The sequence below is a fragment of the Nannobrachium achirus genome (genome assembly GCF_963921795.1).
Source record: "Nannobrachium achirus genome assembly, chromosome: 2".
Classification (NCBI taxonomy): Eukaryota; Metazoa; Chordata; class Actinopteri; order Myctophiformes; family Myctophidae; genus Nannobrachium; species Nannobrachium achirus.
In genome coordinates, this window is record NC_137811.1 from 21,473,717 (window position 1) to 21,617,895 (window position 144,179).

Consider the following 144,179-nt stretch of genomic DNA (forward strand, 5'->3'; position numbering starts at 1 on the left):
TGCAAAGAGCAGCACACTGGCCTCAGTCAGGGGCGTCACAAGGGGTAGGAAAGTGGGACTGAGTTACCAGGGCCCAAGGTGGAGGGGCCCTAGTAACTTTAGCTATTGAAAAATAGCAGATATACAAGCTCACAGCGCGGCACCGAGTGCCGCGCTGTGAGCTTGTAGATCTTTTGAAAAGTCGTGAAAATGTGCGCAAATCTTTGAATATATGTATTTTTTAAGTGAACATTTGCAACTCAAATTTTGCTCCTGGGGGGTCCCTGGGACTGAATATTTTGAGAGGAGGTCCGTGGCCAAATTCACATCATTTTGGGGGTCCTTCACGTGAAAAAGTTTGAGCATCACTGACATGGAAACATAGGTTTCTTGCACACATTTTCAAACATTTTCAAAAATAGCAGATCTACAAGGGCGCTGTGAGCTTGTATATCTGCTATTTTTCAATAGTTAACATTCATGGGGGGCCCACAGTGAATCCTTGTACCCAGGGCCCAGAATTTGATGTGACGCCCCTGGCCTCAGTACACTGATAAAACATCTGTTTGACCAAAACGCAGACATTAAAGGACTGGAGCTTGTTCAAACATAATAATAATACATGCATACAGTTCCAGGCAAGTGATTTGATTGGCAGGGTTAGGTTGGCATTACGTTGGCAGTGGGCTCTGATATAAAGTAAAACAACCTTTACTTCTTTTTTTACTGTAATTATCACTCATCATTAGAGGAATTTCCATTTACTAAGTAGGCAATTATATAGTACTTGCTGTTCATTTGTTATGGATACTTTCCTTGTAACTGTATTTGATTACCATGTAATTTCCTGGTAAATACTGGAAATTAGGGTTAATATACTCAAAATTACATTCTGTGTATTGCTAATCGGAATATTTGAGAAAGATTGATGGTTATTGCAACTACATGTGTCACACAAATAGGTAATATTATCAGCTAAATTAGAAACATATATATATATTTTATCTGTTTCTGTGTGCCAGCATTGCTTGACTGATTGAATACTATTAGAAATGTAAACAGCGTGTGGTACTGTCATTTGTTTAAGAAACACAGGATAAGATGTTGATTTCCTTTGTGCAGGCACGTGCATGAGTGTGTGTGTGTGTGTGTGTGTGTGTGCGTGCGTGCGTGCGTGCGTGCGTGCGTGCGTGCGTGTGTGTGTGTGTGTGTGTGTGTCGTCTTGGTGGTGAATGATGGATGCAGGGGGGGGGGGGCATACATTAAGGCAAGAAGAATAACTTGTTTACATTGTGGTCCTATGTATTCAATTCATCAACATTGATTGATTGAAGAGTTTAATAGCAGTTTGCAATAGAAAAAAAGTAGAGTTTCATGACAGCACAAATCACTGGTACAAGGTCAACTAACATCAATTACAAGGATAACATGGCATAAATAAATTACACAATAATATATGTCATCAACCAATACTAAAACACTGAGGAATAGGAAAAACGGCGGCAGTGAATGACATGTCCATTCTACAGGGAATTAGATTTTTCAGGCCTGTTTTGAAAGAAAGTTCCAGGAGATGGAAAGTAACACCACCTGAATGAATCAGAATTAATATGAGTACCTTCAGCTGTATTTAACCTGGTCCAGTCATATTTCCCTCTACACCAAATCTCTGCACCAAATATAAAGTTTAGTCAGATGGCAAGCCAGCTTGGACAACAGATGCATCGCCATCTTTATTGTTGTTCAGACATTGTTACAGTTACTGTACCTCTCTCTGTTGCGAATTGAGACAACAGACATAAAACGTAATGATTGCAGCTTAAGGTGGGTGTATTACCAGGAAGTTTAAATGAACAAAAATATGAATTCTACCACTTTTTGTGGTCACATGTTCAAATACTGGATTCTGATTGGCTTAAAACAGTGGTAAATCAGGCAACAACCTTGAGTTGACTCATGGACCCCGCCCACTGAAACAATTAATGATTGTAACTAAAGATCCTTGCAAGTTACAACTGTGTTTTCTTTCATTTATATGGTAAAAGTGGTAGAAAAGCAATTTACCATTCGCCTCGAGCCACAACCCTGAAACAGTGGTAAATCAGCCAACAACCCACTCCCTCTCATGGTAAATGGCTTACATAGACAGAAATAACTGTTGAAAAGGCCCCCCCCCCAACACACACGCAAGCAGGTGGAGACTGAAGTTATAGATAATTAGGCCGAACTGTATATTTTATTTAATTTATTCCAGTTGATGTGAAGATTTTTGCGTCCGATGACCAGTGTTTGTTTTATGCGTGGATATTTTCATGTTTTCATGCTTTGTTTAACATCACTGATCAGAATGTTGTAAAATGCTTCTGTTTTTGTTTTGTGTTTATTTGTGCTTATAACACTATTGCTTCTGTTGAATGTCGATTGTCGAGGCCTGCACATGCAGGTAAAATACTGTAGATACACTTTTTGTTTAACCAGAGAATTGACATATTTGAAATGTATAGTGTTTATATGTTTGCTGTTAACTTATTTTCTTCTAGACTAGAAACCTCATGTCTACACAACCTGTAGAAATAAAACCGTCGCGTCAGTGCTGGGTGTGGATTCTTTGAGTGAGCTTACTTTCTTTAAAGATTTTTTTTTTCATGCCTTTATTGATTGGACAGTAGACTGACAGGAAATGGGGGTAGAGATGGGGAGTGACACGTGGCAAAGGTCGTCCGGACCGGGAGTCGAACCGGCGACGCCGCCAGGCATCCATCCCTTGGGATAATAAAGGTATCTATCTATCTATCCATGCCTATGTGGCAATGCCTAAGCGGTATGCGCCTGGACCAGTGGACACAGCCGCCCCGTGTGCGCTTACTTTCACTTCATCCACTTTTTCCTTCAACAACAGATCTACAAGATCGCTACGCATCTCTACAGAACAGATTGTGAGCTTGTAGATCGTCTATTTCCGTCCAAAGAAAGTTGGCGTATGAAAAAAGAGGGGTAGTATAGCATAGCAGACCCCTGGGGCACACCGGTCAACTACAGTACGTAAGTATAGGGTTGGTTAAACAAGACGAGGGCAGTGCCAGTAATGCCAAGGGTGGATCTGAGACATGTACTGTACTGTGTGCAATGGCTGAGGTTGTTGAAGGCAGCTCTGAGGTCAAGGAGGATGAGGGTGTTGAGGATAAAAGGAAACACTCCCTCACAGGGACGTGCAGAGAATGTTTAGAGAGGCAGGGGCTGACATTTAAAATATTTTCGGTGCTTGATACCGAACTGAACCAAGCATAATCAAGTCAATACTGGAGATGTGGTGTACAGCATGGATTTCTATAGAGAGGGAGAGGTTGGTCAAGGCAATTCTCTTGAATGCTGCCTTCAGGTATATGGCATGGAAAGAGGGCATTTGCATTTCTTTCACCATAGTGAAAACTGCTTTCATGGTCTGGAGAGGGCACTTTTTTACAGATGGATAAAAGGGCAGGGGCTCAAGCCCCCTTTGATGTCTATGTGTGCATGTGCCTGCTCCCTCATGCTTTCATAGCGTCCAGGCCGGACTACAGCATCTAAAGTCTTCCATGAACGTCAATATGTACAACATTCTGCTGCCCCGTTTGCTCACCAGTAACCCACTCCTGACCGGAGACCACATCATGATAACACCAGTCCCCCAAAGACCTGCACTGGCCCCTGGTCAAACCATAGTCTGTAAAAAGAATGTTCACCGTGACGCCATTGGTTTCGACGGACCGTAAATGAATCCTATTTTAGAGCGATTTCAAATCCGCCATCCTTCTACATCCTGTCCAGGAATGCTACCGGAAATTAATCAAATGAACGCTATTGGCTGGAATGTAATAAAAGCATATCCTGATGATTTAAAAAATGCGTTAAACTAGTGATTGAAAAGATAAAGTGTTTATGAAAAGGTTTACTATGAAAAGAACCGGAAGTAGGCCTCTTTCAGTGAACAAAGTTTACCCCTTGGGTCAAACACAGGAGAAACTTCCATATCCTTGTCGCCACCTCAATGACTTACTCCTTGTATGGACCGCTCTGTCCGTGACATCAGCTATGGTGATGACGGTTTTTCTGTGTACTGCCAGATGTAGGTGCGGTTAGCACTGCTCAAAAAGACCCTCAACAGAACAGAGAAGTGTCGGAAAGTGCCATCTGTACTGGAACGAAGAGGATGGATTTAAAACACCCTTTGAAAGGACATTGCCAGTTCAAAAATAATAGACGCTTGAAACTGACAAAAGAAAATTCCCCCCTTCCTGAATGTGGAGGTGCGTGGGTCATGGGGACACTGTTCTTCTATTGTAAAAGACCAGCAGAATAAATGAGAGAAAATAATACAATATTTCTCATACTGAGCCAAACTGGTTTCTCATAACCAGACGTCTTAGATGTCACACGGCAAAATTCCAATTCAGAGTTCACCATGTATGTCAAACGCAAGGCTCACTTGTCCTGGAGTCTTAACAGGTGGAAATCCACATCTGCTGTCAATTTAATTCAAATAGTATCAGCACTTGGTAATTAAAAACGTTAAGCTGCAATCAGACAAACAATGGATAGTGCCAGAGAGAGAGAGAGAGAGAGAGAGAGAGAGAGAGAGAGAGAGAGAGAGAGAGAGAGAGAGAGACACCACACACAAGGAATGACCCTATTCCTGGCAGGCGTGCTTCGCTCCCATTCTATCTTTGTATGATGTAAGAGTTTGGTGTGTGTGCGTGCGTGCGTTATGTGCCTGTGTGTCTGCCCGGCATACGTGCTTTACAAGTCCTCCTCCTCTTCCCTTTAGCAGAGCGGCTTGGTATTCCCTCCTGCTCTTCATGTGGTCACTATTACGCTACCAAGAAAGGCGAGCGGCCCGAGCGTTCCACCGCAGATTGACCGTCAGCAGACCACTAGTGTGGTCGCAGAGGGAAACCTTTGCTGGAAGGAAACCTTGCCGTGGGACGGACGGGGCAGAGCTTAACTAAACTCTCCTCCTGACAACCCCTGTAAAACAAATAAAGGTAGGCCTATATGGTGGTGTGCGGTGCGGCGAAGGCCCAAAAGGAATTCATTCAAGGATGTTTGTTTATCCTCGCTCTCTGCCAATCTCTTTCGACATATCCATCACCCTTTTTGAGAAGTAGATTCTCAGTATTCGTATTTCTCGCTAACCCCCTCCCTCCTCCCCCACCTCTCTCTCTCTGTCCCCTCCCCTCTCCATCCCTCTTTCTCTCTCATTTTTTTTAATGAGAGGCATAATTCCATCCGTGCACCTATCAATTTCTCTCTCCTGAAGGGCTCCACTGTTTTCTCTGTTCTCCTTCCAGTCAGTCGGACCTCGGCAAAGACAAATATAGTTTTCGACAAGTCTTTTACTGGCAATGAATCCGTCCATGCGCTTAGTTAGCTCATGCTTGGTCGGTACTAGTTTGACAATTGAAAAAACAGATCGATGCATCTGATCTATCTATCATGTTCGGTACTCAACTGTTAGCCCGGGCCTCAAGTGTGAAAAGTAAACAGGGATTGAAAAGCAAGTGAAAATGACCCAGTGTGGGCCTATTTCACAGTCTTGCAGTCAATACTACTACTTTCTCTCTTTTGACCATAGACCTCAGTTGTAGTATATAAGTTACTTTCTGTATTTTGTAATACACTTGCATTTTGATATTAAGGGATGATGTATTAACTCAAATGTGAGAGGGTTAAGTCCACCCACCTTTCTTTGATGATTTAGCTTCATGATAGCCATGCCTGTTGGCCCTTGGCCATCCCTATGATCTAAAACATGGAGAACAAGGACCCTTACCTACCTATGTCCAAGTGGACATTTTGGCTTAAGGGCAGTGCAATAGAGGAAAGACCATAGGGACACAAAATCATCCTCCAGGGAGCATGAATGCACCAAGCATTCTGACTGGATTCATGGTAATCCAGCCGGTCATCCATCCATCCATCCATCCATCCATCTTCTACCGCTTATCCGGAATCGGGTCGTGGGGGTAACAGTTCCAACAGAGATTTCCAGAGTTCCCTCTCCTGAGCAACATTATCCACTTCCTCCTCCTGGGGGATCCCCAGGCGTTCCCAGGCCAGTGTGGAGATGTAATCCCTCCATCTGGTCGTTGGTCTGCACCGGGGTCTCCTCCTAATCTGTCTCCTTTCCAAGCAAAGGAGCAGCGGTTCTACTCCAAGTCTCTCACGGGTAACTGAACTTCTCACCCTATCTCTAAGGGAGATGCCAGCCACCCGTCTGAGAAAACTCATCTCAGCTGCTTGTACCCGTGACCTTAAACTCTTTCGGTCATGACCCACATTTCATGACCATTGAGGTGAGAGTAGGAGCGAAGATTGCACGGTAGACAGAGAGCTTTTCCTTCTGTCTCAACTCTCTTTTCGTCACAACGGCGGATCTCCTGCTCGTCCTCCCCTTTCACTCATTTGTGAACAAGACCCTGAGATACATAAACTATACTTCACCTGGGGTAAAGTCTCATTCCCTACTTATGCTTAAGTGATCAACTGACCAACTGACCAACATTGCCATCTACTTTCCATTCATATTTTGTTTTGCTTTCAGTAAATATGTCCACAAATAAGCTACATATTGAATAAAATGGTTCCATTCTGAGACATAGTGGCTTGTAGGAAGCCAACATTCTGTTCCTATTAAGCAATTTTATGAGGTGTGTGTGAATCACCGGGATCCAGCTGTGCATTTATTTAAATATTTATTTTTGCTTCTGTTTGGAAATCCTGCAGCTCCAATATTGAACACCTCGTTTTTTCCACGAAGCTTCACAACAACGTTGACTCAGAAGTGTGTGGATATAGGGTTGTTGTCAGTGTGTCTCACACCTCTACTGTGGAAACACGTACTTGTGGAAAATCCAGTGAAATTCCACCAGTTAAAATAATACAGGGACTGTACTGGCTAATGTAGAAGTCATCCATCATCGTTCAATCATTATGGGTTATTACTACACAGCAAGTGCCTTTCATGTTCATGTAAACAGTAGAGTAAAATCTGTTGCACAACTTTTTTAGCTGCTTCAAGTAATTGTGGCATCTGCTAGCTTGAAAATAAATCTTTAACAATGTCTCTTGGGAGTAGAGCAAAAGGGAGTAGACATCTATGAGACAAATCTTTTTTTATATATATCCATCTTAATATTCATCTAAATGTTTTCAAATACTGTAACTATCTGCTTTACTGACAAGAACAATCCTTTTTGTTAAGGTATACTGGCTTGCTTTTAAACATTACATAATAATTCAACCACAATGCATTGCGATGCAACACATTGTAAGGTTGTAAAATCTATTTTTTTAATATTTGTGTACATTTCATACATTTAAACACTTTCTGCATAATGAGTAGTTTCTACTTTTGGTACTTTAAGTACATTTTGTTACCAATACTTTTGTACTTTTACTCAAGTGTGATATTGATACTTTTACTTAAGTAAGAATTGTGAGTACTCCTTCCGCCACTGCTTCATATACAGTACTCACACTTGAATTTGACAGGAGATTAGTGGCATGAAACCCGGGCCTTTTGACATAGCAAGGAGGCCTCCTGTGATCGGCTGCAAAGATTACACAGGCCTCTAGTTAAACGGTAGTCAAAAATGAATCCCCCACTCCCCCAGGCTCTCATCAGTCATCACACACGCACACACACACACACACACACACACGAACGCACACGCGTACACGTACACGCGCACACACACACACGCACACACACACGCATACACGCGTGAACAGACATAAATGCCCTGTGCTGCTGGGAAAGCCCAGTGGCAGGCATGCCAACGGCGTCCTGGTGAGCGAACAGGAAAGCATGCTGCTGTTTCAGTTTGTCATCTTTTCCAAGGTAACCAGAGACTGCAGGAGATTAGCAGCCCCTTGGAAAACACTCACTGCAGAGATAATGATGGAAAAAGACAACAAAGCAAAAAAGAAGAAATGAAAGACTCGAGTGGAAACCCCATCGCCGGGTCGTGATTCTGTCATTTTTTTATGCAAGTATTTCATATATCATGTAAACGGCTGATCTACGAGGTTAGAGATGGAGATCAAAAAAGAAAGCGTGGCAATAATTTGGCTGTCAAGTAATAATCAGGTTGTTTTTAACAAGCTGGACTTGTGTGTGATAAATAGCAGCACTTTACAGTAGTCTAGATACAGTCAGTGATACCGTTTGGAGTGAATAATGGGATATTACAAAAAATCTAAGTAACACTAGACAAGAAGGATATTCAGTTGATGATGTCATTCTGAATGTGTTTTTATGTTGTATTTTATAAGTGCACCATCAGAAACACATGCTTGCTGACATAAAAACACATGTACAGTGTGTACACACACACACGCACACATTCACTAGGCCTACAAGGTGGGCACCAAAACATTCTGGGCATTAAGGAAAATTGGGCACCTAGGAAGAGTGCATGGGCACTAGGGAAATGTGGGCACTTAGGTTGTGCGTGCGTGCGTGCGTGCGTGCGTGCGTGCTAAGGCCCACATGATGGTCCCACATATAGCAGTCCATGTTTTAAAATATTTTTCAACAGAAGAAAAAGTATTTATACTAATGGTTAGATTTGTTGTTGTATACTTTACATTATTATAATATTACGTGTTACATGTATACAGTATAATCATATCATAATATTATATATTTTGTAATTAGTTTTCCTACTTTTTCACCTTGTGAGGTGGGGGGGGGGAAAGTTAGAGGACGGAGCGAGATGAGAGGCTTGAGAGCGGAACTCAGTTTCCCACCATATTTCCCCGTGGCATGCGCTTTATTTTTAACCTCATAGTTATTTTATTGAAGTGTAACTGAGGTCTCCAGGGGTGAGACCTCGAAGCCGTACAGTGTGTGTACAGTAGTTGTACAGAGAGAGGCCTATCTTTACCTTGGCCCCGGGCCACTGTAGATTGTGGCCGGTGACTAGGAACCTCTCTGCCACGCGCGCTCGTTTTGGACGGTAAACATCGGGGGCACAAAAACAGACATTCAGGATTCTTCTCATGAAACGATGTCGACAAACAGGAGGAAAACAGGCAGCCGCCTCTGGTCTGTTGACTCTTGCTTGACCGTCACTTTCCCCCGCCTGGTGGCAAAATGGGCTCAAAGTGTTGTAGAAATAAGTCCTTGTAGTTAATCTCTCAAGTTTGTTTTAAGATGCGTGTTACAGATTTTGGCACTTTCCCGTCACAGAATTGTCCAGATAATGGTTCATTCAGACTGGAAAATATATGAAATCTATCCCCAGACCTATCTGGTTATTCCTGTGTAATGCTACAGTGCACTTGACTTTATGGACCTCATAAATATCTGCTGCCATGGATTCCCAGTTTTAACCTAAATATCTATTGTGCATAGTCCATGGTCTAGTTCACAGCAGCAACATTTATGATGGCTTAGGGATTCGGTATCGCGTTTCTTATTCAAAACAATACATGGGTTGTTTCAGGAACATCAACTTCAGGCTACTTTAATTACACAATCTCTCTCTCTCTCTCTTTTGCCTGATAAGAGCTGATTTTGAAACACATTGACTTAACAAATGTATGTGGCATTGCCAGCCAGGCAGCGCATAGCTTATGATCTTATCAACAGGAATGTTAAATATTTCTTTTTCTGCATGTTAATTCAGTACAGTGCACCGTGCCAGGAGCTCTCAAGGTTGGTCAGAAACTGGCGAAACATGGGAAGTATTACACTGACAAGGGATATTCCGGTAGGCCTACCTAATGTTTTAGTGGTTTTTGTTTGTTTGTTTTGTTTTAGGTTTTTAAGGACCAGTTTTTACAAAAAACAGAATCAGCAATAAACAACAGAATCAGTTGTATGAGGACCAGTGAATGCAGTAAAGCCTGATTTTTTGCTTCAGCGTCAAAGTGTTGTGTGTCATGTCCAGGGGTCATGATGTCCCGCTGTCCGAGACAAAGACTTGGCCTTGTCCGTAGCCGCCGACGTGGTGGTCCGGGCACGCTAGGCTGCAATGTCAGCCTGCAGCGTGCCACAGGTTCGAGTCCTGTTCGGCTGTTCCCGACAACCTTTGCTGTGTGTCACTATATCTCTCTCCCCATTTCCTGTCAGTCTACTGTCCTATCAATAAAGGCATAAAAAAAAGAAAAAATTATAGCATATTTAGCCCACATGATAAGACTCACTGTATACTGAAAATGACTGCTGCTCATTTTATACCATACTGTGATTTGTTTGATTTTTGAGGGATCAGTCTTTGGATTTTGTTCATTTCAATATGGTATGAAAATGTGCTTGCAGGGTTGATTGATTGATTGATTGATTGATTGATTGATTGATTGATTGATTGATTGATTGATTGAATATTGAATTTATTAGAAGTTCGCATAGTAAAAGCACAGGACAGGACAGTCCAGATACAAGGTCTACTAATTTAAGCCCAATAAAGCATTATGGCTTCTTTACATTGGGCTCCTTTTGTACTCAATTCATAGACATTAAATGACAGACAATGACAAATATACACAGAACTAATGCAGACATGAACCTTCTTTGAGATAGGTAATCAAAGATGCCAAATATAACATGTGCATATAAGGTTTTAGTCCAAGTTACGTTATTGTTACAATTTATGCATTTGTACACTTTCTAATACTCAGCTTGATGTTTAAAGTGTGCCGTACGTAACAATTGAGTTACATCCATGACTTCTTAACCGCCTAATTATGTTTTCCAATATAGACTCAATTATCCAGGTAGGTTTGGTAATGTTATAATAATGACTTCATTGAAGGACTTTGTGCATGTGGAGCGAGACAAACCACCTCCGTCTAAGATGCTATAGCAAGACCTAGGAGATGGTGGTGGTCTACCGCACAACCTCCGCTCCCCGGCACCATCAATGGGGAGGTTGTTCCTAGGAGTGCACCTGAACAGGTCGTTGGACTGGTCTGACAACTGCGCTCTGAAGACAATGACATACTGTATTTTGGTACAGGTATGGTCCTTTGTATAGGGCATTCACCAAATATTAGTATATTCGAATATTCGAATATCAAAGTCACTATTCGACGTTGTTCACCGAATTCGAATATTCTTTTTTTTTTCTCTCTCTTTAAAAAATATATAGTTTATAAAACTTGGCTGAATAGGAAGTCACAAGAATGAGTTGTCAATGCCCCTGGTGGATGAATTTGTTAATGCTCTATACCAGGGGTTCTCAAACCTTTTTAGGCCGTGACCCCCAAAATAAACATATTTGAACTGGGGACCCCCACCCTGACAAGCACTTGGAATTGTAGGTATTACATTTAATGTGACTCGGTTCTGCAGATAAATATTGTGAAAATAGCGGATCAACATGCTCACAACGCCTCGCGTTGCGAGGCGTTGTGAGCTTGTAGATCGGCTATTTTCACAATGTTTCTCCTCTTGCTTACTTAATATTTGACAGTTTGGCCAGTCCTGTCGAATATTCGAATACTTGAATGCCCTACTTTGTACTATACTATACATATTATAGGTTATTCTACAGTATTTATAATAGTGTAGGGTAAGGATTAGGGATGGAGCTTGAAACTCGAGCCCATTAAAAACCCGATAAATTTATTTTGGCTTGCCGAGCCTGTTATCCAGCATAGCGGCGCATGATTTCATGTATAAACAGTCAAGACGAGAGGCGATCAAGAAATAAATCTAATCACCCACGATGGCACAAACACTTCTGTCTAAAAGTGATACCTGTCAACCAGTGCTGCCTGGGGAAGCAAAATTACTCTTTTAAAGTGACGGTACACTACACACATTAACCAGCTAACAGTTTCTTCAATATTATTTTCCAAAAGTAGCCTAAAGCTTTTCTAAATAGGAGATTAGTCCTATGGGTCCTGGCTCATCATTAAAATGTAATTATACTTGCCATAAAATCACGCAAAGTGGTACACAGTAATTCTACAGTCATGTCATCAAACTGCATCTGTCCCATTTCCCATATTCCCTCCTTATTGGCTACCATTGCCTTCTAAAGTTTGTGTATGCGACCTGACGGTCGCTTATCTCCCGATTTAGGGAGTCTTACTGATTATACTTTTGCCATGTTGGGACCATGCGCCCATAACAAAACGGTGACTCCTTTTGGATCCTAACCCATAATTGTAAGAAACACTCCTCTAAACCACAACATTTTTTGACTGACTACTGTCAGATGCAGGGAATGCGGTGAGTCGTACCACACCAGGCAATCCAGCATGCATGCTCTGATGTCCTGGGATGATCCTTGAGTGCGTTGCTTCCGATACCATGTACAGTAGGATGCGTGCCTGCGTGCCTGCGTGTGAGCGTGCAAGCATGTGTATGTGTGCATGCGTGTATTTTGGCATGGTTCCCATCTACTGTAACAATTTTTTTGGAAACCCCACAAGAGAAAACAGCTAGGGAGACCACATCAGCTGCCCGTGGAAATCCAGGGATTCTCACCGGTGTTATTGCTTCTCTCGAGGTCATTTAATGTGACTCACTGCTTTGCCTGGCAATGCTTCCAACAACGCTGGGCAGAGAAGGTCTGCCTGCCTGTGTCTCTCCTTTCTTTGGTTTAATCTCTGTTTCCCCAGTCTCCTTCTCCTTATTAGCCTTTCTATCTTGCTAGCTATCATTCTGGACTCTCTCTCTCACAGGTATCAAACAGATCAAGCCATATGAGCAGGTAGACCACATGACATGCCCCCGAAAATGTCTTTTGGTAGGGTAAGGGTAAGTGATTTCATTTAATTCAAATAATAACAAAATGGGTCTATGTACTAGTAGTAGTTGCTATAGTGTTTGGTCCATTTTTGGACGGCCCTTGATCATGCCTGCTCGCTTGATCATGATTGGAGGAAGGCCCCCGCCTGTCACCTTACATAAAAACTGAAACTGAAAGTGAAGTCACTTACCCTACCTTTAAAATATAAAGATTGTCACCCCGCCTCTTTATTTGTTTTATCAGAATTCAGAATATGAAAAGAAATCTAAAATGTAGGAGTGGTTTCTAAAATGGAGGAGTGGTTTCTAAAATGGAGGAGTGGTTTCTAAAATGTAGGAGTGAATAGATAAGCCACCTCACGCCAAACTAATGGTACGCCGGGAGCAAATATATAATGAGTGGCGCCAAATATTTCTTTTCTACACAGAAACGGGAAGAACACAGAAATAGCTACAGAGACAGCAGAAAGCTCTGAATCCACAAGCCTATGGCCAAATTGAACCATAGCATTGCTCCCTATCACAAGTGACTCATTGATATAATATATATTTATAGAAAAAGTGATTTTGGGTTTCATGACCCTTTAAGGTGACTTGATTGATTGACATCAAGGGCCTGTCAGTTGTTCCCTTCATGGCTTCTAGAGTAGGCAAACCCCTTTGTTTTCAAGAGTCAGCAGCATTAAAACGAACCTGCCACTTCCATACAGAATGGGATGAAGACTTTTCCCCCCACTATTTGCCATTTCAAGTTTGTTTGTCTTATATGTGCCGCTGTTCCAAAGCCCCCTCAGATACATTGGGCACGTAGATCATGTTGAGCTGGTCATTTTAGAAGTATATCTCTCAATCAAAAAAAGGTGGGCACTGCTGGTGGCCAGCAGGGGCGTCACAAGGGGTAGGAAAGTGGGACTGAGTTACTGGGGCCCAAGGTGGAGGGGCCCTAATAACTTTATCTGTTGAAAAATAGCAGATATACAAGCTCACAGCGCGGCACCGAGTGCCGCGCTGCGAGCTTGTAGATCTGCTATTTTTGAAAAGTTGTGAAAATGTGTGAAAATCTTTGAATATATGTATTTTTTAAGCGAACATTTCTAACTCAAATTTTGCTTCTGGGGGTCCCTGGAACTAAATATTTTGAGATCGGGGTCCGTGGCCAAATACATATCATCTTGGGGGTCCTTGACATAGGTTTCTTGTACACATTCTCACGATTTTTCAAAAATAGCAGTGCTGTGAGCTTGTATATCTGCTATTTTTCAATAGTTAACATTCATGGGGGGCCCGCAGTGAATCCTTGTACCCAGGGCCCAGAATTTGGTGTGACGCCCCTGGTGGCCAGCATTCCCAGTGTTACTCTTTAGCTATCCATGCCCCCATATCGATCACTTCAATATCCTGTTGAGGCTTCCTTCCATCAGGCAGCCAAACGAACAGTTGTCCACTGTGATTTACATCTGAGGGGCCCACGCTATGAGAGAGATATAAAACACAGTGAAATCAGAACCGTGAGGTGGACCGCAGGACAGACAGGCAGAACATGAGAAGGTAAGACAACCTGACGTGGCAAAACGGTGCTCTTTTAACAGAGGTTACAACGGGGTGGTCGGGGGGGGGGGGGGGGGGGGGGGGGTGCTCTGGTTTAATCTCGCCCCAGTGGCTTACAACAGAGGTTCTCAAACATTTTTTGGTCTCGGGTCACCCCTCTAAATGACCTTTTCATCCACGGCAGCCCCGAATTACACTGTTTCTTTACATACAGTCCCTTACATTTATGTCAAATATGTAAATCCTTCCCCCTTAGATACAATATGTCACGAGAAAAACTTGAGAGAATATCTGTTTCCGTTAGGACAGATCAAAAATAACTTTTCTACTTGGCGTTTAGCCACCTAAACCCCAGCATCCCTATTCTGGGGAGAACATTCAGCAAAAATACACAATCTACAAGCTCACAGCGCGTCACAACGTGTCACTTGTATATCTGTTATTTTTGGTGTACTGCAGGCTGAAGAAGGTCGCACCAAGTACAGAGTAACTCAGATCTGTTTCACTAAGTATAAGGTGGTTAAACTGAAGTGATATTGATTAATTCCAAATATTATCAAAGCATTCTGGCACCCCTGTACTTGCATCACGGCACCCACTTTGAGAAACCCTGGCTTATACAACAACCCTAAATTGACCTTTTGAGAAAAGCATGAGGAGGGCACGTCGTTTCTTTTCTTTTATTTAAAGTTGGTTCATGGCTCTCTCTTAAACAGCCAGAGAGCTATTCAGACTTAAATGGCCAATTTACTCAAACTATCACTGTGGAAGCTCAGCTTAATCCCAGAAGGGCTTCACCGTGTACTGGGTGGAGTCCCAGAACACGGTGCCAAAACGTGTGTGAACCTATGACCTTCCGAGCAGAACAAGAGCGCATCTCCCGTATACCCTTTATATCATCATGTTTACAGTATTCCTGCTATACAGTAGTGTACGGTAGGCAAGATGTCAATCGACAAAGCGAGGGGAACGGCGTGCAGTGAAGGTCACGGTGTGGAATGTATGACATTGCGAGCAGCACTCTGCATTTCCTTCCAGGCACGTGCACACATATAGACATCAAAGGGGGCTTGAGCCCCTGCCCTTTTATCCTTCTGTAAAAAGTGCCCTCTCCAGACCATGAATGCGGTTTTTACTATGGTGAAAGACATGCAAATGCCCTCTTTCCATGCCATACCTGAAGGTGGCATTCAAGTGAATTGCCTTGTCCAAAGTATCCTGAACTCGAATGCAGCGTCTTATTGCGACCGTCAGGTCGCATTTACTACCAAAACCTCCACCGGCTGTCTGTCAGTCAGTCAGTCTGTCCGTCATGTCACACTTTTCCCCAACTCATATCTCCGCCACCGTTGCCCCAAGACATGCCACACTTTGCACACACACTCCTTGCCTGCCAATCCACAACCTCCACCTCTCACGTCATACGGGCAGCCATAGTTACACCTGGAATAAAGGGGCAATTCTCACCAGGGAAGAGAGCATTCCCCACTAGCTGAGTATCTTAAGATGGTTGGATGTGATGATAAGCTATACGCTTAGTTGATCCTGGCGATAAGGTCTGAGTCGAGGAATGCTCTCTTCCCTGGTGAGAATTGCCCCTTTATATAGGGCTTGTTTGTGTATTGTATGACATCACGCCACATCATCAGCTGTGGACTCTGTGATGTCATCGTATCTCCATATATGGCCATCTCCGTATATGGAGATATAAGTCGTCCATGCCCAAGTATGGGCTGGTGAGGTCAGACTTTGTGTGATGCGTAGGTTATCTCCATATATGGAGATTCAACATTCCAGGTGTAACTATGGCTGCCCGTATGACGTGAGAGGTGGAGGTTGTGATATTTGTGGAGATAAGCGACCAACGGTCGCTTATCTCCCGATTAGGGAGTCTTACTGGTTTTGAAAGAATTGCCCTCTCTGTGTAGAAATCCACGCTGTACGCCACGTCTCCAGTATTGACTTGATTATATGCTTAGTTCGGTGTGGTATCAAGAACCAAAAATAGCCGACCTCCAAGCTCACAACGCGTCGCAGCGCGACGCGTTGTGAGCTTGGAGGTCTGCTATTTTCGATATTTCCACCAAAATGCTCTTTTAGAGATTTCAGCCCCTGCCTCTCTAACATTCTCTGCACATCCCTGTTTCCTTCCAACCTTTTCATGGATAAAATGATGTACAAAAATGAGAGACCAATGCGACCACACCCAGAGCCATTGATGTCGGTCCACGTCTCTGTTTGGTTCAGGGACGATCCTGTGTGTTGTTGTGCTTGGATTCTCTCTCTGACTGTTTTCTCTCTCATCTCTCTCCCTCTCACGGGCCATCGTCGTCAAAAAAGCAGAAGGCAGTTGCCTGAGGCCGCCGGGCAGTTAGTTGTTGGTCGGTTCCCATTTCCATTCATTTGTTTATGAGATCTGTTATGGAAATGACAGGGATTTGGTTGGATTCCCTAGCTTGAAACACACATATTTACATACCGCTGTTGTCGGGTGGAAACCTTGTATGTCCAAAACCGTTCGTTTTGTATTCATTATTTTAAAAATGATTAAAAGTGGTGAAAATAGTCGATCTACATGCACACAACGCGTCGCACCGCGAGGCGTTGTGTGCTTGTAGATCTGCTGTTTTCACTATTTTTGTGCGACAGTCTTGTATGATGAAGCAGGGAATTTACTTTACGAAAAAAACATACAGATTTGAAACAGATACAAGGTTTCTGCCCGACATCAAAGATACACATTGCACACACACACACACACACACACACACACACACACACACACACACACACACACACACACACACACAGACACACACACACACACACACACACACACACACACACACGCGCACCTGCACAGAAACAACGTAAGCATTCACCGACTCTGAAACTAGCAATAATTACACAGGTGATACTGACAAACACAGCAAAGCACACAACAGTGTAACTGTAGGGATGTGGATGTGAACAATGGTCACCCAGGGGTGGTGAGAGATCCGCTCTATCTTCCTGTGGAGTATGCAAACATACATGGCAACAAGAGCTCCACCCAGAATTCTGGGCCCTGGGTACAAGGATTCACTGCGGGCCCCCCATGAATGTTAACTATTGAAAAATAGCAGATCTACAAGCTCGCAGCGCGGCACACAACGCCTCGCGGTGCGAGGTGTTGTGTGCTTGTAGATCGGCTGTTTTCACTAGTTTAACTCATTTTTAAAATGATAAATACAAAACGAACGGTTTTGGACATACAAGGTTTTCACCCGACAACGACAATATAATATAATTAATTATACATATAATGCATGAAGCTCAACCAATTCTCCAGCTAGCACCACTCCCAAATGTTTTTCCACCAGTTTCCAATTGCACCTCATTGGCTAAGGGCCCTGGCCTTTGTACTGTCGGGGAGAAATTGATAGATAAATGAATAATGAGGATAACATACGTGTGCTCACTTTCAGCGAGCCCACAATTAGTGGCCTCCGCCCCCAATGGCTTGGCCACTAATAAAAAATAAAACAAATACAAAAAAAGAAAGAAAAGAAAAAACAATGTTGGAGTATAATATGACATTACCAAATAATGACATTACATTTCTGAAGGCGTTTTCCATTGGGCTCTGACCGGACAAATCCAGATATAGGAGCTATACCGCTCAAAATCTAGCCTATAAAAGATGTAATAAAAATAAAAACATACGAAAAAATAAGAATTCAAATTTATATTGGAATATAATAACACTAAAAAAGATGCAATTGGCAAGTGGGGTTGCTGTGGTTGCTGATGTGACTATATTCTGCAGTAAACTAACTGTCATGTGAAGCTCGACCAATTGATTCCCTATTGATTCCCACTCCCTTTGATTCCCTACTGTGTGGGTTCCGCTCCTGGTCTCAATCTCACTGAATCTCAAAAACACTGTGACATCAGATCAGAACTATCTTATGTTTTGTCATGGTGGCCATGTTGGAATTCAAGATGTCAAATCCTTTGGTCAGATCTCTTGGATCCGGCATTTTTTGAGTGGTGCAAACCGCTCCTATATTCCACGGACCAAGCAAAAGATGTTCTGTCCATGATGTCACGCGTTAGCCTTAGGCACAGACCAATCAAAAGCTGTTCTGTCCATGATGTCTATGACGTCACGTGTTGGCCAAAAACACGGACCAAACAAACCGCTCAATTTGCACGAGTGCGATTTTGGAATTTAGCGCACAAAGATTTCACACTTTCTGCTGGAAGTGAACTTTTTCAAATATTTACCTGACTATAATTTGCCTGTCCTGCTTGGTCCAGGGGAAAAAAAAATACTTGTGTAAATGGTTGATGCATTCAAATGTGTCGGTAGGCTATCGAACAAAAATGTTGTGCTTCTTGCACTTTACTGGTAATAAAATGCTTTGAAAACTGACACTATTGTGTTGGGTGGTGGGTCTATGATGGACTTTAATGCTTTTTAATTAGTTTTATATATGTTTATACTTTTATTTTGTATGATTGATTAAATGTATGTATGTTTCAAATGTATGTTTTTAAATGTATGTACTGTTTTTATATGAGGACCCCAGGAAGACTAGCTGTGCTTTAGGGCACAGCTAATGGGGATCCTAACGAATAAGCAATAACCAAAAAGACCCACCCGCAGCAAGGGCGAGCTCCCAGAGTGTCCACGACCGTGGACGCGTCCTCCCCCCACACCGCGCCCCCACCGTTGTGCTCAAACTCGTTGGGGAAAACGCGAACGCAGCATCTCACCATGCAGCGTCGCACCGTCTTCCCGTGAGGACACCAGGACGGGAGGACGGAGTGGTTAGCATCACGAGCGTCGCTCCGTCCTCCCGTGAGGACGACGGGCGTCCTCAGGGGAAGACTGTGCGTCCACACATTAGCATTACACCAGGTTAGCATCACCAGGTTAGCATCATCGTGTCTCGAGTGTAGTGTCTCGTCCGGGGAGAGGCCGCGTCTAATCTGCGTTCTGTCCGCGGAGCAGACGCGTCTAATCCGTGGGCTGACGTGTCTGCGGTCGAGGACACTCTGGGAGCTCGCCCTTCCTCCCCACCCGTATAGGTGATACCCTGGTTGCTCTTAATCAGGATGGTGGTCCCTGGGTCAAAATCTGTTGAAAACCCCTAGTCGATGATGCCCATGGTCAGGTCCTGGATGGCTCCAGCATTCAAAACTTTTGCCAGAAACTGCTTTTCTTTCACTATGTTATGACTAGTGCTCTTTACTGTCATTTCTGACATTTTCAGGTCGCCGTAGTAATACAAGCGAGCGTCGGGGTCGCTCATGTTGTAGCCAAAACCAGCCACAGACACTTGGTCACAGTTGTGGAGGGCCATCGTTATGGCAACTACCCCCGTGGTGGGAATATTGCCCCTAACTGGCCAACCAAGCCAGTGGGACGGAAATCCGATGAGCTTGAAAGCGGTCTCTCTGATGAAGTAGGGGTTGAGGATTCGCATGTCTGCCGGTTCTCTAGGTACATGCTGTGCCACTGACTTCCAGTGCTCCGTATCAGGTAGCGTTTCGTTGAAGACCATGTGTCGGAACCACTCAAGGTCCGTAGCTTTAAAGGCCAAGAGGACAAACAGCGACTGGCTCTCTATCTCCTCCATCTTCTTGGGACAGCTTTCGGGGTACAGGATGCGGATGGTGGTCTTGGATCCCACGTCTGTCTCGTAGCCTTTCACCGGAGCTGCGTTCAACCGCACAACGACATCAAACGTATCGATCGTCTGGCCCAAGGACTTATTGGTCAGGATTCCTCCGCTCCCCACGACGATGCATCGTTTTTTTAAACCGTCCAACTCCTCCCCTAAACTGTAGTTGTTTGTAGCTGACAGAATATCCTCTACGATCTTCTCATGTGATTTGATTCCAAACGGAAGGACGTAATCACTGATGCAGCGGAATTGTTTAAAGGTTCGATCGAGGAACATGGGAGATGGTGCAGAACCAAATCCTGGGAACAGCGTGGCCATCCTGCAAACTGCAAAGCCAGGCATGCAGTCACCTGTAGGCCTACTCCTTTCATCGCAATCATACGTAAACCAGAAGTATGCCAAGACACCCAGGGAGAGAATTAAACAAATCCCCAGCGCCAGGAGAATGGTCAGCAAGGCCCTCCTGTGCATGGTGCCTTGAAGCACTGGAGCCGTTACAGAGAGCGCCCCCTCTGGTGATGAAGTTGCACAGTATTTAGGTGTTATGCCAGCTGTCATTATGGCAGGTCACACCGAATTTAATTTCTGGAGAAAATTAATTCCTCTCAAACCTCATTAATTCAGAATACAATAGTTGCACCCTAAAACAGTTTGGTCCCATACGTGTCTCTGTCCTCTCTGTAAATTACTACTAAGAAAGGACTGTTATTCAAAGGTTGGAACTAGGACCCGCCACAGTGGTGTCCGACCGGACTTAAACCGGGATATTTAACGATATGGTCAAGGTAGTCAAAGGTTTGTGCGGTACAAAGATATCTGGGTTGTAAGGCCAAGTATCTTGGGAACTGAATATGAGTTGGTTGAGGTTGGAGTGTCCTTGAAGATCCGTGGATAGTCTTGCTAGTAGAGTTGGAGATTCTCGGGTGCGATGGTTGAATCTGAGATACCATGGGAATGAGGACTTCTTTTATACCCGCAGTGGTTGAGTCATTCTTGGTGATGTCATGATGACGAGTCAGGGTGGTTGAGTCATTCTTGGTGATGTCATGATGACAAGTCAGTCATATCCAATCTGGAGTCTGCATATATGGGCATCTCCATAGATGGGCATCTCCATATATGGGCATCTCCATATATAGGCATCCAGGGCTTAGTGAGGCCGGTGTCGAGATCTCCATATGTAGAGGTCCATGTAGGAGGGAACAAGCAAGATGATATAGAAAACCTTCGTAACAGTCGCCCCCTGTTACGAAGGTTTTCTATATCATCTTGCTTGCTCACTCAGTTGTTTGAATATAAAGCTGTCCAATTATGACATCACTGCCCTGCTGGCGTCACGGCACCTAGCCCAAATATGGAATTCCATACAGCTCCAGAGTCCAGACCATAGTTTTATATATTATTATCTAGAGCAGTGGTTCTCTACCTTTTCAGACCCCCAAAATAATCATATTCTAACTGGGGACCCCCCACCTGACAAGCACTAAGAGTTGAGGCATTACATTTTGTATAACACGGTTCTATTGTGAAAATAGCCGATCTACATGCTCACAACGCCTCGCAATGCGTTGTGAGCATATAGATCTGCAATTTTCACAATTTATGCCTCTAATATTTGACAGTTTGTCCAATGTTTAATTTGTCATTTTAGAGGTACTAGAAGCTCGGCCGCCCGAAGGCCAACTCGGGAACAATGTAAATAGGGGATGAATGCCCCGCCCTTTAATGCAAACCCCATTATACCTGTTGTCATAGGATCTGTTTTGACCATCTGTTTGCGTGTGTCCATTTATGCCCATATATGGGGATATCTGTCTGTCTACGTCCATTTTATGTCCATATATGGAGATCTCTGTAGGACCCGGTTTGACCATCTGTTTGCCTGTGTCCATTTATGCCCATATATGGAGTTATCTGTCTGTCTGCGTCCATTTTTGCCCATATATGGAGATCTCTGTAGGACCTGTATTGACCATCTGTTTGCCTGTGTCCATTTATGCTCATATATGGAGATATCTGTATCTGTCTGTCTGCATCCATTTCATGCCCATATATGGAGATCTCCGTATCTGTTTGTCTGTGTCCCTTTATTCCCATTATGGAGATCTCTGTATCTGTCTGTGCCTCCGACCGTTTTGACCATCTGTTTGCCTGTGTCCATTTATGCCCATATATGGAGATATCTGTATCTGTCTTTTTGCGTCCATTTTATGCCCATATATGGAGATCTTTGACCATCTGTTTGCCTGTGTCCATTTATGCTCATATATGGAGATATCCGTATCTGTCTGTCTGCATCCATTTTATGCCCATAAATGGAGATCTATGCAGACACAGTGCCGGTTCCGGAAAACCCTGATGTCAGACATCAGAATCCGAACCTTTCGTGCTGGTTCCAGAAAATCGCGTATCGGATCGGGTCGAGGCCGGGCACTGCACTACCTGCTGCGGCGGGGAACGCGCGTGCGGAATTTGAAATAGGGAATGAATGCCCCACCCTTTAATGCAAACTCCATTATACCTGTTGTCATAAGAGCCGTTTTGACCATGTTTGCCTGTGTCCTTTTATGCCCATATAGGAACATCAGAATACGTAACCATGGCGTTTTTTGTTGACTCATGTGGCGTACGTGATCTCAGAGCCTTTTATGATGTGATGTCACAATGAGTCAGCGATTGCGCCGATTTCCTCCGGAACAGCCTGATGTCAACAATCAGCCCCGCATAAGGAGATTCCGAACGCTTCGTGCCGGTTCGGGAAAACCGCGCGTCGGGTCGGGTTGAGGCGGGTGCCGAATCTGAAGCCGGTGGGACGAACGGTTCTCAAGATACGCGGATTACAGACAGACAGACAGACACACACGCAGACAGAGACTTCTCGCATTTATAGATAGATTAAAAAGTCCTTAATTGTCACTTTAGAAATGTGCAGATACCCTCTATACACTTAAACTTTATGTTGGTTTGTTTACTGTTGAGAGAGAAAACAATGTTGCACATTAAGTTAATCACCTGGGGACCCCCCCCCCACACTAATGTGGGGACCCCCCTGGGGGTCCCGACACACAGGTTGAGAACCACTGATCTAGAGCACTGTTTCCCAAGCAGTGGGTCGTGGGAGATTTAAAATGGGTCGCCAAAACATATTTTTTAAACAGTTTCCTCAGTTCCTTCCAAATTGTTTTTGCGAAATCACAGTAAAAACGTTGATTTCTACCCGATATTTGGTGATGTCAAGTGAAGCTTGACCAAAAGCTAAACTTTTTTGTTGTGCAGCCATACATCACTCAAAAAGTTTAAAAAGAGTGTTTCTGAGCAGGTCCAAACACATTATTGATGGAAAGATTATTATATTCCATATAGACAGTTTTCCCCAAAATATTAAAGTACTCGCACACAAGAAATGAGTCCACACCAGTGTAAATCCGTTTTCTGTTAGTTGTAATGAAAGAATAGTTCAGAGTTCAAATTGTACAGTACAGCAAGTACAGTAGAGCGAAATCACCCATCGTAGCTTCTCTGCCTATACAAAACATAATTTCACCGATATATGGAGTTACAGAATACATTAGTCACATTCTGATTGGACAATTAAACATAACAATGGATATCAGATGTTTTCGTGTTGTTGGGCCCAGTAGCAAGGCCAGATATCATGGCTTGGTAATATCATTTTGTTATCCTGTGTCCTGGGCATTATGACCTGCAGTGGACAGATCTCATCGTACATTAGGATGGCATTGACATTTAACACTGAAAATGATATCTATACCGTGTTAATCATAATAACAGGAACATTTTAATCAATTATCTTAACAATTATAAACTCCATTTACACCCTTGTAATCGATGGGTTTAATAGAAAGTCACTTCATGAATTCGGTCTTGTATTTATATTACATATTGTGATAATACTCCTGACTGATGGGACATTTTATGGCCAGCAAAAGTCAGTCCAGTTCTAGTCAGTATTATTACTTGCGCAAGCAGAGTGCACAAATATTGCGATCGGCTGGGTATGTACGTATCTCTGGCAACATCATCATGAACAGGCAATGAGGGACCAGTATTTCTGGTGATGCCAGTGGTGATGTCATTGGTCATAATTTATCAGTTCCTACGAAACAGTGTGGGCTCGCTTGTGACTATATTCTGCAGCGTGCTAACTGTCATGTGAAGCTCGACCAATACTCCAGCTAACACCACTCCCAGATTGTCCACGCCTCAATTGCACCTCATTGGCTAAGGGCCCTGCCTTTATACTGTCTGCGACGGAACTCACTATATATATAAATAATGCCGATAACATAGTGTTCTCGCCTTTCAGGCGAGCCCACAATTATTGTTGTCGGGCAGAAACCCTGTATTGCCATATTCCAACTCTTTATTCTTCGCCTGTAAATTAATACACTACTTCGTCATACTACTACAGTATGTCACACAAAAGTTGAAAATAGAAGACCGCAATGCGCTTGGGCTTGTAGATCAGCTATATTTGCCATTTTCGCAATGTTTTTAAAGCGAAAGTGGTTAAGTGTATGTGGGGGTTTTCATAAATACTGAAACCGGCGAAAAGTATTTCAAAATGTTTGCGGTTGAATTTGTTCACAGAGACCTATGTTTCCATTCAGGTTGAGCCTTTTTCTCATTCTGCTTATTCCGAAGCAGAGGAGATAAATCATGCTAGATTTTCACAAGAACCGACAGTATACACACCCATACCGTATAGACATAACATCTAATTCTCACAGGTCAGAGACGGCCAACAGCTCGTGAAAGTATGCCAGTTATAACAGCCTACGCCATAGTGATTTATGTGCTGGCATGCGGGTACGAGGGTGTTGCCTCGGTATGCATTGATGTGTGCGCGCATATGCGTGCGCGCGTGCGCGCGTCGGTCTTACTGCAGTAGTATATGGTTCACCTCCTGACACCCACTGTTTCCTCTGCTCGTACGCTAGGGACCTCACCACCGAGTCCTCCACGCGTCACAGAAGCCACGTGCATGTGTGTGTGTGTGTGTGTGTGTGTGTGTGTGTGTGTGTGCGTCCGTGTGTGTGTGTGTGTGTGTGTGTGTGTGTGTGTGTGTGTGTGTGTGTCTGTGTGTGTGTGTGTGTGTGTGTGTGTGTGTGTGTGTGTGTGTGTGTGTGCGTGTGCGTGCGCGTGCGTGTGCATGTGTGCGCGCGTGTGTGTGTGTGTGTTAGTGTGTGTGCATGCGTGCGTGCTCGCATGAGAAAGAAAGAATACTACTACTAGCATCTGTTGGGTCATTGTAGTGGTAATGCACTGACCTCATTGTTGAAGTGTGCCTATGTGTGTTTATGCTTGTGTGTGTGTTGTGTTCCGCCATCATTGTGGCGTGCCTCGGTTTTCCTCACTACTACGACTGGCAGTAAGTAGTAGTGTAGGTGGATGACCGTGTCATTTCTCTGACTTGCGTCCAGGCCTCGCGTGGTCTCTACGTCAGCAGTCGGCGACAGCACGTCACATCTTTGAACGCATGACCTTTTTTGGGGGGACGAATTGGAAAAGAAAGGGAAACTGGGAAATGAGATGGAGGAAGAGGCTTTTTTTTAGCTCAGACATCTGGCTTTGTCCAAGGTTTGTTGTACGTCCAGGGGTCACATTGGCCAAGCTTTGCGGGACGCTTAATGAAACGTATAAATAGCAGCGCTCACTTCACTCTAGGTGTGATTTTTTTGATTGACTTTTCGGCTGTCTTGTTTGCGTCGCAGCGTCGTGAATATGACTCTATATCATGAGTCTGTGGGAGTACCATTTTTATATGACAGGATATAGAGTCATAAAGCAGATTTAAGGATTTTAACCACTTAGGACCTGTATGCTTTGTTGATCGGAGTCCCCCAGAGGTCTATATACTACTAGGCCGCCCCCTTTTTTCCCCTCTATTAACATCTTTGCCAAAAAAAGCCGATCTATAAGCTCGCTGAGGCATATTGTGATCATCTATTTTTGGCAAATGTTCCCCCCAGATGAGGGATGCAGATGCTAGGGTTCAATGTGTTAATACATTGAAAACGTAACCACTTAAATCATAACAGCTCCGTAAAATATATCTCAAATAATAGCCAAAAATAAAAGCTCTACAAAAGCTTGTAGATTTGCTATTTTTGTGGAATGTTCGCCTATTATGACATGCCCTTGTCCAGGGACGCGTGCAGAGAATGTTAGAGAGGCAGGGGCTAAAATGTCTAAAGGGCCTTTTGGTGGAAATATCGAAAATATCGGCTATTTTCGGTGCTTGATACCACGCTGAACTAAGCATAATCAAGTCAATACTGGAGATAATGGCGTAATGGTATGGCTTTCATCATGGAAAGGAGGCATTTGCATTTCTTTCACCATAGTAAAAACAGCATTCATGGTCTGGAGAGGGCACTTTTTAAAGACGGAAAAAGGGGCCTTGAGCCCCTTTGACGTCTATGTGTGCACGTGCCTGCCCTTGTCGTTTGCTGTTTGTGTGCTGAGAGCACAACTTCTTCAGGCACCCTTTTCGTTTACGCGTGGTCCCTGTGACCTTTGACCTTCCAGGGCCTCGCAACAAGGAGGTAGCCTCGTAACCCTGATGGGTCTCGAGGACACTCGACGGATGATGAATGATGATGATGACATGGCCAGAACAGGGATGCGAGGGTTCATTCAGTTGGTTGAAGGTATATAGCGTGTCAATTTCTGTCATAACATAAAGCTGTAACGTGTGGTTATTCGGTGCTGTGTCTGCCATTATTGTTCATTCCTCTGTCTGCTATTTCAATTCTATATCTTGGATGGTCATTTTGTGAATTGGCCCGGTAAAGTCAACTCAAGGCAGGGACTCTGCAGTCACCGACCCAGATAGACTACCAATGGGCTATGAGTAATAGGATAATGCATAGGATAATTAGTATGAGTTCATGTACAATATTTTCCATGGAAATGTGCTTTTTTTCATATTACACAGTGGGGAGTGATAGGAAAGAATGGACGACATGCACATAATATCGTGAATTGGTTTCTTTCGAGCCCAAGAGGGGTTTAACTCAATATCACTGTCGGAAAACTACCACATTTAAAGGTGTTGAAGATTGTTTAATGTTTATTTTTTATTGTTCTGAGGAAAAAGGCCAATGCCGGGAAACAGTATACGCACTCTTACTCATTTGTGCGTGTTTCAACTGTGAATATCACGGGCATCCACGTCCATACTTTCCATATGAGTGAAATAACAAAGTACTACATGACATCTGTGGTTTTGAATATGCTGTTCAGAGTGGCTGGAGTCAATTAATTTCTGTTTGTTTTTTTCTGAAATGTAATCCACAACGCAACTGATACTTTATACTCTAAGTAAGTTGAAAAACAGTGCCGCACAGTAAATCAAACATCTGTCTCCAAGCGGATTTCAGGGACTCTCTAGGTTCCTTTATGGGGGTCTAAATCGACCCTTACAAGTCTGTAACTTTGACAGCATACAAATGGAACCAAGTTCCATTTGTACACTGTCAAAGTTAACGGGAGACCTTCAACTTTCAAAGTTTGAGAACCACTGCCTGCCTTAACAGGTTAAAATGGACTTGACAACCTGTGCCTTGGACTTTCCCTTCTTTGTTACTCTAATAAGATTGCTCATACTGCACTAATGCACATTGAATATGCATTTTTTCCCCTCCTTTTGTATAAGCATTTGAACCCCAGCGACATATTCTGAGAACTTTATCCAAAAATAGCCGATCTACAAGCTCACAACGCCTCGCTGTAGATCGGCTATTTTCGGCAAAGAGCTTTGGTGTAGAGGGGAAAAGGAGCAGACTAAGTACAGAGTGAAAGGTCAAGTATATTAAGTATTGACGGTTCAAGTGGTTAAATATCTGCAAACACAAATTGACATGAATCCAAAATACACTGATGATTGTGTTGTCAAACAATGAAAATATATGGAATCTATGAACAGGTTGCGGGGGTCCTTGCTTCATCTCTCTCTTGACTTAAGGGGTTCTTGGCCTGAAAACGTTGAAACTGAACTGAAAAACTAAAACTGAACTGAACAAATACTCACCACCCAAGAAACAGGGATTGATTGGCAGTTTATGAAACAAACCTTGGCGTACGGTATCACGGTTTAGAAACCGCTTTTGGGGTGTCATGTGTCTGGTTCTCACGTCGGTTCAATAATTCATAATATGACATGACGTGCCATAACAGTAGTAGATTCTGGGAGTGCAGGTCGCACATAGTATGTGTAATGTAATAATAATGTTAGACTGGTTCAAATAATCACATGTCAGTCATGGTGTTTGTGTTCTCAACAAAATCTGGCTGCATACCGCTGTTGTCGGATGGAAACCTTGTATGTCCAAAAGTGTTCGTTTTGTATTTATCATTTTAAAAAGGATTTAAACTAGTAAAAACAGCCGATCTACAAGCACACAACCCCTCGTGGTGTGAGGCGTTGTGTGCTTGTAGATCTGCTGTTTTCACTAGTTTTGTGCGACGGCCTTGTATGATGAAGCAGGGCTTTATTTTGCGGGGGGAAAAAAACGTAGGTTTCTGCCCGACAGTGATGATAAGTTACATAGAAAACATTTGTGTTTATTTTATTCACATTGACCGAAGCTTATGTTATATCGCGTGAATTCCCACGATGCCTTCTGGACATAATGGAAGTTTAAGCCTTTTGTTTAGGTCTTTGAGATCGTTGGGGATCATGTTTTGATGGCTAAAACGTTTACGAGAAGCATCTTTTGACATTGTCTGATGATGCGTGTCAGCTCAGGACATCTTTATGGAAATCATTTTCCGAGGAACTGGAGTGTGATCACGTCTCACGTTATGTTTTTTCAGTGGTCAGGAGGACTATGGAAATCATGATGCATGTTCCCATAGGGAAACCTCACATTTATTGTCCGTTTACAGTAAGCTGGAAATATATATGAGACTGAACAAGATTTCAGTTTTTTTATGAATCATCACCCAATGACCTGTGTGTTGTTGATGCATGCTGTGTGCTATACTCTGTCTTGGACTTTAAAACGTTCTAGTGCGTAAGCACAGTAGAAAATATAGAGAGGATGGATGCAAGAGTTTATTTATAGGGTTGGAGAGAGGGAGAGAGAGAGGGGGGGAGTGAGAGAGAGAGAGAGAGAGAGAGAGAGAGAGAGAGAGAGAGAGAGAGTGAGTGAGAGGGAGTGTGTGACTGAGAGAGAGGGAGAGAGAGAGAGAGAGGGGAGAGAGAGAGAGAGAGAGAGGTGGAGTGGGAGAGAGAGAGAGAGAGAGAGAGAGAGAGAGAGAGAGAGAGAGAGAGAGAGAGTGTGTGTGTGAGAGAGAGTGCCCACCCACCTTGACGGCATGTCCCACTCTGCATGTGCGCTCTCTCTCTCTCTCTCTCTCTCTCTCTCTCTCTCTCTCTCTCTCTCTCTCTCTCTCTCTCTCTCTCCTAACTACTGTATAAGTAGCTCTCCCTGATGGAGAGGACCATCACACCGCAGTACACTTTACTTTACGGAGGAAAGGACATCATGAGCGCTCGGATCATAGCGAAATCAAACCCGGCCATGAAACTCATAGTGGTGAGTAGATGATGATGATGATGATGGTGCGCTGACTGCATGCATGGCCGTTTATGACTGCAGGCGACCAGGGTGGAATGGTGTTTAATGATGTTTAATGGCTTTATTAGACTACTGTGACAATGAATTAGGCTATAATGCGAGACGGTTGTGTTGAACGGGATCTTGTCTGGTGTGTGCAATAGTAGACGCCGCGTTTATTCACGCGCTGTCAGTGCAGCACGCATTTTAGCAAATGGGATGTTGATGGTCTCTGACTAAGATATGTAGGCCTATTTTTGTTTGATTATGGAACGATACAGACACTTCAGGAAAAGCCTAATAATGCAACGAGGAACGTTATATAGCCTAGTTATTGTTATGCCATAGGGCCTATATGAGTGAATTTAAAACATGATCGAGCTATAATATTATATAGGCAGACTTTAATTGTTGATAGGGTAAAACAACAAGTAAATTCGTGCAAATTTGTCTTGGGTTTAATACACGATTTTATATTTATCCAATATTGTTTTAGTTTATCCACAATGTTCAGTTTATCATCGTTACAGTGGCCGTGATGGTGGCGTTTTATTCCTTCTTTTACATTTTGGTGTTAAGGACAATTACGCGTCGAAGTCCCTTGAAAACCTTCATTATTTTATTTATTTATTTTATCGAAAAGGAGCATCCCAGTCAGATGCGTTTTCACTCCAGCTGCCCAGATGCGCTAGATCAGTTTTCCAAACAGTGGGTCGGGACCCTCGTGTAGGTCACGGGACACATTTTTAAATGGGTCTCAATGTATTAAATTGTTTTTATTTAGGCCTACCTATTAGCAATTTTCAAAATATTTTCTGAAAACATTCCCCAAAAAGCTAAAGATTTCCATGATAATTTCAAAGAAATCAAAGAAATTACATGAATTAGAAAACAAACAGCCGATCTACAAGCTCACAGAGTGGCTGCCCTACTGCATGGTTGGGTCCCGGGCAAACTCTAATCTCCCTTCTGGGTCTCGAGCTGCAAAGGCCTACTAGATTATTTAATTTCCAGTATAGATCTATAATTATTCTCATTAGTGCTGTCACTGCTGTGTCTCCTCGGCATGTTAAAACATAGCCTGTGGTGCTGAAAACACACTTGATCAGTCAGGTGTGTTTTGCATGCTGTGCTGTTTGGAGCCGCCCAGGCTCAGCCTCAGGTTTGCATAATGTTGCTGTAGTAGAGATTCGTATCAGGACAGAAAAGAGATCATACTTTGCAGTGTGTGTGTGTGTGTGTGTGTGTGTGTGTGTGTGTGTGTGTGTGAAAACTACATGAAAACTGTTTCACTCCTGTACATATTTTTGTTTTGATTGTATTGTATTGTGTACACTTCTGCTTTGGCAATGTAAGCTATGTTTTCTCATGCTAATGAAGCCCTTTGAATTTGGGAGAGAGAGAGGGGGGGGGGGATAGACGGTGACAAATAGGCTATTGGCAAAATACCTTTGTATGGTGTGTTCGCTTACAGTGTCATGTGTTTGTGCAAGTGTGTTTATATAGTGGCACATAGCATGCTTCACTTGATGTGATGCATGTAGACAGTCAATTCATACAGTAGACTGGATGTACAGTTTGCTCATCACAGGCAATCCATCTGTCTGACCAGGCACGTGCACACATAGACATCAAAGGGGGCTTGAGCCTCTGCCCTTTTATCCGTCTGTAAAAAAGTGCCCTCTTCAGACCATGAATGCTGTTTTTACTCTTGGTGAAAGAAATGCAAATACCCTCCTTTCCATGCCATACCCGAAGGCAGCATTCAAGAGAATTGCCATGTCCAAACTCTTCTGAACTTGAACCAGCATCTTGTGTTGAGATAATTGGCCTCTCTTTGTTGAAAGCAAGCATCGAAAATAGCCGACCTCCAAGCTCACAACGCGTCGCAGTAGAAAATGGTATTTAGCAAAAAAGTTAGAAAATGTTTTGACCCATGTGTGGGTCTTCATCAGACCTGATGAAACGTCCCTTCTTACGTCCCTATAGTGCACGTAAAGAACTGTTGTTCAGCACCTGAATATTTTTATTTTTAGCTATAACCTTTAATTCTACAAGCTAGCCAGCAGTTGCCATTGCGAGGCTGAACTCAACATTAGAAAGTTCAGGTGTCAACCTAACCAACCTGGATATACTTGTCTCTGCAGGACTTTGTGCCGCAAACACAAGTGTTGATTAAATGTATTAACTAATCAATTAGTCATTCTTCCAGTTTGTAAACATCCACTCAAACAGCCCATCCTGGCAAACGGAGCTACTATAATATCCACTTCTGTGTACGGTAAAATCCTTAGTGTTAACGTTTCTATTGAGACTGTTACTGTAAGCCGTATTTTATACAGTAGCTTGGCAGCGTCCTCTAGTCCTTCTGGGCTAGTATCTTTTTTGGACTCGAACCAACACAGCAGCAGAGTAGTACCTTAATTCATAACAAAGCAGCTCTATAGGCTGTCCCACACTTTTACCTGTCCCCCTATCCACACCGGCAGATAGGAACTAACATTACGTGTTAAAGTAAGCAGACCTGAGAAGAACAACTTCAAGATAATAAGTAATGTGCCAAAATAAATGTTAAATGATGATGAAATACAAAGTGTGCATTAACAAATACCAGAAAGTCGCCTCGGGCGTTTATCCGGCGGAAGGGTAGAACGGTCTCTGCCTGGTATTTCTAAACGTAACCTCGGTAAACTATGCCAAAACCTAACCCTATTCCTAATCTTAACCTCAGTAGCATGACTGAGATGCCTAACCCCAAAGTTATTTCTAACCTCATCCTCTGTAAAACAACAAGAATACCAGAACCGCCCCACCGAGTGGTCGGTGTGAAGTCGGCAGAAAGAAATGAGGGCGAGCGTGTTTTGGGGTTTTGTGTTCTGGTTACCTGCATTAAGTTAGATTACAAATATTACATTTGTTCACTCTCAGAGTGAAATGAGTGAAACACTCAGGATCAGGGACGTGCAGAGAATGTTAGAGAGGCAGGGTCTGGAATTTCCAAAAGGGCCTTTTGGTGGAAGCACCGAAAATAGCAGACCTCCAAGCTCTCGGCTATTTTCGTTGTGTGAAACCACACTGAACTAAGCATAACCAAGTCAATACTGGAGATGTGGCATAGTGGCATGGATTTCTACACAGAGAGGGCAATCCTTTCAACATAAGATACTGCATTCAAGTTCAGAGTTTGGACGAGGCAATTCTCTTGAATGCTGCCTTCAGGTATGACATGGAAAGAGGGCATTTGCATTTCTTTCACCATAGTAAAAATTGCATTTATGGTCTGGAAAGGGCAGTTTTTACAGACAAATAAAAGGGCAGGGGCTCAAGCCCCCTTTGATGTCTGTGTGTGCACGTGTCTGCTCAGGATTGCATTGTGTATAGCCTGTAGCACACCTCTAGCTATCTGTTATCTCTGCTCTCTTTATCTTTATGTCGGCCTCTCTCTCTCTCTCTCCCTCTGTATAGTGGCAGTTGACACAGCCTCAGCAACTTCCCTAATCCTAGCTGCACATTCACACACAGAGGGGCTATGGAAGGGTCACCTGGCCAAACAGTCAGAGAGTGTATAGTGGGGGGGGGGGGGGGGGGGGGGGGCAAGGGGAAAGACAGAAAGAAAGACATTATGTGCACAAGGGCAGAATAAACATGATTTGTTTTTAGACCAACACTGAGAATGAGAAAGTGAGTGGGATAAGGTGGTGGTGGTGGGAGTAATTCAGAGAAGGAGAGGTATTGAATCAACATGATCTGTTTTTATGAACACGCACACATGTAGGTACTAGCAGGGTGAGATGTGGGTGAAATGATATGTACTTCTTTTGTATACGTACATCATTATCGACAACGCGATTTGTTTTTGTAGCCAAATGCGGTGGGGAAGGGGGGGGGGGGGGGGGGGGTGTAGGCTGGAGGGCAGTGAGTGCAGAGCGTGAGTGCCGCTGACAGGTACAGACGTTTATTCAAAAAGGAACGAATAATCCTGAAAGTTGCTTCCTCACACACCAACTTCCCCTTTTGCATCAACAGTAGCACTGATAGTGACAGAGTGGCTGTGTGCGTGTGTGCGTGTGTGCGCGTGTGTGCGTGTGTGCGTGTGTGTGTGTGTGTGTGTGTGTGTGTGTGTGTGTGTGTGTGCGTGCGTGTGCGTGTGTGCGTGTGTGTGTGTGTATACACTGAGTACTGTACACTCATGCTTGTGTGCACACATTGTGACTTAATAATCCAATCATCCAGAGTGTGTGTGTGTCTGTGTGCGTGCGTGCGTGCGTGCGTGCGTGCGTGCGTGTGTTTGCATTCCATAGTAAGGAGAGAGAGAGAGAGCGAGAGACTACACTATAGTGTTGTAATTGTGTCTCTGTGACATATAGGCCTTGCATTCTTGTTTTATGTTGGAGTGAGTCACCGTGATCGTGGCATGACTAATGGGATGTAGATTGCAGACAGCAGGTTAATGGGTTTTCATCGCGTGCTCTGAACAAATCTGGGCTAATAATAATGTACACTGGAACCAGCCCACAACTTTTAAAGCAGGTTTGATTTACATCACCGGGCATTCAAACAGCCACGGTAGTGAACACATCACCTTTTTGGATAACATACTGTAAATAAAAGTGTGTCTCCTGTTTATTAAGCATAACGATGCATTCGATTTACGCTCTCAATCTCTAGGCTGAGCTTTCAGAGCCAACTCTTTAAGTCGTCAACTGTATCTGACCCTGGTGCTTTTTTCCATGAGGAAAGTTGTTGTCAGTGGTGTAAAGTAACTAAGTACATATACTCAAGTGCTGTACTTAACTACACTTTTGGGTTATTTGTACTTTACTTGAGTATATCCAATTTACAATACTTTTACTTCTACTCCACTACATCTCAGATCCAAATATTGTACTTTTACCCCACGACAATTAGAAAACATTAGCTACTAGTTACTTTGCAGATATAAAATATTATAAAACATACATAAACCACTTTAGCCCCCTATTTTACTATATACTGTACCTATCTGTTTGAAAATAGCCTATCTACGCGACACGTTGTGAGCTTGTAGATCTATTTTCAAACATTTTGTACTTTTACATTTGGTACTTTAAGTACTTTTTTATGCCAATACTTTCATACTTTTATTCGAATACATTTTGAATTCCGGACTTTTACTTGTAACAGAGTACATCTACATTGCAGTATTGATACTTTTACTGAAGTAACGAATGTGAGTACTTTTTCCACCACTGGTTGTTGTATTGAATCCCTGGACTGGCTTTGGAAATGTGTGAGAAAAATGAAGAACAAGTGGTCTTCCTCCCTCAATTAAGGCTAGATTTAAACGTAGTTGTGTGCGCTGGTGTCGTGCACTGACACTTTAGCAGATGTACACGCTCAACATCCAGCTGTGTGGCACACTGTGAGCTTGCAGGTTGGTAATTGTCAGTGTGCGACACCGGCAGGCAGCGTATAACACTTTAGCCAGGGACGTGCTGGCCATTGGGAAAAGCGGGACAACTCCCGAACGGCCGGTTCATTCCCGGCCCGGCCATTAGGAGAAAAATTTAAATAAAATGTCGGCCTTTGTTCCAATTTGGGGGCTGGGCGGCCACAAAGTAAATCGTCACTGTCGGGCAGAAACCTCGTATCTCCAAGTTTCAAATTTGTAAATTGTTTTGCAAAGCAAAGCCCTGCTTCATCATACAAGGCTGTCGCACAAAAGTAGTGAAAACAGCAGATCTACAAGTACACAACGCCTCGCGGTGCGAGGCGTTGTGTGCTTGTAGATCGGCTGTTTTCACTAGTTTAAATCATTTTTAAAATGATAAATACAAAACAAACGGTTTTGGACATACAAGGTTTCCACCCGACAACGACGAAATATAACTCATGTAATTGGCCCACTGGCTTGTCACTTTGTCACAAATCTTTGAGTAGCAGCAGCGCTATAGAGAGAGATCTCTCTCTATAGCGCGCAATGAGGGCCTCTACAACTCTTTTTCCCGGGCTGAATCAGGGGCCCAGCACGTCCCTGACTTTAACACAGAGTTCTCAAGAGTTAAATTATTGTTAAACATCAGCATTACTTAAGTTACAGGAAGCCTACAAAATTAGCATGAATGGAATTGTAGCAAAATCCTATCAACGATAACAAAATATTCTAAGTCTTGGGTCTGAGAGGCCATACATCATCTCATCAAATGGTGGTCTGTGGCTTAAATGCCAAATAAATAATGGACCTTGATATGAAAAGGGTTGAAAACTGCTTTAACAGATGCTATTGAATATGCCACCCTCCCTCCAGCTGCTTCCCAGTGTTCAGCAGTAGCAGACTGGGCACTGTGTGGGCACTGCTGTTAGTGCTTAATTTCACCAGTGTGTGGATCTCATTTTCTTTGATGCACTGTGTGTGGGCAGTTCCCAGGTAAAGGTGTGAGCTTGATTCTAAGACCACGCAGAGAAAGTGAAATGTACAACTTAGCTCATTTGCTTTGCATCACTAGTAGTGATGACTCTAAATCAGTGTTTCTCAAATGGGGGTACGTGTACCCCTAGGGGTATGCAGGGGTACTGCAGGGGGTACATGAGGAAAAACTAGAAAATGGGAATATGTATTTTACTGTTATGGTTAATGATAAAACATTGACAGAGTTTGTGTGAACCTGCTCATCTGTACATTTCTAAACCAAATTACATCAATTACTTGACTAGTAGTAACTGTTATTGAATAGAAAGCAATGTTTATTGACCATTATGCTGTTTTATTTTGAACATATTGGCATTGGAACTGGACATTGTATGTCAATTTTGCTGTAAGTCAGGGGAAGGGGGTACTTGGCTTCGGAAACTAGTGTAAAGGGATACTGCAGCCAAAAAAAGATTGAGAACCACTGCTCTAAATGATTCACTGATTGCTTCCTTTCTGTATTGATTGATTGATATTTATTCTGTGCCTATAAGATTACTCTGATGCAATTTGCAAAACCAAATGAAATATCGTAATTGACAATCAAATGAATTAGAGATGAATTAGGAGAATTAGGAGATGAATCTCCTGTGGCTCAGGAGAAGAGTGGGACTCCTCCTATCACATTAGTCTTTGACTAATGCACTGAACTGCTCTCTGGGGGGCGCTCTTCATTAGCTGCCCTCTGCTCCTTATAGTCAGGAATATTTAGACAGTATTTAGATGCAGAGGACACATTCTGGGTACTGTATGTGCAAATGTAAACATGGCCAATGAAACCTTCCCCTCCATATCTTTGTTATTGCTTAGATGACAGTAGTGTACAGTAAGCCTGATTATTGTCTTTTTACCAGTTTCGAGTTGCAGCCACCTGTAAGTGACTTTTCAGTGCGGTTTTAAAGAAGAGTAGGGATTTACGCTCCTTTGAGGCCCGTCGGTAGGGCATTCCACAGTGAAAAAGGGGTGATTGCATGAGTGAGAAAGAAAAGATGCATCACGCATGCTGTACGTTCACGCGCGTGTGACTCCAGCGAGCTGGAATCCCCCCGTAGACCACCTGTGTTCTAACAGTTAACTGAAGCCATGTGCTCCTGGTAGCTGGAGGACACTAGGGGAGGTTGGGTCCCCTCGCATGGTTCCTCTTCTCTTCCTCACGACATGAGTCTAAACCTCACCTCAGTCAATGTTTGCTCTGATTCACTACTACTCATTTGCCTTTCAATGAGACATTCAGGCCCCAGTGAGCCATAGCGGGCTAATAGACTACGTCTGTCGGGTTATAACTGGTCTTTTTTTTTCATTAGCTGTTTTTTAATCGTCTATATATAGACCAGCAGCTCAGAAGGTGGTTAGAGTGTCCAGCCCTAGCTGAGACTGGGAGGTCGAGGTTAGATCCCAGGCTGGGTCACACCAAAGACCCAGTGCCTCCCTGCTGAGCACCAAGGGTTGGATTTGGGGGTAAGTGCCTGCGGCATACTATAGCGTCATGCCCAGGGGGTGTACTTGTACATCAAGCTGCCTCACACTACAGAAACAGGAGATAGGCCCTATGGGCCTCATGGCTCGGCAAGGCTTACTTATACGGTATATAGAAGCAGTTGAAATTACGTTTTTTGCTCAGTGGGACTGGGACGTACCTCCTACTGTATACTTGAACTCAACTTTATACACTTTCTTGTCTCTCAGGGGTCTCTCAGGCCCCGTCTCTAGTACTCTCTACACTTGATATATTCGCAGACAATAACCGACCTCCAAGCTCACAAGGCGTCACGTTGTGATATGTTGTTAGCTTGCAGAGCTACTATTCTTGTAGATTGTTCAACCCCAGAATAGGTTAGTTAGGGTGCACGACATGGTTAAGCACTGTTTGCAAAGTAAAAACAGACATATTGATAAACTAGAGAGCATGTTTTCTTTCTTATTGTGACTTACTGAAGCACATGGTGACAAATGCATTGTTTTTGTGCATTTTTAAACCTGTTGAAATATCATATACCAATACCCAAAATTGCAAATCATTTTGCAATTTTGCAATGTATCTATGCAGTTAACTGTTAAGGACTGTCCATGCTGTCTCCGACCACCGAACCTTTCGTCCGTCACTCGCAACTTCTGAAAAGCATTACCCCGAATTAGAGTAGGGAAAGCTGCACGTCGGAAAATCTGAACTTTCAGACGAAAAGTTTGGTGGTCGGAGACAGCCCTTAAGTCATGCTGTCATTCTCTGTCTTGCTTTTTATCTGTCTCTCTCTGAACTGCGTGGAACTGTCTGTCTGTCTGTCTGTCCTCCCGTCTGTAACACTGCAAACTGCCCTCTTTGTCTTCTCTTCTTCCTCTGCATATCGCTGCTGAATGACACACTTTCAAGTATACCTTGAACTTGTGTCCCTGTCCTTTCTGCTGGCTTCGGACCAGAGGGGATTTGTCCCACTCCTCCAGTGATTCTCTTTGTGATGATGCTAATAGTATAATGATAGCCATGGTCCTCTTGGTTCGTGTGTAATTTGGGGTTTTCAGCAGTCGGCCACTGTGTTGTTAGATGGCAACTTCTAAAGGGATGAGGAGGGTGAAAAGTTCAGCGTTTCTTTCAGTAGTTGACGGCCACACACACACACATGCACTCACGTGCCCCCGCACGCACGGCCCGCACGCACCCCCGAGCGCACGCACGCACGCACGTACGCACGCACACACACACACACACGCCACACCACGCACACACACACACACACACACACACACACACACACACACAGCTCTCCATTCTCCCACTAAATTTAAACGTAATTCTGTCAGCAGCAGTATAGTGCGGAACCGCCCACCACACATGGAGACAGTTTTCACTTAGTCAAACATTACAAAGCTTTCTGAGAGACAAGAATTTCCCTTTTTCATCAGGAAGGCCGTGGACCTGAACGAGCTCACATGTTGAGGCAGGTCACCAGGAGCCAGCGTTGTGGATTTGACATGATGCCAGTGAGCTACAATAATTAGTGTTCGTTTCACTCACACCTTCAGAGCATGTTATGACTGCTGCACTTTGATGACATCTACAAGAGGCTGCACTATAGGGCTGGACAATTAACCCAAAATGTATAAACAACGGTATTTAGAAACAATTACAGATTTATAGAGTCGCAATTTCGTTGTCGGGTGGAAACCTTGTCCAAAATCGTTTGTTTTGTATCTATCATTTTTAAAATGATTTAAACTAGTGAAAACTGACGATCTACAAGCACACAACGCCTCGCGGTTGTGTGCTTGTAGATCAACTGTTTTCACTACTTTTGTGCGATGGCGATCAACTGTTTTCACTACTTTTGTGCGATGGCCTTGTATGATGAAGCAGTGCTTTACTTCCTGAAAAAAATTACAAATTTGAAACTTGGGAGATACGAGGTTTCTGCCCGACAGCGACGATATATATTTTTTTAATAGTACTTCAACAATTCTGACTGAAAAGGCACAGCTGTGGCTCAGGAGGTAGAGCAGGTCATCCAATTATCCGTGGGTCGGCGGTTCGAATCCCAGCTCCTCCCGTCCACATGTCGAAGCGTCCTTGAGCAAAGACACTGAACCCCAAATGACTCTGTCGGTGTTAGCTTGCCACCATTGGTGTGGGAGGTGAGGATGCTGGCGTCGTCTCTAGCCACTTATTGGAGCCACTTGGGAGGTGAAGTGGCTCCCAATGTATGAATCAATTAACCATTGTAAAGCACGTTGAGCTTAGAAAAGTGCTATAAAATACATAACAAAAGCAGTTCATTAAAAGATTCTAGTATATTTTTTACTGATTAACCATAACCCTGTATAATGACTTGTTGTACAATGGTGGCATAGATTTTTTTGTTGTTGTTGAAAATAGTAGATCTGCTATATTCATTCTTCTTTTGAGCGGTGGTCACAACGCTCCTATACGTGGCCGTGTGTGTGGGTATGTCTCCGTGTCTGTCTGTCTGTCTGTCTGTCTGTAGCCTGTCAGTACCTTTTTTGACCACACATGTTAAGGGAGGGGCGCTGTTGTTCAGGCCAGACCAGACACACACACACACACACACACACACGCGCGCGCACACACACACACACACACACACACACACACACACACACACACACACACAGGGGGGAAGGGGGGGGGGGGGGGGGGGGGAACCACCGCTCAGTTCACACGGGTGTGATTTTTTTTGTAATAATCACTCATTAATCACTATTGAGAGACAGGTTTGGAATAACCGTGATATTGATTTGAAGTCACATCGCCCCAAGCCCTCGGCTGCACTTAGGTTTTAAAGTGGAGATCCAATCTTAAACATAACGAGGCAGCACCTGTGAATGCCCCCGCATGGTCTGTTACTGTTATCACTCTTCCCACACAGTCCACATCACTCTGCCCACACAGTCAAATGTGGACCAGTGTTCATTTTATTCAGAGTGTAAGACTGGACCCATAACAGTTAAGGTGCACGCTTCCTCTTCATCTCTGTAGATCACTGATAAGCAAGAGACGATGATAGTGTTCAATCGGTGTGGGTTTGAACACAATGCAAGCCTTATTTACAGAGTACTTCACCAGTGATGTCGCTCTCAAAAAAATAGCTGATCTACATACAGCATGGCACCTAGGCTCCAAAGTAGCCAGACAGTTTCGAGTTCCGATCCAGACGGCTTTTGCTGCACGTCACAAATCCACAGCAATCACAATCCACATTTCCTGTCAATAAAGATAATGAAAAAGCTGGAAAAGGCTGAAAAAAGCTGATCTACAAGATCTCAAGGGTTTGCATGGCATCATTATAACAGTGCCAGGGTTAGCCTACTTAAAAATGTTCAACCTGGTATCCGTACATTGTAACAACCATGTCACTGAACTTGTAGATGAGCTTGTGGATCAGGCGTTACTTTTGCTATATTCGTGAAACAGAGCTTAAATGGTTAAAAGCAGGTACTGTATAAAAGCCTCGTTCTGTGCACACTTCATCACTCTCGCTGTTTATGAATTGATTGGACGCGGTCTGGCGGCTTAATAGCGTGTATACACTTCTTAATTTGCAGAGCGAGAGGCTGTGATTATGGGTTTGAGTCCCACTGGCCCGGCCGGGGCCACCCACCCAAACTACAAACAGACACATGCAGTGACAGTGCTGTTCAGTAGGGTCGTTCTGCATTAAAGCCCTCTGCCAAATCCTGCGCTGGGAAGTGGATAGGTTTTTTGCCGGGAAAACTGCCTGGCCTCACCAGGCGTTTTTTTTGAAGCTTATGTTTCTGTTTTGGGGACGTGAAAAAAAAAAACATTGATCTATTTTTATTATCTTCCTCAATGACGCTTGCTTGGAGAAAAAAAGAATCTCAGATCTTTCCAAGAAAACCTTCTTTTTTTTTGGCTCCTGCTCCAGCCCCCCCCCCCCCCCCCCCCCCCCCCCCCCCCCTACATGTCAGAGACTTCAAGAGTTTAACATATATAGGGCAGGGGACTTCAACAGGGGGTCCGGGACCTCCAGGGGGTCCTCAGAGTTACTACAGGGGGTCCTCCAAATCTTAACCATTTGAATCCTAGCGTCCATATCCTGAGAACTTTAGCCAAAAATAGCCGATCTACAAGCTGGTAGATTGTAGATCGGATATTTTCTGCAAAGACGTTTGGCGTAGAGGGGAAAAAGAGCAGACTAAGTACAGAGTGAAATGTCAAGTTAAGTATTGACGGTTCAAGTGGTTAAATACTGTACATATTTGAAAACACAAATTGACATGAATCCAAAATACACTGATGATTGTGCTGTCTGACGATGAAACTATATGGAATCTATGAAAAGGTTGTGGGGGTCCCTGCTTCATCTCTCTCTCAACTAAGGGGTCCTTGGCCTGAAAACGTTGAAGACCCCTGATATAGGGAACACACACTTAAGCAACCATGCACGCACGCACGCACGCACGCACGCGCATGCACACACACACACACGTTACACAGTACAGTACATAGTGGACCAGGGTTTTGACCATGTGCCTTGCACTCTTATAGCAAACATACAATAGTTTTCTAACTGTCTAAGAAACATGCTCTACATGAATGGTGGTGGTACTGTATGTTTGGGAAATATTTTGCAGTATAAAGTTGAATGAGCAAGGCATACATACACACACACACACACATAAGTGCATAAGAGAATTTACAGTAAGAGCGTGCACGCACACACGCGCGCGTGCGCACACACATCAATGGTGTATGGTGGTAAACTGTATATTGGCGTGGGCGAATGTTTTGTATTCTAGTGGTGAATGGGGAAAGCCCAGTAACCTCCAACAGTACTCCAATGTGCACAGCGGCCAGGGGAGGCCACCACAGGACACATGCTGAGAAAAGAGCTGATTGGAAACAAACGCACGCATTCTGCATTAGAACGTTGCATGGCGCACGCACACGCGCACGCACGCGCGCACGCACGCACGCACGCACGCACGCACGCACGCACGCACGCACGCACGCACGCACTCACACACACACACACACACACACACACACACACACACACACACACACACACACACAATTAGGAAATAAGTGCAGGCAAAGAATGTTTGTACTCGTGTATACACAGTAACTAGATTATATACATGATCATGCAGACATGAGAGACTTACAGTGTGTACGCTGAAAACCACAAATGCACACGCACACTCACACACACACACACACACACACACACACACACACACACACACACACACACACACACACACACACACACACACACACACACACACACACACACACACACACACGCATGCACATTATACACACACACACATAGAGCGAGGACAGCCTATTGTGTTTGTCCAGGCGGCGAGGGTATATCCCGGCCAAGGGGAAAGTCCACAGCGCTGATCGCTGAGGGACTTTGGGGATGGAAGGAGGCTGCTCTGTGACATCTGGTCTGCATGTGGCCTGAAAGCAGCTGCATGGCTGCATGTCAAACATGGTGCTCTCCAACGGATGCTTATTTTAGAATCTAGGTTAGTGTATTGCTGCAGAGTGTTCTGTTACGATGATGATGATGATGGTCTGTGAGCGTGCGATTGATGCATGTGGTGGCTGTCGTTAAGTGCTCGCTATCAGGCAGCTTGCCTCTTTATAACGTGTATGCTTTGTGTATGATACAGTCTTGATGACGAGTGTAAGGATTGAGGAACTGACTGCTGTCACAGTCACACAGGCAGCTAATTTTACGTTTAGGAATACCTGGTGGTGACCGCTCCGAGATCGCCGGATTTGATCCGGGGCGAGTGTGTTTTGGGGAGAGCGTGCTTATATCATTTGATCTCCTTTGTTGATGCATACAATATGCATACGTACAGATGTGCCATTTCAAAAGCCATCGGCAAGACAGTAGCTTTCCAGTGGATTGGCAGAACATTGAGCTTGTAGATCAGCTATTTTTGCTATTTTTATGACCTTCTCTGACTTCGAGGTTTAAATCTACCTATGAAGGTGGATTCTGCTTTTCAATGGGAATGGATTGGTTTCTTGCCATTTGCGGGTTTCTGCAAAAATCGCTGCAAAATCCGCTCCAAAAATTATAAAGGCAAAAGAGGGAAAAATGCATTTGCAGGAAATCTTCAGGAAAAGAGCAGTAGAGCCTGAAGACTTGAAACGGCACATCTGTAGCTGTTAAGTCAGAATCGGAGATACTTTGTTGTGCACGGTTGTCACACACCAAAATTAGACAATCTACAAAGCTCACAAGGCTGTCCTTGCAGTCCTTGTAGATCAACACTCACTAAGTATGAATCAGACATAAATAACTCAATTTATGCACTTTAAAGGATAAAATATTGATAGTCCAATGGGACATAGACAACCCGAGGCAATAGAGTCATGGATGGATGGTTTGTCACGGATGGGGGCTTGACAAAATAATGAACGAATCCTGCCGTGAACTTTTCAGGCCACGAGAACCAAAAGTATAATGAAAAGCAGACAGTTGGTCATAGCTGTTAGCAATGACAACATTGACCACTTCCATTTATTGCAAAACCGTAGAGAGCATAATGGATTACTATTAGGAGAGGAAATCCTTTTAAGACTGTTTGCAGCGCACCGGGAACCTGTATGTTATGGCCGTTTCACATTTTGTCTTGGAAAGGGTAGGCCGTTTCATGTTACAAAACTAAAAGAAATTACGACTGCCTTCCAAATGTATCTGCCGAGCATTGTTAGCTCAATAAAATACATGCTCCACTTGGACCTTAATTTAACTGTCATTATTCAGCTGTTGTTCAAGAGAACAGCGATGTGTGGATGTTCTCCCCGAGTCTCCTAGGGTAGGTACCCTCACAAAACACATGCAGTAAACCTGGTCTATATACTGCCTCCCCCTGGTCAGCCGGGGCGCCTGATGGAGGGGAAAGGAACTGGTTGGAATAACGTGTTCCTTCCACTCGCTAGGCTACGTCCTACCGGGGAAACTCCACCCCTGTCCCAGGTGATAAGAAGCAGCCTGCTCACTCCTCATGCATTGAAGGAAGCATGAGCTCAGTTCGGTGCTCTCCCCAGGTTGGCAGAGGGAGAGCAGAGCCCAGGATTACAGCTTATAGGCAATTGGCACTGGGTGAAAAATGGGTTACAAAATTGTGAAGAAAAAAAGATATATAAAAACAAAAGAACAGTGATGTAACGTGAATGTGATCTCTCTCTCTCTCTCTCTCTCTCTCTCTCTCTCTCTCTCTCTCTCTCTCTCTCAGCTCTTCACAGCCTCTCTCTCTTGGGCCTTCCAACAGCAGGCCGCCCCGCCTAAGTACCAGTACCGCGACCCCGTGACCTCTGAACTCCTGCTGTGCGACCAGTGCCCTCCCGGCACGGCGGTGAAACGCCACTGTACGGCCGACGCGCCCACAGAGTGCCAGCCCTGTCCAGAGAGACACTTCGCTGAGAGCTGGCACTGGGGGGACACGTGCCAGTACTGCACTTCGGTATGTAAACTAAATCCCCATTTACACGGTTGGCGATAGGGCCTTTCTGTGGTGAGTTTGCATGTTCTCCCCGTGTCTCCTTGGGCATAGGCCCTCACACAAAAACATGCAGTAGTCCTGGTTTCTATACTACCTCCCCCTAGCCAGCCGGGTGCTCCCCAATGTCCCCTGGCGCGGCAGGGGGAGAGCGGAAACCAGGACTACAGGTTAGGTAGTCACCGGGTGAGAAAAATGGGTTGCAAAAACCGTGGGATAAAAAACATTAAAAAAAATCCCCATTTACACTTTATCTTATGATGGTGTCGCAAGCCAAAAACATCACATCTACTGTACAAGCTCACAACAACAACAACACACCACAAACAACGCTATTCTTGGTGCACAACTCTGTCTAATAAATTAAGGATAAGGCCCATGGCTTCATCAATATGTCCGTACACGGACACATGTGTCAAGACTTGGCCTTGTCCGTGCCATAGCAATTTTTAGATGCTCTGTTTAATTTTTCTAATTACATTTTATAATGTTCTATTTTGATAATAATACCCAATTACTGAATGTCAAGTGTGCAGGATTTCTTCAGGATATTTATTTATAACACTGATTTACTACAACAACAATAACTCTGAGAGAGTACAAATGGAACGGGTCCATTTGGTTCCATTTGAACACTCTCAGAGTTACAGACCTGTTATGGTCATTCAAGGCTACCGGTATCTCTATCAGTGTTTCTGTTCATATTATTGTTTGTTGTACTGTATTGTTTATATGCACAATGTATGCTTTGTTGTGTGTGTTTTGCTCCAGACTGCAGCACTGGCACAGCCAAAAAATTTAACATGTTTTTAATATGTTATGTTATGTTTGCGTGTGTGTGCGTGCGTGCGTGTGCGCGCGTGTGTTTAGGTGTGCAAGGAGAGACAGCTGATAAAGCAGCAGTGTAACAGCACTCATGACCAGCTGTGTGAGTGCGCTCCAGGTTTCCATCTAGTGGTGGAGTTCTGCATCAAACACAGCACCTGTCCACCTGGGCACGGAGTGCTACATAGAGGTAAGATCACTATCAGCTTCAACAGTAACATTAAAATCATGTAATTGTTTTTTAATGTAAAAAAAAACAAAGACAAAAAAAACATTTTACCTTTTTGGATTAGAGTGGCGTAGACTAGAGTGTAGTGTCAAAGTATTGTGGGTATCAATGAACTGATCTTTTTTCACTTTATTCATGCTAAGCGTTCACAACTATAGTGCAGAAGTTAGGATTTTAAGAACACTCTGTCAGTGAGTATCTAGATCATAAAACGAGTCACCTCCTCATGTAGGTATAGGCTACACTTAATTACCGTATATTTCTTTTGCACCATCAGCAATCAATCGCATGATGGAACTATCAATGTTTCGTTCATCACTGGATCTGGATCTGAAAACGGGTTCAATTCGGGCGTGTGTGGGTGTGGGTGTCCTCTCTGATGTTATAGCCAGTGCATTATATTTTGTGAAACACACATGGGGAATCAGCGTCTTCCCTGCTCAATGACACTTCGACTGTAACTCTTACGGAACCCGGGATCGAAATGGGAATCTTCCGGTTTGCCACTCTACCCCTGAGCCACTGCCACCCGCGGAATTGTCCTATATACTTTGTGCAAAATAGTGGTAAAACAATTAGCCAAACCTCAAATTAACTAAATGTTTCATTATGGTTACAGACCACAAGCAGCTAAAATGTGTGTGACACCATTGTGCTAAACTGGTTTTCTTTTGCCCATTTAATGGGCAAGTGCAATTGTGGTGTCTGCCCACTTACTTTTTGTCTGTGCGGGCATAACCCCAATGCTGAAAGGCACACAAGGCTCAAAACATGATGGGTAACATTCACATGTCTAAGACTGAACAGGAATGTGTACACTATGTATTTTATTTTCATTTCATATGTGTACAACAGCTTTCAAGTTATGGCGGGCAGCCAGATTATGCCCAGAATCAGTTGTATTTGTCACATAACAGCTTTATACAGTTGGTGTAAAAACACCTATACCTACTATATAAAGCTGTTATGTGAAAAAGTATATATTATTGTTAGGCAATGGATTCTGTTGTGTTTCCTCATTCTAGAGCTCGATCCATGAGAGAGGGAGGGAGAGAAGAGAGATTGAGAGAGGGATATGAGAAGGAGAGGGGAGAGAGGGAGAGAAGGAGGGAGGGAGAGAGGGAGAGAGAGGGCAAGCTGCTTGCGGTCTATAAACGTGCTGAAAACATTTGGTTAATTTGAGGTTTCTCACTATTCCTTTTACCACTATTCTGCACAAATAATAGGACAATTCCAGCGTAATACCAGTTCCCACATACATTATTTCTAAAAAGATTTCGGTACAGTAATTACCAGGTACTTACTAGGTAATTACTAGGTTACAGTTGAACTGTACTGTAAAAGAAAGCATGGGTCAATTCCATTACATTACCTAGTAATTACTAAGTGTTTACCCAGTAACTAGAATATGTAACTTGCATTTACCCAGTTAAGTGGAACTACGGTAAAAATAAGTACTTTTTGTTGGGACCAAATGACATCGTGGCCATGGGTGGATAAAATAACCAGGGAGTGGTGAATACTCAAAACATTATTTTTTGCGTCCAGTGCATGCGAGTCAGCTTCTCCTCTAGACATCACACTGCGTGTTGTGTGAGGAGGTGTTAATATAATTAATTTATATTTGTGTTTGATCATGGCTTGGTAATGGTGGGGATGCTGGTGTTTTGGGTGGGAACTCTGTGGATTTCAGATGCAGTGTGCTGTCCAGTGGAAAAGCAGACTCTCGGATACCAGAGAGGAGAGCCAGGACTTGGCATGCACTGAACACAAATGAACACTGGTCATTTTTGGGGCATTCAAAATCTGAGTGTTTTGAGTATTCACCACTCCCTGGTTATTTTATCCACCCATGGCCACGATGCCATTTGGTCCCAACAAAAAGTACTTATTTTTACCGTAGTTCCACTTAACTGGGTAAATGCAAGGTACATATTCTAGTTACTGGGTAAACACTTAGTAATTACTAGGTAATGTCATGGAATTGACCCATGCTTTCTTTTACAGTACAGTTCAACTGTAACTACTGGGTAATTAACTGGGAAAAACTTTTCTAGTTACTGGGTTAATACTGAGTAATTACCAGGTAAGGTCATCCAATTGACCCATGCTTTACTTTACAGTACAGTTCAACTGTAACTACTGGGTAGTTACATACTTATAATTACCTGGTAATTACCAGGTAATAAACCTAGTAATTAATAAGTGTATTATCAGGTACTTAACATGTAATTACCAGGCAAATACTTAATATTACCTGGTAATTACCTGGTAGTTTTCAGGAACATAGCAGGTGTTTACCATGTTACCTGGTAATTACCTAGTAATTAACTGGTAATTACCGTACTGTAAAGTAAAGCGTTACCAACATTTCTTGGGCCTCATTCATACAGTATGTAGCGTTTATCACTGCATCCAGCTTTGAAACTTAAGTGACAATTCATTCCACATGAAATCCATCATTTTAGTTTATTGTAAAACATCTCCTGCAAGATCCCTGATTCTGTACTCCATCACCCCCTTCAGTACAATGCTGGCAGACTGGGGTGAGGCGACATTATACAATTGAGGTGGTTGTATTTTGTCGCCCTTCTGTTGAGAACACAACAGACATTTTGACCTGATGGTCAAGATTCTCTTCATCCCCTGAGCAAGCAGGCATGCTCTATTAGCTCAGTGGTACCAAATGTCAGCACTTGCACAAGAAACCTGGTTCAAATCTGAGGTAGAAGAGGAAACTTACATTAACAATTATTACATAATTGTCTAATCGCAATTATTTGACATAATCGCAAATATTTGACATACCGGTAATCGCAAATATTTTGTCATAATTGTCATATTCGTGAATGCTGAAAAATGTTCATACTGTACATTTACAAACATTTTCAGAAATAGTGGAAATAGCAGATCTACAAGCTCACAACGTGTCGCATCGATGTTATTTTTTAAGTAGAAAGCTGTCAAATATGTCAGTAATTTCTTTGTATATTTAGGTTATGTCTCATATCTGCCACGTGCAACTTGCAAGCCCAAAAGCCGAACAGAAATGTAATTGTCAACGACAAAAACACAATTAAATCGTTAATCGCAATTATTTGAGTGACAATTAATCGTCATGTAAAATGTCATATCGTGACAGCACTAGTTACATTAACTTAAACGCTTTTGAGGCTCTTAGAATGACAACATTAGTTGATTGAACCACTTTGCCTCCCTCAAGGGATCGCTAGAGGGGTCTCTTAGGCTCTAGTTTCTTCATAGATTCCATATTAAGTAGACAGGCAAAATAGAGTAAAAAGTAGAGACAGATTACTGGGTATAATTTATGTCTTATTCTGTTTTCAATCTCCGCTTTCCTTTTCTTTCCATCCTTCCATTCCACTGTCTCACCCTTCTTCCGTTCATCTCTTATTTGTGTCTCCTCAACGGTGGATTTATTTCCAACTGATTCCAGACAGATTAATCTTTTCCCAGAAGAGGCATCCTCTGGCTGAGAAAATGCACACACCACATGTGGTCACGGCATCACGCGCACGCACGCACACACACACACGCACGCACGCACGCACACACGCACGCATGCACGCACACACGCACACACACACACACACACACACACACACTGTACACAAACAGAATAGCATACCAGTAAGATTCAAGAATGTATGTATACAGTATATATGGTAGGCGTGTGCCAGTAGCTGACGCTGACCAGATAGATTGTTAGTTGACAACGTAATCCCCAGTTCAATCCCAACTGGAGTGACCTTGTTGCATGTTTTTTCCCCTCTCACTCAATTTCACTCAATATTGTTCCCTTATGTAAGGACAGATTATTCAATTTCTGTTTTTGTCTATCAATAATGTCTCTTTCACACACACACACACACACACACACACACACACACACACACACACACACACACACACACACACACACACACACACACACACACACACACACACACACACACACACACACACACAGCATGTTCTGGGGTAGTTGCTGTCTGATATTCCTAACACAGATGAATGGTAGATAATGTGTGGATGTGTGTATGTGCCTATGTGTATCTCCTAACTTTCTATTTATCCTAACCTAGAGAAATCTGAATAATGTCACTTTTATATAAAGCTTCTGATAATGTCAGGCTGTGTCTGTATCTGTAATGCGAGGCACATCAACCAGTGGTATGAAGTAACAAAGTACATTTACTTGAGTGCTTTTTTTTGGTTTGTTGGTATTTGTACTTTATTGGATTATTAGCCGATCTACAAGCTCACAATGCGTCTTCACATGCGCTTGTAGATCTTTGAAAGCGTGTGAAATTGGACGTTCTGCATACTGAGTACTTTCTACTTTTGGCACTTTGAGTACATTTTGATACCAATACTTTTGTATTTTTACTCAAGTGAATTCTGAATTCCAGACTTTTACTTGTAACAGAGTATTTCTACATTGCCGTATTGATGCTTTTGAGTACTTTTTCCACCTGGTCAGGCTGCACCACTGTCTGTAATGTGAGGCACATTACGTCACTGTCGGTCAGAAACCTCGTATCTCCAAAATCCAAATTTGTATGTTCTTTCGTAAAGTAAAGGCCTGCTTCATCATACTGTACAAGACTGTCGCACAGAACTAGTGTGCATGTAGATCAGCTATTTTCACCATTTTAAATCGTTTTAAAAATAACACAAAAAAGGTTTTGGACATGCAAGGTTTCCAGTTCCACCCGACAACGACGATTAGCACAATGCACAAGCACATGTCATAGAGTTATGAGTGGAAGGAAGGAAGGAACGAACAGTGATGACGCTGGGACTCGTGTGTACAGAAGTGATTGTGGAAATACTAGGTCATCTACAGACTGCTGGCTACTAGACAGAGTTAAAACAACAATGACATGGTGTTTTCCATGGATTCCCTTTACCCCTGGCTCATCGCTGAATACAGTTAGCCTTTTATTGTTTTTATACTGGATACCTTAGCCTGGTAAACCATCACGGTTGCGTGAATTCACACATACCGGTACACATGATAATGTGAATTCACACAGACACAGGATAATGTGAATCCGGGGGACCGGAGATGGTTTTCCAGGATACTGGTGTGCAAAAGGCAAATTTCCATTTTATGTTAAATTGAATGGACACTAACGTTTTCTTCATCTTTATGTTTAATTAACTAAGCTTTGAACAGCTTTTTAGTTTGTGTGAATTATCACGGATTGTCAGTTTGTATAATTACGCGCAAAAATTTGAAAATGGCATGAATATTATTTGGTCTTGCAGATATGGTTACATAATCTTCATTGGTTAATCTAGATGTACTATTCAGTAGTAACTAGTAATAGTACCTTTGTGATTCTGATTAGCCTAAAATCTGTCTGTTTGACAGAGTATTAAGTTAGGATGTATAAAACATGTAGCTCGCTGGCCACCTTCAAAACTGCCCTGAAAATTCACCTTTCAGGAGTCCAGAGGCAGAGGTAGTCATCACTTCTCCCATAGACAGGCGAGAAGTAATCATCCCCCCTTATCTTACCCCCACCCACACCTTTTCGCCCCTACTCCGCAAGGTGTTTTGTATTTGCGATTATGTTGAATGTTTTTTGTTGCTATTTTATATGTTGAAGAATTGAATTCCAAGGACCTCCAACGGAAACAAGACCGCAAGGGCTTTTTTTTGGGTGTTCCTTTTAGGCAGGGTGTTTAATTGTACTTGTGCTGTACTAAATTTTTGTTTATAAAATATTCAATTAATGAAAAACGGAGGGCATAGGACACATATTTGTAATATTTCAACTCTGTTGAATTAATCATGAATCCAACAGATAAGCTTACATCAGTGAAATTTCAGTTGCAGAATGTTGTATTGCATTGCTTTCAGCAAAGAAAGAGGCTTGAGCAACCGAAGTCGCAGAGCCGAATAAAACATTTTCCAAGAACACCTCGGCCTGAGACAGTGGCTCTCTCAGGAGGGCTCATCAATTGTGTCTTTATGCTTTCATCAAGTCACTGGACTATATCGTCACTGTTGGGCAGAAACCTCGTATCTCCAAGTTTCAAATTTGTATGTTTTTCCGTAAAGTAAAGCCCTGGTTCATCACACAAGACTATTGCACAAAACAAGTGAAAATAGCTGATCTACAAGCACACAAGTTGTGTGTTTGTAGTTCGGCTATTTTCACTAGTTTAGATCATTTTTAAAACGATAAATACAAAACAAACGGTTTTTGACATACAAGGTTTCCACCCGACAACGACAATATTCTACATAGTCCTTGCTCGACTCATGAACCTATCGTTAATGACAATCTAACACAGGGGAATGAGGCATTTCCCTCTCCTTTGTTAGAGCTCGGGGTCGCCTACAGTGCTGCCACCATGTGGGATTCAGGGCTTCCCTCACGCAAATGAAGACGACACGGCGTGGCGTTTTCTAAGAATGGACCCGGTCAACACTGTCATATTCCATATAGGAATTAATAGAAAACCCACACTGCACACATTGTGACCTCCAGTGTCCAACTTCTGCGGCTACTGCAAACATCACACAGCATTTTCCAGGAATTCGTCGTCCACGTGGTTTGAAGGTCTAACCCCCCATGTGCACTCTCAAAACGACTCCAAACATCAGACATTTTTCCATGAATTCCTCAATGACCTGGTTCTTCTAAGGTCTGACCTGAGCTGGATGAAGTTAGACGAGGCACTATTTTCTGGGGATTCCCCTTTCCCGGAGCTGATGCTTGTATTATGTAATCAGTGGTGGAAAAAGGACTACATTTTTTTACTCAAGTAAAAGTATCAATGCGGCAGTATAGAAATTCTCTGTTAGGGTGCCCTCACACCAAAGTACCTATGAGAGTGGAATCCGCGTTCCGCCAATGCATTTCAATGAGAGTGAAGCGGTTTCATGCCAGCAGAGGATTTCTGCAAAAAACACTCTCATTTAAAGGCATTGGCGGAACGCGGATTCCACTCTCATAGGTATTTTGGTGTGAGGGCACCCTTACAAGTAAAAGTCCGGAAAACAAAATGTACCGGAATATAAGTATGAAAGTGTTGCCATCAAAATATACAGTACTTAAAGTACCAAAACTAAAAGTACAACATGTTTGAAAATAATATATCTATTTTCAAATAGCCTATGAAGTGCTTAATGTGTGTTTTTGTAATATTATAATTTATAAAAAGTAACTAGTACCTAAAGTTTAAAAAGAATTCTCATGGAGTAAAAGGATAGTATTTGGATCCGAGATGTAGCGGAGTAGAAGTAAAAGGAGTACTTAGTTACTTTACACCGCTGTATGTAATGTTCCTGAGCTGTGGTCTTGAGTTCTGGGACCACAGAATGTTAGATAGCCCTATATAGATGGTTCAGCGTTGTACCACCACATATCTTACTATTCTTATGCTTCTCTTGGTCTCTCTCTCTCTCTCTCTCTCTCTCTCTCTCTCTCTCTCTCTCTCTCTCTCTCTCTCTCTCTTCACCCGCACTGTTGTGTGTGTTTACACAGACAAATAAGACAAGTAAAGCTAGATCAGTTTAAATTGTTATACAAGAAGGTTTTGTGTGTGTTTTGGGGCTTTTGGTAAATCCCATACCATCCATTTTAAATACCATGGCAAGCAACAGCCTTCAGTCAGTAAAAACAAACTGAGTTAATTGAGCAAACTGCAGAGCAAAAACTATGATGTTGTTAACAAAATAATAGCAAAAATGCCAACATTTTCAAATCAGCCTCATGGTGGCGCATTCCCTAGAGGCCAAGGAAAAACCTTTTACCTGCATTTTTCATATCTGCCTTTTATAGCGCCACCAGGAGGCCGATTTATGTAAAACTTTTTTTTTATATTACCCCTTCAGATTTTATCCCAAAATCACGCAAATGAGTCTACAGTATCTTTATATTCATGTAATCAAGACGGACCGGTCTGATATGTCATATTCCATCTTAATTGGTTATATTGTCTTCCAAAGTTTGCAGGATCGATCCATTTTGAACAAAATTACTCAAATCATGAACGCAGCTTGTGATTTCCGAGAAATTCTGCACACACATTCCGACTAGGCCAAGGAACAAATGCCATCCTTTTCACATTGGCCTGTTATTGCGCCACCAGGAGGCCACAATAACATACCTGACCAGAGCACTGTTTCTAGTTCTCTCTGTTTTAGACCGCTTGGCCTAGAGCCATGTCATACTTATGACAATAACAGGAACACAACTACTGTGGTGCTGATCTGCAGACAACTTGGATACAGTAGGTATCAAATTCATGTCCTCAACCCAGACCTGTGGCCAGCCTAATCAGCGCTCTCTGCCAGCTCTCTCGAATGCGCCTCTCTCCACTCGTGCATACGCGTTTTTTGCGGGTTTTGGGGTGTTTTTAGTCGGTTTTGGGTCGGTTTGGGTGGCTCATTAACTGTCGGCGGCGCCCCCCCCCCCTTGAGATTGCGCTCTAGGCGGGCGCTTATATACCGCTTATACCTAGCCACGGCACTGCCTCAACCACTCAGAGAGACAGTGTGACAGGGATCGGAAACTTCTTCAAATCAAGGGAATAAACAATGTCAGTCTCCTGAATATGTTTTGGACAACTTTTATTCCAACTTTGAAAAACATGCCTTTTCTGGAAAAATCTCTTCTTCGAAAATGTCTCAGGCAGGAATGTTTTAGGAATATAGTCAGGAAGGATCTCTGGCCCGTATTTGTTTGTTCATATTGTGCTGACCAGCTTAGTGGTGACCTTTAACATATTTTCCAGATGTCACTAGACTGTAACCACCATCATTAATAAGAAAAAACTTTTAGGTAATTGTTAAAAACAAAGAAAAAACTTGTTTAGTCAACTGTGGATGGAAAACTTGATCCATTGCGATTTGCTTGCTGGTCAGTGAGAGGTGTGGAGGACGCAAAGCTTTTTTATACTTAATAACCTATACAAACACTAAAAGGCAAGTGCATGCTAGACTTTTGTTTCCAGACTTTTCATTGGCATTCAACACGATGCAGCTGCATCTTTTAATGGGAAGGCTGCTATGTGGCTTTAATTTTCCTCGCCAGCTTGCACTGTGTGGATGTTGGAGTTCTTGACAGAGAGCAGACTAGAGGCCCCTGTTTGTCAGAGCTTTTACCTACAGTATGTCAAAAGGCTCGCCACAAGGGTGCGTCCTTTTGCCCTTACTCTACAGTATGTACACTGACTGACGCACTGACACTGTCTGTGGCAAAGATTTCGACTTGTCTTCTTTTTTTCCACGCCATTATGATGTTCTTATTTTGATCATAAGACTCAGTTACTGAATGTCAAGTCTCCAGGAATATGCATGACACTTATTTACTACGACACTATGGCACATTAGGAGTCCAACTAGTACTAGTGGTTCTCAAATGTTTTATTTGCAAGGACCCCCTTAACTCTGAGAGTGTACATTTGAACACTCTCAGAGTTACAGACCTGTTATGGTCATTCAGGGCTAGCTCTTTGTGTTTCTGGTAATTTTATTGTCCACTCATTTTGTATGTCCGTGGCAAAAATTTAATTTTGACAAAGATTTCCACCACAAGCCAGCATGGCGATGACCCCAGGTCTTTGTCACATGAACCATGGGGTTATTAATTGTACTTAACGGAATATGTATCGAGTGCAGAAATAGTCTCTTCACTCAGATAAACAAGGAGATCATTGGAGTGAAATACAAGATGCCTGAATTATGTCTGCAACCAACACATCTTCTGGTTTTGATTGTTTGTTTGTTTGATTGATTGATTGATTGATTGGTTGTTTATGGACATTTTTATAAACAAAATGTGCATACACACAAACATTTATTTGTACATATCTGTCAAAAAGATAAAACACAAAAAAGCTTGAGCTTTGTGTTCCTGTAACAGTAAGCATCAGGCATTATGTCTTTAAGTGAAACATTTATTATGCCATCAAAGCACCATTCATCATTCATCCCCTCTGCATAACAACTCTTAAATGCTCCCTTGTTCATTCTTTTTCTTTCTTTCTTTCTTTCTTTCTTTCTTTCTTTCTTTCTTTCTTTCTTTCTTTCTTTCTTAGTGGCTAGTGTATTTGATGCTCAAGTAAGGATGTAATTGGCATTGGAATTAGTACAGTTGCTTGCATTTTAATTGAACTATCAAAACAAAAGCTGGAATTAATTTGGAGAGTTGAATGATGCAGTCTACCCTGATGTTGTCAAGGGAAACAATTTGGCTGAGAAAACAATTCAAGAAATTAATCAATAACTACAACACAAGTCTGTTAGTTTTATTGTAGGCCTACAGCATTTAGACCCAGCATACATGAACTCTAACATAACAAATAAAACATTGGAACAAGTCTAGTTCTAACAGCAAGGTGCATAGGCCTATACGTATGTTGACTGGCTGAGGTTCTGAGAAATTGTAGTACAATAAGTGCTGAAATGGTTTCAAGCAAATACCTTGTCAGTTGATATTTTAGGACATTTCCTCTTACCTGCATGCACATTCTTGCATTACGGTAATAGATACAGTAATTTTGACATTTTACTGTAAAAATCTGACAAAAACAGGTGTCATAGATAGCATGGAACCATATCAAAGGTTAAATCATATTTAAGCAGTACCACTGAGCCGCCTACACATTCTCACTTCTACCCTATAAAGATTAAAATCAGGATGTGGTTATGGCACGCACTCTACTGCACTGACTGTCATCCACAGACAAGGCCTAGAAAGATCTTACATTATACCATTGATTCCTAGTGCCCAATCTCAAGTCACCTTTATTTTGCAAATGGGTCAGTGACGTGACGCCCCAAAAAATGTGTTTTTAAAAAAACTTTAAATTGCAGGCATAAAAGTTATTTACTTTTGTTCTACTCACTCTCAACCTTATGGAAATACATTTTGTTTTTAGATATTTTATTGGAATCAGACTTTATTCAGCAGTTTGTTGTACTTGTGCCTAAAATCGTCATATGGTGTGACATGAAAATAATTGTTCATAAAATGAAAATGGAGTACATCTTTCTTAAGTTACTCACTTTATCAAAGTCCTTTATCATAACTAACCAGTGATCCACTATAGTTTTTTGAAAATTAATTATATCTGTATATTTTTTTCATAATCGACACTCTGTGTGAGGCCCATGTTCATGATCTTACAACATATTTTAAATTTATTCTGTCAAAACTTTCTCTAAAATTACACAAATATTTGTGACTCTTCCTGATAATATTCTCTATGTAATCCATAAACATGTTTTTGGTTTAATCATTAATAAAGGTATGATTTCTCACTATTTGGAATGTCACACCAAATGATTTAGTGTCACACCGTATGATCATATCTTCATGTGTCAAAGCAAACTGTGTTTTAACCTACCTATTAGTGAGTACTGAACTTTACTGATTGATTAAACAATTACCCAGGATAACATGGCCTTAATATTTCTGAACAGGATATTATTGTAGGGCTTTAACATGGGATAAGAAAGAATTGTAGTAGTAGATGGACGATGAGGATGTGCACAGGAATGCTACGCACACCTAAGTCTTCTGCCGGCCCACGGCAGAAGGATCCTAAAGGGACAATAAGGCGCATAGCCACACTTGGAGCCAAGGCATTGAAGGCAACATTTTATTAACACCAATTAGTGGAAACAGAACTCAGCATTCAGGTAAATTGCTTTTTTCCGAAGTCTCCTGAACTTGAACACAGCATTTTGTGTTGAACAAATGTAATTAGGAATCATGACATTACACCACATCTCCACTAGCTAAAGAGTGCTGGGTTGCGCAACTCCGAAAATAGCTGATCTACAAGCTCTCGCAGCACAACGTGTTGAGAGCTTGTAGATCAGCTATTTTCGCTAGTTTTGTCTCGGGTCCTACCTTAACACTGTCCACTGTCCAGTCCAGTGAGTGAAAGTACAAAAGTATTAGATCAGATTAGATTATACATTTAGACTGTATTGTACATCAGCCAGTCGTATTTGGTGAGGGTAGCAAACCGGCTGCCTTGTTGCGGTTCTGCAATGCCACAGACAACCTCCTGCTCTTCGTAGAAAATGCAGTCTCGCCCCTTTGGCTCCTCTCTCCTTGCTGGGTCATTGTTTAGTTTCTCCCTGTACTTTCTCGTTCTCTCAGCACTTGTCATTTTCCAGCTGACAAAAGAAAATGGAATGTATAGTTTAAGACAAAGAGAAAATATTGTTTAGATTGAAACAATATGTTAAGGTTTCTGTGAAGGGGTTTCTGCTCTGTCTGATGAATTTGAAGTATCACTGAATGAAGCTAAATTACATTTTATGTAAAAATGTTTAAAACAAATGTTTAAATGTACAAAAGAAACATGGAACTTTGTTATTTGTTGTTATATCTGTAGTTAAATACAGTATAAATCATATGGTGTGACAGTCAAGTCATATGGTGTGACAAGCAGACATGTCACACCATATGATTAAGTGTCACACCATATTACTGTTTTCTCCATTTAGGTTTACCTTGAGGCTACTATGTACACATTAGCATGCTAACAGCATGCTAGCTATAACAAAGCAGCCTAGATCTACATGGAAATATGACCAAAACTTCAAATAACTTAAGCTTTTTTTAAAGAAAAGGTGTCACACCAAAAGACATCCAGAATGGTGAGTTTGTCAACGTTTCAACAAGATGGCATTTCATGAAAATGTTAAAATCATAACTCACCTCAGACACCTGTCTTGCAGTTGTGCTGGGAGTGCTGAATAGCCTTACAGAAGAAGGACCTCTCTAGCCAATAGGTGTCCAAATAATTGCCTGTTTAATTTTTCCAAACTAGTGTCACACCAAATGATTTTGGGTTGGGGGACAAAATGTTTTTGATCAGAAATGACTGAAAACATTATGCTTTGACTTTGAAAAGATATAGGCTCAAAATAGACATTTTTTTTTAGCCTAAATTCATTTTCAAATGATTTTTAGCAATTCTTTTTCTTAGTTTTATTCAAGTTCCCACTTTGAGAAACAAGGTCAGGACAGTCACACCATATGAGTTTTGCCATGTTTGGTTGAAGATTCTGAAGAAATGAGGAATGAAATGTTTTAATCTTGAGTAAGTTCACATAAAGCTTAATGTCCTGCACAATATTCAGAAGGTTTTTGACGAATATATTTTTTATTTATACATGTTTGACACCGAGGACAGCGAAAACGTTACGTCACGTCACCCACCCAAATACATTTTATTTATATAACAATCAACGGATACACTGCATACAATGTAATTAGATTTTAGTCAGTTATTATATTGAGATATACAAACTACTTTGTTGTGCTCCCCGAAGGAAGACCAATTCTGAATTTGCAGACCCCACCACGATCTTTACTCTAATGCCACCCTCAGGTCACTTGCACAAAGTTATCTCATTATCTAATGGACAGATTCATGCACTTTATGTGCTGAGCTTTATAAGTTCTCAGCAAAGACATCTCACTGTACATTTAAACCATTAGCCCTCATTCAAGGATGTGTGCACGTGCCTTACACCTTGCACACTAGATAAGAATACGAATAATAGAATATTGGACCTTGCATAGCAGTGGAATAAGCTCACAGTATACAGACAAACATACTTGTGGAAGAGGCTCACAGTATACAGACAGACATAGGCCTACTTGTGAAAGAGGCTCACAGTATACAGACAGACATGAAGACGGAACTGTTTTCATGACGCATTTTACTACTGTGAACTGAGCTGTCATTTTACTTTTGTCATATTATTTCTAGTTTCTAAAGAAAACTAGAAAGCTGTGTGTCACGGAAGAAGTTGGTTTTCCACTCACAGCGGTACGCTGAATATGTGACTCATTGTTCAGGTTTTGTCAAACGAGAGAGTACTGATATTGCTCGCCATATGCTTGATACGGATCCGCTTGCGTTGGTGTTTTTCTTTGCGATGTTGTGAATCAAGGTTGAGTATAAAGACTGAGTGGGCACATGCGGCGATGTGAATAGTATTGTCGTACTGTATTGTATCAGTTTCAGAATGATCTGATATACAGTATGCCTCGTGTCTACTAGGCAAGTTGAAACCACAAGTTCCCGATTTTTGCATAATCAACTATTACGGTGCATATGAATGTAGTTGTAAACGATAATATTGGCCATATAAATGAAGAGAAGAGAAACCTAAATAAGATGAGCAAATCTTCTGTTAGCTGCTGTTCTGAACCAGAATGTTCCCTTTGTTATAACGAACCAAAGTGTTTTTATTGGGAAATCAAAAATCTTCTTTTTTAGACCTTCATCAGGCTATCTTTATATTACATAAAATCTTTATATTACATAAAGATAGCCTGATGAAGGTCTAAAATACCCAAACTTTTGTCGGTGTGCAAGAGACTTTCTTTTCATTTGTAGTTCTAAAATCATGACGCCATTCTCTTCCAGGCACGCCAGAGAGCGACACGGTGTGTGAACGTTGTCAGCCCGGTCATTTCTCCAGCGGTGGGTCCTCCACAGAGCCATGCTCGCCCCATAGGAACTGCACCTCTCTGGGCCTAAAGACCCTGAAACAGGGCACCGCCTCAGCGGACAGTCTCTGTGCCAGTCAGGGCAAAGTGTCAGAGTGCTCTCATCACTACACGCCGTGCCACAATGGTAAGACAACAATATTGGCTGTATCACCTACATCAGGGGTTCCCACACTTTTTTGTCTCAGGGCACCCCATGAATATTTTTCTACTCCGAGGCTACATTATAATTTTCACTCCCAGCACCTTATATTTATAGCATATCATCGTTGTCGGGTGGAAACCTGGTATGTCCAAAATGATTTGTTTTGTATTTATCATCTATAAAATGTACTAAACTAGTGAAAACAGCAGATCTACAAGCACACAACGCCTCGCATCGCGAGGCGTTGTGTGCTTGTAGATCGGCTATTTTCACTAGTTTTGTGCGACAGAGGTTTCTGCCTGACAGTAATGATATTTTAGTGATTATGTTGCAAGGAAAACGTTGAGATAATAGCCATTTCGGTTAGAACCGACTGAAAATAACTTTGTACTTCAAGTTTAAAATGATACTAAATATTTTTTCAAGTGTCCAAATACATTCCAAATATTATCGAATGATCTCGTGGCACCCCTGGACTGCCGTCGTGGCACCCCAGGGTGCCCCGTCACCCACTTTGAAAACCCCTGACCTACATATTCCACAAGCAGTTGCTGACAATTTTACTCCTGTCAATACTGCAATGCTCCTCCACCTGAAGAGACTTGTTTTTTTTTGCGACCATAGGTCGCATTTACAATGAAAACCTGCAGCTCATGTGCATCAGTCAGTCACGCCTCATGTCACACTCTATATATGGCCAAGACAGAATTAATTTGTGACTCGGGTCACGGCAACCAGACTTGCAAATTAATTCTGTCCTTGTCCCTTTTATGCCCATATATGGAGATCCCTGATGTCATCAATATTAAGACCATATCTGGGAATGCACCTATATAGACATCGTGTCAGTCTCTCTCATATTTTTCTAGTCTTAGGGCGTCTTACTGGTAGCACTGTATTGTACTGTTTATGCAGGATACATTCAGCATGTATAGATTCCCCCAATGGGCACGTTACTGTACTGTAATACAGTTCACTGACCATAGACAGCACCTCTTAGAAGTGGAGTATTCAGTACATGCATTGCATTATGTACGACTCACGAGTGTGAGTAACATCATGCATGCGCAGTTGCGCACACACACACACACACACACACACACACACACACACACACACACACACACACACACACACACACACACACACACACACACACACACACACACACACACACACAAAACCGTGTGCTCCAGCCAAAGCTCGACTGTCAACAACCAGACATGTGGCCATTTTTCTGTCACCAAAGACAGGGAATTTCCTCGGTTACATTCTTTGTTCGGATTCCGTTCTTTTTCAGATTCTTTCATGTCTGCGAAGGAAAATGAGAGTGAGGGAGAGAGAACGAGAACGAGAGGGAGAAGACTTAACGGGGTCGAATGGGATGTTTGTGGTACAGCTGTCATAATGGCCCATGATGAATCAATTACATCCTAACTGACATCCTTAAACAACAATTAGACAGAGGAAACTGAGTCAAACTGCACCGAGACACGAGACAGGCAGCTTAGCCTTTGTTACTCAGAATAATTAGGCAGAGATTGACAATTAATTCAAGAGGGGAAGCCTCAAATATGGTCCTGAATTCTTGTAGCCTTACAAATTGGAGTCACTATAGCACTGTGTAGACACACACACAGAATAGACCACACGCACGCGCGCACACACACACACACACACACACACACACACACACACACGCACACACGCACACACAGACGCACGCACGCACGCACGCACGCACGCACCCACACCACCACCACCACCTAGCAGCCTTATGCCTCAGGGTGGGTGATGTTTCCTAACCTTCATTCATAAATTCTCTTCCAGTGGGTCTGCACAACCACAGTCTACGGCGCGTTCTGGGACTGTTTAACAGACTTTGCATTTTTTTTTTTTTACAGTTTCAAACAAAACTGTCAAATTGAAAGCAGTCGGGGATCCTGAGTGAGAGCGTGATCTGGTGAAACCACTGGGATGACAACGTTAATTATAAACACGGCCACACTTGGATTATACTGACATCAGAGAAATAGCGTCATGTTCTTTTCACACTAGGATTGCAGTTGGCACTGTTACTGCGGCACGATATGGCTTTCAGGAAACATTTGTTCATGAATTGTATTATGTCTCTCTGTATGTAGCCACAAAACGACACGTCAATAGCTCTACGAACACTAATATGAAGTCCAATATCATGGTTTGAAAAACAACATTTAAAGAAAGTGAGATGACATGTTGTGGTTTTTAGAGAAGGGTAATTGCATGCTAACAGTCTTTGGTGTCTTTGACTTGTGTTGACAGTGCCCAGCTTCCACCAACCATTTGTCAGCAGTTTCATTAATAAATAGCTCAATTGCCTGACTCAGAGTGTAGCCTAGCATGCTTGTCCAGTTCTCATGCTTGGTGTGGCTGCCGAGAAAAACAAACAAAAAAACAACAACAACAACAACAACAACAATGCTCCATTCCCATTGAAATGCATCAGCAGAATCCACCCTCATAGGTAGAATAGAAGTGCAGTGTGACCGCGCCTTAAAGTACCAAAAGTAAAAGGTACTCATTATGCAGAATGTCCTATTTCACAAGTTCAAAATGTATACACATCAATTGAAACTAGAAATACTCTTCCTACGAAACAGTGTGGGCTCGCATGTAACACCATGTATGGGCACAAAGATCCACCCTTTGGCTGCACCTCATTGGCTAAGGGCCCTCCCTTTGTACTGTCGGTACAAGTTTTGAGGAGAACTTGACTGATATATAAAGAAATAATGAAGATAAATACGTGTACTCGCTTTCAGCAAGCCCACATAGCCAATCTACAAGCTCACAATGCAACACGAAATGTACTGTATAGGGCTGAAGTGGTTAATGTAAGTGCTTAAGTATGTTTTGATAACAAAGTTACTAAATGTGAATAAAATAATAACTAATTAATTGTAGTAGAATAAAATGAATAATATTTGCCTCTCAGATGTAGTGGAGTAAAAACTACTGACAGTTGGAAATACTCCTGTAAAGTAAAAAATGTACTTGACAACACTGCATCTGCTCTTCCTACGATGACATTCTGAGAGCAGAGAACCATAACATCCACGTTATTATTATTCCCATGGAGATGGAACGTTGTTTTGTTGACACCCACATCCATGGCTCTGTTATAGCTCTGCTCAACAAATATGGTTCAGTTCAGTTAAGACCAGGCGGAACCTCCAGAGAGACCACAAAGAGATTTAAATGTGTTTGACATATCGGTGTGAATCAGCCTCGCTGTCTATAGGGAACACTCAGAGAGGAAGTCCTTTATGCATGATGGCCTATAGTTATAAAAGACATGCGCATGCACACACACACACACACACACACACACACACACACACACACACACACACACACACACACACACACACACACACACACACGGATGAATCAATAGCAGATGAGGCTCCATAGAGATAGAAGCGTGTAATCAGTGCTGTTTGGGATCTGGGGACTAAACGCCACCTGTGCTCCACACCAAATAAATGAATCCCACTGAGATGTGATACGAATGATCAGGTTGACATGCATACTGTAATGTGATGAAACTGTACTCCAGTCATATTAGTATCAGAAAACCGGTTCGGATAAACAGCTGTGAGTGAACTTTCAACACCCCACACCCTCTTATTCCGTTCTCCCAAAACGTGAGGTTGCACTGGTAAACAACTTACAGTTCTGTACTGTCCCAGACTGATAGTAACCCAGCAAGCACGGTCAGGACCTGGACCAATCAGTGATGTCTCGATTGGGGCCAGATCAAGTCAAACCATGACTAGTCAGATCTGGCCTAGAATATTACCTGATTTCAACCAACATAAATCTGCCTACGAAAACGGATGTCCTGGATTAATCAAAGAGGGTTCGATCGAGGTGATAAATATCATTACTAGTCAGATACGGTATGTCCCAGAAAATAACCTTATAAGACCAAACAGATGTGAGTTGGGGATGTTCAGTATGAACTTGTTATGGCCCAAGGTATATGATAACAGGAAATAATAGTGGAAAGAAAGGTAGCAGAAAATATCCTGAGGGCTGGGCCTAGCTCCCAGACTAATTAGCTTTTTTTTCCATCTTTCCCGATAAACTTTATTTTTCCGCTCTACTCCCCCCACAGTTTTTTCGGGATGCACTTGGGCCATTTATGTCAAATTGACTGGCTTCATCGGGACTCGTCTGCTTGCATCTTGCTAAGAGATATGTTACTGTTTATATTATTATAGTTTAATTGTGGGCTCGCTGAAAGACGAGACCAGTATGTTGTACCAAGGTCAAGTTTATTCTCTGCCAAAAAAAATACAGACAGTACAAAGGCAGGGCCCTTAGCCAATGAGGAGCAGCGTTCTTGGTGACATCACCACCAACAAGTGCAACCTGATACCGTATAAATAACAACTCGTGGGCGCGAGACCAGTATGTTATATCAGTATGTTATACCAAATCTTTATAGACCAAGGTTAATCTCCTCAAAAACATGACCGACAGTACAAAGGCAGGGCCCTTAGCCAATGAGGAGCGCCCAAGGGGTAGATCTTTGTGCCCATACATGGTGTTCCATGCGAGCCCACACTGTTTCGTAGGAACAGTATTTCTAGGTTTATATTCATTTATTCGTGAACATTTTTTTCAATTGACTTGAATGCAAAAATGCAAAATGTTACTTTCCCCAAATATGGAGATGACTGACATCATAGATGTCTGATGTCATACTGTAGACCACATGAGACTGACACAGTATGTCCATATGGGAATTCCAAGATATGGGCTTAATATTGATGACATCAAGGATCTCCATATATGGGCATAAAAGGTACAAGGACAGAATGGTTAGCATTGCTCAAATAGGGACTGACAGATACAGAAATATCCATATATGGGCATGAAAGGGATTATAGTAAGACGGAATACATTTCTCAGCGGATTCCTTGTGACTTGCGTCAGGGCAAACACACTTGCAATTTCCCAGAATTGCATCTTTATTATTATTATTATTATTATATCTCTCGAATTCTGGTATCATTAAATCTCCTTGAGCTCAATTACTTCTGTACATAATAGTTTGAGTTATGTGTGAAAATTTGGACCTGTGCAAGACAATATTTCCCCGCCACAAAATTGTGTCCCTCAGTAGCGACATTTTCTTTTTTCTTAAAAAAAAATAATAATAAAATGCCAAAGGTCATTTCTGCACCTGTGTGCATGTTGCTGCAAAAAAAAGAAAAAAAAGAAAAAAAGCCAAAGGTCAATTCTGCATCTGTGTGCATGTTGCTGCAGAATTCGGATCTGCACATTTTCTACAGTACATAATATACTTTGTGCGTGTTTTCAGTGGGTCCACGCAGTTTCTGCAGGAACTGCTCTTCTAGTTTAAGTGAACTAAATGTGACCTAGCCTGGCGTTGCTGACTAATTCACATGGCACGCTCAATCTGGGTTCTGCCCTGGTGGCGTAGACAAAACTCCAAGCCGCTCAACAATGTGGTGCCCCCAACCGGAGTGTTTGGCCTTTTCTAACTTATGTGGTGTGGAGACACTGTTGGTGCCTCTTCAGAGTCCCTATACAGACTGAAACCCTTATCACACTGTTTACACACAAAGGGCTTTTCTCCATATCTGTGGACACGCTGCTGTGTCTTTAGATTCCCTAACACACTGAAACCCTTGTCACATTGTTTACACTTGAAGGGTTTTTCTCCACTGTGGACACGCTGGTGTACCTTCAGAGACCCTAACACACTGAAACCCTTGTCACACTGCTTACACACAAAGGGTTTTTCTCCAGTGTGGATACGCTGGTGTGTCTTAAGGCTACCTAACACACTGAAACCCTTGTCACACTGTTTACACACAAAGGGTTTTTCTCCAGTGTGGATACGCTGGTGTGTCTTAAGGCTACCTAACACACTGAAACCATTGCCACACTGTTTACACACAAAGGGCTTTTCTCCAGTGTGGGTACGCTGGTGTGTCTTCAACTTCCCTAACTCCGTGAAACCCTTGTCACACTGTTTGCACACAAATGGTTTTTCTCCACTGTGAACACGCTGGTGTGTCTTCAGATTACTTACCTCATTGAAACCCTTGTCACACTGGTTACACAAAAAGGGTTTTTCCCCAGTGTGGATACGCTGATGTCTCTTCAGGTGACTTGACTGATTGAAACTCTTGTCACACTGTTTACACACAAAGGGTTTTTCTCCAGTGTGGACACGCTGGTGTGTCTTCAGATTACTTAACCTGCTGAAACCCTTGTCACACTGTTTACACAAAAAGGGCTTTTCTCCACTGTGGACACGCTGGTGTGTCTTCACCTTCCCTGGATGATTGAAACCCTTGTCACACTGTTTGCACACAAATGTTTTTTCTCCAGTGTGGGTACGCTGGTGTGTTAACAGGTGACCTAGCTGACTGAAACCCTTGTCACGTTGTTGAGAGTGGAAGGGCTTTCCTTTGGTGTGGACATGGTGGTGTTTCTTCAGAGTCGATACCTCAGTGAAGCTTTTATCACATCTGAGACTTTCTGTCCCGTCTAAGTCATCAAATGTTTCCTTACTTCTCCTGGCAGAGTTGAAGTCCTCGCAAGACCTTGGTTGGTCTGTGTCTCCATGTTTCTGGCTGGATACACAGCTGGTGATTCTTTCCCGGCAGAAAGATGAGGGGAGCTGTCCATTGCTCATTATTTGACAGTAGAGGTTGTTGTGGCTCCTCTTCATGTCTTCATGGAGGAGGATCCAAGACGTGAAGGCGTATGGACAATCAGAACAGGACTTTTTCTACTTCGGCTGTGAATTGGAAGGCGTTTCAATATCCCTTGCAGGCTGGAAAGATTTGGTTTTGATATATTTGATATATCCCTGTCACTCTATTTCTCACCCTCTAGTTGTCTATGTCTATATATCCCTGACTGTCACAGCACTCTTCCTGTTGAAAGCTTCTCTTGGTCGTTTGGTCGTACTCAGTCAGACTAAATGCGATGTTTAAAAAAACGCATCACATCTTATTCAGGTTGACCAGAGCTGTGGTCTGACGTCACGCAACACAAACCTTTGATATCATTCCTAATAACACCGATTTGCACATCTGACAGTTGCAATTAGCAGTTAGCACCACTAAAAAATAAAGCGAGAGGCGAAGATGAATTGGCTACATGCAGAGCAGCCATTTTGGAGAGAAGTTGGTCTCTTCTGGGTTGGGTCTCTTCTCATATAGGTGTTACCATTACAATAATACTAAGTAGAAATGCAATTCTGGGAAATTGCGAGTGTGGTTGCCTATGTAAAGGCTGGATAGCCAAAATGTCATGTTGAAGCTCGACCAATCCTCAAGCTTGCACCCGCGTGGCCAAATTGTCATGTGAATATTGACCAATCCTCCGGCTAGCACCACTCCCTCATTGAACTCAATGGACTTACTCTGACGTCCCCGAGAATGCTGCTTCCTGATTGGCTAAAAGTTGATCTACAAAAGAATAATTGCCTCACTAGAACAATAGCCTACAGCAACCACACTAACTAGAGCTACAGGCCCCCTCACAAGTAGATGCCAATGCTTTTATTCTTTGGGCTCTGACTATTGATGGTAACTGAGAAAGCTAAGTTGACAGGAAACTGGGAAGCTCTTCTGGAGCTGTTCTGGAGAGTGCGGTTGTGATCTGTTTGTAGGTTTCTAAATAACATGATAGGGGCTGCTACTTTCAGTTTCAGGTTATGGTCAGGGATTCCATAGGCACGGTATTTTTGTCAATGTACTTTTGAGGTCTGCTGCCAAAATGATTACCATTTACAATGTAGATAATTTAATTGTATAATGTATAGGTAGGGGGGTCTCATGAGGAGCAGCGTTCTAGGTCACATCATCAAGCTGCCTCACACTACAGAAACAGAATATAGGCTCTATGGACATGATGTAACTATGTCGCAGGGACTTACAACCCTTGATGCTGAGTGCCAAGCAGAGTCTTTGCTATGACCCAGCCAGGGATCCAACCCCGACCACCCCAGTCTCAGGGCGGACATTCTAACCACAAGGCCACTGAGCTGGTCCCGGATTGATGAACTGAGTCTAAACCTGATTTTGAGTACATTGAGACATGACCGCTCCGGTGCAGCTGGGTTGTTCTAGTCTGTTATGAGGAACTATGTGTGGGTGTTCATTATATCGTCGTTGTCGGGTGGAAACCTCGTATCTCCAAGTTTCAAATGTGTATGTTCTTTCGCAAAGTACAGCCCTCCTTCATCAGACAAGGCCGTCGCACAAAAGTAGTGAAAACAGCAGATCTACAAGCACACAACGCCTCGCGGTGCGAGGCGTTGTGTGCTTGTAGATCGGCTGTTTTCACTAGTTTAAATCATTTTCTTAATGATAAATGCAAAACAAACGGATTCGGACAACGACGATATCTTTATGTTTATAAAAACGTGTGTGTGTGTGTGTGTGTGTGTGTGTGTGTGTGTGTGTGTGTGTGTGTGTCTCTCTCTCTCCCTCTCTTCCTGGTCCCAGATGTGACCCTGTGCGAGGAGGCTGTCTTCCAGTCCCTGGCCTCCCTGCACCTGTCCTCTGTGCCCTTGGAGAGGTTGTTGGAGAGCCTGCCGGGGCGGCGCGTGGAGCTCAAGAACCTGGAGAGGCTGAAGAAGGCCTGCACGCCACAGCAGCAGGTCCTCCTGCTGCTCCGGCTGTGGAGGGAGAAGAACAAAGACCAGGACAAGCTCTACGATATCATCCGAGGTAAGCGCCTTATTTCAGATGGGAGGCGGTCGACACACCCTAGTAATTAATTTATTTTCAGTGAGAAAATATTTGGGATTATTTGGGATCTACAAGCTCAATGGACTTGCTTAGCCATTGCTTAGCTTTCTCAACGCGTCACACGTGACGCGTTGTGAGCTTGTAGATCTGCTATTTTCAGAGCGCAACACCAGAGTGCAACCAAACATAAAATTACCTATTTCAGTTCTACTGGATCTCATCTCCACTGGTCCCCCTAACATTTTAGTCTAGTTTTTATTTGTTTGACGAAAGTTTTAGTCACCATAGCTTAGTTTTTGTTTATTTTCGTCAGTGAATAAATGTAGTCGGCAAACATTTTTCGTCATAGTTCTAGCCAACGAAATCAGCCTTGATCCGAGGTCAGGAGGACAGCAGGGGATACAGAATCATTGATCTGACTGTGTGCTGTGATTTTACACGACCATTAAACGCATGCATGTGTTGTTGTGCCATCATCCCCTTCCCGGTTGCGGCCCGCACTGAGTACAAAACACTGATGGCTGGCCTTCAAAGCAGCCAAATGTATGGCACCTCCATGCCTTCAAAGCTTGATCGAACCCTACAACCCCACCCGTTCACTCATATCAGCTGACACAGGGATGCTGACAGACACCTCGCTAAAAACCCCAGGACAACGATCCACTGGTCCTAGACTCTTTGCCCTCCTCGCCCCCAAACTGTGGAATAAACTCCCTGTTGCACCTAGAACGGCAGACTCATTCCCCAGCTTCCGCCGTGGACTGAAGACTCACATCTTCAGACTCCACCTTAGACCATAGCACTTACCGTAGCACTTGCCTACGCTCACTGACCATACATGTATTTTAGGTAGCAATCTTTATTATAACGTTTTTATTGAAAATGCGCTTGGTCTACTTATGTTCTTCTTAGATTACTATTGCTGTGCATTTGATGTATTGATGGATGTTGATGTATTGATTATTACGTTGCTTATTGTAAGTCGCTCTGGATTATGAGTGTTCTGCCAAATGCCTAAATCAGGGGTCTTCAACAGGGGGTCCGGGACCCCTAGGGGGTCCTCAGAGTTACTACAGGGGGTCCTCCAAATCTTCCAATCCTTTTCATATTAACAACTTGAACCCTAGTGTCCATATTCTGAGACCTGTAGCCAAAAATAGCAGATCTACAAGCTCACAACGCCTCGCAGTTTGGTGTAGAGGGGGAAAAGAGCAGACTAAGTACACGGCGAAAGGTCAAAAATGTTTTAGGTTATGATGGCTCAAGTGGTTAAATATCTGAATTGTGCTGTCAAACGGTGAAACTATATGGAATGAATGAAAACAGGTTGTGGGGGTCCCTGCTTCATCTCCCTCTCAACTGAGGGGTCCTTGGCCTGAAAATGTTGAAGACCCCTGGCCTAAATTGTAAATTGTAACTTGTAGGTGTGAACCACTGCGAGAGGAAGGTGTCCCGCTGCGCCGGCCTGAAGAACCTGACCCTGGCGTCATCCTGCAGACCCCAGCGACACGTCCTGCAGGTCAGGCACGTGCACGCATAGACACCAGAGGGGGCTCGAGCCCCAGCCCTTTTATCCGCCTGTAAAAAAGAGCTCTCTCCAGACCATGAATGCCATTTTTACCATGGTGAAAGAGATGCAAACGCCCTCCTTTCCGTACCATATCCGAAAGGCAGCATTCAAGGGAATTGCCTTGTCCAAACGCCTCTTGAACTTGAATGCAGCGTCTCATGTTGAAAGAATTGCCCTCTCTCTGTGTAGAAATCCATTCCGTTACGCCACATCTCCAGTATTGACTTGATAATGCTTATAGTTCGGTGTGGTATCAAGCACCGAAAATAGTTGACCTCCAAGCGCACGGCGCGTTGCAGCGTGACGCGTTGTGAGCTTGGAGTTCTGCTATTTTTTATATTTTCACCTAAAAGCGTCCTTTCAGCTAGGGTTGTTCGATATGGCCAAAAAATAAAATCTCGATTATTTTCTCTGAAATCCCGATTTTCGATTTCGATTTCGATTTTTTGTTAAAAGAATAATACATTGTTTCAACTATTTTGTTTTCATTTAAAAAATGCAAGGAAATGATTTTTTTTTTTCATTATTGTTTCATTTTTTGTTTTTTTTTATATAGCCAAATAGCAAAATGCAATAAAACAATAAGGGTATTAATAATAATAACTTTAGTTGTGCAACAATCACATACAACTTAGCGTCCTTAGTGTTTCATTATCAATAGTGAGTGACAAAACAGCCAAAACAAGCCAGCTCTTGGAGCTCTTGCTGGTGAGGCATTTTGGTAGGCATTTCGCCTACCAAAATGTAATTCCTGGCTACGCCCCTGCCCTGCACCACTCATGCACGGAGATGTTGAGTGATTGTAAACGGAGGCGAAGCGCTTCGCTTCCCGACGCAAAATTAACACAGTGACAGGGACATTAGGAGTAGACTACAGTCAGTAGGTGGGTAACACAGAATTAATAAGCTTCTTTCAAACTACAACAAGTAAGTAAGTTTACCAGCTCAGCAGCGTTTTGTTCTGTTTGCTGCTTGAACCATCGCGAGTGAGCGCAGTGCGGTGATGAACTCTGCTCAGTCTGACGTGCGCTAAACGTGCATCAAAGAAATTACACATCAGATAGAAAGTAGTATTAATTTGGTGTCGGACCTTGTCGTCCTGCTTTAGGAGGACGGGGCTGTGTACTTTTTGCGCGTGCAAGGCTCCAATGAGTAAGAATTTCCCTAATTAAAGTGAAAATCGATTTTACGATTTCCATTTTTTTAAATCTTCCAAAGGAAAAAAAACGGGTTACGATTAAAAATCGATTAATCGAACAACCCTACTTTCAGCCCCTGCTGCCTCTATAACACCCTCACTTAATGCGGCCTACAGGTTAATCGGAATACTGATATATTATTGATTTCAGCCGATACAATTCCAAACTTGCAAACATGACCCACTTGAATTACTTAGTAGCTTAATGACTAGCTTAATGCATATTATAATTTGTCTTTTATATGTCCAATGTATTTGTATTTAAGTTCATAAAGTTAACCTAAGTATAACTAAATGCAATTGATATTAAAACATTTCAAAAATAGAAAAACAATAAATCAGGATTCCAATTCAAAATTTGCAAAAATCACAGATCTACAAGCACAAAATGCGTCACACTGTGACGCGTTTTGAGTCTGTAGATTGGCTATTTTCGTGTGACAGAATGACTCAGTAGGGCATTCATTAACGAAAAAATGACAAAATAAAGAGCTGAGAGGTGTCTGTCTGACAGTATATCTTCACTGTCGGGCAGAAACCTTGTATCTCCAAGTTTCAAATGTGTACGTTTTTTGGTAAAGCAAAGCCCTGCTTCATCATACAAGACCGTCGCACAAAACTAGTGAAAACAGACGATCTACAAGCACACAACGCCTCGATGAGAGGCGTTGTGTGCTTGTAGATCGGCTGTTTTCACTAGTTCAGTATATTTTTTAGATGACACAAAACGAACGGTTTTGGACATACAAGGTTTCCATCCGACAACGACGATATGCAATGTGGCCCTCAGGAGTGAGTGTGGAAATATATAGTGGCCCTCTCCATCATCAAAGTTGCCCACCCCTGCCTCTATAACATTGTCTGCACGTCCCTGCTGCAGGTGCTCCACCTGTGGAAGACGCTCAACTACGACCTGGACCTGGCCAAGGGCCTGTCCCACAGCCTGAGGGTCCTGCGCGGCCAGGAGGGGGCGCCGCGCGCCCTGTTCAAGGCCCTGAAGAAGATCAGCCGCGTCATAGGGACCACCTCCGCGCGCAAGATGTACGAGACCAAGTTCGTCAGCATGCTGCAGGGCGACACGTGCTTCAAGGCTCACAAGCCGCACAACGAATGAGGAGGGCTCGGAGGACACAGAGGTTTCAGACACAAGCACAACGTACAACACACGCACTTGCACGCACGCACACACACACGCACACACACACACAGGGACGTGCTGGCCCCCTGATTCGGAGTTGTAGAGGCCCTCATTGCACACTATAGAGAGAGATCTCTCTCTATTTGTTTTGTATTTATCATTTTAAAAAATATTTAAACTAGTGAAAACAGCCGATCTACAAGCACACAACGCCTCGCGGTGCGAGGCGTTGTGTGCTTGTAGATCTGCTGTTTTCACTACTTTTGTGCGATGGCCTTGTATGATGAAGCAGGGCTTTGCTTTGCGAAAAAATTTACACATTTGAAACTTGGAGATACAAGGTTTCTGCCCGACAGTGACGATTTACTTTGTTGGCCGCCCAGCCCCCAAAATGGAACAAAGGCCGACATTTTATTTTACATTTTTTCCTAATGGCCGGCCTGGACCGGCCGGGAATGAACCGGCCGTTCGGGAGTTGTCCTGCTTTTCCCAATGGCCAGCACGTCCCTGCACACACACACACACACACACACACACACACACACACACACACACACACACACACACACACACACACACACACACACACACACACATACACACACACATACACATACACACACACACACACACACACACACACACACACACACACACACATACACATACACATACACATACGTTCATCTTTTGATAAATGTAACATATTGGGTCCTATTATTGTTTCGGTAATTTTATCGTCTAATCAGGCTTTTCATGAACACCCTGGACAGATATTTTTTTGCTTCATTCAGTATTTCGAGATTTTATGTAAATGTTATCAGGCTCTCCCCGTCCAGGGCTCGTTCCCATACACACCCATTGTAACTTCAAACTCCATTTTAACCATGAAAGATTCATTAAAAATACCCGTTCTCCTAATGTGTGAGCTGGCCGTGTTTTTATATATATATATATATATATATATATATATTTATATATATATAAAAAAAAAAATATATATATATATATATATATATATATATATATATATATATATTATTTTTTTTTTTTTAATTCTTATTGTATTTTTTTTTTCATTATCCCCCAAAATATATTAAAAATAAATGAAAATTTAAAGAACACAGCCAGCTCACGTATTAGGATGACAGTCCCCAGAGAAAAGAACGTGTTTTTGATGACTTTATCCTGTTTAAAATGAAGTTTGAAGTTACAATGGGTGTGTATGGGAACGGGCCCTGGACGGGGAGGGCCTGATAATATTTACATCAAAATACTGAATGAAGCAAATTTAAATCCGTCCAGGGTGTTCATAAAAGCCTAAATAGACGATAAAATGACCAAAAGTTCTTTTGAAAGTGAAATATCCCTTTAACTTAAGACCTGGAGGCGTGGCCAATGCCGGTTTGGCTGTTTTGAGTGGCCACGACTCAGGGTCTTAAGTTAAGTCATAAGAGCTGGTACTTAAAGAGGTGGTGCCATGATTTTTCCCCCCTCTAAAACATGATTATCAGGTATTATGATTATACTAGGAGGAAGATTTTTTTCCAAAAAAAGTATACAGAAAGACTTAAAATTGTTTTTTTATGTGGCCACACCCCCAGTTCATTAAGTATGCATGGATGTCATGGTGGGTGGTGACCCAGCTGAAGTTAGCCACACCCCACAGTGTTGGGTGAATGGTAATCAGGGGAGGAGTTGATTCTGTGATGTAATTGTATCTGTCTTTTTTAACAGACACTTTTGACCACAAGGTGGCAGCCTCCAAGAGAAAACAAATAAATACCAAGAGAATACATAATTGCTCATAAAAACCACACCAGGGGGTCTAATGAAGTACTTTCAACCTCCTAGACACATGAAAAACAGAAAAAGTACAAAACTATGGCACCACCTCTTTAAGACAATCAAAATAGGGCCCGATATCAAGTGCCAACAAACTATGAAAAGCATATTGGCAGGGGGAGGTTCAAATTAAACAAGAGGTGGTGGAAATGTCAGTTCTTGTTCTTGCTTCCATTTCCCACTCGTACCCTCGAGATAACATCGGTATACATAAAATACATGGAGTTTGCTGTAGCAGAGGAGATCAAATGCGACCCCCTCTTCATATCCACGGCCATTCCAACATCCTGTTTATTTATAGAGACCAGTAATTGACCATAATCACACAGCGACCCAAGTATCATCGCATACGAGCAAAATGTCTGCTGTGTGAATGTGGTCCGTATGAGAGAGACGTGTGTTTGAGGAGTAACTCTAAAGCAGTGGTTCTCAACCTTTTCAGGCCGCGACCCCCAAAACAATCATATTCTAACTGAGGACCCCCCCCCCCCCCCCCCCCCCCCCCCCCCACCCTGCCGAAGAGTTGAGGCATTACATTTTGTATAACACTGTTCTATTGTGATAATAGCAGATCTACATGCTCACAACGCCTCACAATGTGAGAAGTTGTGAGCATGTATTTGTCTATTCTCACAATTTCAGCCTCTAATATTTGACAATTTGGCCAACGTTTAAATTGTAGTTTTAGAGGTATTAAAAGTCCTTCAATTGACATTTTAGAAATGTGCAGATACCCTCTATAAACGTAAACTTTATGTTGGTTTGTTTACTGTTGAGAGAGAAAACAATGTTGCACATTAAATTAATCATCTGGGGACCCCCAGAAATCATTTGCGGATCCCCTGGGGGTCCCGACCCACAGGTTGAGAACCACTGCTCTAAAGGAGTCCTACAGTAAAAATGTAACACGGCACGCAAAAAACTAAAAAAGTTTACTAAAAAGAAAAGAAAAAATATATAAAAAAGAGACAAAAAAGGTTTCATGGGAACTGTTTGACCAGAGTCTGTGAAAAATGAGAACTATTTAAATTGTACATAGTACACTATTTTATGGGCAAAGGGCATGCAGATGTTGTGTCGTTGCTTTCTCACTGTTTGAGAGGAAGGATTTGGTTTCATAATGAAATATTTTTCTATTGTTTTCCTTTGTTTGTTTGTTGGTTTGATTGTTTGTTCTGGACTGCTGACATGTAAAGCTCATCAGATTTGTTTTCTTTTCTTGTTTATGTCAGCTTTTATGAATGTACAAAGGAGTGCAATTGTTTTCTATTTAAAAAAAAGTTTTACTTACTGAATATGCAAAAGCTTGTTTTATTATTTTATCAAAAACTGGATTCAGAATGCTGCATTTAATTTGTTTTATATTTGTTTTTGTATCACTTTTATATTATTAAATGTATGGGTCTTTATTGTATATATGCTTGAGTGTTCCTTTTTTAAGCTCTTGTAATATGTGAACATTAATGTCAAATGATTTGATTAAAATCAGTTTGTTAAATAAATATTGTTTCCACTTGAATAATCAATAGGCAACTCTAGTACAAAATAGATTACCACATTCTGGAATACCCATTATGCACTGAACAGTTGCAATGTCAGTTGAATTTGAATATAATGCACTGGTAACAGCTCTCAGCAATAATCTAAGGAGAATTCTTAACTGAAACTCTTGCATAGGTTGAGGGAACATTTTTGACAGTCAGGTTCTGGTAAGATTACATGTCGTATATGTTGTTTTTATCGATGAGGTTAACGTAGGTAGGGAGAAATGACTGTTCAGAAAATGTTCTTTCAACAAACTCAGATGACATCGTTTTAATCTGAAAATGAATATTCTTCAGTTCTTTTCAATTTCCCTGTTAGTAGTCCACTTGCATACTAATACTATCTATCGTAGGTTGAGGGAACATTTTTGACAGTCACGTTCTGGTAAGATTACACGTTGTCGGGTGGAAACCTTGTATGTCCAAAGCCGTTCGTTTTGAATTTATCATTTTAGAAATGAACTAAACTAGTGAAAATACACACCGTCCTTGACACACGCATAACACCTCGCACCGTGAGGCGTTGTGTGCTTGTAGATCGGCTATTTTCACTAGTTTTGTGCAAACAGTCTTGTATGATGAAGCAGGGCTTAATACGAAAACAAAAAAACATACACATTTGAAACTTGGAGATACAAGGTTTCTGCCAGACAGTGATGATATGCTGTTTTTATCGATGAGGTTAACGCAGGAAGTGAGAAATGACTGTACAGAAAATGTTCTCTCAACAAACTCGGATGACATAATTTTAATCTGAAAATGAATATTATTTAAGTTTGTTTCAATTTCCCTGTTAAATTGCATGTTGTAATCATTCATGAAATAAATATTTTTTATACATATTAAAACCCAGTCTATAGTGTACTGAAATAGGACCTCTGTTGCATAAAGTTACTTAATAGTGATAAGAAGCTATAATTGTTGTTACGTCTGTAGGTCGCATTTACTATAAAAACCTGCGTGTGTGCGTCAGTCCCATTGCGTGACACCTCACGCCAGCTCAACAGAAGGATAGCTGACCTGTTCTGACATCATAATGATGTTGCAAATGAATTCCGTCCTTGTCCCGTTTATGCCCATACATGGAGATCCCTGATGTCATCAATATTAAGCCCATATCTGGCAATGCCCATATAATATGGACATATTGTGGGAATATTTGGTCAAACATCTATGATGTCAGATGTCAGTCATCTCCATATTTGGGAAAATAAGGTAAAGTTTTGTCCAACTTAAACAACCAACCAAGTCTGTGCATTTATTTGGTCAAACTTGATCCCAAGCCAAAGCGCCAGTGCTCGCCCAGAAGTCTGCTGTCACCCAGGCGGATAAGGGCACTGGTACTGTCGGTGAAGCATGGTGTTAGCAGCATGGCATGTTTGGGATGGCTTTTCTTAAGCAGGAACTGGGGCTTTACACAATGTGGAGGGAATTATGAATAGCTCCAAATACCTGTCAAGTTGGGTGTAAAACCTTCAAGGGTCTGTTAGAAAATTGATGATGTTTTTTTTAGCATGAAAATGACCTAAAGTATGCATCCAAATAATGAACAGCTGAAATTTGTCGAAAGTATGTGGGGTGATCTGAGGAAGAGCTGTGCACATGCAGGAGATGCACTCTCTCTTCCTCAGACTGGCCCGAGGAAGAGCTTGTCCGCACGAGCGTAACGGTCCGCCCTGTAGCTAGTGCATGCAATCAGTTGTAGAACATTATCCAGTGTGCAGACTGCATTTCTCTTCTGTAAGACTATGCCTCTGACCTCAGCACCAGAAACCTCCAATTTTATTGCTTCAATGTGTGCGCTTTGTTTGTTTTGGCTATGTATCCTAAAGTCAAAATTGGTTGGACCTTTACAAAGCTATTCATTCGATATGTTATATCCCCTACTGTAACTTTCAGGGGGATTTGTAAGGGGAGATAACTTCTCTGCATTGAACCAGTGCAGTGGCTAGCTCACATTAAGCAGATGGGGCAGGAGGGCCCGGGGGAACTTTAGAGCCAAGGATCAAACCGGGGACCATCTGATTCCCAGACGGCCTGAGCTACTGTCACACAACCACCAAGCCTTCGTGGTACTGTGAGAAGTCTGCATATCGTCACCTTCTTAAACGTAATGGCCTTAACCCTCTAAGGCCCGCATTAAGAAATACTTGAAATAAAAAATTGAAAAAAATCAGATGGTGTTGTAGGAGTCCTATTAAGAGGAAAATGTAATGTTTTTTTCAAAAAAATGTTTTTGTAAGATTTTATAGCCATAAATCAAAAATCATAAATCATGCTCTAATTTACATATGGGGGATATTTTTCAAAATAATAACATATGTACATGTTCTAGACATTCTAATGATCACCAAAAAGAATAGTACAGGCATTTTACTTATGTTTTTTTGAGGTATAGCTTCCATGAAAAAGTGAGATGTTGTTCGTCAAAACTCTGGAATTTCAGCGGGTGTGGCGGGTGTGAATGTCAGCCCCTGTGGGGGGTATTTATATGCAAATATTGTGGCCAATGGCATTGTAATACTAAACAATAGAATCCAATGGTGGTGTTTAGGTGGTAGGGGGAGCTAAAATAAAATGATTTAAACCTTTTTTTGGATAAAATACAAACGTTGTAATATTACAACCGTGGGCCTTAGAGGGTTAAGGACCTTAAGGCCTTTTTATTTTCAGAAAACAGAGGAAATAGATACGAAACAAAACAAAATGATATTTCTTTATAATTTCACTCAAAACTTTTATACCAATATATGACTATTGACATAATGTATGTCAGTTAAGTAACATAAGAGGATTAAACCATTACATTTTCTAAGTCTCAAAACATTGTGATTTAGGCCCCAAAAATGAATCCTATGTTGGCGGGCGGGACCAGCACAATCAATCCCTTTCAGATAGGAGATAGGTGATTTTACCAGAGGTGGCCACAGTGTCACGAGGAGCTGAATTAAGGCCCATTCCCACTGGGCCAGATACAGATACAAAATATCTGTCACCATTGAAGTGGATGAGACTGAACTACCATCCACTTGAATGGACACAGATATTTTTTTTATCTGCAACAGATAACGCTATAACAGGCCCATCTAAAAAAATGTTGGGCAGAGGTTCTGCTCTGGCATCCAGGGAGTGTCCACACGGATGGACAGGGTGCAAAACATAGCCTTGTCTCTGCCATTATTTTACACAAAGCTGGGTAGTCCAACAAAAAAATAAAGTTAAAATGTGCACAGTACACTGTGTTCTGTGCAAAGGGCATGTGTCGCTGCTTTCTCTGTGTTTGAGAGAGAGGAAGGATTTGGTTTCATAAAGAAATATTCTATTGTTTGATTTGATTGTTTGTTCTGAACTGCTGAGTGCTGACATGTACTCAGTAGATACTTTAAATAATAGAGCTTATATAAACTCACAATTGTTTTCTTTAAAAAGAAAGTTTTACTTAATGCAAAAGTTTGTTTTATTATCTGACCAAAAATGTATTCTGAATGCTCTATAAGTTCATTAAATTAGATTTGTTTTTTATTTGCTTTTGAACAATGTATTGTTAAATGTGGGTCTTTATTGTATAAATGCTTTAGGGTTCCTTTTTAAGCTCTTATAACTATGTGAACATAAATGTTAAATTAAAACCTTTCTTTTAAAATTAATATTGCTTCCCCTTGAATAATCAATAGGCAACTTCTAGTGGGGGAGACAAAATAGATTAAAATAAATATCCATAAAACTATAGCTACATTTGCCATCAACCTGTTCAATGTGTAGGCTACATTGTGCAACCCTCAGCTACAATCTATGTACGGAGAAATGTTAACTGAAACGGTTTGTCTGGTTGAGGTTGAGGGAAACTTTGTCAGTAGCTTCCGGTAAGAATTATGCATATTATGCTGTTTCTTTATTTATGAAATTAGTGCAGGTATGGAGAAATGACTGTTCAGAAAATGTTCTTTCAACCATCTCATATAGCCTATACAGTGCAAAAATTTAAATACACTTTCTTCTTCTTTTTATTTACTATTATTTTATTTTATTGTATTTTTTCATGATTTTTCTTCATCTTGAAAATTAATAACCTTAAAGTTTGTTATGATTTCCCTGATTTGCCTGTTGTATGTTGTAATCATTAACACATTGTCCCACAAAACTATAAAGTTACATGTTTAAGCAACAATCATCCTTCCATAAATGTATAGACTCAGGGACCATGACTGTGTTTCTATGTTTATGGGGGACAATGAGTTTCATCCTGGCATTTGCCCAAAGTACCAATGCAGAACTGAATGTCAAAGCGAAGACCGGCCAATCACAGTGCGTCCTCGCCGGACATGCTTGCAGAGACTCTTGGGTAATGAAGTCAAAGACGTTTGTTGGCTGCCATGTTATTTGTGTCCAAAGTGGCCTCTGGGCATTGCAGCTGCGTCTCAAGTCCTTAAATTATAGATCCTATTTCCTACACTTCTTTCCTATTTCCTGGTATGTTAGTCCCGCCCACTGGGAGTTGGCCTATCACCTGTTGATTTAAAGGGGAAGACCACCCATATTGAACTATGTCATTAATATACCTTAGAGGAGTTGTGAGGAAATAAAAAAAAAAGGTTCCCCCTCTTCTGTGTTGCCTAGAACTGGAGAATTGAGTTTGGGGTTTGTATTGTAAAGTACAATGTGTGATGTCATCAAGTTGTAATTTGCAATACAAACCTCAAAATCAATTCTCCAGTTCTAGGCAACACAGAAGAGGGGTAACTTTTTTTCCCCCTCACAACTCCTCTAAGGTATATTAATGACATAGTTCAATATTGCAAATGGGTGGTCTTCCCTTTTAAGGACTTGAGAGGCAGCTATGGTGCTGCTTTAATCTGAAACTACAATCAGTGGCACTGAGATTATAGGAGATGCCATGTTATAGGAGACTCAGGGGGGTACCTGCTGAGTCTATAGCCTACATAAACGTATAGACTCAGGGGTTCATTATTACATCCCAGATTAAGGTCTTGAATCCTGTTTCTGGCCTTGGTATAGACACTTGTTCATGTAGACCAGGGGTCAGCAACCTTTTTGACATGAAGTGCCATGTTTTCATTTTTGTGATAGTCAGTGTGCCATAAACATCAACGTGAAGTTTAAATATGACACAACATCCACATTATATATTTCCAACTGATTTTGAGCATAGGCTAAATATACAGTACATGACTTTTATATTTTAGTTTTTTTCTTCTTTTGAAATATTTTCTTTAACATCCGGATGTAATGATCATTAGACAGAGCAACAACCTCACCTAAATCCCAGACTCCCTCCCCAGTCAGAGTTATCAGTTTGAAGGAATGGATGTCATCATTATAGCAGGAGTGACTGGACTTAATTTAACTGACTAAACGGTTTTAGAATTTTAGATTTTACAGGTTTAAAACCTCTGACACTCATGCCAGTGTGCCAGTGATCACCCTCCCCTGTGCCAATGTTGGCACCCGTGCCTATAAGGTTGCCTACCCCTGATGTAGACAAAAACATGTAACATATAATCAGCTAACTGTCCAGGATCATTGTGTGTTGGTGTGGATTTGTTCCCATATAGTTTGTGTGCATGTGTGTGTGTGTGTGTGTGTGTGTGTGTGTGTGTGTGTGTGTGTGTGTGTGTGTGTGTGTGTGTGTGTGTGCGTGCGTGCGTGCGTGCGTGCGTGCGTGCGTGTGTACACCTCTATTACATGTGCAGTTTTGTGATGTAAAATAGTACAGGATGTCCCTCCAGAATTGATGAAAATGACCAGGGAGGCCAAAAGGCCTTCAGTTACATCAAGCTGCAGGAATTTCTGGCAAATGCCAGTTGCTCCCTACATGTGATGTGACCACAATCTCCCATATTCTTCTGTCTGGGTTATGGAGTATTGGAGTAATATGACAAGACCGTAACAGTTTCTCATTGAAAACAAACAAACACACTGTTCGGTTGAGTCCAGATTTAGCGTAGTAGAGAAGTATGGACTTGGTATGGCTACGGTTTGTAAAAACATACATTCAGTGTCCCAAAACCATGTGAAAAATGTGTTATTTTAGCTTAAAGGGATATTCCACTTTCAAAAAAAACTTTTGGTCACTCAATATTTAAATATTTGATGTAAATGTTATCTGCCCCCCCAGGCTCAGGGCCTCTCCACATACACACCCAATGTAACTTCAAACTCCATTTTAACCATGATAAATTGTGTTTTTTTCCATAACCTTTTTCATTTATTTGTAATAATTCTTCGGGAAAATTAGAAAAATCAAATACAAAACAAAAGACCCATGCAAGGCAGACCCTTTTTCTTTTTTTTGTGGAATATCCCTTTAATTTCCAAAAGGTTTATTTAAAACCACACAGCACATAACCAAAGAAGCCAAAAAGAACCGGTAACATTTCATTTCCCAAGCGGCCACTTGTTTGGCGTATCTCCTTCAAGCGTCTGCTAGAAAGCTGACGGTGAGAGGAATTTCACCTTTCTGCATGGCAATCTATCTATACACTATGTGTAATATACATCTAGCCTTGATTGAAGACATACAATACATGATAGTCAGCTAGTATACTATATATGCATCCAAATAACAAACAGAAGAATGGTTTTAGACTAAGGTTTCACAGTGGCCCAGCCAAAGCCAAGACCTTAATCCAGTTGAAAGTATGTGAGATGAGCTGGAGAGGGCAGAGGGCCTACACAGGAAATGCAATCGCAATTTGATGGATCTGGAACATGTAAGGAGAGGGAACATAATTATTGAAAGTCAAGATGTGAGACTCTGATCCAAAAAGAGCACTGTATAAAATCAATAAGTGCTTCAACCCCCCTCCCCCCTAAGCTGTTTCAGCTTGTTTTTCATTTGAATATTATGGGTCACATTAAAGGTGGAAAAAGTTCTGAAATTATTTATCTTGATTTCTTCTTTTTACATCACAAACACCTGCCATTTTTTGGGTGAGTGACTTTTTATGTCCAATGTAATTGAAACAGGTATGTCACTGCGATACTTCCTACACATTTTAGCTGATAAGTTTGGACTCTGGTTTCGATAACATGCTTGGAAAAAAAATGACCTTTATAGAGCTATTCGTGCGTACTATTATAGCCAACGCAGCAGAACTGTTTTCGCCCACACACTCATACAGTGCCTATATATACCTACAGTAGTACGCTGCCATATCGTACATCCTCCTTTTTACTAGAATAGAAGGACTCCATACAGGTGAAGTCAGACATAACAACAGCATGGTAAGTATCCTGTATATTATCAAATATACCAAAATGCAGATAACATTGCCATATAGCCTACTATATGGCAATGTTATATATTATATGTTATATGTTATATTATATATGTATATTGTTATATATGTGTGCATATTTATCTTCAACCAAATACTCTATATGGCATATAGAGTATTTGGTTGAAGATAAATATGCTACACATTTGTAGTTATCTGACTGGTGAATACTGTAAATACCTGTCTGACAAGTTATGCAAAGCCTTTGCGATATCATATTATGCATAAAACGACACACACACACACACACACACACACACACACACACACACACACACACACACACACACACACACACACACAGTGTGTGTGTGTGTGTGTGTGTGTGTGTGTGTGTGTGTGTGTGTGTGTGTGTGTGTGTGTGTGTGTGTGTGTGTGTGTGTGTGTGTGTGTGTGCTTGCGTGTGTCAACTTTAGTCTCATTTGAGTTTACTTTTTATACAAACTTTCTCTCTATGTTATAGATTTTTTTCAGTGATGTAAATTAACTAAGTAGATTTAGGTACTGTACTTAAGTACAATTTTCAGGTATTTGTACTTTATTTGAGTCTTTTCAATTTCCAATACTTTTACTTCTACTCCACTACATCTCAGATTCAAATATTGTAGGCTACTTTTACTCCACTACATTTATTTGAACACTTTAGTTCCTAGTTACTTTGTAGATTTTTATTATTGCAAAACATCATGAATTAACCACTTCAGCCTTATATACATTTTGGCCATTCGAAAATAGAGGGTATGCGTGTGACATCATCATCATACCCGGAAGTTATGTGGGAACGTCTACTGAGTGGTAAAAAAATACTTTCTGGCCTTGAAAGCTCAAACATCCAAACAGAAAAGTCCTATCTGATTGCATTAAACAACGTTAAACGACATTAAACCCACTTTGCCACTTGATTTGTCACTCGATTTGCCATTCACTTTAAGTATGCGCATACCCTCTATAGCCAGAGCTCACAACTCTCTATACAGGCTCACAATGCTTCGGGATGCCACACATTGTGAGCTTGTAGATCTGCTATTTTCAAAAGATGGGAAATTCTGCATATTGATTAGCCTACTTTTACTTTTGGTATTTTAAGTACATTTTGATGCCAATACTTTTGTACTTAGACTCAAGTACATTTTGAATTCCTGACTTTTTAACAAAAGAGTATTTCTACATTGCAGTATTGATACTTTCACGTGATTTTCACTATTGATCATTTCCTTTCACACTTACAGCTTCTCTTAACGGTACTGTTGCTGCTCTTGTCTCATACCATCACCGGCCTGGCCTCAACCCAGAGCAATCTAATACAAGGCTCTGCCCCAACCTACCAGCACCGTGACCCGGCCTCCGGACAGCTCCTCAACTGCTCCCAGTGCGCGCCCGGCACGCACATGGCCGCGCACTGCACCGTCACCTCGGACACGGTGTGCGTCCAGTGTGCAAAGTACCATTACACAGAGTTCTGGAACTACCTGTCCCGCTGCCTGTACTGTAACGCATTCTGCGAAGGTCTTGGTAACAGAGAGGTGGAACGGGAGTGCTCGCCCACCAACAACAGGGTGTGCCGGTGCAAGCAGGGCTTCTACCTCGACCAGGACTTCTGTGTCCAACACTCAGTGTGCGATCTGGGATATGGCGTTAAAACGAACGGTACCTACCCAATACATGTGTGAATGTTTGTGTCCCTTAGATCAATCTGTGAAATGATTGTGGCTTGCTGAATTCAAAAGTATACAGTTAAGTACATGGCAAATTGGCTATACTTTACCCATGACACACAGGTACACTCTCTGAGTTGCATACCCATAAGGGTCCATTTGGTTCCTAAGCTGGGGACCCCCTGGAACTCCTTTAAGGACCCCTGGGGGCCCCGGCCGGCCCCCACTTTGAGAACCAAATACAGTAGGCTATTCTGCTGAGTGCAATGGCAAATGTGGCTATACTTGTACGCATGAGGCACAGGTAGTCTAGCTCTAGCAGAGCAGTTTAATGTGTGTAGTGTAGTCGCATGAAGAAAAAGAAAGAAAGAAACAAGCATATAGGCTATACTGTACATATAGAAAGACAATGTATGTTTCTTTCTCACAGGTACAGCAACAACAGACACTGTGTGTGAAATGTGTGGAGACGGCTACTTCTCCGACAACTCTTCTGCCACAGAGTCCTGCGTAAAACATAAAGAATGCGCCTCCAGCGGCCAAGCGGTTCTCCTCAGAGGTTCCAGTTCACATGACGCAGTGTGTGGCTCCTGCATGGATAGAGATGGAGGTTGGTATTGACCTTGACCCTCCCCTACACACACACACACACACACACACACACACACACACACACACACACACACACACACACACACACACACACACACACACACACACACACACACACACACACACACACACACACTGCATAGTCTGACACCCCCTGAAACAAAGAAAAATAATAGTCTGATCCTCCCCCAAGTAACTAAGTAGATTTACTTAAGTAGGCCTACAGTACAATTTTGAGATATTTGTATTATTTCCAATTTCTATACTAATAATTTTACTTATACTCCACTACATCTGAAGAAAATATTGTACTTTTACTCCACTCCACTGTTATTTTGAAAACATGTTTTTGTGAGCTTGTAGATCTGCCATTTTCAAACAATTTTTTATACATTTTAAGTTTGAAAACATGATACTTTTGTACTTTTACTGAATAACATTTTCAATTCCAGACTTTTACTTTTTTTTAAACAGATTATTTCTACTTTTAAGTAACAGATATGAGTACTTTTTCCACCACAGCACAAATGCTGTAACTAGTGGAGGAGCTCCCCCTCATGCCAAAAAAAGGGATTCCACTTTAGCTGAATAGTCTGACCCCCTCTGCTTGAAACAAAGAAAGAGAATAGCCTGACCCCCTCTGCTTGAAACAAAGAAAGATAATAGCCTGATCCCCTCTGCCTGAAACAAAGAAAAATAATAGTCTGACCCCTCTGCTTGAAACAAAGACAAAATAAAATAAAATAAAAACTAGCCCATGCAAACTTACTAACCCAGCATTCAGTAGCCCATGCAGACTTACTAACCCAGCATTCAGTAGCCCATGCAGACTTACTAACCCAGCATTCAGTAGCCCATGCAGACTTACTAACCCAGCATTCAGTAGCCCATGCAGACTTACTAACCCAGCATTCAGTAGCCCATGCAGACTTACTAACCCAGCATTCAGTAGCCCATGCAAACTTACTAACCCAGCATTCAGTAGCCCATGCAGACTTACTTATGTTTCTCCATCCTTTCCTCTCCAGGTAGAGTGAAGATGCTCAGAACATTCCTCCCAGCATTCTTTGCTCTCCACAGGTGGCGTGTGGGGAAGATGAGGGCGTTTATCTCCAGGTACAAACCAGTACATTTCACTCTTCAAATCTCTGACATTCATTTTTTGGTCACGATTTGTTCTTTATAGCTGCACTGCCTGCATTTCACGTTAGTGTCCATCAAGGTCATTATGTGTAGAAATCAAATAATTAATTGCTTTGTTAGTCTTCCTTCCAGTACACCAATGTTCTCTCCACCACTCAGAGCTCTATTTTGATTGTCTTAAGTACCAGCTCTTATGCCTTAACCTAAAGGCCTGTCCATATACTGTTTCCGACCACCAAACCAAGTTCGGAAAGCTGCGCGTCGGAAAGTCAGAACTCTCTGACGAAAGGTTCCGTGGTCGGACACAGTTATGGCCGGGCTACACCAAAAAACGTGTGCGCTCGCGTGGGCTGTCTGTGCGTGTGCGAAAAGCCCCTGGCTACACCAAGGAGGGAGTATATGTGCGGGAGACCAGGAAGTTTGTGTACAAAACCCATACGCGCGCGCACAATATAGAACCAATCCTATTTTTACAGCATGCGTATCCAGGGCTCGTGCTATCCGTGTAGCCAATATCATTGATATTGGATCTTTCCAAAACGCGTATACGCGCGCACGCCCCGCATACGCACTGGCGTGCATGTAAAGGCTTGGTGTAGCCCGGCCGTTAAGGCATAAGAGCTGGTGCTTAAGACAATCAAAATAGAGCCCCAATGCTACTTTCATCTCCCCTGCTCTGTCTTGCTCTAACCTTCTTTACATGCTTGTATCTCGATCACATCTCCGAGTCTGCTTCTCTTTACCCTTGCTTGATCACCACTCCTCATTCAGTTCCTCTCCATTCATAAATACACTCAAGCAGATAGGCATATACACTACATATTTTTAAACTTACTTCTACCCTCCCAACAGGTATGCACAGATGGCAGGGGAGAAGAACGTGTCCCTGCCCAGTCAACGTGGTCCTCTGCTGGATAATATCAGAGCGCGGTTGACCCAGGCGCCAGAGGAGCAGCTGAAGAGAATCCCAGAGATTCTGAGGACTTCAAAGGCAAAGCTCAACTCGCTGGCAGACAGATTAGAAAAAAGGCTCAGGGAGATCGAGCAAAATGCCCCACATTGTGGCTAATTTGGATCACAGTACACACACACCCCTTGAACCACTGTACACAGGATTGTCAGGATATATTTTAATCGATTTTCTATACCATCATTGACATTTTGAACCATTTAGCCATAAAACCACTACCTCACTGCCTTAAAGGTTCGATACATCACATTGACACGTTTTGAGGCAATTGTGAAAGCTTATTTCCCTAAGCAGGGATATGGGCATGTATTTGTTAGATGTCATTTTATTTAATGAGTCGTGCCAAAACTGTGTTGACTTGAAATCACATTTAGGTGAAGTAGGAAACGGGTGTTGTATATAAGTAATCACAATAATGACAACGAATAAATCAAAATGATTGTAAGAATACATTGTATTGCTTGTAAAACTGATAATGTATCAAACTGAACAATGCCACAGTTTTCATGTAATAAAGAAAAAACTAAAATATTGTGTTTTTGTCTCACTGGGAGGCATGTTGGAATAGTTTGTGCCCTTGGCATCAACTGCAAGGCTAACTGGCTTGTTTTGTGCTTCAATGATGAGACAGATCACTGCACTGGGCTATTCCAGTTATTTACAAAGCACTCTCAGAACCACCACCAAGCCAGAAAACCAGCTTGCTCACTCCCAACAAAGTGTGCACTCTCGGGAGAGTGTTTTCTGCAGGTCTTTCAGTCCGAGTGTATCAAAGGGTGCGTTCGGAAATGCGCACCAGGTGTGTGCTCAGTGTAGTGAGTGCCTAATCCCAACCCTAATCCTAACCCTAACCTCAGTAAAACTATGCCCGGCTAAACCCAACCCTAACCCTAACCCTTACCTCAGTAAAACTATGCCTAAAACTAACCCTAACCCTAACCCTAACCAGACCCGGTGCGCATTTCCGAACGCACCCTTTGATACACTCGATCTGAAAGACCAGCAGAAAACACTCTCCCCACTCTCTACAGATACTCCACCCATCCATGATGACCCCCAATCTCTGATGTATGGTTGTAGAGCACTAAATCTGCTGAGTTCAGTACTTCCAAATCACCACTAGGTGTCATCATTGTCCTTTTTTGTCCCTGCAAAAAGGTCAAAACCCCATCCTGACTGTTCATCCTTTGTGATGCATTGACTGCAGAGAGCGCTCTTGTGCTCTTTTTTATGTCACCAAATAAAATCAATCAATCAATCAAACCAATTTGTCTTGAAACAGGTGAAAAGTGTATTTATTAAAGTAATAGAATAGAATACCGGTATAATACTTTTTTAAACCGGCCTAATGGGTGGACCTTCCATGAGTTAACATTCATAGTTGTGTGTTATGAATAAAAATGGGGGAAATGTAAGTATTTGAAAGAGAACTTGGATCATAAATGTTGCTGCATGTAGTAAATATAACTGTTTGTATGTTGATGATATGTATTAATGTGTTACTATTCTATGCTATGCTGATGAATTGATACATATGGACCTACATGTAAACAAGTCCAAGGTCTTTTTTGTGTTATCATTTTTAGCCTGAATGTCTTACTGTAGGCCTACCTGTTTACATTTCAAGTATTCAATCCAAACTGCCATGGCCTAAAGCACTGTTTTGTGACATTGGTCTATAGGGCCAATCCGGAGCATTGTGAAAGTCTGATGTCTCTTTAGTCCGGTGTGTGGTTAGGGTTAGTTAGGGATGGTGTTAGTAAATGGGAAGAGTCGGACGAATTAAGTCAAAATGAGACATCAGAACAATGCTACGCATCCTGGCCAAAAAGATAAATTAAATTACATTAATTATTGGGTGAGTGAGTAGGCCTACACAAGTAACGCGCATCCTTTTAGTGCTGCGCAGATTAGCTGCTAAGCCGCGCAAGGGGACCGTGTATTTTTATTACGAATACTTATTCGTAAAATCACCGACATTCTCTGGCTAAAGCTGGTTGCACACTGCACTATACGTGTTTTCATTGCGTTTTGGAAATCCGAAAGCCGTAGGCCAGGGAGAGAGAGAGGAAAGAGAAAGAGAGCAAAATCTGCGAAAATCTGAAAATCTCCAGCAGGGTCGTTTTATTTTACAGACGGTCGGTAGAATAAACAGCCGTCACCGACGCGTCACTGACAGGTCACTGACGCATCGGTGTCAGTTGTGGATCTCACTGGCTCTCAAAAAATCAACCCTGGTCCAAAAATAAATACGAAACGGGCGGCAGTGTGCAAACGTGATTGACATAACGTGAGGTTGATTTTTTTATTTACGTGCTTCGAAATTCACTCTGATATTCGGCCCGAAAAACGCAGCAGCTAGTGTGCAAAGACCTTAACTCTGAGAGTGTACAAATGGAACCCATCCATTTGGTTCCAGTTCATGGCCCACTGACTTTGCCCATGTTCGTGATCTTGATTTAGGTCTTTAGTTTTGTATGCCTGTTTTGTTTGCCTGATTTGCCTATGTACTTGTTTAGTTCGGCAAAAGTGTTCTTGTGTATCTTATTTTGTAGTATCGTTCTTGTGCGTCCTCTCTACCCTTGTTTTACCTGTGTTGTCTCTCCACCCTGATGATGCGTTAACCCAATCAACCTGTGTCCTGTTTGCCCCTGGCCTATCCCTGTGTTGATTGCCAGTCGATTCACCTGTGTCCTGTTACTGCTGTGTCTATTTAAACTCCCCTGTGTAGCCTGTTGTTAGTTTGTCACCCTGTTGTCAGTATTTTTGGCTGTGAGCTTGTAGAGTTCTTGATGAAGTTGTCAGCCCTGTTGGTTAATAAACCTGCAAAAAAAAAAGAAAGAAACTACATTGCATAGTAGAGAGTTAAAGATGTTGCATCATGTAGCCATCTTACTTTTATTTTATCGCTTTAAATTGTTAGATTGGAGACATTTCAGGCATCAAAATCATTCTCTTCAAATATCACATTTAAATACTTATTTTGCAATGCATTGCACAAAAATATATAAACTATATAAACAAAGACAGTAAAAAAGCATTGAAAATTCCGGTCTTCTTGGGGTGACTTGGGGCCACTTTTTGGTCTGTCTTTGACTTCACCAGCACTGGATCTTTTTAGGTAGTTCCAACTCAAACCCTCAGTTTTTTTTTAGTTTGACCCACTCAATTACTGAAGTACAAGTGTCATCCTGTCATAGGTGAGGAAGACAAAGAGACACCAAACATATGAGCTTAAGGCCTCTATCAAAGGAAACCTGTAGCAAGTCTTTGTACAGCAGAGTAACACTGCAACCTAACTACCTATATTGTGGATATACCCTTCCATTTAATCATTTTGGGGATGTTGATGTTGTCATCTGCCCATTTGTCAATTTGGTAAAAATAAATTTGTTGAATAGAACTCATATTTTGGGACCATCGCTCCATTATTCACAATGGTTTGTAATGCTGGCTGCTATCCCAGGAAGTCATGTGATCCAAGATGGCAGCGGTGTGAATATGGTCTATACTATAGACACATGGATAACAAGACACAGGTGAACTCCTCTTCCAAGATTAAACCACTATAATCGAAATGAATTAACATCTTCAACTTCTTTCATTTAGAAATCTCTAAGCTTTAACACTGTTGAAAGTCTGTTCAACTTGGTAGATGGCAGGCGCAGGGGTCATCGCCGTGCTGGCTCTGCTTTCTTTTGCCTTTCTTGGCCACTGTATTGCTGCTTGCAGCTATATTTAAAGAATTGTTATTTTGATCAATGTTGCCTGTCATCTCCTATGGTACCACATCAATACAACATGGAATTGTGGACAAAACAAAATCTTGGCAATGAGAGGCTAAATCTCATCAAATAAGGTGGTCGGTGGCTCAAATGCAGAATAAACTAGACCAGGTCACCTGGTTGTGCCAGACCCGCAATGAAAACTAGTATGGCACTGAACTAACACATGAACACACAGGATTTTATAGTCTCAGCAACAAAGCGTAGTGAGCTTGTAGATCGGCTGTTTTCACTAGTATGGCACTGAACTAACACATGAACACACAGGATTTTATAGTCTCAGCAACAAAGCGTAGTGAGCTTGTAGATCGGCTGTTTTGACTAGTATGGCACTGAACTAACACATGAACACACAGGATTTTATAGGCTGAGCAGCTGGAAATGTTTGTGAGCTTGTAGATGGGCTGTTTTCACTAGTATGGCTGTGGGGCAAATGTTTTGCAGCACTGAACTAACACATGAACACACAGGAATTTATAGTCTCAGCAGCTCGTCAGCCAACTCAACTCAGCTGGTCCCGTACAGGTGACGGCACTCAAGGCAATCAGCCGAGCAAGGGAAGGGAGGGGCAGATGAGCAGTCAGAGGCAAACACAGGCACACTGAGGAAAAGAGGGACACTGAGGAAAAGAGGGACCGACCGACCGACCGACAGACCGACAGACCGACAAAGCCTTATGTAGGCCGACCCCCTGGGTCTGGCAAAAATGGACCTGGTGTGAGGGGGAGATAGAGATGCCTTGCCTGATGTGTTGGGGGAAGGGGGGGGGGTTAGTTTAGTAAAACATGATAATGACAATCGCTGTCCTTTTTTATGATCCTATTCATTTTATTAGTGTTTTATAGGTTTTTCTGCAGGCTTTGTATAACATAGTGGTTATATAAGTATGTACATCAGTGCAGGTGGTTTAACATTCTCTGAAACAAGAGTTACAAGGTCCTAAAAAATATTGTGAAAGAAAATACAGTAATTCATCCATTGATTAAGGAATGTACTCTTACTTTTACTACATTTAAAAGCATTTACTTTTGAATACTTACATGTAAAAGCAAGTACTTTTTTACTCTTTAATACTCAAGTAATATTTTGACTTGACTACTTTTACTTGTAGTGTAGTGTCTGTACTCTACTCAAGTACTTGGGTCCATCTCTGGTGTCCTGTAACTGTTAGGACCATAGCCAATCAATTGTGTCCTATTAGACTCATAGCCAATCACGTGTTAATTGTCCACGATGTTCACCTGTGTCCTGTTAGAGGGTCTATTTATAGTCCAGTGTTTGCCTTAGTGTGAGCAAAACTGTTGCAGTGTGAAGTTGTTTGTTTTATTATTAGGAAATTAGGAAATTAGGAAAGGTTACTGACCGATGGCCTGTATAGGTCCGGAACGGAAGCCTTTTTATTAATGTATTTTCTAGGTATTAGGGCAAGGATGACAGACAGAGACCAGATGAAGTTAGGCTTGGTCAATTCTGCCCAATAAAGGTGGTTGAGCAACCCAGCCCGTATAGACTTAACCCTTTTCATTTGACAAAGAGCCAAAAACGAACCAACATGACAATTCACTAACTATGATCAATCAAAAATAACAAACTAAAACATCCAGCTACATACAGGGGAAATGAATACATCTTAAAATAATCTGTAGAAAGAAAATCTAAATGCACACCTAATTAAGCGTAATGCAAGTTTCTAAAGAGACAAACGCCTGGCAGCAAGTCAATGTATTTATAAACCCCATGGTCAAGACAATGTGCTGCAGTTAAAACAATTAAGTCAAAAGTAAAAAATATTTATAAAACAAAACAACCAATTAAGGCCGACCACAGTGCTATTTAAAAGGTTAAATAAGTTAATGTTCATGTTTCTATGTTTCTCTCTGATTTCTGTGTTTGACTACCCCAGGTCACACTGACTGATTCAAATCTGCTGATGAGCAAGGGTAGTTTAGGATCACTGTTAATTCACCCTTTGTCAAGTCCCGCCCATTGTCCTGCCCCTCTCCACACCCATTGGTTGCTGTGTCTTGGAGGGACATACAGTGGGACATTCCATCCACTGCCATGTTAATTCAGTTGCTTCATATTGTTATTCTGTGTGCTCAATTCTAATTTCAAACTTTGTTTCAGTCAATTGGAGCTGCTCAGTGGCAGCATAGTGAATCAGCATGCTTTTAAAAGTTTTTATTTCTCAAAACATTATGTTTTAGCTAATTCAACATAAAAAAGGCGGAACCAGGGTGGGACAAGGCAGATAGAGCCTGCTGGTTGGTCAGTCAGGGACCAACCAGGAGCCTAACAAAGGTGAGGTAGAGGTGGTTCATTCTGAACAGAGCACTAGAGGGGGGCAACACACAGAGCATTGCTGCCGTTTTGAGAGTGAAGAGATATATGCTGATTAAGAGTAAAATTAAGATTAAAGAAGAGTTCACGTCACAGAAGATTTCAAGATGTATTTCCCCAGAGTTGATGTGGCCAATGAGTTCTCACAGCATTTGGCATTCGATGCAGTAAAAACGCCAGCGTTTGGAGAAATAAATCCCCAATGACTGTTTATTGTAAATAACACAACAACATGATGCAGTACTATGAGAAATAGGCCTATCTAATTCATGATGTTAATCTGTAGCCAGCCTGGTACGAGTTCTCTCCTGGTTGGATAAAATTGATTTGCCAACTAGGAGATACTGAACAAACACTCTATGGCACTCAGAATATAGAGCCATCTATCTTAACAAAAATCCCCTGAGGACTAACATTAATACCGTACATAATTTTAACAATAAATAAGTAATACTTATTTTAACAAAAATAAACCTATTTTGGGTTTAACATGTAACATGTTCAATTTTTTTCCACTATTTTCTCAAGGAGTCCTCCCTTGCCTCTTCTCTTTGCGCTCTTTCTTCTTCTCTCTCCTCTGCCCTCTCCAACAACTCCAGCACGCCGTCACGCTGCTCCTTTGCCTGGACTGGATCCTGACTCTGATGTGGTGGACCCGGATAGCACTGAATCAGGGGGGGGGGGGGGGGCTGGAGATGTAGAATCAGACCTGGGAGGGTTTTCAGCCCAGGATGTGGCAATGAGGATAGGTGGTGTGATAGATGGCTTGCCACCTATCGCCTCATCCATAAGCTCAAACCACTTCCAATTTGAAGCTGTCTTCTCCCCTGATTCAGGACCACTCCCAGATGGTGGCTTCTTGGCTTCCTGCACACATTGCAATATGTAGCAACTCATAATAATGTCATAACAGCTCATAAATTAACCAGTAAGACTCCCTAATCGGGCAAGTAAAAATCGGCCTGATGGTGGCGCAAAATGGGACAGATCCATGTTGATGACATGATTCTAGACATACTGTGTACCGCTTAATAAGAGCTCATAATGTAATAAAACCAATCTTTTTATGCATAGCTGCTCATAATGTTGTATAAGTTCATAATGTAATAGCATATCATATTGTTGAGAAAAGTCATAATAATCAGTATGATGTCAATATCATGGTCAGTATCAGATACTATGACAATGACATTGACATGATACTGACATTATACCGGGCTTGGCGGCACGAGGGGGACACCTGGGGCTCATCCCCCTCACTCAGACCGCCTGTCCCCATTAGTGAAACCTGCAAATACTCGAAAACAAAGGCGAACCACTAATTTGCATAGTGATCGCAACCTTAAGCTCACGGACGGTCCCATTAGCCATTGGGTCCTACTGCCGGCGCTGCATTATACAGAGCTTGGTACTGACATGCTACTGGCAATTATATTGACATGCTAATGACCATGATACTTGCCATGATACTGACATTAAACTGCCTTGCAGACTGGGTGCACCACAGTTGACTCCTTCTTCTTCAACTTCTTATTAGGGCTTTTGACAGACTGCTCAATGCTCCACGTCACATACCGCAGCCGACTCCTTCATCTTGCTCTTCTTCTGCTTCTCTTTTAACCCTCCTTCCTCTCCATCCTCCACCTCCATTCCTGTGTTGCAAATGTCCTTGGGACACTTTTATTCCTGGTTAATCGGGGGCAAATGGTATGATGGGGGGTTGTATGAGGAGGAGGAAGAGGGTCTTGCTCCTGCCACTGGTGTTCTGTTGCCCACCGATCTCTAGTTGCTTGTTCAGCAGGCTGTTGATCTGATGATCTCAGTGGTATACTGTTGGGGTGGGGTGGGGGTGGGACGACTCATAGCCAATCACGTGTTAATTGTCCACGATGTTCACCTGTGTCCTGTTAGAGGGTCTATTTATAGTCCAGTGTTTGCCTGCCCCTCTGCCTCATTGTGAGCAAAACTGTTGCAGTGTGAAGTTGTTTGTTTTATTGAGGAAAGGTTACTGACCGATCGCCTGTATAGGTCCGGAACGGAAGCCTTTTTATTAATTTATTTTCTAGGTATTAGGGCAAGGATGACAGACAGAGACCAGATGAAGTAAAAGTACTCTCATCTCATTCTCGCATGGACAGTAGCCTAGGACGCGACGCGCAGTGGCCAATCTACAAGCTGAGCTTGCAGATCGGCAACAGCCAAGGTATAAAATAGGGCTGAAGTAGTTGATGTATGTTTTATAATATTATAATGTATTTCTGTAGTAACTAAAGCTTTCAAATTATTTTAACTAGCCTACAGCCCCTTGGTGTGAAGCAGACAGACTGTGATGTTGCTCTCTCTGGAACTGCCCCCCTCCCCCTCACTCCATCTCTGCTTGCAGGCAGTTGGGACTGGGAGTGCGCTGCTTGTTGACGCCCATTTGTGATGTAAATCGCATCACAGGACAGCCGCCTACAGGCCAAAATTTGGGAAAATATTTTAAACATTTGGGGATTATGAGAAGTAGAGACACATCTGAAGGTGATAAAGTTGATGTTGGGCAAGGTACATGCGTTATTGATTTTTGTATTATGTTTTTTAGACAATTGAACAACTGCTGAACGTGGAGTTACAGATGGAAACACACACACACAAACACACTATTTTTTGGGGCGATTCTAATTCAGGTTGTGGGATGGTGTGGGTACAGTATTTGCCTCAGATAGATGTAGTGTAGTAGAAGTGAAAGTATTGGAAATTGGAAATATCCAAGTACAAATACCTCAACATTGTACTTGAGTACAGTAGGCCTACTTGAGTAAATATACTTATAGTTACTTTACACATGATGCGGTGATGCGGACATGTCCGGGCATGCGGCGAGCCGCGAGCACAAACAGTCACGCAATCAAACAGCGTCTCTGCTACTACTGAAGTAGGCTAAAGTACACACAATCAGAACATTAAACAATTATTTCATTAATCGTTCACTCTCTCAGTGCAGACTGCAGAGAGTCCTGCAGAAACAGGCAGAGGGGAGGGGGGTGACTGTCTGTCTGTCTGTCTGTCTGTCTGTCTGTCTGTCTGTCTGTCTGTCTGTCTGTCTCACTGACTGAAACGAGCCGAGGCACTGTCTATGCTGTGACGGAACAGAACATCACGGAAGAGGCGTGGTCCCTAAGTAGAGGGAAGTAGACGGAAGTAGAGGGTGTAGAGGGAGACACTATAACTTCAAATGTGCCTATGTCTTTTGTGTATTTATTTATTTAAACATCCTTCGGGGGTCTTTGAGAGATATGCGTCATTATTTAGATAAAGAAAGATTCCTGCTCCTCCTCCTTTAAGTCGGGATAAATTCCTTAGCAAAATATTTATTCACCACTGTTTGTGTGAAGGTTCCAGAAATACTGTGCAGATGTCCAGAATAGGGATGAAAATCGAAAACCGGTTCTTGTTGAGAACCAGTTCCCCGTCGATCGATTCCTTGGAATGATTAGCCAAAGTCCTTAACGATTCCGCTATCGATGTCTACATGCGCGATGCATGCGACACCGACACGTGCATCTGTACCTAAGTACATCTAAGCCAACATCTGTACCTAAGTACGTCTAGGCAGAGGCGTTCTAAAGTCTGTCTCTAGTTCATGAGAATGTGCACATTAATGTCACACTGTCAATAGCTGCACCTGTGTGCTGTGCTAGTTTTGATAATGAGGCGGCAGCTTTTCTATAGATCAGTCCTTCATCCTCTTCTTGTTCTTCCTCTTCCGCTTCTCTCATAACCCTCCTCCTTCCTCTCCATCCTCCACCTCCATTCCTATGTTGCAAATGTCCTTGGGCTGCTTTTTTCCTGGTTCATCGGGGGCAAATGGTATGATGGGGAGTGTTATAATGTTGGATGAGGAGGAGGGAGGGGGTCTTGGAGACACAGTGGCAGCTACAGCTCCTGCATTGTCAACATCCTTTATGGATTCATGCAGCCTGACATCTTGAAGAGACACTGTCAAGAGCTGCTCCAGTTGATAGGCTACTGGTACTCCTCATTTGATGTAATTTTTCTCTTCTTGACACTTTCTTTTTTGCCATGTTATCACCATCCATTCTGCTTTAACAGATATGAGTATATTTTCCACCACCGCACAAATGCTGTAACTAGTGGAGGAGCTCCCCCTGATGCCAAAAAAGGGATTCCACTTTAGCTGAATAGTCTGACCCCCTCTGCTTGGAAAAAGAAAAGAAAAAAGTATTCAGTAGCCCATGCAGACTTATTCATTTTTCTCAATCCTTTCCTCTCCAGGTGAGTCATGGGTAACTCGAGGCAGAATCTGCAACAGATTCTGTGCAGCTGCACAGATCTGCAAATGGGCGTGGAAGAGGGGGCGTGGGAGAGGATCTTCGAACACGGGGACATGGGGATATACTAGAGAGAGAGAGAACCAGGGGCACGGGCCTTCGTCGCTCATCCGACTTTGGGGTCTCGGCCTCGGCCGCAGACCACCTCCAGGTACCCCTGCCCTGGCGATATAACAGGGGATAGGGGGATATAGAGAGAGAGAGAACCAGGGACACGGGGCGGTCCCCATACCCGACGCAAGTTCACAAATCGCAAATAAAAACTGCATTAAGCGAAGTTTTATCTGAAATCAACGGCATCCCAGAACTTAACTATTTTACTGCTTTGAACGTTAACGCTCGTCCCAATTCTGACCATATCGCTCCGCCGATACGAACGCTCGTTCTTTTACATTGTTTGATCACTGTAAGCTGATGAGGGGTCACGCGGGTGTGTACAATAAAAACAGCTCCCGTAACGCTGCTCTCAAATCTCCACCACACGTAACCAATAATGGATTCCCAAATCACTTTCTGGCTGTATTCTGTGGACCTGATCTAGAAAATACATTTCTATGCTCTGAACGATGGAAAGTGGTGAGTGACATTTCACATACATTCATTGCATAAGGCTGCCACCTGCCGTCAGTTTGGCTAGAGTAGCCTACATATATGTGTCCATTGAAAAAGATTTAGTTTGGAAATAATCCATAGATAATTTTCTATAACATCGCAAAGGTAAGCTACTTTTGATGGCACCAGCACAAATAAATACATAATAAATATGGCAGTAAAAGTGTAAGAGCAACATTTTGCAGTTTGCACTTTTGGAAAAGACGTATTTGCAGCCGACGTCCGACGATGTTTTGATGCTCTGAACGCTACTGACTGGACCTGTCAGTCAAGTGAGTAACTACGTCATCGTAATGCGTTGTCTGGACTGGTCCCAGAGTCTGTAGAACTTCAATTAGCCAGTAGCTATGCCCCTCCCAAAAGGCTTTTGTCCAATGCTAGCTTAGAATAACTTCCTGCCTGCCAAGGTTTGCCTTGGCAACAGCCTTGGCAAGCTGCCGGTTGCTAAGCTAGCATTGGACAAAAGCTTTTAGGGGAGGGGCATAGCTACTGGCTAATTCACAAAATCTGCTCAGTTCAGTACTTCCAAATCACCACTAGGCGTCATCAATGTCCTTTTTTGTCACTGCAAAAAGGTCAGGGGAAAAAACATCCTGACTGTTTTCATCCTTTGTGACGAAAAGTGCTCTTGTGCTCTTTTTTGTCACCAAATAAAATCAATCAAATCAATTTGTCTAGAAACAGGTGAAAAGTTTATTCATTAAATAAATAGAACATAATACTTTTTTAACCAGCCTAATGGGAGGACCTTTCATGTGTTGATAATATACATTCATAGTTGTGTGTTATGAATAGAAATGGGGGAAATGTAAGGATTTGAAAGAGAACTTGGATCACAAATGTAGCTGTGCATGTAGTAAATGTGCTGTTCGCTGATGGGCAAAGCAGGTCAGAGGAGATGGTTCTCAGTCCAGACTCATTCTGATGAAACAGTACCAGCAGTGTATAAACGGACAACTCCAGTTCCGCATTGGGATCTGTCCTTCAGGGGAAGGTGGGATGTGTTGGCATTCTTCTGTTGCCTGGAGGATTATGATAACATTTTACTTTAAAATGTTGCACATTTATTGCATATTCTTGTTGCACTAGTTCAGCCAGAAGCCAGCAGTAGCCTACTTCTAGAAAGTAGTATTATAATTTAGGCATTAGGCACCCACTAAACAATTTGAACTAGAAGTATAAGTTTATACGTATAAAAAATGGTCTACCAGAGGTATAGATAAGCAAGTTTTTTAGACGTCTAAACTTAGACTAGACGTCTAATATACATCTAATAGACGTCTAAGTTTATACCTGGGTCTAAATTTAGACGTCTAATAGACGTCTATATTTAGACCTAACGTCCGGACGTCTATTAGAAGTCTAAATTTAGACCCAGGTATAAACTTAGACATCTATTAGACGTATATTAGACGTCTAGTCTAAGTTTAGACGTCTAAAAAACGTGCATATCTATACCTCTGGTAGACCATTTTTATACGTATAAACTTAGACCTCTTGTATAAGTTTAGACGTATATTAGACGTCTAATATACCTCAAAATGTTTGCTGGGCAGACACTCGTAGTAGCAGTAGCAGTAGTTGTATTTACTATGAAAACCTGCAGATCCTGTGCGTGCGTCAGTCACAGTGCGTGACACCTCATCCCAGCTCAGCAGAAGGCTGACCTGTTCTCACATCACAATGATGTTGCAAATGATTTCCGTCCTGGTCCCCAGAGGCGTCAATTGGGTATGGCAAGCTATGGCAGCTGCCATACCTTGGCTACAGGGGGAAATAATAAACTGTACTTTTCATTGTGCCTGTTGCTAAGGTATGGCAACATTGCGCGTGTGCAAGACACCAGTCATGTTGCCATACCTTAGCTTTTTCTGAACTGACGCCACTGCCTGGTCCCTATTATGCCCATAGGCATACAGTATATGGAGATGCCAAAGCGCCAGCCCTCGCCCAGCAGTCTGCTGTCACCCAGGCAGATGCGTGCTTGCGTGCAACGCGCTCTCACCCTTAGGGCGTCTTACTGGCGGGTGATAGTAGTAGCACCAGCAGCAGCAGTAATATAATAGCAGATCTAGCAGTAGTAGTAGTAGTGGTAATACATGGCAGTAGTAACATACAGGCTACATACATGATAAGCTGACCGCAGGTCCTGGTGAACAGCAGTGAGTTCTGTGGTGGCATCGCTGGGCACTCGTCGAGCCCATTCCATAATGCATTCTTTGCATCTTTTAGGTTTTAAGAAGAGTTGGAAACCTGCAAATTTGCACAGCTGTTGTACCGGCTGGAATCTTCTGAAAGTCTCCTATAATATCATCATCATCATCATCATCATCATCATCATCAAAATCATAATTTCTACAATGTCTGAAACCAAATCATTTTACACTCATGTACCTATATATGGGATGTTCATGTAACAAATAATCAGTTGAGTAAAGAAATAGGCCTAATAAATAAAATATAATAGGCCTATATAATGTAATTTCAAAACTACATCACTTATCATGGGGCGGCATTGCTCAGGGGTAGAGAAACCGTCATTAGAGCACGAAGTGTTCCCGAAGGGTTCCCAGGCCGAATCCGAGCTCCCTCTGAGTTAATGTCGAATAGTCCTTGAGCAAGACTCTGAACCCCTAGTTGCTCCCGGTGAGCAGGTGGGTGCCTTGCATGGTTTCCGCCACGGGTGTATGAATGTGTGTGTGTGAATGGGTGAATGTAATGCACAATCTATGTAAAGCGCTGGATAAAAACGCTATATAAATGCACCATTTACCATTTATATCAAAGTTTATCCAGCTTGGTCCAGATATAGGCCGCTAAGTGCAGTGCCTAATAAAAACCCTATTTGGAAGGTACAAGGTACAAAAAAAGAAAAAAGATTTGTCCTCCTAACAGATAATAGTACATATTCATAGTAGTGAACTTTACCTTTTTAAATGTTCTACATGAGAGAGATGAATTCTTGAGCACCTGTTGGCACAAATACATAATTAATTTGTTTCGAATGACATCACATTCTATGTAAAATCTTAAAGGTAGGGTATGTGGTATTTTAACAAAACAAATGCTGTTAAAAGTAATAGTAGTGTTCCAGTTACAATTTTGTCTGGTTACATGTCTATCCCTAACCCTAACCTCTATGGAAGTGTTGCCACTCCGACAATAAGAAGTCAATGTCGGAATGGAGACATGTCTCCTTTCCGACATGTCTCCTTTCCAACATGTCTCCTTCTGCTCATTTCTTTGTGTCATCATTTCCAATTTCACTTGTTCAATCTGTATCAGGACTGAGTGCTCTATCCTGATTGGTTACAATTGGCATCCCGACCTAAAAATATGTCTTCTGTTTATTAAATAGCTGGAGAGACATGGACTTTGCTGGAGAAATTATATTAATAACATGTAATGTGTGCTCGCTATATGAGATAACCAAACATGGACCAGATGCTGAGATGACATTGGTAGGAAGGAATGGACTGATCTGACCAGATCTGGAAAGAACAATATTTGTTTGTTTCTAATTGGCAAACAGGGAGGACCAGAACACTATAAATGAGTCATATTGTACACTTAATATAAATGAGTCATATTGTACACTTGATTTCAGCTAACAAGCTCTGATCAAGCTCTGGTCTGACGTCACACACACAGAAATGTTAAACACCAATTTGAGTTGACGTAGGGCATGGCCAGTCCTTATAAGGGCATAATTGTCCACACAAACGCACAGACAAATTGAGCTCTAAACATAGTAATAGAAGAAACAGAGACCTCTCCATATGTCACAGTGATCTTAGAAACCATTTGCTTCTGAATCTCCACGAGACACGCAGAGACGTTGATGTCCCCCCTCACAGTCTTTTCAATGACCACTGGACCACAGAGCAGACCACAGGCCCATGCCCACAGCACAAAGCATCCTGGGAAATATAAGAAAACAAATATTTATAGTATCATTATGATAAAATGATGAGTACAAAATATCTGTGTCTTTAAAGCCCTCCTACAGGATCAGTTTGTAGTAGTTAGGTGGAAGATGCAACTGGAACAATATTATTCACATAGATCAAAACCGCTCTAAGATGGAATAGGGCCTTATAGCATCAGTAGTAGTAATAGTATTTATTATTAATAATTATTGCAACCGTAGGGAGCGTTTACTATCAAACCCGGCAGAACCTTGACCGTCTCTCTCTAGGTCATCCTCAGACGAGGCAGTGAGTAGGTAGGTAACGCCTCAATGTCTGTAGCTGACTGTTGTGACATCACATTGTTGCCCCCTTTGCAATGCCCATATACTGTATCAACGCTCCATATATGGCCAAGGCAGAATTCATTCACAGATGCCTCAATTTACAGATGCCTCAATGTCTATAGCTGACCCATATATGGAGATCCCTGATGTCATCAATATTAAGCCCATAGATTGGAATGCCCATTATGGACATATTGTGTGAGTCTCATGCGGTCTATAACATAAGACATCTATGATGTCAGACATCAGTCAAATATTTTGTCCAACTTACACAACCAACCACAACGCTTGCAAATGAATTCTGTCCTGTACGAATTCCATCTTGCACAGGCGAGGTTGCTTTTCGGCCCTAGGTTGTCTTACTAGTTAGTATTTATGTACTATTATTAGTATCAGTTGTAACTGCTCCCCTAATTATTATTATAAGTATTAATAGTAGTAATCTTGTATTAGTAGTATTAACATTATCATAGTAATAACCTAGTATTGATAGTAGATGGGCACTCACCTATCAGCCAGCCTCTCTCCATCAGTCAACCTGTCCCTGCCTTTGTCACATGCTGCCAACTGTACACCTTATATACCCGTCCATGATGCCATGTGTCCATTCTCAAGATGACTAAAGGTCAAGCAGGAGCATTCGCCTTTAAAATGACTCAAACAGGCGATCAAGACTCATGAAAAGTACAGTAAATTCAGGCGCGCAGGCGTTTGATAAACAGCTTTTGGAGAGAGCTAGAGCATCTTGATAACAGATGTTTATCTTACAAGGATTTCCCCCCAAACACATACAAGCCAAACACACACTTACACACTCACACACACACACACACACACACACACACACACACACACACACACACACACACACACACACACACACACACACACACATGCACAGGCACACATTCTCACTCTCTCTCTCTCTCTCTCTCTCTCTCTCTCTCTCTCTCTCTCTCTCTCTCTCTCTCTCTCTCACACACACACACACACACACACACACACACACACACACACACACACACACACACACACACACATGCACAGGCACACATTCTCACTCTCTCTCTCTCTCTCTCTCTCTCTCTCTCTCTCTCTCTCTCTCTCTCTCTCTCTCTCTCACACACACACACACACACACACACACACACACACACACACACACACACACACACACACACACACACACACACACACACATACTACTACTACTACTACTACTACTACTACTACTACTACTACTACTAGCCAATAAACAGTATGCTTCCATTTACTTCAAATTTGGGCTCCACCTGTGAGGGATCCATGAATCCTCTTATCTTCTCAGCAGAAGTCTCTTTCACACACTCATGCACGCACGCAAGTGCACACGGACACACACACACACACACACACACACACATGATTCAGGTATGCACACATACAACCAGAGACACAGATAACATCAGAGGTCAAACGCATCACACACATTTCCCCACTGCGATTGGTCAGAAGCAGCCTTTTTGAAGAGGACCTGATGACTGATCAGGTGGGAGGCTCACTGATGGAAGGCTTCCAAACAAGTTGGGGTTTTACTTATGGGAAAAAGTCCTCTATGACAGCAAGCACGTGTTCTTTTCACACATACCGTATAGGACTCTGGTTGAGTCACAGTCATAACCAGGAACCTGAACATTCGGCCCAAGACTTTCTATACTCAAAGCGCTTTACAAAGCATTTTATTTTATTTTTGACACTTGCTTTGGAAATGTAAACGTACAGTATGTATGGATTTTGTGTGTGTGTGTGTGTGTGGGGGGGAAATCCTTGTGAGATACACATCTGTTATCAAGATACTCTAGCTCTGGAAAAAAAAAAAAAAAAAAAAAAAAAAACGGTTTATCAAACACCTGCGCGCCTGAGTTTACTGAACCTTTCTGAGTCTTGGAGGCCATGTGGGGTTCAGTGTCTTGACTCTTGCCCAAGGACACACATGTGGACAGGAGGAGCTGGGATCCGAAGCACCGACCCATGGATCATGGGACAACCTGTTCTACCTCCTGAGCCACAGCCGCCAAAGTGGATACTCCACTCTCCTTATAGAAATTACACAAATATCTGCATATTATCATTATTATTATTATTTTGTTTTATCTTGCAAAATTATCTGAAGGTGTTTTAAATATTTAAATGTTTATTTCTTAAGTATTGTGAAGGATAGGAAAACAATAAGCATTCCCCTTCTGCCTATTCCTTTTTTGGTCATGATTTGAATTTTGTATGTTTTAATTTGTTGTTAACTTGTTAACAAGGACCAAAAAAATAAAATTAATTTGTGTGTTGAGGATGCTGTATATGGATTGCTATACACAACCATCTGTAGCCTAATGCTGGGACGAGCCCAGCAAAATGTCCCACTTTGTTGCTAAATAATTCACTTATTAGCAATTAATTATATGTTGGGAACACAGTACAGAAACAGATACGGGAAGAGTGGGCTCCTAACCATTGTGGGCACCTCAATTTCTAATAGGCAGTTTTTTTTTTAAATGGAAAATTTGGGGGAAAATTGAAACATTATCTTAAAGTAGGACTGTCATCTAAAGGGGTACTGTCACTTTAAAAAGTAATCTTAAAATATAGTTCATATGTTTATCATTGTGAGAATGCGCAATTATAAGCAAATCAAATTCATGACTGTACAGTACTGGTCAGCTGTTGTTGGGGGTCGAGGGGCATGATTACACTGTGACATGAGTTACAGACTATTTCAGACCGTTTACAGAGAGCCCACATAACCTACTGTATCACACTATGATAATTTCAGGGTGTGTCAGGGGGCCTTTAAGTAATGTTAAGTATACTGTAGAACTGTAGATGATTTGAACACTACATAACATCATTATAGACCTATTTTTGAAGCGGTGAAAACCGCTTCCTATGAGTGGCTTTGTGTGTATCACGCCCATATATGGTCATTTTAGTCCAGAATGAACAGGCTTTTTCAAAAACAGAATGTCCGTTTAATTACCATATATGGTGATCTCAGTCCAGAATGAACAGGGTTTTTCAAAAACACAATGTATGTCACCTCATGTCCATATATGGTCACTCCAGGCCAGAATGAACAGGTTTTTCCTGTCCCGTACGTGCAAAATATCAGTCCAGAATGAATAGGCTTTTTCAAAAAGCAAAATGTGTGTCCCATGTCCATATAGGGTCATTTCAGTTCAGAATGAATAGGCTTTATCTGTCCTGTACGTCCAGAATATGTGTGCGGTGTCTTTGAGGATTGGTCAAGCTTCACATGCTAATTTGGCCTTCAGGTTTTATCTGTCTTGTACATGCAATAGGTCTCACCTATTGCAGCAATGACAAATAGCCGCATAAGAGCAAAAGAAAAGGCACAATAAGAATATACAGATGCTAACAGAATGGTAAAAAGGAGCATTAAGGCAGACAAGAGTAAATACATTGAAAATCTAGCAGAAGTTGAAAAATTTAGTAGGCCACAAAGATAACAGAAACTGAAATAATTATAGAGGGATGCAGTTGACAAACAACTAAGAGTCCAGCAAGCAGGACTTTTTATATATTTCTTTAGTTTTACAAAACACAGGATAAGATGTTAATTTCCTTTGTGCAGGCACATGCGTGTGTGTGTGTGTGTGTGTGTGTGTGTGTGTGTGTGTGTGTGTGTGTGTGTGTGTGTGTGTGTGTGTGTGTGTCATCTGCAAGGGAGGGGGGGGGCTGGGGTTAGTTTTTAATCTAGGACGCATCATCAGTAGTGTTCCTCCAGGTCTTAGGGTGTTTCGGCCATTATACACTATACACCCTCTCCGGAGGCGGCCAGCTCAGGGTCATGAGTCCCGAACTTGCGTCATTTCCAATTAATCATGAGAGTATCGTTCATCTTATGGATGGCAGACTTCTCATGGGACTGTGCAAGGCAGGGGCGTCCTTTTCCCTGAGTCAAGCCTATAGGCTGACCGCATACCTCCTGGCTCCAGTTTAGGCATTTAGCAGAAGCTCAATGCCCAAACTGGAAGCTCCCAATCCAAGCGACCCACAACAAGCAAAGCAATACAATACGCAATACAACCATCAAAGTGATTAAGCATGAGGATAGCGTTATGCCATCTCCCCATGGGACTTAATCAACATCAATACCCAAACTGGAAGCTCCAAATCCAAAGCGACCCACAACAAGCAAAGCAATACAATAACCAATAAGCAATACAACAATCAAAGTGATTAAGCATGCATGAGAATAGCGTTATGCCACCTCCTCATGAGACTTAATCAACATCAATACCCAAACTGGAAGCTCCAAATCCAAAGCGACCCACAACAAGCAAAGCAATACAATAAGCAATAAGCAATACAACAATCAAAGTGATTAAGCATGCATGAGAATAGCGTTATGCCACCTCCTCATGAGACTTAATCAACATCAATACATCAACTGCATAGAGATATCAATCCAGAACAAAGAACACATCGTATATACCTATACGAACGCTATCTAGCTTGGTTACTTTGGGGCCCAGCAGGGGTCCTTCCTCCTCATAAAAAGCCACTGGCTGCTTCTTTCGGCTGCCTCCGATGCAGCTTTGATGGCTGACCGCTGGCTTTGGCCTCTAATTCCCAGGTCTGCAAAGAGCCTGGTTGTAGATCTTGCCACAAACCCTCTGCATCCCACCTCCACTGGGCGGACTTCAGCGTTCCAGCCGCGCTGTTGTGCTTCAGCCGCGAGCTCTGCATAGCGTAGGTGTTTCCGCTCGTAAGCCTCATCCACTGAGTCCTCCCAGGGTACTGTGAGCTCGATGATGTACATCTTTTTTAGAGAAGTGGACCAGAGCACCAAGTCAGGTCTCAGGGTGGTTGTAGCGATCTCTGGAGGAAACACAAGTTGTCGGCCAATATCAGCCAGCATCTTCCAGTCGCGAGCCAAACGTAGTTGGCCTCGCTCAGATGGTGTCAAGCCACTCCTGGTTACCTTTGCCCCCTCACGGACAAAGGTGGTTGCCTGTTGGTGGTTGGATGCTGGTGACGGTAGGGAGTTGGTGGCAGCTCGTTTGTCCTCCAAGGTGGAGGCAAGGATCTTTAGGACTTGGTTGTGGCGCCATGTGTAACGTCCCTGGGCGAGACTGGTTTTGCACCCTGATAGAATGTGCCTTAGGGTGGCTGGAGTTGAACAAAGGGCACACCCCGGGTCTTCACCAAACCACTGGTGAAGGTTGACTGGTGTTGGAAGAACGTCATATGTAGCTCTTATGATAAAGCTCAACTGCCTCGCTTCCATGGCCCACATATCCTTCCAGCTGATCTTCCTCCTCTCCACACTGTCCCATCGTGTCCACTGGCCCTGTTTTGCAAGAGAGACTGCCTTGGCCCATCTTCCAGCCTCCTCCTGGTGGCGTACTTCCTCCACCACCATCTTTCTCCGTTCTGGTGCTGCTGCCTTACTCCAAGCAGGGCGAGTAGCTGTTAACCCAAAACCTCCTCGTCCCTGCTGAACATAGCCCACAATGTCAGCATGTTTGAGGGCTGCTGTTGCTTCCTCCACTGCTTTGGCTGGTGTCCATTTGCGCCCGGTTGCCAAGGTCGGTGCGTTGTTGCTCACCACTAAGTCTCTGGATTCATTCAGTGTCATCTGGAGTCTTGTTTTTGCACACTTGAACTCCTCTGTGAGACTGGTGAGGGGGAGCTTGAGGATGCCATCTCCATAGAGGCCTATGGTGGTCAGGCATCGTGGAACTCCGAGCCATTTCTTGATGTAGCCTGTGACTCCTCTTTCCAACTTCTCCACCGTTGAAATTGGGACCTCATAAACTGCAAGGGGCCACAACATCCGGGGTAGGAGGCCAAACTGAAGGCACCAGGCCTTTAACTTTCCAGGTAGTTGTGTGTTGTCGATGGACTGCAGGCCACTGCTGATGTCTTTGCGCAGTTGTTGCACCTGGTCTTTGTCCTTCAGGCTTGAATACCATACCACCTGCCAAGGCTTTTTACAGGCTGCTCAGACACTGTTGGGATTGGGTCATCGCCGATGAAGAATTTCAGGTCGGAGAGCACTCCCTTCACAATTGAGATGCTTCGTGACTTGGATGGTTTGATCTTCATGCGGGCCCAACTGATGTTCTCTTCCAGTTTTCCGAGCAGCCTCCTGGTGCATGGGACGGTGGTGGTCAACGTTGTAATGTCGTCCATGTAAGCTCTGAGCGGAGGGAGGCGCTGACCAGAGTCAACCCGCTGTCCGCCTACAACCCATTTTGAGGCTCGGATGATGATCTCCATTGCCATCGTGAATGCCAGAGGTGAGATAGTGCATCCCGCCATGATGCCTACTTCCAGGCACTGCCAAGAGGTGGTAAAGTCAGAGGTGGTAAAGCAGAACTGCATGTCTTGGAAGTAGGATTTAACCAGAGCTGTGATGGTGTCCGGTATGTAGAAGAAATCAAAGGCAGACCACAGGAGTTCATGGGGCACCGAGCCAAAGGCATTGGCAAGGTCCAGAAAGACTACATGGAGGTCCCTTCTCTCCACCTTTGCCGTTTGGATCTGGTGCCAGATCATGCTGGAATGTTCTGAGCACCCTGAGAATCCCGATATTCCTGCCTTCTGTACAGATGTGTCAATGTACTTGTTTCTTCGCAGATACTCGGACATCCTCCGAGCAATGACACTAAAGAAGATTTTGCCCTCAACGTTTAGTAGGGAGATTGGACGGAATTGGCTGATGTTCACTGCATCCTTCTCCTTTGGGATAAGGACTCCACCTGCCCTACGCCACACTTTAGGTATTATCTTCTTCTGCCATGCTGTTCTCATGAGCCTCCAGAGAAACCTCAGGACATCTGGTGCGTACTTATAAACCTTGTATGGGACTCCATTTGGCCCCGGGGATGATGCCGTTCTTGCCCGACGCACTGTGTTTTCCACCTCTTTCCATGTTGGAGGACTGCAAGGCATGTGATGTTCAGGGGGGTCAATTGGTGGGATATCTGAAGGAATGGTCAGATGTTCATGCCGCCTTGGGTCAGAATGTGTTGCTTTCAGATGATCTTCCAGGCCTATCTTTGTTGTTTTTAAAGCTCCACTTTTTTCCTTTGTGAAGATACTTTTAAGGAACTTGAAGGGATCTTTATAGAACCGTGTTCTAGTTCTTTCTTCCTTCTACGTTTCCGGAGGTTCTCTGCTCGGCGGAGGGATGCCAGTCGTGTTTTAATGTCACCTTGAAGTGCATTTATGCCTTCCCTTTCCACTCCAGAGGCTTTTTTCCACCGTTTCCTAAGTTGTCTTCTTTCTAGGACGAGGCGCTTGATCTCCTGTTGCCTCCTGGAGACTGGTGCGGTTGGAACATCTTTCCTGCCTTTCCTTTCTTGCACTCCAAAGCGTTCTGCCCCATATTGGTAGATGATATCCCCCATTCTCTCCAGCTTCTTTTCCACTGTCCCTCGAAGTTGCTCAAGAGACAGGGTCAGATCAGTATTGATAGTTTCCCAGAGCTTCTTATCCACGGCACCAGGCCACTTCACATGCAATCTATGCCCTGCTAGTCTCCTTTCGACTGCAGGTCTAGGAGGTTGGGTCGGTTCTGCCTCTGTTGTTATCACCTCTGTGTTTGCTTCCTCCACGACAGTGGTATTGATGTACTGCAAGCTATCGTTTGCGTCCAGTTGCTGTACTTCATTCGACTGATTTGATTCCTTTCGCAGAAAGTAATCAACGCGAGGCCTCTGTCTCTCTTCTGTCAAACACTTCATCTTTCCCTGGTGAATTCTCAACCCCCGATAGGATGTAACCTTCCTCCAACCACAGGGACATATTTGCTGTTTGTGCATGGCCCGTTGACGTGGCTGTAGCTGGGGCAACTGCTTTAAAACCTATTATACCGGCTGTCATACCGGCTCTCCAGACAATTCTATACTAAGATTCACCGCTTCACTTCGAACCGAGGTTTGATTTTTTATCAACTTCTTGTTCATGATGTGCTTTATATAAAACATAAGCTACAGAATTCAGTACAAATAAGGGGGTCAAAGATAAGAGCCACGAAAAACACAATATAAAAGGCATTTGACAAATGTGAATTAAAGTGCAGAAGAATAGAAAAACTATTCTGAATAAAAGTGAGTGACAAATACGAGTGACAAATCTTGTTTATTATATCGTTATTGTTATTATTATTACCCTTATTATTTAGCTGTGATTTGAAATAAATTCGAGTTTATCAGACCAAATGGTGAAATCACAAAATCTGACAAATGTAGTACTACTGTATTACCATTAAGTGTCGCCCTTGTCATTTCTTTTCGCAAGCTACACAAAGTTAGCCTGGAATCAGACCAATCCGCCAGTGCAGGGCTAACAAACAGTATGTTCCCTATTATTCATATCAAAAACATAACAGCTCTTGAAACGTCTTGGTATAACTGGATTAGAATTCCCCAGACCCGTCAATTGAAACAGGAAAAGTAACTACAGTTGGCCCACACTTTTCCTTAAACAAAATTTGATCATTTGATTTGGGAGAACCATATGTTAAAATCTAAATACATTCATATTTATTAGTAGGATTTTGTGGTTGATTTTTTATAACATATTTTCATTCTTTCTTTGCCACAGGCCTAATGCATGGAAATTATCTAAATGAAATATGGAAATAATAGATCATTAATAGCCATTTTACTGAAACAAGTGAAACTTTAATTGTTATTATAAAAGAGGCTCTTTCTTTCACGATTTGTCTTCGCTCTGCTCCTCTGAGCACCAGCGTGACATTAGAAACAGCAGTGACCCCCCCCCCCCTTCCCTCATCATGCACGGTTCACTGACTGTCGCATCACCACCGATCGGGAGGGGAGGGATCGACCCCGGCTCCGGCTGCCAGATGTATTTATTATTAATTAGGGAATTTCTTTAATTTGTCTTTTTTTCATTATTATTATAATAATAACGACAAAACGGCAAAATGTTGGAAACAAAAAATAAATAAAATTCTACCCATAAAAAGCTGACTGCGATCCACAAATGGGACCCGACCCACTGGTTGGGAAACAATGGGCTACACTACCAGAGAGGGCGTGTGAGTCAGACTAGTGTGTGAGAGTGTGAGCGTGGCTGGCGAACACTGAACACTGTGAACAGTGCACTAGATTGTCCTCCAAAGCAAATCGCCGTTTATCGGGTTTCAAGCATGACTTTAAATGGATTCTAGCGTTTTATTTCCCCAGCCAGCATCCTCCAGACCCTTTGCATTGTATGTGAGGAGAAACAGGGAGCTGTACACGGATGGAGAATAGATACATGTGGATACATTTCAGAAGAATAGATACATGTGGATGTGGATACGTTTCATGGACACTGCAAGGAGAACAGAGCGAAATGTAACGGAGGACTGAACCTAACGGCACCTGACACTTCTGCTCCATGTGTGGATGGAGTACCGATCTCCATAATACTGTTATTATAACAGCGTCTCAATGCGTCGGCGGCCGTAGTGTTTCTGTTTTCGGATTATCGTTTATTGACCCACCACCACCAGCGAAATGAGCGAGGAAGTGTCAGATGTCCCCAAAGAGCTCCTGGGTAAGGATATCATAATATCATTCATCCATCCCACAAGATACACACAGTAGACATATGGATCAATGTATGGACACGTGGAAAATATTACAGCAGATTAAGCTAGGCTTGTATTGGTGAAATAATAGTTGTTGTTTCTTTCTGCATCTTTATACAAAACGAGGCCATCATACGACATTAAAGCATGGGGTATTGAGGATGGTGATCTGACCATAATAGACATTTCGAGCCAATGGCATGATGTGTGAACCATAGCCTATCATCTATGCAACAATAAATCTAATGCGAGGAAAGCCCTAGTTGAAGTAAGAGCAGTCAGTCTCTCTCTCACCGCATTATAGGGTTATGGCCCAACAAATCCACTCCAGTCTTTTTTCCTTTTTTTATATAGGATCATGGTCATCTCAGTTGAGGATCATAATGATGTAGAACTTGCCCTGCACTGCAGTATAGAAGGTCTGCAATTATACTTTCATGATTATGATAGCAGTTTAGACTCCAGTCTCCAGATTATTTTGGTTCTAGTTCCCTGTGAATCTCTTTGTGTGGCACACAGTATAGCCTACCTCAGCTTTTGACACCTCTGTGCAATATTGGACAAGCACAAGTACATCTCTTGCTCTCTGAGTCTGTACCACTTTTCACTTTGCACATCACATTCACATTGCTATCCACTGAATTCATTCATCTTGATACAAAAAAAAGTGTGATGAGGCTAATAGGCAACTAATTTAGTTGGTGACAGTAACATTCTCAGACATGCAGTCACTGAACATTATTGTTATCAGTTTGCCACTCCCACGCTCACTTATTGTATAATCTTTGTGCCACCACCATGTCATTGTTTGTGCCACAATCCATGTTTATTGAGTTTCTTTGGAACCCCCCATTAGCTGGTGCATAATAACATCAGCTAATCCTTGGTTCCACACATACCATAAAAACATGATGGAAAATAAGTACATTATTCCTTGTGCTTTAGATGCAAAGCTATTAGACAGACCCTAACACTAACCTTAACCCCAGACAGTGGAAGTCTCAATTAACATCAATTAAATGATATGAAGGCAGAGAAAGGAAGAGGTGGGATTGATTGAAGAATTTATTAGAATGTTGTTGTTGATGTGTTGAATGAAGGTGTGTGTGTGTGTGTGTGTGTGTGTGTGTGTGTGTGTGTGTGTGTGTGTGTGTGTGTGTGTGTGTGTGTGTGTGTGTGTGTGTGTGTGTGTGTGTGTGTGTGTGTGTGTACACACCATCATGGATTTTCCCAGGCTGCTTGGTGTTTTCCCAGGCTGGTTTTCCAGGATTTTCATATTTAAACTGTGTTAATCATATCTTGGAAATAGGGCTGTCACGATATGAAAATGTCACGAAAGGAAATATGACAAAATAATTGCGATAATGTCAAATAATCACGATTAGACGATTATGTAATAATTGTGACAGCCCTACTTGGAAACAGAAGTTTTATCGAGTACTATCACCTACCATACCCATATAATAGGTTCCTTTTTTATAGGGTATTTTTCTGTTTACCCCTTAACCCAGACTGACTTAATCATCCATAATGCCACCATGTCATGTGCTGTTGTCCAGATGGGGGTAGCTATAAACGGTCAGTCACTGTGAGAAGTCAGCCATTGGTGTGTCAGTGACTCAGCATCCTCAGAATCATGCACGGTCACCACTCCTTCCATCATGCAAGTACAAGGAATTCCACAATGATGTAGCCGAATCGAAAAAGTCCTGCTTTTTACTGCAAGCAGCTGTGTTCAGGTTCTTGTACTGTGTCTTTCCAGAGAAGTCCTCTTTAGAAGCCCCGGTCACTTTAGGAGTGATTTTCGTGGCAAAAAGACTGATAGAATTTGCCTCATATAGGGCATGACCATTTGTTTTTCAGATCATGAAAGTGCAGAGACAGAGTGATGTATGATGTGTCTTCAGTATACAGTGAAATCTGAAAATAGTTGAGGATTATTTGAAGGATGGTTGAACCTCAAATCAAGAAACGGAAGAAGCCTGTCAACAATACACGTTATCTCACAGCTCTCTTACTGCAGTTACTACTTCTAAGTTTCAGAACAAAATTATGTAGGATTTTGTTGTTCTAAAATTTATTATTTCGTGTTATATTGAGATGATTCTTCAAAATGTGAACTTGTGAGCGATGAAACAATAAATAGACTTGCAGCTAATTCCATCCGTCACATTTTTGTAATGCACTTTAGATTTGTGACAGGGCATGTCTATGATGGCTAGCAGAGATTGCCTACAGCTAGACAGCCTATCTCTTTGTGCATGACAATGTGTCCGTGAGTTGGTTAATTGTGAATGTGATGAGATACTGATTGGTGTCGAGGGGAGCAGGTGAGAAATGCAGCCTAAAGCGGGTTGCCGGCAAAGTATAGCATTAGCCAAGCGACAGAGAAAAGGTGGTGTGGTTGGATGTAGCTCAGAGGACGGGAGGAGATACCGATGGAGAGGGGTAGACATGGGCAGAGGGCGCAGGGCTGACCACAGTGAGTAAAGCACTGCTGATAAGGGGTGAACAAGTTAGCCTTTGTCTCTGCTGGGCACATGGGTGTCTGCCAGAGGGATTGTTAACAACAGCACAACATCCAGATTCTAACCACTGCTACATGCAGGGTCCTGGTACAATAGTTAAACAAAGACACTTAATGTATGAATGCCAAATGTCTAGATGAGATGCTGAATATAAAATGATGACAGGCCGGGGCTCATATATCAACTAAGCAATATTCATTGTTTCATTTCCTTATTTCACTAGAGATATATTGCTCAACATATCCTGTGCACTGGATAAATAATTAAACCACACTGGAGATTGTTACTTGAACCAACAGGCCAAATGCGAGTGAGTCACCATGACCCAGCCAGAATTTGGGTTACTCACACACACACGGCGAAAGAACATCAAAGAAAAATACATCCTGAAACTATGTTTTTCTATTTTGCACAGCTCAGTCAACATAATACAGTACAAGGATGTTTCCTCTAAATCTTAGATTTAGAAAACCAAGGCTCTACTTCAGGGTTCCCCAATAGGCGGCCCGCGGGCCATTTGCGGCCCGCAGTGGGCTACTGTCTGGCCCACACCAACCCCAGTAATAATGGTGGTATAAGAGCAGCAACAACTCTAGTATATCGTCGTTGTCGGCTGAAAATCTCGTATCTCCAAATTTGTACGTTCTTTCGCAAATCATACAAGGCCGTCGCACAAAAGTAGTGAAAACAGCAGATCTACAAGCACACAACGCCTCGCACCGCGAGGCGTTGTGTGCTTGTAGATCGGCTGTTTTCACTAAATCATTTAAAAAATTATAAATTCAAAACGAACGGTTTTGGACATACAAGATTTTCACCCGACAACGACGATATCTGAACTGTCGCTGGAGTAGCAGGAACGCCACCCTAGAACATAAGAACATCGGCCCTTGGGGAAAACGAATTGGGGAACCCTGCTCTACTTTATGAGCCCTCGATTGGAGGAAGAACAAGTAGCTCTGCTCCATTGACAGTGAATTAGGCACAGACTTTACAGGCTCATAAAATGTAGCCTACAGTACGTTAAAGCCTAAGCTTAACAAGACAATTCTTGGTGTCAACTCCAGCCTTATTACCCATTATCCCCTATTCAATTTCTTGATAGTTTGGCATTATTGCACTGAAAGGGAACCAAATTGCCATGGCTGCTGGCATAATTCTTGAATTAATCAGTTGTTGTAGCCTTCCTGAATGATGCAGCACAGACGGTTCAGGTCTTTATTCTAAGGCAAAGACACTTCTTATGTCTGACTGAGAAACCAACTGAATATATCATGGGATCCACGTGATTTAAACAGGCTAGTACCCTTGCGTTGGTAACCACCAGATAGCTCTGTGACTGTGACCCATTTTGGGTCTTAATATCCATACCACCATAGAACTGCTGCAGAGGGATGTGCTTATTGCGACCGTAGGTCGCACTTACTACAGAAAGCTCCACCAGGTGTCCGTGCGTCCGTCAGTCAGTCCGTCACACGTCACACGTCACACTTTTGCCCTGCTCATATCTCCGCAACCGTTGCCCCGATCCATGCCAGATTTTGCACACACACTCCTTGCCTGCCAAACTACAACCTCCAAGGACCCCCGGAGCTCCAGGGACCCCCAGGTCCCTGGGGAACCCCCAGATGTAAAAAATGACCAAATGTGCAAAAATGACCAAATGACCACCCCAACGGGGCTGCTCACGGGGAATTCCCGGGGACCACCGACTCCTTGTGCTCCAGAACGGATGCAAAAGTGGTGGCGCCCCCAGTGGAGGACCCCCTGCCACTGCAGCGCACATAAAATGCCCTAACTTGGCCTAGGAGCCACCGGGAGAGCCGGGGCCGGTACCTATTCGTCCGCCTCGGCGGCGCGGAGACCCCACCCCTCATTTCTCACATGGCCCTCTTCTAGCGCCACCATGAGGCCGATTCTTGCAAAACACATTTTTGGACACTGCTCCTCCAATTTTTGCCCTAAAATCACTCAACTCGGTACACAGTATGTCTACACTCATGTCATCAACATGGATCCGTCCACAATTTTTGGGGACACTGCTCCCTACTCTTTGTGTATACAGTACATGTGACCTACGGTCGCTTATCTCCCGATTAGGGAGTCTTACTGGTTGCGACCGTAGGTCGCACTTACTACAGAAAGCTCCACCAGGTGTCCGTGCGTCAGTCAGTCCGTCCGTCACACGTCAGACGTCACACTTTTGCCCTGCTCATATCTCCGCAACCGTTGCCCCGATCCATGCCAGATTTTGCACACACACTCCTTACCTGCCAAACTACAACCTCCAAGGACCCCCGGAGCTCCAGGGACCCCCAGCTCCCTCGGGGACCCCCAAGTGTAAAATATGAGCACATGTGCAAAAATTACCAAATGACCACCCCAACGGGGCTGCTCACGGGGAATTCCTGGGGACCACCCACTCCTGGTGCTCCAGAACGGATGCAAAAGTGGTGACGCCCCCAGTGGAGGACCCCCTCCACTGCAGCTCACATAAAATGCCGTAACTCGGCCTAGGAGCGTCCGGGAGAGCCGGGGCCGGTACCTATTCGTCTGCCAAGGCAACGCGGAGACCCCACCCCTCATTTCTCACATGGCCCTCTTCTAGCGCCACCTTCAGGCCGATTTTTACAACACATTTTTGCCCACTACTCCTACAGTTTTGGCCCTAAAATCACGCAAATTGCTACACAATATGTCTACACTCATCCCATCAACATGAATCTGTCCCATATAGCGCCACCTTCAGGCCCATTTTTAAAAACACATTTTTGGACACTGCTCCTACAGATGTTGCCCTAAAATCACGAAAATCACTACACAGTATGTCTACACTCATGTCATCAACATGGCTCAGGCAGATTTTGGAAAAACACATTTTTGCCCTATTTGTGGAGATAAGTGACCTACGGTCGCTTATCTCCCGATTAGGGAGTCTTACTGGTCTTCAATGCTGTTAGTATTAGCCAGTAAATAAATTAAGGTTTGCTTTGATAATTTGGCTTTAAGTATTGTATTTGTAAATTTGTACTTTTATCAAGGCCGAAGAAAGTGATCTCTGATACAATTTCTAAACCTGGGAGTGTGTGCGTGCGTGCGTGCGTGCGTGCGTGCGTGCGTATGTGTGTGTGTGAAGCGAGAAGCATCTTGTAAAATGCAAGCTGACCCAATTCTGCTCTCTAAGCCTGTTCCTTTGACTGTGCAGGATTCTCCTGAGTGTGAACAATCAATCCGAACAGCGGAACGAGCACTCAGCGTGTGTTTTGTGTGTGCCTTCTGTGTAAGTGAAATCCTGTGCATACACATGTATATCACTGAGGAACTCTTCTGTTCTTTTTTTGCCTCTCCTCTGTGTAGAGAGCGTCAGGGATGCCGTGGGGAGGAAGGTGAAGCTGTCGCTAAGGAGGAGAGTCAAACTGGAGATCAAAGGAGACAAGACGGAGAACAGAGTTCTTGTAAGTTATAACCCCCCAGTCACTACTTAACCTTTCTCACTGCTTCTTCCACTTCATGAGGTGTAGGGACGTGCAGAGAATGTTAGGGGGTCATTACATGAGGTCGATTTTTTTGTAGACGATAGTTTTTACTATTGATTCGGCCATTTTGACACACGGAGACGCGGTTTCATGACCCTAACCGATACTTTTCGGAATTCGGCTCTGAAAGTGCATTTCTGCGGTTTCGCATTGGTTTCGCACCGGTGTAATATAGGAAATCGGCGGCGAGGGAGAGTGCGATGATGTCATAGCCCCCTGCTCCCCCTCCCCTGCTGCATACAGTGTCAGTCTGTCATACTAACCGAAAATGTATTATTATTATTTGTGTTGTTGTAGGCCTAATTAAAACCCAGAAAATAGCCAAAACTGAACACATAGTGATCTATTAGCCCAAACCTCATTTGGAAAATATCAGGAGTAGGCTAGCCTATATGAAAGCCTTTTAAAAATGTTTATAGCCTACAATTGGAATCCTTCTCCAAACCAATCAATTACAACTGCCAGCAAAAGACGTAAAGATTATGTAGGTCCGATCAATTTAGTATTTAGCGCAGCTGGCTACTATACAGCTCGTTTGACAGGAGTCGCAAGCCCACTAGGCTACCAACAGCTCTCCTCTCATCAAAGTTACTTTAAACCAGTATTCCATTCTCAGCCAACTAATTATTAAATCCATTTATTTCCGAGTTTCCAAGAGACCGACCATTTAATGATTATTAAAGCCCATAGTTGTGCGTCCCTCTCTGCCTTCATGTGCCGATCCATCCACTTGCAGTGCAGCCATGCGCTGTTCTGAGAGCGAGGAGCTGTAAACTGTACACTTTATCATGTAACATTTATGGTATTGCAGGCAATAATGCATTCCCGATGTTTTTACCTAAAAACTGGATTAATTCTTCAAAATGTGGACTACATCACGTCACAGATGCAGCGCACTCAAGGTAATTATTGTGACTTATCCAGATGCTTTGCAATTAGGCTACTCACACGAGTAATGAATATGCTGACAGACAGACAGACAGACAGATAAAAGAAACTGCTCATATCACAAAAAAAACGTCCTCCTATCGCTCCTAACCTTTACTGTCCAGTCAGAGTCCACGAATAGGCCACTCGCTCATAATGTCACAAAAAAAAAGAAAGAAATTCCTCCTCCTCCTCCTCTGGCCGCCAGCAGCGTCAGTTCTGCAAATGCAAAGGTATGGCAACATGGCTGTTGTCTTGCACGTGTGAAGGCATGCATGCAATACACCAGTCATGTTGCCAATACTTAGCAACAGGCATGATGAATTTATTTTAAGAAGTACATTTTATTATTTCCCCTTGTAATCAAGGTATGGTAGACTACCATACCCATATGTGCCTCTGTAGGCTACTGCGTTCGCTGCCTCGCAGCATGTTGCGTTATAGGTCTACTTCTGTGTTGCAGATAGAAGACAGAACTCACTTTATATAGCCCATCCCCGTAGATAATGTCCAGAAATATGCTCCATAGGCTATAAATGTTCCGAACTTCATCTTCCAGGTGACTTTTGTTGGTGTTTCACTTCACCTCGCTAAAAACCTCCTTTTGCGGGACTCATTGAATATGCGAACAGAAGATAATAATATGGATTTGGGAGCATAGCCTAATTACAAAGCATGTCTCATTAAAAACAATATATATTTTATAGTTGAAGGGTAAATACACAGTATAGGCCTATGTAGGCTGGGAACATGACACATTTTGCTTCAATTCATGCGTTGTCAACTTGTCGTATAAACACAGAAAAACGAACCAACAACCAGGTGTAAACGCGACGTTTTTTGGGTAATAAACCCAAAACGAGACCGGCAGCGTTTCCAATCGTCCTGGTATAAAGACCCCCTTAGAGAGGCAGTGGCTGACATTTCTAAAAGGGCCTCTTGGTGAAAATATTGAAAATAGCAGACCTCCAAGCTCACAACGCGTTGCAACACGAAGCGTTTTGAGCTTGGATTTCTACACAGAGATTTCTTGGATTTCTACACAGAGATTTCTACACAGAGCATGGATTTCTACACAGAGAGGGCAATTCTTTCAACATAAGATGCTGCATTCAAGTTCAGGAGAGTTTGGGCAAGGCCCATGGAAAGAGGGCATTTGCATTTCTTTCACCATAGTGAAAACTGCATTCATGGTCTGGAGAGGGCACGTTTTACAGAAGGGCAGGGGCTCAAGCCCCCTTTGATGTCTATGTGTGCACGTGCCTGATGAGGAATGAGGGGAAACAGCTCTGTCTGTCTCTGCCATTAAGCAACATGAAGACAAACCTGGCTTTTACATCTCTCACTTGTGATGTGCTTTGATTTTGTTCAGTGAATCACTTCAACCTACTGTACTGTTTCAATTTTAGATAATGGTAAATGGTGCATTTATATAGCGCCTTACAGAGATTGTGCGTTACAGTACATTCACCCATTCACACACACATAGGGCTGTCACGATATGACATTTTACATGACGATTAATTGTCATTCAAATAATTGGCGATTGACGATTTAATTGTGTTTTTGTCGTTGATAATTACATTTCTGTTTGGCTTTTAGGCTTTGAAGTTGCATATGGCATATATGATACATAACCTAAACACACAAATACATTACTGACATATTTGACGACTTACTACTTAAAAAATAACATTGATAAAAATAACATTGATAGAAATAGCTGATCTACAAGCTCACAGCGATGCGACGCGTTGTGAGCTTGTAGATCTGCTATTTCCACTATCTCTGACATTTTTCAACATTCACGATTATGACGATTATGACAAAATAATTGCGATAATGTCAAATAATCACGATTAGACGATTATGTAATAATTGTGACAGCCCTACACACACATTCATACACCGATGGAAGGTACCATGCTCAAGGACACTTCGACAGTAACTCTGGGGGAGCCCAGGATTGAACTGGGAACCTTCCGTTTGCCAAGCGGCAACTGAGCCACTGCCGCCCCAATATGGCACAATAAGACTGACTGTACGGTAGAGCTGTCACAGTTATTACATCATCGTCTAATCGCAATTATTTGACATAATCGCAATTATGTTTTCATAATCGACATAATCGTTTACATGGTCATATTTTGGTCATATTTTCAATGCGACGCATTGTGAGCTGGTAGATCTGCTATTCCCACTATCAATGTTTAATTTCTATTTAGGTCATGTGCAACTTCAAAGCCTACAAGCCAAACAGGAAAGTAATTGTCAAAAACACAATTAAATCGTTAATCGCAATTATTTGAGTGACAATTAATCGTCTTGTAAAATGTCATGATCGTGACAGCCTGCTGTACGGTAATCTACTACATATAGTATGAGGGATATGGAGATTATTATTGTATTATTGTATGCTCGTATGTGCGTGCGTGTGGCCGACTAGCTTAGCTGGAAATAAGAGCTCGGCCCCAGACCATTAAATATTAGCCACAGACCAGTAAAATCACAACTCTTGAATAATTAACTACCTTGTAGACCATTAAAAATGCATATTGTCATCGTCTGGGCTGAACAGGGATATGAGACTAGAGGTAGTCAAGGAGAAAATAGTCCCTCACTAAATCTCTGTCTGAACAGACCTAGTAAAGCTTGACATCTGAAACCTTTTAGATGTGGCGCATGATGCTAAAACCCTTTGAGATGTATTGGCTCTGGCTCTGTGGTGCATTGACAGAAATACCATTGACGAGTAGTATACAGCTCTGACTGGAATTGGAATCTTTTATACCGGCATTTAAGGCTAGTACACAGCATGATATTTGCTCTGATTATGCTCTTGCTGACCATTTTTGGCACTCGCTGTCAAAACCCACGATCTGACACAAAAGTCACAAAACATGCACAACACAATAACACATGGACCTTGGATCGAGTTTATCTTTCCGACTTTATTCCCTCATTTCCCTGGCTTTAACGCCGTTTCACACAAACTCAAAGCAACGCACTGTGAAAACATCCCTCTCAACAAATCCCAGAGCTTCATGCTGCTTATGTCGATTCCTCTCAGTGTTTCTCAAAGTGGATTCCAGGGACTCTGTGGGTTCCTTTAGGGGGTCTAAAAGGACCCACACAAGACTGTAACTCTGACAGTGTACAAATGGAACGGGTCCATTTGGTCAGAGTTAAGGGGAAACCTTGAAATGTAAAAGTTTGAGAAACTCTACTGCTCTACTACACTCCCTCCCATTGGCCAGCTCTCGGCTACAACTTGGCTATATTAGTCCTGTGAAATGTCTTGCAGTGTGCAGGCGTTGACACTAATGGTTGCCCACCTGCCCCAGTGGCAGGTAAATAAAACTTTGGGGCAGGTGGAGTTTGCTTTCAGGTTGCCCGACCGGGCAAGTGCTCATTTGAGAGGGGACGCAAACGCCTATAAAAACAATACCAGATATCTGTCTGAACACCTGAACATGGTCTGTGTAATATAATATAAGAGCACTGTTGACCTATAATGTGCTGTTTTCACTGTTGCTACACTTATAATATAAAATAAATGTGAACTCAGTATGCGCCTGGACCGGTAGGCCAGCGGGTGCAGAGGTGGTACAGAGGTGATTTGCACCACCAAATATTTTCACATTCACACCTGACAACTAGTATGCTTGCTAAAGTGATCATTAGAGACACTGCAGTCTGTTGGGAATCTTGAGTCAGTTAGATTAGCATTATGTTATTAATAATTATCTCTCTAGATTAATTGAACCATTTCATCTAAAGGCTAAAATAATTTCTTCATGCGTCTGTTGAAACCTGATACAACATGCATCGTAGATGTGTCAGTAGTACTGATGCATTTCTCCAATACCTCAACATTGCTAAGTCGGCAATAGAGATGTTACCGATCAATCGGCAATGGATCGGATCGGGCCGATCAAAGCGTGATCGGCGATAATCGGTGGTTTAGATCAAAAGGTAAATTCACCGATCCGATCCGATCGGTGCATCCGATCAACCAGCCGTTCAGTATGCCCACTTGAGGCCATTTTGGGGTATTGATTTCCACAGTGCTGAAGGAATAATTAGTTACTGCTATGATAATAAATACATAGTAATGCTGGTAAATAACTATAAGGCAAATATATAAATGAATTCATGAGTGAATTAATTAATTAAAGTTAAAACCTTAACATTTAGAAAATATAAATAATATATAAATAATAACTTGATCGGATCGGTGATTGATCGGTATCGGGTGATCAAACTTTTGTGATCGGTGCTCGGTGATCGGTTCCAAAAAACCTGATCGGACCATCCCTAGTCGGCAACAATGCATCCTCTGTTATTTCAGCCCAGCCTTTTTGTGGCTTTAGTCTGTGGCACAAGAACGGCACCAGAAGTTAACATTTTATCTATGCGTGTTTCCCCAAGTATGTGGGGAATCAGCCTCATGACATCCTGGGCAGCGCAGCTACAGTATCTCTTTACACATTGTAGTGCTTCAGGCACGTGTACACACAGACATCAAAGAGGGCTTGAGCCCCATGCCCTTTTATCTCTCTGTAAAAAGTGCCCTCTCCAGACCATGAATGCAGTTTTTACTATGCAAATACTCTCTTTCCATGCCATAGCTGAAGGCAGCATTCAAGAGAATTGCCTTGTCCAAACTCTCCTGAACTTGAATGCAGCGTCTGATGTTGAAAGAATTGCCCTCTGTAGAAATCTCCAGTATTGACTTGATTATGCTCAGTTCAGTGTGACAAACACCGAAAATAGCCGACCTCCAAGCTCACAACGCGTCGCGCTGCGACGCGTTGTGAGCTTGGAGGTCTGCTATTTTCGATATTTTCACCAAAAGGCCCTTTTAGAAATGTCAGCCCCTGCCCTCTCTAACATTCTCTGCACGTCCCTGTAGTGCTTATAGTTTGTGGCAAGCTGGATTGGCGTGGCTCTCACTCTCACACAACAATGTTCTCATGTGGGAGCCGGTAACAGAGGCTCGTGGTGCACACAGCACAAGCACAAGTGTAGGAGTTTCTTTCTGTGTGTGCGTGGAACTGAAAGAATTCCAGAAGAGTGGTTACTGGAATTCCTTGCAGGCACAGAGCATGAGAATGACATACAGTAGATAGAGACTTCACCAGGGACATGCAGAGAATGTTAGAGAGGCAGGGGCTGACATTTCTAAAAGGGCCTTTTGAGCTTGGAGGTCGGCTATTTTCGGCGTTTGATACCACACTGAACTAAACAAGAACATAATCAATAATGGAGATGGATTTCTACATAGAGAGAGCAGAGAGGTAGAGTTTGGACAAGGCAATTCTCTTGAACGCTGCCTTCAGGTATGGCATGGAAAGGGGGCATTTGCATTTCTTTCACCATAGTAAAAACTACATTCATGGTCTGGAGAGGGTACTTTTTTACAGACGTATAAAAGGGCAGGGGCTCAAGCCCCCGTTTGATGTCTATGTGTGCACATGCCTGGACTTCACAATGTTGTCCCTGACCAACCCGAATAAATAAACGACTGTTTGTTGAGAGAGAACAGAACATCATGGAATTGTATCCTTTGATTGTTATGTAAAAGTATCTATGGACAAACAGAGATACACACACGGTAAAATGTTGGAACGGCAGACACCACTCAAAAGCTTGATTGTCAGCCAGCCAAGGACTAAGGAGAGATTTCTGCCTCAAATTAATCATCTTGAAGTTTTAATTTAGATTCCTTCGCAGGTTTGTTTTGACAGTATGGCAAAGTTCAGTGTAATTTTAATCTTTAATTTCTTGGGAAAATTGTGCTAGATCTATTCACCTCAGCACATGATCACCAGAATGATCAGATACGGATGGGTTTCTATGGCAGCTTATTGAACATCCCATGACAATGTAATCATGAAGGGAGTTTCATTTGCACCACAAGACACTCCTTTGAATGAAGCAGTGAAGTAAGGAATAGGGATGGGATGATATGAAAATTTCATATCATGATTATTGTGACCAAGAGAAATCGTGATTTACAATATTACCGCGATAATCAAAACCCATTATCCTGGGGCGGAATATTTGCCAAAAATAGCAGATCTACAAGCTCACAACGCGCCGCAATTTGGCAAAGACATTTGATATAGAGAGTGAAAAAAAAAAACGGCATCAAGTATGTATATTATAAGTAACTTTTACCAATTATAGAGAGTTTAAGTGGTAGTGGATATGCAGCTCGGCAAATAAAAGGTGAATTGATCCCAGTGCATGACGGAGGACGATATCACGATATATGAAATCTCCACGATATGATTATCGTGACTGTTTTTTATCACGATAAACGATAATATCGCTTATCGTCCCATCCCTATTAAAGAATGTGGTTTATTCCCACGATCAGTTTTACCTGCCTGTCAAACACGGCTGGCTTCACTGCATTTCCAGCTGAGCTTCACACTTCTTCTTGTGGAGGAGCCTGTGGCATGTCTTCTTAAGTACACTAAAGCCTAATAGATACACTCATCTCTCTGCTTTGAAGACGGCGGAGGGGTGAAGGAGCTAGAGATAATAACATCAGTCCATCAAACACACTCTAGGGAGGACAAAGAGAAGAAGAGATGAGGGGGGGGGGGGATCATGGCACCAAGCAAGCTGAAAGATTAGAGAGATCCATGAATTCAGAGTCAAGGCATACCATAAACTCCCAGGGCAAGCCTAATTGTGGGCTCGCCTATAAAGGCGAGCACACTTTAGATGTTGTCATTATTTATCTATCAGTCATATCATGCATACTGTAGACGGGAACTTCGGTTCCTTTCTACTCCTACATACTTAGTGAGAAAATGAAAATAAAAACATCAATGTGTTCAGCTTACAGTGGCGAAGTGTGCTATTATTTTATACAGCAATCGGCCAAATGGTGGCGCTGTAGGAAGCCTTCGAAAGTGCGAACTTTGAACAGGGATAGCTCATGCTGTGTTTTAGGTACAGCCATGAAACCTGTATACATGTATGCGTCTCCTCATGCCGAACAACTTTTACCCTCTAACTTTTGACCTCTGACCTTTAGGTCTCCCACAATTCGGAATAATATGAAAAACAGTAAAAATCTATCTCCTCCTGGGTTTTTTTCGTTACGCGCACAAAACTTTTTTCACATGAACTTTGGACCAATACGGTCAGATTTATCTCGGCGGATTTCTTTTAAAGTGAAATATAATTTTTTAATAATTCAATCAATATTGCGGTTTTATGGAAATTATTCTTCGGCCTCTAAATCATACATGCAAAGTTACACGTTCATGGCATTTGGCAAAGATGTGGAGGGTTAGTCAAAGTATCACCGAAACCAATTTTATTCCAATCGGCCAAAGGGGGGCGCTATACGAAGCGTTTGAAAATTCAAACTTCAAACGGGCATAAGTCATGACTCGTTTTGTTTGAAGACATGCAACTTGTTACACGCGTGCTTTGACTCAAGCGGAAGACATCTGTGTCGTTGTTAAGTAAGCTCCGCCCTTAAATTTTCCGCCATTTTGAGCAGTTTGTAAAACTGCTCAAAATGGAATTTTCGCTCCACGTGCACAAAACTTTTTTTACGTGAACTTTGGACCAATCTCTAAAGATCTGTCAGATCGGATTTCTTTAAAATTGAAACATGCTTTTTTAATAAATTCAATGAATATTGCAGTTTTATGCAAATTATTCTTCTGCCTCTAAATCATACATGCAAAGTAACATGTTCATGGCATTTGGCAAAGATGTAGAGTGTTAGTCCAAATATCACTAAAACCAATCTTACCCCAATTGGCCAAACGGGGGCGCTATATCATTTTGAGCAGTTTGTGAAACGCTTAAACCTGTTAGGATTTCTTTAGCAATTTGCATGAAACATTCTACACACTATCTAAGGACCTTTATCTAATATGCCTATGAAGTGCACACACACACACACACACAAAAATATTATAATAATAAATATAGCTGCAAGCAGCGATAAAGTGGCCAAAGCCAAAAACACCTCAAATCATGAACACAGCCTGCAATGTGCGTGAAATCTTGCAAGCACATTCCCAATAGGTCAAGGAACAGATACCACCCTTCTCACATTGGCCTGTTATAGCGCCACCAGCGGGTCAACTTTTGCATAACAATTTTTTGGAACAAAATGGACCAATCTTTGACGTCAGTAACGTCAAAGTGAGCACTGCCTGCGATCTTGACATTTTGTGATTTTATAGCCATTGTTTTCTGGCTTGAAGCGAGCCCACAATTGTTTCGAAGGAACAATATTTGTCTAGTATTATATAATATTGTATTATTATGCCATCACCTACAGATCGGATCTATCTCAAAAATTCTAATAAAAATATTGTGCAAAAGTTAAATTTCTTTATATAATTCAAAATGTGAAACTTTAATATATTCTAGTTACATTGCGCATGCAGTGAAATATTCAAAACCTGTTATATTCAAAAGGCATACAGCTCATAAAAAAATCTGTAATATTACGATATTACAGGAGACCACTCAAAACAAGGATTTATAATACAGAAATGTCAACCTTCTGAGGTCAGAGTTGCTTGAAGTCCCATGTAAAGTTTCCACAGTCAGTGATGATCTGCGGTGCTATGATATCTGCTGCTTCCAATGGTTTTCTTTTACACAATATATATATTTTTAGATGGATCTGTAACCTTGACATTTAAGAAAAGGAAAAAAAAAAGAAAAGAAGACACAGCGTCTCGCTTTTCAGTTGTTTTTGACAAGCAATGTGGAATGGATGTAAGACAAAGTATGGATTACTGTAGGCTTACTACAGTGTGTGGCTGTGTTTGTGTGTGGACGCATATGTGCCTGTCTGTTTTTCCTCTTGTTTGGCAATGCAACCCCACTGTGGGGAAGCTTTCTGCCGAGGAAATGCCAGCTGCCAACTCAAACTATGGTTGAGGCTGGTGTATGCGTGTGTTGTGTGAGAGAGAGATAGAGCGACCACAGGCAGGGGGTAGGGAGGTCTGGGTTAACCCCAACTTCCCCTTGATCTTCCAGTGTAAATAAAGAGTTATTTCTTTGGGTCCAGGCCAGAAAGTGTCACTAACGGTTAAAGGTGCCGTAAGTGATAATCTTTGGTTAAAATAAGGGTTAAATAGCTCTATATACTGATAGCAATCATTGCTATATATACCAGGGGTCCTTCAACGTTTTCAGGCCAAGGACCCCTTAGTTGAGAGAGAGAGATGAAGCAGGGACCCCCACAACCTTTTCATAGATTCCATCAGTGTATTTTGGATTCATGTCAATTTGTGTTTTCAGATATTTAACCGTCAATACTTAATAAACGTGACTTTTCACTTGTCTGCTCTTTATCCCTTCTACACCAAACCTCTTTGAAAATAGCAGATCTACAAGCTCAAGAGGAGCTCCAGTCCGGATACACACAGACAGACATACCCTTTTCTAGACTGTTAGACCTCTGCAGAGCCACGCCGAAAAATAAAAATAAATAAAAGTCTTGTGTATTATTATTTAGTTATCCTTACATTTACAACGTATATAGTGGAATAATCGATATTATTTAAATCATTGTCGGGCAGAAACAAGCCATCTCTATTTAACTCAGCGGGTGCCCACGCGTCAAACTCTTTGATGTCGCTGGAGGCCCACGACGCGTTTGCCGCGTTTACTGTATTTACAGTAACAACTTTAAATCTCACCGTAAGGTCGGGGCTTCGCCTGGATGCAGCCCATTCACCACGGGTTGCTTCGAATCGACGCTGAGAGCATCGCGCGGTCGTTTTTCTCCATATAATCCAATGCATTTCCCCATCTTTAACTCCCTTTATCTCTGATGTTTGTTTTATGGCTAAAACTGTGGCAGGCTTCGGCAAAATGACCAACTTTTGATCGGCAATGAACAGCTATGATCAACACTGGCCCATACAGTATGTTACACAACAACATCCTATCTGCGGTCATGTGACCAAGTGACGTCATGTCGCATGCATTGACGCAGCAGGGCCGTATTCAATACAATGGTGGCAGGTCTGGGCATTGAGAGGGGATAAATGGGGCTCAATCTTGGGGCACCCAATGTGTTAAAAGAATTATAATATAGTGCGCTATTGAACAGGTCTGTGTGTGAGTTTTACAAACATTGAACCGATGAAAAGTATTAAAGCACAAAAGTCAGAGGGGAAAAAAAACTATTTCTACATTAATGGTCAAGCTCTGCTTGAGCTGTATTTGGGTAAAAGATAATATAAGGACACATTCAAGTATCTGACAATGCATGAAGTCACCATACCGACATTGACGAGGCAGTATTGTGTTGTTCTTAAAATATGTCTTTTCATATCCATTTCCTGAAAAGTTCATATTTTGGACATACAGTAGCTGCTTTCTGCCCTACAGCAGAGATGTCCACCTACAGTAGCAGCTGCATGCGGTGCATAGCCAAGGCTAAGCGGATCATCAAAGACACCTAGCAGCCCCGGCCACAATCTGTTCACGCTGCTACAGTCATGTCTGGCAGGGGATAGGCTCAGCATCAAATGCCAAACAAACAGACCAGGGGACAGTGTCCACAGCCAGGACACCAGGCTGCTGAGCCTGTCCTGAGCCCTGTTTTACATGCTCCCAAGTCCCGTTCATTACAATGGTACTATCAATTATGCATATGATTGTGAATACACTCCAATTCCTCCCATACTGTACATTTTTATGCATACAGTATGTGCTGCTATTTGGATATCATTTTTGGAGCTGTGTGAAGCACAGGCTCCCTATACGTGGCCGTGTGGGTCTGTGTGTGTGTCTGTATGTAGCCTGAACTTCCTAAACTTCGGCACGCTACTAGTCCCACAGTTTTGCCACCACACACTCGCGCCATATGTCAAATCGACCGGCTTACTCGGGAATAGTGGGCTAGTAACTTGCTAAGAGAAAGGTTCAATAGTTTAATTGATATTAATTTATTAGTGAATTAATTTTCCCCATTGACTTATAATGGGAATCGCAAAAACTCACATTCAATTATTTGTCTCTCGCAAACCATAGGGGCTAGAGTTTCAAGACTTGTAGAGGAGGTTCATAATGATTTCAAGGATTAAATAAAAAATAATTGTGTCATTTGGCCGCATGGTGGCGCCATAACACCCCACTTTACGTTTTGGCCTGTAACTCTTGAACCGTAGGTCGGAAAATTAAAAATATTTTTTCCCTGGATTCCTTGGGTCATGACGCATCTCCCCATATAGGCCACGCCCATTTGCGCCATGATTGATTTTCCGCCATCTTGAATTTTCTCCAAAACACACTTTTTGCTCCTTTTCCTACATATTTTCTTCAAATGTCACAAAAATCGGTACACATGATCCACACACACACACACACACACACACACACACACACACACACACACACACACAGCTCCACTTCACACGGGTGTGATTTTTTTAGAAGAGACTGAGGAAATTATTTGCTATATTTTACATACGATGTGATGTGCGATGTCCATTTGTTTGTAAATACTGAATCTAATCAGAATTGTCCATATTCACATTGTGGCTATTTTGCTCCAGCCCCCTCTGACCTATGGTTTAAAGCGCCACCATGGCTTTGAAAACCTTGGTTCTTCTTCCATGGCCTCCTGGGAGTGTCCAGCCGTGTCCAAGATTAGCTTTTCACAGTCAGACAGACAGACAGACTCAGGAGTGAAAACATAATCCCTCGCATTTGGAAGTTTACGGCCTGGCGGGGATAAAAAAAAATGTACGCAATTTATTCATTATAATCTGGAGATGTGCATGACTACAAAATGTATAGGTGAAAGGGCCTGTGTGTGTGGAGTTTGCATGTTCTCCCTGTGACCCCTAGGGTAGGCACCATCACAAAACATACATGCAGTAATCCTGGTCTCTATACTGCCTCCCCCTGGCCAGCCGGGGCGCCTGATGGAGGGGGAAAGGAACTCGTTGGAATAACGTGTTCCTTCCACGCGCTACGTCCGACCTGGGGAATCTCCCCCCTTTCAGGTGATAAACTTGCGGCTTGGACTCCTCACACATAGAGGGAAGCATGAGGTCAGTCTGTTGCTCTCCCAAGGTTGGCAGAGGGAGTGTAGCGCCCAGGATTACATTGGACAATTGTCATTAGGTGAAAAATGGGTTACAAAATCGTGGGAGGTCTGTAGGTTTAGTTGGTCCTCAAACTATGAAGAGCAAACATCACATTCATTTTGCTTTCTGTGTGCGTTGGTGTGGATGTGAAGCTCTTCTTCCTGTAGCTTTGTTTCTCACACAAACAGGCAAGCAGTCAAAGTAAAGACTACCATTACACTTTTACCCTCAAGCATTCTACAACTTGTATGTTTTTGAGAACTTGGCAGTACAGTATGTGTAAATGAAATGTGGAAGTGTAAGCTCACAGTCATTTTTCTGTGTATTCCTTAAAGTATACAAAGGTATATTTATCTTAGCTTCTTTTTTTCTTCCGTCCTGTCCTTCCTTCGTGTTTAGGTTTTTTGAAAGCCACGACTGAAACTGAGTCTGGACAAAAACCACAGTGACCATACCGGGGTCTTCTCTTTAGAAAATAAATGTATTTTTAGGAGAAGCAAGAGGAGATGGGGATTTTTGTGTTTTAGACTGTTGCTCCATTCAAAGGAAAATAACATCATTCAATTCAAAAGTTCTATTAACCTTCTAAAGACTGTCAGTTCACTATAACGGGTCCATACCGTAGGTTTATTGAAATGATTGAACTACCTTCCTTTACTGGAAATGTTTTAGTTTTAGTCTAGCTTAGTTGACTAAATATCATAAGATTCTTTTGACAGCGTGTCACTGTGAGCTTATAGATCGGTTATTTTCAGAGAACAACACGCGAGCGCAACCAGACATAAAATAATAAAAATAATAATCAAATTATTTGTCTTTTAGCTCTACTGGATCTCTTCTCCACTAGCCCCTCCTTCAAAATTTTAGTCTGGTTTGTATTTGTTGCCAAAATTGTCAATATATTTAGTCTTAGTTTTAGTCATCATAGCTTAGTTTAGTTTCATTGCATTTTTGTGAAAAAAAAGGTAGTCAACAAATATTTTTGTCATAGTTTTAGTTGACAAAATCAACACCGCAACACACCCATCAACACAATGTTACTTTTGTGTAATGTTGTTTAGACAGGCTGGTCATTACTATTATATATATATATATATATGCACACACAGTCAGTGCCCCCTCTCTTGCATAATTGTATTAGCTCTGCCTCTTAGCTTCTCAATAAGTATGTTCCGGGAGTACATTTAAATCGCATAGCGTTGCGTATACGACCGTGGTCCCATGTGGCAAAAAAACCCTCATGTGTTCCATCAGACTGTGACCAATTAGAATAGAGTAGTCTCTGGTAGCTGCATTTAGAGCCTATTTTAGGTTAAACAGAGAGAGCCCAGTTTAGCACACCTCATACCCACACCGTGTTATCAGCCTCGCTGCTCCTTTTTCAGCCTCGCCCTGGAGTGGTTTAGTCTGTATGGTGACAACCAGGCCAGCCAGCCTGGGCACAGTTCAGTTGTAAGCACAAGCTAATTGAGAGGAATTGTGTGCGTGGTTATGGCTGTGAACTCTTGAGTACATGTCTGTCTGCAAAGTTTAGTGTATCACAGTGTATTATACAGACCGTCACAGCCGCAGGTTCCATTTGGTTTGCAATCTCTTGAGTGCACAATGCAACTCTCTAAATGAGTGGTTTTCAACCTGTGGTCCGGGGACCACCTGTGGTCCTTGAGGGGGTTCCAGGTGGTCCCCAGCTAAATGATGGAGAGTTGGTAACCAAATGGACCCTTATAGATCTTTAAATCTTGACAATGAAAAATGAAGCGGGTCCATTTGGTTTCATTTTACATGCTCAAGAGTTAAACAATTGTGAAATTAAGAACTACATTACAGTACTTAATTTACAAGACGTCTACACAATTAGAGAATGTAGACAAATTGTTATTTTGATCAACGTTTGCCTGTTATCTCTCCTATGGTACCACATGAATACAGCATGGAATTGTGGACAGAATCCTATCCACTGACAACAAGATATTCAAAGTTTTGGGTCTGAGAGGCTAAATCTCATCAAATGGTGGTCCGTGGCTCAAATGTCGAATAAATAATGGACCACTGAGGATTTTACTGCATTTGTATGTACATGATTGCGACCGTAGGTCGCATTTACTACCAAAACCTCCACCGGCTGTCTGTGAGTGAGTGAGTCCGTCACACTTTTGCCCTGCTCATATCTCCATAACCGTTGCCCCCATCCATGCCAAATTTTGCACACACATTCCTTGACTGCCACACTACAACCTCCAAGGACCCCAGGGACCCCCAGGTCCCTGGGGGACCCCCAGATGTAAAAAATGACCAAATGTGCAAAAATGACCAAATGACCACCCCAACGGGGCTGCTCACGGGGAATTCCCGGGGACCACCGACTCCTGGTGCTCCAGAACGGATGCAAAAGTGGTGGCGCCCCCAGTGGAGGACCCCCTGCCACTGCAGCGCACATAAAATGCCGTAACTCGGGCTAGGAGCGTCCGGGAGAGCCGGGGCCGGTACCTATTCGTCCGCCAAGGCAACGCGGAGACCCCACCCCTCATTTCTCACATGGCCCTATTCTAGCGCCACCTTCAGGCCGATTTTTAAAACACATTTTTGGACACTGCTCCTACAGTTTTTGCCCTAAAATCACGAATATCACTACACAGCATGTCTACACTCATGTCATCAACATGGATCAGGAAGATTTGGGAAAAACACATTTTTGCCCTATTTGTGGAGATAAGCCACCTACGGTCGCTTATCTCCCGATTAGGGAGTCTTACTGGTGTACGTGCATATGTTCTCTCTCGGTGCGTGTGTGTGTGTGTGCGTGTGTGTGTGTGTGTGTGTGTGTGTGTGTGTGTGTGTGTGTGTGTGTGTGTGTGTGTGTGTGTGTGTGTGTGTGTGTGTGTGTGTGTGTGTGTGTGTGTGTGTGTGTGTGTGTGTGTGTGTGTGTGTGTGTGTGTGTGTGTGCATGTATTCCCAGTGCGGCTACTCTCAGGATAAGTGGAGAGGTTGTATGTGCTCATTATGTCCTCTGCCTCGTTCCCCCACTGTCACACTCCACTGGTCCCCTCTCTCTCTCTCTCTCTCTCTCTCTCTCTCTCTCTCTCTCTCTCTCTCTCTCTCACACTCTCTCTTTCATTCTCTTTCACCCACTCTCACTCGCATTCTCTTTCACTCTCTCTCTCTCTCCCACTCCACCTCTCTCTCTCTCTCTCTCTCTCTCTCTCTCTCTCTCTCTCTCTCTCTCTCTCTCTCTCTCTCCACTCTTTCACTGAGACACATTGACCAGTCTCACTCGGCTCATGTTTCCCATAATCGAGCTAAATAGGGATTTTTATTTTTTTCTTCTCTCCTGCAAGGCCCAGTATTTCTATCACACAATGCCCTACTATAACCCCCTAGAGCCATATCAACCAATGGTGTTGTGCGATTCCCTACATGCCCCACCCACAGTCATTTGTCTTCATTATCTCCGATAGGTCAGTGTGATTGTCACTCAGGCTGTCTTTGTAATGTAATTGACCCTATCTTACATAAGGTCATTGGATTTAATAGTGTGAATTGTATAATTCCACACCATTAAAGGCCCACTTCACCTCTGGGACAACCGGATCTTATTTTATTGTTGTTTGGGACACGATCAACACAATCCTGAGTTATTTTTTGTGTTCAATCTGTGTTTTGTGATATTTTAGTATTTCAGTATGACTAGTGATGCATTTTGCATCATATGATGCAGCATGATGCAACATGGAGGTTGTGGTGTGTTGGTCGTGTCCCAAACAACAATAAAATAAGATCTGGTTGTCCCAGAGGTGAAGTGGGCCTTTAACTTGCGATGGCCAAAGATGCCAATATATACTTGAACCCATGTGCTACTCATTTTCCTGCAAGGTATCATTCAACTCATTTGTCTTTTCACTTTAATGACAAAGGACATCATTGTTTTCTCTTTCATTGTATTTAAACATTATTATGACATTGTTGTGGAACAATGGTTGGTTGTTGCATCGGTTTTAACTGAATGGGGTATGTAGGGTCACAGGAGACTGCAGTCTGCTCTGAGTGGCTTTGAAATTACATTTGTTTTCCGCCTCGTAGTAAACAGGAATAACACAATCACGTAACGTTACGTGAAAAGAGCATGCAATATCTCTAAGACGAGTAACTGAAAATAGAGAACTGAAGTGTGTGCCAGTATGTGCAGTGGTGTCACAAGGGGGGGAGTGGAGTGGGACTGAGTTACTAGGGCCCAAGGTGGAGGGGCCTGAAATTATTGTATACTTTAGCTATTGAAACATAGCAGATATACAAGCTCACAGTGCCGCGCTGCGAGCTTGTAGATCTGCTATTTTTAAAAGTCGGTTAAATGTGTGCAAATCTTTGAATATAGGGCCTATGTATTTTTTAAGTTAACATTTGTAACTCAGATTTTGCTTCTGGGGGGTCCCTGGAACTAAATATTTTGAGATGGGTGTCCGTGGCCAAATACATATCATTTTTGGGGTCTTTCACATGAAAAAATGTGAGCACCACTGACATAGAAACATAGGTTTTTCAAAAAACATTAGAAGCTTTTGAAATATTCAAAGACTTGCAAAAATGTTCACTATTATCAGATCTACAAGCTCGCAGCGTGGCACTCGGTGCCTCGCTGTGAGCTTGTATATCTGCTATTTTTGAGCGGTGGTCACAGCACTCCTATACGTGGCCGTGTGTGTGGGTCTGTCTGTCTGTTTGTCTGTCTGTCTGTCTGTCTGTCTGTCTGTCTGTCTGTCTGTCTCCGGGTATGTAGCCTGCAGTAACCTTTTCTGACCACACATGTTAAGGGAGGGGCGCTGTTGTTCAGGATAGGCCAGGCATAGGCCAGGCACACTCACACACAAACACACACAGGGGGCACACACACACACACACACACACACACACACACACACACACACACACACACACACACACACACACACACACACACACACACACACACACAGGGGGCACACACACACACACACACACACACACACACACACACACACACACACACACACACACACACACACACCACCGCTCAGTTCACACGAGTGTGATTTTTCAATAGTTAAAGTACCCAGGGCCCAGAGTTTGGTGCATGGAGTATGTGAGAGCCACTGTGAAACCATAGTGATACGGACCAAGACCACAGAGTAGACAGGCCAGTATTAATTAAGCCTGAGTACTTGGGTGTGCATAGTTTCTCTTTCTGAAAATAGCCTATCTACCAGCTCGCACCGTGCCACAGCATGACACATTGTGAGCTTGTTAATCAGCTATTTTAGGAGCGTACGTGTGTGTGCATGCGTACTGTGGCTGCACATGTGTCTTTCTCTGCAAGTACACATGTGTAAGACAAGACTTGTCCGTATGCTGAGCAGGTTGCCATGCGTGTTTCCGTCAGTGTGCAGTCATGCGTGTAGATTTCTTTACCGGGATATTTGTAGGGATGGGACAATAAGCGATATTATCGTTTATCGTGACAAAAAACAGCCGCGATAATCGTATCGTGGAGATGTAATTTATCATGATATCGTCCTCCTTACTTACTTATCCTCTTTGTCCCGGGTGGGACATAAGGCCGCAATCATACACTGTCACTGAACCCTGTCTCGTGCTTTGGCCTGCGCTTCGTCCCATGAGAGACCCATCTCCTTCAGCTCCGTCATCACCGTCCTTCGCCAGGTGTTCTTTGGTCTGCCTCTCTTTCTTTTCCCAATTGGGGTCCATCTCAAGGCAACTTTGGGTAACTGTTCATTGGGCATCCTCAATACATGTATGACCGAGCCATCTTAACCTGCATCTCTTTATCTCAAGACACATATGCCAGCTACCGGTCATCTTATAGAGTTCCTCATTTGAGATTTTATTTAGCCAAAAGATGTTGCAGATTCTGCGTAAGCAACTATTGTGGAAGACATCTACCTTTCTCATATCCTCTTTTGTTACTCTTGGTTTTGAGGCTATATTGTCTGGACTTCCAGATGTTGCGAAGTTGGCTGAAAGCACCTCTTGCTTTGTTGAGATGCGTCTTGATGTCTTTTTGAGTTCCACTTTCACTGCTTATAAGGCTACCAAGGTATATAACGTCTTCAACACATTCCAAGACCTCTCCATCGATGGTAATTGGAGGTGCTGTTGGGGTATTGATGCACATCACCTGGGTCTTTTTCTGCTTGATGTCCTCCATCATGCACTGGGATCAATTCACCTTTTATTTGCCAAGATGCAAATCCAATCCGGTACCACTCTAGAATTGGTAAAAGGTACTTATAATACCTGTATATGTACATGATAGTCTTTTTTTCCCACTCTCTATCAAATGTCTTTACCAAAGAATAGCCGATCTACAAGCTCACAACGCGCCGCGCTGCGACGCGTTGTGAGTTTGTAGATCTGCTATTTTTTGGCAAATGTTCCGCCCCAGGATAATGGATTTTGATTATCGCGATAATAGCCTATCGTAAATCGCGATTTCTTTGGTCACAATAATCGTGATATGACATTTTCATATCGTCCCATCCCTAGATATTTGACAGGCCAGCAGTATGAAAGTTTTTTTTTCTTCTTTTTTTGCTGAGTATTGTGGTTTTAAGCCACTATAACTGTATGAAAAATCATACTTTATTTAACACCAGCTAGTTGCTGATGTGGCTGAAACCCCAGCAGCTGCACAGTCTACTCTCTGTCCCACAGGTACTGTTGTTTCTTAAAAAGTTAGAATAAGATAAGGGTTCTCTAACAGTGGTGGAAAAAGTACTCACATTTTTTACAAAAAATAAAATAAAAAATCAATACTGCAATATATAATAATACGGAATACGGAATTCAAAATGTACAAAAGTTTTGCTATCAAAATGTCCTTAAAAGTACCAAAAGTAAAAGTGCTCATTATGCAGAATGTCCCATGCATTTCATGGGTTTCAAATGTATGAAAATAGCAGATCTACGAGCTTGTAGATCTGCTATTTTCAAGTGGTTATAATGTATCTTTTGTAATAATAATCAAAATCTATAAAGTAACTATAGTAACTAAAGTTTTCAAATAAATGTAGTGGAGTAAAAGTACAATATTGTACTCTGAGATGTATTGTTTTTTCAAAACCTATAGGTACTCTTTATTTAACACTTCAAAAACTGCTTGCTGGAGGTTGCAAGTCTTGCACACTACTGAGATATTTGGCAATTGTGAGGCAAGTTGCCCAACAAGGGGTTCTTATTACAACCGTAGGTCGCAGTTAACTATGAAAACGTCACATCTTGTGTATTGATGCGTTGTTCTGTATCCTAAGAGTCCAGTTATGAGACGTTACACAGGAGCACCATTTCAGCTTAAAAACTCAGCATTGTTTAATGATTACACGGGAGTATTTCCCAAATCATGAATATATGAACAGCAAATGCATAAAAGTAACACAGAATACAAGCCTCTATTTTGCGATGTTTTAAGTCGCTCCACGACAGACAGGAATCAGTGTCCAGCCAAAACAAGCTTGGCTGCCCACCGGAGAATTCTGAGGAGTCACTTATCTAACCAGTCTATATATCAATTCTGTCCAGCATGTGTGCTGGAGCGGCCCTTCTTTCTCTGATTGGCCAGTAGTGCTCAAAGCACACTCTAAAGAGATATGGTTGTTTGAGGCTTAAAGGAATAGTTCACACATTTTTACACATTAGTATATCCGTATCTTGCCCGTAACGCCTCGATGTCTATAGCTGTTGTCACATTGTTGAAATTGTGACATCACATTGTTGTGACATCACCTCATCAAAGATCAAACCCTGGATATCCGTGACATCACATTGTGACATCACATTCTGTCCTTATCCCATGTATGCCCATATATGGAGATCCCAGATGTACAGTTGTACAAAACAAATGTTTTCAGTAGAACAGAAGATCCAAACAATATGCCCATAAAAGGGGACAAGGACTGAGAGACTTAGACGCACCAACGCATGTCTGGGGTCTCACAGCACACGGTTGGTTCTAAAGACAGGGATCTCCATATATGGGCATAAAAGGGATTGTATGTATGATGTCAGACGTCATAGGACATTCACATAATGAGTAAACGAGTGAGCTTAGCTGAATGGTTAGGGAGCCCGCCAGGGGAACCAGAGCCCCTGGTTGTCCCTGGTTCGATTCCAGGCCAGGCCAGCAATGTCGATGTGTGTCCATGAGCAAGACTCTTAACCCCTAATTGCTCACACGCTCCTTGCGGGCAGCGAATCAGCTGGGTTGGGCTGAAAATTGTATTAATTTCCCCCTCGGGAGAAAGTAGGTAACTATTATTATTATTATTCCCCTGCCGTTACTCTGCACAATGTACAGTTGTATGAAACAACATGTTTTTGTAGAACCGTCGATCCAACCAATATGCCCATATCTCCATATATGTGTATCAGGGATCTCCATATATGGGTAACTGGACCGATATATATTAATAATGAATTCCTCCGTGCTTTTCGCCCTTAAGCGTCTTACTGGTATATTTGTTGACCTCTTATTTACTGTATTAGTCGACTAATCTGGAGCATCACAATGCTTGTCTAGGGTGTTTGGCTGTATGGATTGGGGTGGATCATAGTTTACGCAGGATGTAGACTTTATGTCTATTGGGATGCATGAGACCACAACATACTAACATGTGTTTAATCATCTAGATCTGTGTTCAACACTGTGTGTGTGTGTGTGTGTGTGTGTGTGTGTGTGTGTGTGTGTGTGTGTGTGTGTGTGTGTGTGTGTGTGTGTGTGTGTGTGTGTGTGTGTGTGTGTGTGTGTGTGTGTGTGTGTGTGTACAGTATGATGTTTGATGTTGAACGCGCGCACACGCGCGTGTGTGTGTGTGAACATGTGTTATTAGTTCAGACTGATGTTATCTGCCCACTCCAGAAGGAAAACAAGGGTAGTGCCAACCCAACCTAGAACACTGCCCCCTCCCTCCCTCCCTCCCTTCTCCTCCTCTCTGCCTTTGTCTCTCCATCACTCCTTTCTTCTCTTGCTCTGTATGTCTGTCCGTTCATGTGTCTGTCTGTCTGTCTGTCTGTCTGACTGACTGACTGACTGACTCACTGTATGTCTGACTGTATGACTTGTCTGAATTCATGCGTCAAAATAAAAGCAAGGGGTGGGTGTTTGGTTGGATGATGATTGGGGCTTAGGGTGTGATTGTTTTGGCATTGGATTTTTGGCATTGGTTTCATATGGTTTTAGCTTGATTAGCTTTTTTGCACTGCGGGCTGTGTGTTATTGTGGGTTGTAACGCAACAAACAGAGAGGCATTTTATACTTGGTTTCGCAATCATGTCTCGCACCGAAAATAGCAGATCTGCTGTATCTACGAGCTCACACCGCGTTGCTGCGACGTGAGCTTGTAGATCGGCTGTTTTTGGAGCGAGACGCCGGCATGCAGCTAATTGCAAATTAGGGGTGGGACGATTCACTTACCTGCCAATTCGATACGATCTCAATACTTAAGGTGCTGATTCGATTTATATTGCAATTCTTAATTATATTTCGATTTTGCGATTCAATGATTGTTGCAATTCGATATTACGATTATTTTTTAAATGAAAGCTTAATAAATTCTCTGATTTCTCGGGCCTGGCGGAGAAGGACTTAGACAGGGTTTTTTTTGTCAGAGAATGGGTTAATTTGCTTATTATATACTGGAACATTTTAAAACAATTATAAACAATATAAACCATGAAAAGTTGAATCTTACACTTCAATGCATCCAGATAATGTCAGTCAGTCTATCTGACATGAAAAAGAATTATACAAATACAAAAAAAAAAGAAAATCTGGACGATTCTTGATTCTGAATCTGAACTTGACGAGTCGATTTTAATATCATAAAAATATGTGATATTTGAGTGAATCGGTTTCTTTTTCCCACCCCTAGTGTAAATCAGGAGTTCTCTCTCTCTCCTTTTCCTCTCCTTTCCAACATAAACTCTCTCTCCCATCCTGCCTCCCTTCTTTCGCTGTCCTGTCCCAGTGGCATGCAGCGGTATCATCCATTTACCCAGAAACCTTGGCTCGCCAAACGCCATCGCATAGCGCCACACACACGCACACACACACACACACTCACGCACACACTCTAATGTCTCCATTGTGCCTGCTTGGCATGATGATGAATGAGTGATAGTTCCTTATCTTTTACCTAAACACACGCGGGGTTCTTAGGGGAACCCTGCAGGCTAATAGGGTTCTAAAGTGCACCCTTTCTGGTCATTAAGACCCCCACTATCTGCCCTGGCAGGATCCATCAAAGCACACTGACAGGCAGGCTATGTCTTTAGAAGGCAGAGGGCAGCCTGCCAGACAGACAGACTATAATCTTAATCTGAAAGAGCAATCATTTAATCCCCCTGCTCAGCCTTTTTATGTATTACTTAGGGGATTGCATAAGATGCAAGCTCAGGAGGTTTACTGGGTATTTAATGTTTGAAATAAGAGTTACTTAAAGCGTGTGAGAGTAACCGGCAACATTTTGTGATGAATGAAGAGTCACTTTTGCCAGAATTAACAGCAGTGTTTTACCCCCTTTGAATCTGTGTTCCTTAGAAAGTCCTGCATTACCTAAATTGATGTTGGCCAATCATTGAAGATTATCATTTTTTGCCAGAGATGATAGGCAGCACAAATGTGCCCTTTTGTGTTGAATAATGCATACTCCGTTCATTTTGGCAATGAACAGTCTGCCTGCTGCTGAAAGCAAGCAATATTGTTCATCATTCTTGCCTCAAAAACATTACCTATAATTGTCTAGGCTCGGGATGTTAATGTAGCACATTGACAATTCAACACTGTGTAAGCATTTCTGCTGACAGTTGTTCTTTGGACAGCAGCGCGGACAAGGAAACAGACAAAAAAAAGAATGAAATGCAATTAGACACCGTATAGCACTTAATCACACCACAGCCCACTGCAGCAGTGGTCCGATAAGAAGCAGCCTATCAAATCCATTCAGGAAGCACCACTGTCAGCTCCCTTTGTTCCCCTGCACGCTTAAAACCCCAGCAGTAAAAAACCTAACGATGAACAGAGCAGCACTAAAAGAAAATTGATGTCTCTTTTCTAACGCTCTTCTTCTTGTCTGCTCGCGTGGCGTAGCATTGGCTCATTGACTGCAGAAAATGATTTTTTACTCGAAATGAAATATTATCCAGCTTCCCATCTGGGGGAGAAAGAAAGAAAATGCCTTCTATGCTATCTTTAGGCTTTTCAAGGATGCAATGTGTAATAGGCAGCAGTTTGTATTTATTCATTTATTTGGTCAAATTCATACTTTAATGCAGCTTTGTAATGATGCTTCAAAACATTAGTTGTAGTGTTCTCTTTGTCCTCTGTGCTGCTCTTTTCTTTTCTTTTCTTTTTCTTTTTTTTTCTTTTTTTTTCTTTTCTTTATATATCTACTGCATAGTACTGTGTTCTATTCGTCTGTCATTCAATGTTATATGAGATACTTAAATGGTTTCCTGTGGAAATAAGCTTAGTCTTTTCATGGATCTCCTTTTAGTAGACCTTGTACCAGTGAACTGTACCGTCATGAAACTGTACCTTTTCCTATGCAAACTTCTAATAAAGTCTTCAATCAATCAATCAAACGCCGGCCGAAAATTACTTCCAATCATTTAGATCCTGCATTTACTTAATTGTACTTAA

At 42.5% G+C, this 144,179-nt stretch overlaps 3 protein-coding genes across 3 annotated transcripts in view; 2 read left to right on the forward strand and 1 right to left on the reverse strand.

Annotated features, from left to right (window-relative positions):
• Positions 1–9,019: 9,019 nt before the first annotated feature.
• Positions 9,020–20,265, reverse strand: LOC308297144 (CMP-N-acetylneuraminate-beta-1,4-galactoside alpha-2,3-sialyltransferase-like; the record flags this gene model as incomplete). Its single annotated transcript, XM_080740561.1, has 3 exons — positions 9,020–9,104; positions 18,918–19,148; positions 19,526–20,265. 3 exons carry the CDS (start codon positions 20,263–20,265, stop codon positions 9,020–9,022), a joined length of 1,056 nt encoding a protein of 351 aa, XP_080596687.1.
• Positions 20,266–29,462: 9,197 nt separating this feature from the next.
• On the forward strand, positions 29,463–73,380 carry LOC308297155 (tumor necrosis factor receptor superfamily member 11B-like; the record flags this gene model as incomplete). The annotated part of the gene is made up of 7 exons (XM_080740571.1): positions 29,463–29,513; positions 44,719–44,946; positions 45,853–45,997; positions 60,482–60,691; positions 69,253–69,477; positions 70,923–71,017; positions 73,129–73,380. The coding sequence occupies 7 exons, from the start codon at positions 29,463–29,465 to the stop codon at positions 73,378–73,380; spliced, it is 1,206 nt and encodes a 401-aa protein (XP_080596697.1).
• Positions 73,381–113,330: 39,950 nt separating this feature from the next.
• The window catches only part of LOC308297165 (F-actin-uncapping protein LRRC16A-like), a gene marked incomplete at both ends in the record, with an annotated part of 139,024 nt that continues 108,175 nt past the window's right edge, over positions 113,331–144,179 (forward strand). The window contains 2 exons of the mRNA XM_080740581.1: positions 113,331–113,370; positions 119,290–119,387. Coding sequence (XP_080596707.1) covers positions 113,331–113,370; positions 119,290–119,387 — 138 coding nt within the window. The remainder of the gene's footprint in view (positions 113,371–119,289; positions 119,388–144,179) is intronic.